The following is a 144,179-nucleotide window of genomic DNA, read 5'->3' on the forward strand; positions in this document are numbered from 1 at the left end:
TTTCATGTCTTTTAACAGCTTGCAAAATATCAGACATTTCTATGGTGGATTTTTGCATTATTGCGTTAAATGCTATGTTTGGTTCATACCCGTAGGCGAAATTTGCTTAGTTTAGGGTTTTCTTTGAAATTTTGCATTTAGGCCATGTCATTCCATGCATTTTATCATTCTATGTTATTCCTAAGGGTAGAGGGGTGCTCTCTACCGAATTTTGCATGATTTGAGAACCGTTCGATGACCGATTTAACCGTATCATCAAATCAGGGTTCCCGCGGGACCCTGATCTAAGCGAAAAACAAGCAAAATTCGTTATTTTGTCCAACTTTCAAATGTTAATTCTGATTTTTACAGTCTCATCATATTTGGTAGCATGCCATCATGCATTTCATCATCATTTGGTTCAATTAAAATTTCAAAATCTCAAATTTTACCAAAATTCCTTCAAAAACCCTGATTTTAAAGGTATAACCTCAATATTAGGGGTATTTTGGTCATTTTGACCACAATTCCGAATTTCAAACTAGTTATTGCTTGATTTTCTTGCATTTGCATTATTTCAAATATCAAAGAAGTATGAAAATCGGGTTTATATCCAACTGAGTCCAATAATCTCATTATATTATTGGAAAATCTTGAAAAAACATACATATTTGAGCTAACCCCATTTCAAGTTTGGCAGGGACATTCCAAGGAAGGAGCTGAAGTCTGCAATTTTCTTTCTTCTATTTTATTTAGTGATGTAATAATGTAACTTTGAAATAAGAGATTTAGTTTTCTGCTTAGATTAGGATGCATATCATATAGTTTGAATTTTTGCAATATCCTGATTATGTGATTCATGCATTTTATTTGAAAATCACTATGGATGTACACGAATGGAACATGCACCAACTCTTAGGGAGTTGATGAACTCGGTGGAGTCCATATTTACGGCCCTACTCGGAATATGGACGAGACCCAGATTCAACATCTTTCTACTAGTCACACCGAGCCTACACTCTTAGGCTATCTTCAAAATCACTTCATATTTCAATTTTATAAAATAGTGTGAATTAAATCAATTAAATTCTAGACATGTTCACGGCCACAGTCGGAATATGTAGAGAGTTTACTTTGGTTTAATACATATTTTTCAACAAATTCCTCCGAATTTTTCTGAATATCTTTATCAAAGTGCATTCATTCATATGAATCATTGGCATCATGGAATTATATACATTTCTCATGTTTTTCTCAAGAAAATTTCATTCTAAGGAAATCGATTCCTTAAGAAATTCTGAAAACTTTCCAAGTTTGATTTTCCCAAATCGTGTTTTCCTATGATTTTCTCGATAAACACTCTTTCCTTAGCATCCATTTTCAATCCTTCAAAAGAGATTTTCCAGCAGCTCCAAAGACTCTAAATCGATTTTGCAATCTTTCAAGGCTAAGATTCTCAGAATTTCAATTTCCTAAGATTTGATGTCTTTTCTCAAAAGAGTTTTCCTATGGATCTTCAATCATTTTCCAAAGAAAATTTTCGAAGTTGGAGTTTTCCTGACAAGCATTTTCCCTTCAAGTGTTTGCCTTTTCTCAAGAATTCTTTCTATTTTCTCGAGATTCTCATTCCTTCATGATTTTCCCAAATCTTTATAAACTTTCTTATGATTTTCAAATCCTTTTATCAAGGCTTCCTTGAGAAATCGATTTCCATCATTTGCCTTAGAAATATTTCCAACTCCAAAACATTTTCCAAGCATACATCATGTTTTTCAACCTGCATTTTATAAAATTTTATAGCACATGCCTGAATTCTCTGTGCATTTAGGATAAAACACGATTTTGATAATTTAGCTAAGTCAAGCACACATTTGGTCCTTGGTTCAATTACCCCTGTTAAAGGTGGCAGGAACGGTCGAACCTCGTACCGACAGGTGGAGCCCCGTCCTATGGATTTTTCTGCTATTTTCAAAAACGGAGGCGAGTATTTCAAAATAATTTTTGAAAACTCTGGTCAAGTTTGACTCACGGAAGCGTTTCCCCTCTCTCTCGTAGGGAAGGGAAAAATTTTGCGACAATAACACTTAGGTTAAATTCCTATGGAATAATTTGTTTGTAGGTTGAATCCCTGCTGAACCGATGTGATCCCTAGGTTAAATTCCTATGGAATTGATAGTTCTTAGGCTGAATCCCTATTAAACCCATGTCGTTCTCAGTAAACCAATGTCGTTCTCAACTGAACCAATGTCGTTCTTAGGCTAAATTCCTGTTGAACCCATATTATTCCTATTGAACCCATATTATTCTCAATTTCGACCTCCAGGTCATCCAATTTCCAATTTTCAATTTTTCAATTTTCAATCCCAATTTTGACCTTCGGGTCAATCAAATTCCAATTTCGGCCCTCGGGTCATTCAATTACCAATTTCGGATCTTGGGCCATCCAATCACCAATGTCGGCCCTCAGGCCATCCAATTACCAATTCGGCCCTCAGGCCACTTAATTTACAAATCTCTAATTTTGACCTTCGGGTCATTCAATTTTCAATTTCGACCTTTGGGTCACTCAATTCCCAATTTCGACCTTCGAGTCAATCAATTTCCAAATTTCCAATTTCGACCTTCAGATCAATCAATTTCCAAATTTCCAATTTCGACCTTTGGGTCAATCAATTCCAATTTTGACTTTCGGGTCAATCAAATTCCAATTTTCAATTTTCAATTTTCAATTTTCAATTTTCAATTTTTAAATTTCAATTTCCAATTTCCAATTTCCAATTTCCAATTTCCAATTTCCAATTTCCAATTTCCAATTTTCAAATTCCAAATTTTCAATTTCGACCTTCGGGTCAATCAATTTCCAATTTCCAATTTTTATCTTTTCGGTCACTCAATACCAATTTCAATCATTTTCTCTTGCGAGAGACCCTTTTTACAGGGAGAGTTCGAGGGAGCTCGTTCTTTTCGCATGCTATCCTTTATTCACTTAGCCCCTTTTTAGGAAGAGTTTAAAGGGACTCGTGTCTTTGTGAACCGTTTGCAAATCAAATTTCAAATTTCTAATTTCCTACAAGGAACCCGTAGTTTAGGGAGACTTCGACAGAAATTCACTTTCCTTGTGACCACAATTCCATACTAGGCCATTTCATCATGAAGGACCCTCTTTTCGAGGAGAGTGTGATGGACTCGATCCTTCATGACCAATTCACCGACCTCACCATTACCGGACACTTTCCATAAGAGAAGCCTAATGTTAGGATGTTTTGACAAAAGCTTAATTTCTCTTTGAAAGTTCATTTTGCAAACACCTTCTCTTCAGGGAAGAGAGAAGTAATTTTTATTTCCCATTTCTGAAACTTCTTCCTTGGGGAAAGGAGAAGAAATTTTTTGTCAGGGATGTGTCAAGTTGTGCTTCAAATGCTTGCTTTCACGAAGGATGTTAAGAACATTTTGCCAATTTGTCATTAAATATTTGTTGATTTCAAAATCTTTACTGCACAAAAGAATTACCTCATAATACCTTCAACATTACTTCCGAAAGAGCAAGGTTATCGCGAAAAAAGATTCAAAATTCAAAATCTTTCTATTGGCCAACCAAAAGGATGAAAAATAAATCCGCGATATGGCCAGCAAAGGAAATTCAATGTTGTCGCAAAGCCATAAGTGATTGATATTGATTGCAGTCAATGGCACATTTTTAAAGATCATTCTTGGAAAATAAGGCAGTCGAAATATCCTAGGTGATACAGAAAAATCCATTCAATTTCCATATCTCCTCAATCACTTAAGCTGCAATTAAATATTTGCAAAAGGGATCTCTCAATTGTCGTCAAGATGAAGACAAATTATGTGAGTTAGACCCCCGGGGCCAAAGAAGATTTGGATCATCTCCGAGATGAAGGAGTTTGTGATGGATCCTTCCAGGGAAAGTTCAGATCACCGTCAAGATGAAGGCGACTGTGATGAGCCTTCTGACAAACCCTAAAGGATATTTAATTTCTGCTATCATCAAGAGATTTCCAACCAAAGAGCCAATAACCATCAATATAATCCTTGAGAGAAAAGAAAGGATCGAAGCATCTCCAAGATAAAGGAGTTTGTGACGTACCCTTCCAAAAAAAAAAGAGAGAAAAGTCAGGACATCTCTAAAATGAAGGATGATGTAATCCCCAAAAAACCCAAGAGAGCTCTAATTCTAGCAATAAAAAAAAAGTGGGCAGAAAGATCATCATGAGAAAAGAATCTCAGGATATCAGACTGCCGAATCTGCCAAAGAATCCTCTTTAAATTTTGTGAAATTCTATTATCAATATTCTTTCACCAATTGCTTTCACAATATCAAAAACACTCTCTTTTCTGTTCATATTAAAGAAATTGATAGCTTCCTTGAAAGAAAGTCAATTGCAAGCAATTTGAATTCGAATCTTGATTCTACGGAGTTAAGCCCAGTCGGAGGTAATACTTCAGGTAGAAAAGAGGGAATATTTTCAAAACAATGTGTATCACTTTCAATCATTTTAAATCAACAATAATTTTCAATATTTTGACAATATTTTCTAGTTGTCCTAGCATGAAGCGAAAACTTGAGGTTCATCTTCGACATATCCTGACACCATTTATTATCCCTTTTAGGACTTGATAACAGGAGTTTTTAATATTCCTTCCCTTTTTTGGTATAATCTGAGCGCTTGGGCTCTCAGATTTGCACACTTCCCTGTGTCCCCACTATCCCACCATAGACAGTACGATTTCGGCTTGAGGTTAAGCCACCAATCATTTTCTTGCAAAAGGTCATCAATTTCAAAAGTTATTTAGTCTCAGCAATGAGGCACCCAAAATCAAACCCCTTTTCAAGCTTTAGGGACCCCAATTTCATCTTTTTGCAAAAACCCTATCGAATTCATTGTGCGGAAGTCTGAAGGTTCCATCATGGGTTTTTCTTTCGAGAATCCCATCATTTCATTTCCCGGTCAGGTTAAAGGTTAAACCTGAGCCTCATTTTGATGAGGTATTTCATTTCCCGATCTGGTTAAGGGTTAAACCTGAGACTCATTTGGATGAGGTATTTCATTTCTCGGTTAGGTTAAGGGTCAAACCTGAGCTTCGTTTCTACACAAGGTATTTCCCGTCCCATCTAGGTTAAGGGCAAAACCTAAATCTCACTTCTTTTGAAGTAAATTTTTTTTCTTTATTCTCCATTTCATATCTATCATTTTTATCAGGGCTAATTTCTTCATATCTAGTCAGATCCTTCTAATTGGAGCATTTTTATAGCCCAAATTTGGTGTGTTTTTCTTTGCCACTAAGCTCGTCTTCAAGCCAGCTTAGTAGCAAAGAGGGGCATCTGTAAACACCGCAAATTTTCCTCATCCATGCTCAAATAACCCTCCTCGTGCAGTGCCAACCCTGTTAGGTCAGTGTAGGAGTCAAACCCCGAGTCAGTTTCAGAAAATCACCACTTTACCCATTTTCACTAGGAAAATTACCATTTTACCCCTAGGTCATCCCGAACCCCAGTCAGTCGGAGTCAACCAAGCTCATTGGTCAGTTCAAAACAGTTAGAATATTCGTCATTTGTAAATACCCCAAATTTTCACTCACCTCCCTGACATCTCCACCAATCATTGCGAACCATCCTTCTAAGATCTTTAGAGGGCAATATGGTCATTTCTGAGTTTGGACCCTACAGGAGTCCAAATTTTATCCCTAATTCTCAAAAATTTTATATTATTTTGCTTAGAATGATCTCTAATCACAAAATCTCAAAGTCCTATTCACATCAAGAGATGAAAATCTCCAGTTCTTCATGCAGTATGAAATCCCCCGAGACATGTCATTGCATATCATTGCATGAGCATTTCATATCACTGCTCGGCATAACATGTCATTTAGAGGTCCAGAACTCTCGATTTCAAAACTCTCTATCCAGATTCGAGTTTTAACTTTTTCAAAATTGATTTCAAACCTCCTGGGTTTTCAAAATTGCTACTTCTTCCCATTTTACCCCCAGGACTCTGAATCTCAAAAGATTTTCTGAGGAAAATGATCTGGATAGTTTTCAATATGGATTTTAGCTTTGAACTTAGCAATTTTATCTCAGATTTTGCCATTTTGTCAATAATTTCAAATATCATTCTTTTACAAAATCGCCCTACAGGGGCCACCTCTTTTCAAAATTTTTGCAATTAGGCCAAGTATTTCTTATTTGCCAATTAGTCTAAGTTTTTATGAAATTCCAAAAAGAGGTTTTACTTTCTCACTTTTATTTCAATAAAGAAATGATGTGGGGTCCACCCTGAGGTGGCGCCACATAGGCCATCCTTTTGTAAAACCTGAATTTCGAAAAACCCAAAAATATAGGAGCCTTGTCTCTGAATAGGCGCCACTGGGCCCTTTCTCTCTCCTTCCATCCTCTGCCATGTGTCAGTGTGGGGTTCACCCAGAGGTGGCACCACATGTCATTTTCTCTCACCTTCCATTTCTTTGCCATGTGTCAGTGTGGGGTCACCCTGAGGTGACACCACGTGTCTTCCTCCCTGCACCTCTATTAATTGCCACTTGCCCTCCCTACATCTTCCTCTTTTTATCTTCTGACATGTGTCAGTGTGGGGCCTCTTTAAGGTGGCGCCACATGTCTTCAGTCACCTTTTCTTATTTCATGCCACATGTCAACGTGGAGCTTCCCTAAAGTAGCGCCACATGTCCACCACCTTTATTTCTCTCTCCCTTGCCACATGTCACTCTGGGTCACCCTGAGTCGCCACGTGTCCATCTCTCCTTTCTCCAGAAAAAGTAGAATTGTCACACCCCTGAGGTGGCGTCATCTGAAGTGTTTTCTCTTGCAGCTGACACATGTCAAGATCTGCCTCCTTCAGAAAAAGCCAGAATTCAAATATTCAAATTCCTCCTGAGGTGGCGCCATCTGCTTCATCTGCTCCTGCCCTCTGCCACATGTCTGTCTCTGCTTTCCTCAGAAAAAACAAGTAACACATGTCTCTCTCTGCTTTTCTCAGGAAAAGCAAATGACACTTGTCAAGCTTTGCTCTCCTCAGAAAAAGCAAGTGACACATGTCTCTCTCTGCTTTCCTCAGAAAAAGCAAGTGACACATGTCTCTCTTTGCTTTTCTGAGAAAAAGCAAGTGACACATGTCTATCTTTGCTTTTCTCAAAAAAAGCAAGTGACACATGTCTCTCTCTGCTTTTCTGAAAAAAAGCAAGTGACACATGTCTCTCTCTGCTTTCCTCAGAAAAAGCAAATGACACATGTCTCTCTCTGCCTCCTTCAGAAAAAGCCAGAATTCAAATATTCAAATTCCTCCTGAGGTGGCGCCATCTGCTTCTCCTGCTCCTGCCCTCTAACACATGGCAGTGTGGGGCTACCCTGAGGTGCCGCCACATGTCTGTCTCTGCTTCCTTCAGAAAAAGCAAAGGTTCAAAATTTCAAACTCCCTCTGAGGTGGTGCCATATGCTTCCTCTATTTTTCCTTCTGACACATGTCAGTGTGGAGCCACTCTGAGGTGGCGCCACATGGCGGTCTCTCCTTCTTCTAGGAAACAAAGCTTTGAATTTCAAATAAAAGAAAAACACCAAGGTGGCTCCCTTTGAGGTGGTGCCATGTGAGAAGCTCCTGCAGAGAAAATCAAGCCAACTCCCCTGCAGATGTGTCTTATTTACAAAATTTGTATTTTATTTTTATTACAAAAATCCAAAGTAGCATCCTCTGAGATGGCACCACATGGAAGGTCCAAATTTACTCTGTTTGAATTTCAAAAATCTCCAAAAATTCTATAAATACCCTAGCCCACGCCCAGTGAGAGGAAGCTCCTTTGTTAGATCTGAACATCAACTTAGAATTCTTTTTTTTTTAGCTTCTTTTGTTTTCCTCTGAATTCACGCCCTCTCTGGAGTCCATTCTCAAGGAGCCGTCCCGTAGCCGCCTGTCTCTGAGGTTTCAAAACAGCAAAAGAACACAAGGTGAGTTTCTATTCTAATTGGCTCTATTGAAATAATGCCCTTGTCGCAATTTGCATATTGAATTTTCGTTTTGAAGAAAGGGTTCGTCCGAATGATGGATTGAGCTATTCTCATAAAACGACATATATTAAAAATAATTATGCTTCCTTGATGATTTCTAGCATTCATGCATTAAGTAGATTTGATTCATATTTTATTTCGTTAATTTAGCATATTTTAGGAATTAGCTAGTTCTTTTTTTTAGCATTTATTTCAATTCTGTTTAGTTTCAGTAATTCCCTATTTTTGTTAGTCAGTCCACTCGTTATTTTATGTTTTTATTTTTCTCTAAAAATACCAAACAAATCATATTACGTGCCCTTAGCTGTCCCTAATAATTTGCAAAAAAGTCAGAAGCATTTGAATTCATTTACTATGTTCAAAGTTCAAAATGCCAAGTCGAGTTTTATGACCTGAGAAACGTTCAGAACATTTGGTCTCAACTTGTAAAATCAATATCTCCCTCATGTTAGATCTGATTTCCAATCCAAAAAATGCCCTTAACTCGGGATGGAGTCTATTATTTAATATGAGTTTATCAGATTTTTATGATTTTTGTGCTGTCTGAAAAAAATCTGAGAGTTAGGGACACGTGCTAGAGCCTGATTTGAGTTTCTAAGACTCTAGATCGACTTAAGTCAAATGGATCTCTCTGGATATAGCTTAAAATCCGGATCTGTAAAAAGTGAATTTTATGTTCTAAAGTACTCTGTTTGATTCTGAAATTTTGCAATTTTTAAGACAATTTTCATTCCAGTTCGGTATTTTTTATTTCAATCTTCTGTTTTGGTACTTACATCTGTTCTTCTGGTTTATACGTGTAATATCATATTTTTATTTCTCATTCAGTTGATCAAATGCCAAATCCATACAAATAAAAGTTGTTTATATGCATGTCAGTAGTTTTTTATTTAATTTTTGGAAATTTTGATGGTCAGCTATTATTTGTTTTCCATTTTCACATCAGATCATGTTGATTTTAGTCCCGTCAGAACCAAATCCCTGTTACCGAGCTCACCATAGTTCAAATCCCGGGGATGTAAAAACCAAAGATGTTTATTTTCATGTCCTTTAGCAGCCTGCAAAATATTAAACATTTCTAGGGTAGATTTCTGCATTATTGTGTTAAATATTGGTTGAGTTTTTTGGAAATGGTATTTTTAAAACAATATTTTTCACTAAAATCTTTGGAAAATCGTCAACCAAAAGTAAATAACCGACTTTCCACGAAGTGGTAAGTACGGGTCGAATCTGCACGAAACAGGAATTACTCAAATATTTCTAAGAACTTTAATTTATTAATCAATAAACACTAATTACAAATACAATGCTAAAATAATTACAAATTAACACTACAACTAATGAGAAAAGTTCTTCAGTCTTCTGTTGCACGCCAAGGGTATTTTTGTCTTTTCGCCAATTCTCGAAGTTTTGCACTTTGACAAAAATCCCTGGAAAGTTATTATGCTTTTCAACCTAAAAACACAGGAAAGTACAAAGTTAGTACATCAATTAATGAAACTAAACTAAAATATGAATTAAACCTAATTCTGAAGAATTTAAACTAATAAAACCTAATTAATAATAAAATAATAAAGAAAATATCAAACTAATTCTGAAATCAAGGAATCTAAGTCTAACAATGATGTATGATGCAGATGCAGCAATTAAAATGTAGAAAATATTGAAAACAGACCAAAAATGACTAAATGAATGAAATTACAAATCTACCCCTAACTAGTGCAAAATAGACTTCTGGCAGCTCTTCGGAAAATGATTGTTTGACAAGGCAAACAAAGTTTGATTTTTCTGAAATTTGTTCTATTCTGTAACTGACAAATTCAAGAATCTGATAGTTTTTACAAAATTGAAAAATGATATTTGGAACTCCAAATATAAGCGTTTCAAAACTAAGAAAAATATGGATATCGCAGATCCTGAAATTTTAAAATCCGAAAAAGCAGTTTTCACAAAACGCTTAAAAATCAGACCAAACCAACTCGGATCGAGCTGAAATTTGGTCTTCAGTCAGTTAACACGCCAATAAAGTGAATAAAAAAAAAATATTTGGAAAACTTGCAATTTTTGCACATGAAATGACAACAGTGCGACAGGGCAAAAATCGGGTTTTGATTTCAATGCAGTATTCACTTTGTAAGTCTATTTTCAACACTAAAAATGCAATCTAACCCTAATGCAATCTAAATGACACTAATTGACAGTTTATATAGAGATGATGAATGCAATTATACTAAATGAATGGAGAAATAAACACAAGATGCAATTTATGACTAACAGTAAGTTACTCTAATTATCAAATGCAACTAATTTAATCAATGATGCAAACCTAATTACAGAAATTAAAAGACGCAGTTAATACAAACTAACTACAGCTTAACTACATGAACTACTAACATCAAACATAATTAGAAAATACACCTTAAATAAACACTAACTTCTAAAACCTAACTAAATCAATTAAGTGAATCACTAAACTAACTTATACTAAAGCTAATATAGATTTAAACTAAATGTAACTAAACCACTAAAGACCAAAGGGCTGCGGGTTTATGATGGGACTAGGACTATGTTCACGCCACACCTGGCTAGGTCAACTTGACTTGGCTTAGACTAGGGACACGACTCACCTAATTGGCTCAACTAGTATGACTAAGTTAAATTAAATACCTAAATTAGAACTGTAAAAATCAAATCCTAATTAATTACTCCTAATAAGTACCACTAATAACCCTAAACCTTCAACGCCCAATATATTAACTCTAATTAAAACTTAGTTAACTAAGAACCTAATTCCTAACTAAGGTTAACATACTTAACTAAATTAATTAAAACCTACTTTATCCTAACTCAATATGGATGGTTAATGAAATAGGAAAGAGTAAATGCTCAAAGACAACTTTGGAAAGTTGATAACTCCAAAAATCATCCAACTCTAAATGCTTGTCTTAACTTGCCTTAAACTGCAATTTGGAAAGGTAAAAAATGGAAAACCGTCCAGCTAGGAGCAGTTACACTTCTTTAAGATATTTAAAAAACAATTTAAGCAAGTAGACAAATTGCAAATGTCCAATTCAAGAGAATCTCCACTGTTGTAGCTTTCCAAAAATGTTTGATAAAACAATTAAAGACCTCTATCAAAACCTTGATTTCCTTTTTAGAAAAGATTTGAAACTTCAATTCACTTTCCAAAAATGTATTGATTCTACCTTGACTATCCTTCCTTAATCCCAATTTCAACTATACTTAAATGGTAGTCCACGAATTTGGAGCAATCAATTTTCTCAAAATGTTTTTCTTTTTGGAGCAATTACTACACTATTTCAACTTTCCTAAAACCACACCAAAAAAGTTTCCTAGACTACAACTAATGAATGTAGACAATTAAATTACGTAACATAAGATACTTACTAAAAATTTCACTAAAACGTCTAAAACTAAACAAGCTCTAATACAATGCACCTAGACACCTTAAGACTTTCTAAATGCACAAGATACTTACCACAAGCAGCCTAGAGCTCAAGTGAAGCTCTAATGGCTGACGCCTCCTCCTTGGGGAAGACGACTAACTAAAACACCAAAATTCAGAATAAAACAATTAAACTAAATGACAATTAGAATGATAAAACTAAAGTAACATATGATCAAAAACTACTAATTACACTAATGAAAACATAAACAACAACTATGCTGGAAATCATAAAACACCTAAAACACCAAATTATCTAAACGACTATTCTAATGAACAAAGCATGGAAAATTAAAACTACTAAATCTATTTCAAAAACAAGAGCTAAACTAACATAATATGAAGAACTGAAATGACATGAATTTCTGATATAATAAGCTATGAAAGACCCTACAGCCGGCTAGAAAATGCTCTAAAACAAAGACAACAATAAAACTCGATTTTTATATTTTTCTCAATATGATTAAAACACATAAACACTAAAACATTAAAACAATATTTAGGAAGACTCCAAAATGATGAACTTGACTAACACAATTTGACTAGACTATTAAACTACAAAGCAAACACATACCACACGACTTGAGACTCAAATCACACGCATTTACATAGACGAACTATAATCCCACGATTGTTTCAAAACAAATCACACAATACACATAGACTCCGAACCAACATAGATCTTCAGCAAAATCAAACTGAACCAAACAGGAATGAGGTCTGCTAACCCCGTTTTTCTGCAAAAAATGATCAAAGGCCACAACTAAAAATGGACCAAGATCGACTAGAACGGATCTAGCCGATTTTTGGTTTTCACTTAAACATGCCCCTTTGATTTAAATCCAACGACTAAACTAATTCAAAATAAACTTTTTAAATGATTTTTCTGTTGAAATAACACAACCAAACACACTGGATATAAAAAAAAACAAATCGGCTAGAAGAACCTCTAGCCGATTTACACGTTTTGAGTGAAAAACAAAGGAAATCAATACTTGAACACAAAAACAATGAAACAAAACCTAGATCTACCATGCTGGCCTATGCACGAATGTTATTCTAAGGTTGAAACAATAAAAATGAAGAAAACACACAGAAAATAACAAAAGAAACACAAGCACACATGATTTAGGCTTTAACTAGAAGAAAAGAGAGAAGAAGACCTACCTCAAGGGCGATCCGATGATCGTGGGGGAGAAGAGAGCGGACAATGCCCTTGGCTTGACGTCCCGAACTGTTCAAGAATGCTGGAATATCACCACGAGCAGGGTATCTACAGTTGCAACATGTTGGAGATCCACCGAAGATGGAACGGGTGCCGATTCGCAATCAGAGGGCTCAGAAAACCAGATGGAGGTAGGGTCGGCTCATCTTGTTGGGGTGTTTCGCACTTCCAAGCAAGATTAATGGTCTCCACCTCTGCTACACCTGCAAAAACACAGCAAATGGTGATTAAACACAGCAAGGAAGATAAAGAAATGTATAGAAATGAAAAGAGAGATCGAAGAATGCTTGATTTCCAAGCATAAACCAATCTTCAAGGCAAAATGTGATGGAATGAGAGGTAGGAAAGGGATGGAGTTAGAATCATAGCAAGAAGCATCAATCCCAATGCCAAAGACGTCTAGGGCTCTTATAAAAAGTATATTTATACTTTTTGGTATTTTCAAAAACAAGGTTATAATGAAAATTTTTACCCTGCGCCACTTTTTGGGGGTTTTCTGTAAAACTTTTTTTAAATGAGTATGGATATGCGTATGGGTTGGATTTGGGCTTTCTAAAGATTGATCCAAGGTCCAATTAGCCAAATTGGGTCGGATATGGATCCGATCGACCTCAAAATTCGTGCCCGAACACTGAAATAGCCATAACTCTCTCATTTTAACTCTGGTTTCTCTTAAATTCGAACCACAACCCCTTACTATCAAAATGCATCTAAACATGGGTTTAAAACCTTAATCTCACTACAAAATGCATGAATAACTTGTTAACATGATGTGCATTTCATGCATTATCAAATACCCCCATGCTTGAATGTTTGTTAGTCCCTTAACAAACCACTAACTACGTTATGCAATAGAACAAGAAATGCTAAACATGTATGCATGAAAAACTAACTCACTTTCGTAGGAATCACGGTTGCATTTAGCGTATGCAACAAGCCCTTTAAACCCCTGGGTTACCCCAGTGGACGAGTAAGGTTGATCATGCATATATTTTAGGGTTATTTTATATCAAAAATATGCATGATTTCATAAAAAAATGATTTAAAACCCAATTTTATGCTGGTTTTGAGTAAATGAGCTAAAATGAATTAAAATTAGAAAATGCTTGAAAAAGTAGCTTTATTTTGCAATTTAGTTAATAAAATAATTTTGGTTTTCTTTATAGAAAAGAAAAAAAATAATAAATATATAGATTAGAATAGTTATATTTTTTAGAAAAAAATAATAATCAAATGAGGTTTTGAGGTTTTTAGCAAATAAAAACTTTTAAATAGTTTAATTTAGATTTTTGAAAATAAAAAAAACAAACCATTACACGGTTTGTGATTTTTGAAAACTCAAAAAACTGAAAAAAAAAATTATAATAACAAACCGGTTTAACCGGTTTGGGTTTTTTTAAAACTGAAAAAAAAAATAATCACAAACCGGTTTAACCGGTTTGCATTTCTTTCAAAACTAAAAAAAAGCAAACAACAAACCGGTTTGCTTGCTGTTAAAAACCCAAAAAAACAAAATTTTCAGGCGTCTCCCCTGTACGCCTGAAACCTCTTCCCTCTTTCCCCTCTTTCCCTCTCTTCCCTCTTTTCTCACCCTCCTCCACCAACACCGGCCCCTTTCTTACCTCTTTCTTCCCCTTCTCCCTATTTTTCTTATCTTCCTCAGCCGGTGGTGGTGGTGGATCTTCAGTCCGGCGAATGGCGCACGATGGAGGCCAACTTCTCTTCTAACCTCTCTGGTACGGTATGTTCTTCTCCTTCTTCTTCTTCTTCTTCTTCTTCTTCAGATTCCTCATCTTTATCCTCTTCTTTTTGCAATTTGTTTCAGAAAAAATGAAAATGAAAATAAAAAAAATCAAACTCTGTATTGTGTAATTTCTGTTTTGATTTTATGCAGTCTGAAATTCTCGGTTGATGATTTCCTGTAGTCATTTTATTTTTTCTGTAAGTTTTTGTTTTCTTTAGTGTCTTCATTCTTCGTCTTTGTTGTTTCAATTGGTGTTGTGTTTATTTCAGAAAAGAAAAAAAATATATCAATAGTTTTTTTTTTCTGTAGTTAATTCTTCCATCGCATATTGATTTTCTGTTTCTAGTTTTGCATTCATTTGTTTGACTATTTGTTTTTCATTCATTGTTTGTGATTGATTCATCGCATTAAACTCTAGTTCATGATTTCGTGCATTTTCTGTTTTATTTTTTTCCTGTTTTAATTATATTGCATTTGTTGTTTCATTTTTTCATTTACTGTTCTTTCTTGAGTCATTTCCAGTTCTGCATCTGATTAGCTTCCCTGTTTGTTATACGTTTCAATTCTTGGTAGGTAATTTTTATTTTTTTATTTTTGTTGTTTGTTTTCTTTATGCAGTAAATTCCAGTGTTCACAATCTGATTTCTGTTTTTTTTTTTTTATCCTAAGTACCTGTTTTTTTTTATTATTTCAGTCTTCCTGTCTTCACTGTTGATTCCTGTTTTTGCTTTTGTTCAATTTTCTTCCTCTGCAATTTTTTCTGTCATTTCCTGTCAATGTATTTCAGTTTTTATGTTTTGTTTACAATTTGTTTTCTGTGTTATTTCAATCTTTGAGTTACTGTTTTGTTTTTTTTTCAAATTACAGATTTCCTATTTTGTTGAATCATTTCTAATTCCTGTTGGTTTAATTCCTTTTATTTTCCTATTGTCATTTCTTTCATTAAAATTCTGTGTAGTGTTTTGTTTTTCCTTACTGAATATGTGTGTTTCAAGTCTTGTTTTTCAGTTTACAAGAATTCTTGTTTCATATTAACTCTTGTTCTTTATTCATCGTTTCTTGATTTTTATTGTTTTCAATTCTTTAGTTGTGTGTTTTCATTGGTTCATTTTCATCTGTTTTGTTAATTAGGTTAGTAGTTAATTGAATTCTCTGTTTTGTGAGATTTGCTTAATTGTCTTTTATGTTACTCTTAGTTTTAGAATTGCTTAGTTAATTACTTTAGTTTAATATAGTTTTAATGGTCATTAGATTCTTTTGATGATATAATTCAGTGTTCTTAGCATTTAGCTAGTTTAATATTATTTTTATTTCTATATCTGGTACGGCTCGTGTTCATTTGATTTGTGAAGGATTGCACGGGATTGGAGCGGAAGCGATTATGTGACACGAAGTACGAAGATAGAAGATTTTTACTTTTCAGTTTGGAATTAGGAATTTGATTTTGGGTTTGTAAATATTGCACTTTACGCCCTCTGCGAAGGGTATTCATTTGTTGTAATAGTTAGTTGTTTTTACCTTTCTTGAACATTTTACATTTTAATAATTCGGCAATAAAGATTAGTTTAGAATTGTGTACTTGAATACAAAATATTCTCATTCCCTGAGTTCGACCCGGTCTCATCCACTAGTTAGAACCGGTTTTTATTATTTGAAGTCTGGTTTTCACTTGTTTTACATATAAAAATCTTTTCAAAGTTACAACTATTTAAAAGAAGACATCAAATTTTTGGCGCCGTTGCCGGGGAACGGCGTAATATTAGTATTCACTTTATTGCCTAGTGTTTGCTTGCATTTAGGTTTAGAACCACGTATGTGCATATCTTAGAGACGAGCTTACTTTTCTGCACAGCCCACCTACTAGGAGCCCCTTAGAGGTGACTATGTACGATTGGTACCGTACACATAGATTTCATATTTCTTTTGCATAATCTCTGTTATATGTAATTGCGTGGTGTTTGTTTAGTTTTTGTTGTTTTTAGTTTATTCGCTTTGTGGTTTGCGTGGTTTGGCCGCTTAGTGAGTTAGTTAGGTAGAAAACCCAAATTAGGACGTGTGCTACACCGGTCTACTCCAAGGTGTACGCAATGGTTGACGATCATCATTTGATCTGTCCTTTGAGGGAGTACTTCATGCCAAATACGTATACTCCCACCTCCTGCATCACGAGACCTGATGTAGGAGCGAGCCATTTTGAGATTAAGACCAGTGTGATTCAAATGTTACCCTCGTTTTATGGCCTTAGCAATGAAGACCCATATCGTCATCTCGACGAATTCCTTGAGATTTGCTCGACTGTGCGAATCAATAACTTTGGAGACGACGCTATGAGGTTGACTTTGTTTCCGTTCTCTCTCAAAGATAAAGCCAAGCACTGGCTAAAATCTCTTGAGATGGTTCATATTACTACTTGGGAATGAATGCAGCGCGAATTTCTCAAAAAGTACTTCCCAATTGGTAAAACAAATCAGTTTCGTAAAGCTATAACCAGTTTTTCTCAAATTGAGGGAGAACAGTTTCACGAGTCTTGGGAGAGATTGAAAGATCTTCTCCGTAAGTGTCCCCATCACCAGGTGCCTCATTGGCAGTTGGTGTAGTATTTCTATGACGGGCTTACTGAGAAGCATCGTCAAATGGTTGATTCATCTTGTGGGGGCACTTTTATGCTCAAGAGTGAGGACGAGGCATGGTCTTTATTTGAGACCTTGAGTGAAAACACGATGCATCATACCTTGTCTTCACGGCTCGATAGGACTACATCTCTGTCTCGTGGTCCTAGGAAAATTGGGATTTCCGAAGTTGGGTCCGAGTTAGAATTGCGTACCAAGGTTGACCAGTTGACTAGGAAGTTAGATTAATTCCTAGCCAATTCTTCGAGAAGTCCAATAGAAAGTGTGTGCGAGCTATGTGCTAGCCCTGCACATTGTGTTTCGGATTGTCCGGCAGCGCCATTATATCCTGAATTTGTTCAGGAGCAGGTGAATGATGCCCAACGTTTTGCTAAACCCATGCCTGATTTATTTACACAATCATATAACCCAGGTTGGCAAAACCAGTCCATTTCCCTATCCCATCAGCCCTCCCAGACAGAGTATAGACCCAGTAACCCTTCACAAGGTTACTCGCATCCCATTTTTTCACAGGTTCATCCCCAGTCTAGTCTACCTTCTCTTCAGGAGCCCATTCCAAGTTTATCATTTCAGGAGAAGATGTTAGAAGCCTTTTCTGATATCAAGGCCACTCTTTGCTCCCATACGCAGTCAATAGCCAAGCTAGAGACTTAAATGGGACAGTTAGCTCGGACATTGAGTAGACAAAGTCAGGGGAACCTTCATAGTCAGTCTGTTGTCACATCCAAGGAAGAGGATTCCATGTCATTTGACTTGCAACCCACTACTTCACATCATGAGCAAGTCAAATCTGTTACATCCCTTCAGTATGGGAAGGCATGTCACTCCACTCGGGAATCGACTCATGAGCCCCATATCATTTCTACTGACGAGTCGATCTCCATGATACCTCAACAGAAGGGGCCTGACCCACATCATGCATTATCATCATATAAAGCCCCATTCTCTCAGCCTTTAGGATCACCGATTGTTTTTAGTAAGCAAGAGGTACAGATGCAGAAGGTGCTTGACCAAGTCAAGCCTTATCATATTCACCACTTGTCTGAAGTTGCATTCATTGATAGTCGGTCGGTCCTAGACTCTCGATTCTTGACCAGTCTCTCAGATGAGACTAATCTTTGTTCTTCACGTCGAGAGAGTTATGATCCTACAGTTAGAGGTAGACGGGATGGACACACAGTGCGTAGTGTCACAGATGACACTCTTTTCTTCATAGAGCCTCATTGAGCGATACTTCATGTCCATTGATCTCATGGACGATGAAGGTTTTTCCAGGGATCCGTCTAGCTGGGGACGTGAAACTTAGCGCTTTATGGGAGGCAACCCATATCTCGTATATTATTAGATTTGATTAGAATTTATAGATTTTATTTTGTTTTCCTTTTTCATTTTGTTCATGAGTTTTTTTTTTATGTTCTTTTTGTTTCTTTCTATGAGTTTTATGTTTTGTCATGTATACATTGCATTCATAGAACGTGCATTTTTTTCATGTCAGGTCATTCTACTCTTTTCCCTTATTTATTTCCTCTCATGTGCATTCACGTAGTTTCATATAAGCATGGGGGAGTGTCACAGGGACAGTGTCATTCAAGCATGGGGGAGGGTGTAGTTTGCAAACCTTGATATTTCTGTTTACGTTCTTGCACATGTTTACACATCTTTCATGAAAAGTAGGTTTTTAAAGAAAGAGTTTGAACTTATATGAATGTTATTTCAAATCTGATGTTTTTAGAGGATTTTTAAGCCCCACGAATTTTTTTTCTGACATAGATCTAAAAATTATGGTAGTTTATGCGGATTTCGAAGAAATGATGATAGATACATGTTAGAATTTATTTTGAATCACAAATATGAATATGCACAGTTCTATTTTTGAAAAACACAGCAAATGAACAAAAGCGTAAAAATAAGCTCAAAAAAGTGAAAAAAGAAGCATGTGTTAGGTTGTTTGGATAATTCCACAATCTTTACTAGATGAAACTTAGATGTAAGTTGAAACTTTTAATTCCATTTCGAAAAGGAGAGTGGAAAACTTCGTGATCCTAAGTAGCTGAGAACAGATACAAATTGAAATGTTTGACTCTCACGTTATAAAGGTGAATGAAGGAAGTCACTTTTATGTCTTAGTTGATATCTTTTGGTATGTATTGAAAAAGTATAGAAGATATTGACATTGCACAAGGAATAAAAGCAGACCACACACAAGCTATAAGAGAAGAATAAGTGCGCAAAAAGAAAAAGCGTGAAAAGAAAAAAAAGAGAGAAAAGAGCTTAAAAAGAAAGAAAAGTTCAGTGCCTAGAAGTGTGATTGAGAAAACCTGTGTAGAAAACATATGAGTGAGGATAAGTAAATAATAATATGTTTTTATTGGATTTTCTAAGAATAAAACATAAATAATTGTGATATTTAGAAAAGTGAAAGAAATTCTTTTTTGTGGTGGTATATAAAAGACTCTAATTATGTTTTGATTTTGAAATAACAGGAAATATTTGTGAAAATAAAGTCTTTAATTACCTACTACTTGTGAGGATGTGTAATATTATGCATACATGACAGAGATGTTTGTGGGTAGCATCACTGCAAATCCTCACGAGACCTTACTCGCCCACTGGGGTAACCCACGGGTTGAAAGGGCTTGTTGCATGAGCTAAATGCAACCGTGATTCCTACGAAAGTGAGTTAGGTGATAGTTTGATTTCATGCATTTGTCTAGTTTGCTCGAGGACTAGCAAAACATAAGCATGGGGGTATTTGATCATGCATATATTTTAGGGTTATTTTATATCAAAAATATGCATGATTTCATAAAAAAATGATTTAAAACCCAATTTTATGCTGGTTTTGAGTAAATGAGCTAAAATGAATTAAAATTAGAAAATGCTTGAAAAAGTAGCTTTATTTTGCAATTTAGTTAATAAAATAATTTTGGTTTTCTTTATAGAAAAGAAGAAAAAAAATATTAAATATATAGATTAGAATAGTTATATTTTTTAGAAAAAAATAATAATCAAATGAGGTTTTGAGTTTATTAGCAAATAAAAACTTTTAAATAGTTTATTTTTGATTTTTGAAAATAAAAAAAACAAACCATTACACGGTTTGTGATTTTTGAAAACTGAAAAAACTGAAAAAAAAATTATAATAACAAACCAGTTTAACCGGTTTGGGTTTTTTTAAAACTGAAAAAAAAAATAATCACAAACCGGTTTAACCGGTTTGCATTTCTTTCAAAACTAAAAAAAAGCAAACAGCAAACCGGTTCAAACTGGTTTGCTTGTTGTTAAAAACCCCAAAAAATGAAATTTTCAGGCGTCTCCTCTGTACGCCTAAAACCTCTTCCCTCTTTCCCCTCTTTCCCTCTCTTCCCTCTTTTCTCACCCTCCTCCACCAACACCGGCCCCTTTCTTACCTCTTTCTTCCCCTTCTCCCTATTTTTCTCATCTTCCTCAGCCGGTGGTGGTGGTGGATCTTCAGTCCGGCGAATGGCGCACGGTGGAGGCCAACTTCTCTTCTAACCTCTCTGGTACGGTAGGTTCTTCTCCTTCTTCTTCTTCTTCTTATTCCGATTCATCTTCATCTTCTTCTTCTTCTTCTTCATATTCCTCATCTTTATCCTCTTCTTTTTGCAATTTGTTTCAGAAAAAATGAAAATGAAAATAAAAAAAATCAAACTCTGTATTGTGTAATTTCTGTTTTGATTTTATGCAGTCTGAAATTCTCGGTTGATGATTTCCTGTAGTCATTTTATTTTTTCTGTAAGTTTTTGTTTTCTTTAGTGTCTTCATTCTTCGTCTTTGTTGTTTCAATTGGTGTTGTGTTTATTTCAGAAAAGAAAAAAAATATATCAATAGTTTTTTTTTTTTCTGTAGTTAATTCTTCCATCGCATATTGATTTTCTGTTTCTAGTTTTGCATTCATTTGTTTGACTATTTGTTTTTCATTCATTGTTTGTGATTGATTCATCGCATTAAACTCTAGTTCATGATTTCGTGCATTTTCTGTTTTAATTTTTTCCTGTTTTAATTACATTGCATTTATTGTTTCATTTTTTCATTTACTGTTCTTTCTTGAGTCATTTCCAGTTCTGCATCTGATTAGCTTCCCTGTTTGTTATATGTTTCAATTATTGGTAGGTAATTTTTCTTTTTTTATTTTTGTTGTCTGTTTTCTTTATGCAGTAAATTCCAGTGTTCACAATCTGATTTCTGTTTTTTTTTTATCCTAAGTACCTGTTTTCTTTTATTATTTCAGTCTTCCTGTCTTCACTGTTGATTCCTGTTTTTGCTTTTGTTCAATTTTCTTCCTCTGCAATTTTTTCTGTCATTTTCTGTCAATTTATTTCAGTTTTTATGTTTTGTTTACAATTTGTTTTCTGTGTTATTTCAATCTTTGAGTTACTATTTTGTTTTTTTTTTAAATTACAGATTTCCTATTTTGTTGAATCATTTCTAATTCCTGTTGGTTTAATTCCTTTTATTTTCCTATTGTCATTTCTTTCATTAAAATTCTGTGTAGTGTTTTGTTTTTCCTTACTGAATATGTGTGTTTCAAGTCTTGTTTTTCAGTTTACAAGTATTCTTGTTTCATATTAATTCTTGTTCTTTATTCATCGTTTCTTGATTTTTATTGTTTTCAATTCTTTAGTTGTGTGTTTTCATTGGTTCATTTTCATCTGTTTTGTTAATTAGGTTAGTAGTTAATTGAATTCTCTGTTTTGTGAGATTTGCTTAATTGTCTTTTATGTTACTCTTAGTTTTAGAATTACTTAGTTAATTACATTAGTTTAATATAGTTTTGATGGTCATTAGATTCTTTTGATGATATAATTCAGTGTTCTTAGCATTTAGCTAGTTTAATATTGTTTTTATTTCTATATCTGGTACTGCTCGTGTTCATTTGATTTGTGCAGGATAGCACGGGATTGGAGCGGAAGCGATTATGTGACACGAGGTACGAAGATAGAAGATTTTTACTTTTCAGTTTAGAATTAGGAATTTGATTTTGGGTTTGTAAATATTGCACTTTACGCCCTCTGCGAAGGGTATTCATTTGTTGTAATAGTTAGTTGTTTTTACCTTTCTTGAACATTTTACATTTTAATAATTTGGCAATAAAGATTAGTTTAGAATTGTGTACTTGAATACGAAATATTCCCGTTCCCTGAGTTCGACCCGGTCTCATCCACTAGTGAGAACCGGTTTTTATTATTTGATGTTTGGTTTTCACTTGTTTTACATATAAAAATCTTTTCAAAGTTACAATGATTTAAAAGAAGACATCAAAGGTCTCGTGAGGGTTTGCAGAGATGCTACTCACAAACATCAATGAAATGCAGGGATGATTTTTCAAACATAGTAAGCAGTTAAGAAAACAGTTGGAACAAATATTTCATGTAATGGGCATTCTCAAAACAAATTCAGAAATCTCATGCCACCACAGTAAAAATCTTTTTCCTTCACTTTTCTAAATTTGTAGCTATCTATGATTTTTCTCGGAAAGTCAAGTACTATCATGTTTTACTCATTTATCCTCACTTGTATATTTTCTGCACAGTAATGCACACATATTCCTAAGCAATGAACTTTTTCTTATTCAGCATATTCTTTTTCTTCTGATTTTCACTTTTTCACCCTTTTTCAATTTTTTTTCTTGAGCATTCTTCTCACATGAGCACTATTTTGAATATCCAGTTTTTGTGACCAGTGTAGCGAGCTTTGGGTCAGTGACTCCCAGGCCAAACGACCTTAGGGCACTAGATACAGAGTATCCCTCGAACTTAATTGCTCGAGTCACTAGACCTTCTATTTTAATAGTTTATGTATAGTCTTCCTCTCGTCATGTGCAATGTCTCTATCTCTTAGGCTTTCTATGTAGTCCATGTAACAAGCTTTCGAACCAATGGCGCCCAAACCAGCTGGCTTTGGGGCACCAGGTGTAAAACACCCTTCAGATTCTACTTACTCGAACTACAAAGGCAACAGATATCGACTAGACAAGAGGATGATCTCCTTCGTTATCCTTTTCGTCAAAAAACTCAAACACGTCATCTCGTGTCTAAGTTCCACTACTAGGATTCACGAAGACATCAACAACTAAACATAGCACTATTCTTTTAAACTCCTTTTTCAAAAACATCTTTCCATTGCTTATTTCTTTCACAAAACATACTGTGCATACTTATACTAAAGTGATTCAAAATTTTCTAACAATCCAATACTATCTTTTCTTTGAATTTTCTCATAAATAACTACTCTATTTGAATCAGTTTAGAAAAAAAAATTTACATGGGGCTTAAAAATTTCTAAATTGTTAGATTATGCCAAAAACAATCATATATGCTACAAACTTGTCCTCAAATGCTTACTTTAGCTACCAGGCATAAAAAAAATTTAGTGTGCATCTAAACCACCCACCATGCTTGAATGACACTGTCCCTAGTGGCATACAAAATATATAAAAATGCAATGCAAATGCACACTAAAAGACAATAAAATAAATATGGGAGAAAGGATAGATACAACCTGATCTGTGTTGGGCTTCTGAATTTTAAATGACTTGACTTTTTCATCTGATCAATGAATTCTTTGAAAGCTCTGCTCTGTACCCGGTAACTGATACACTAATTGTTAGATGCAACCTGCATAAACCAAAACAAATGTTAGCACATATGAAATGAAATACTGAAATAAAAGCAAATACTGTAATGAAAAACAAAACTAATGTACATATGATACATCCCTCTGTTCGAATCCTCATGCCTTCGTGAGATGCACTATCTCACACTCACCATTCTGCAAGGAATCTGAAATGTAGGGCTTCAGTCTTTTCCCATTAACCTTGAATGTACCTTGGGTCATAGGATCGAATAATGTAACTCCTCCATGTGGAAACACTTCTTTCATGATGTACGGTCCTGTCCATCTCGATCTCAATTTCCCTGGGAATAAATGCAAACGAGAATTGTATAGCCACACTTTCTGCTCCGGCTCAAACACTTTTCTGATAATGTGCTTATCATGAAATGCTTTAGTGCAAGCTTTGTATAACTTGGCATTCTCATATGCATCATTCCTGAGTTCCTCTAATTCTGAGAGCTGCAGTGCTCTCGTTTTGCCAGACTGGGTGAGGTCAAAATTCAATTTCTTGATGGCCCAATACGCTCTATGCTCCAGCTCGACAGGAAGATGACATGCTTTCCCGAATACAAGGCGATACAGGGACATGCCAATGGGAGTCTTAAATGCAGTCCTATATGCCCAAAGTGCATCATCTAAGCGCTGGAACCAATCCTTGCAGTCCGAGCGAACTGTCTTCTCTAAAATCCGCTTAATCTCCCTATTCGACACCTCTACATGTCCACTGGTCTGCAGATGATACGGAGTGGTGAATCTATGATTGACAGAATATCTTCTCAGCAGAGAAGCTATATGTACATTCCTAAAATGCTTGCCACCATCGTTGATCATCGCACGTGGTACTCCAAAATGACTGAAAATGTTGTGCTTAATGAACTTAAGCACCACTCTATGATCATTGGTCTTGGTTGCCACAGCCTCGACCCACTTGGAAACATAATCAACCGCCACAAGAATATATAAATTTCCGAATGAAGTCGGAAATTGTCCCATGAAATCAATGCCCCAAACATCAAAAATCTCTACAATCAAAATCGGAAGCAAGGGCATCATGTCCCTCTTGGACATGTTCCCAATCTGCTGACATCTAATGCATCTCCTACAGAACTCATGTGCATCCCTGTGGAGTGTGGGCCAATAAAATCCAGACTGCAAAACCTTTGCTGACGTCTTCCTACTGCTAAAATGCCCTCCATAGGCTAAAGAATGAGAAAAACTCAAAATGGACTCGTACTCCTCCTTCGGCACACATCTCCTGATGATCTGGTCTGCACAATATCTGAACAGTTCTGGTTTATCCCAATAATAGTGCCTCACCTGAGATAGGAATCTCTCTCGCTCATTCTTGTTCCAATGCTCAGGGATCTGTTTCGACACCAGATAGTTCACAATATCCGCAAACCAGGGTAATTGCGATGTCCTGACTGACATAATCTGCTCGTCGGAGAAAGAATCACTGATCGGCTTCTGATTTTGCGTGGTCTCCACGATCAGTCTAGACAAATGATCTGCTACTACATTATTGCTTCCCTTCTTATCTCGAATCTCGAGATCAAGCTCCTGTAGTAGTAGAACCCAACGAATGAGTCTCAGTTTGGTGTCTTTCTTATTCAACAAATACTTCAATGCAGCATGATCAGAATAGACAACCACCTTTGAATAGAGCAAATAGGAACTAAACTTGTCCAATGTGAATACTACAGCAAGTAGCTCCTTCTCTGTCGTGGTATAATTCATCTGAGCATCAGACAGAGTTCTACTTGCAGAGTAAATCATATAGGGCTTCCTATCAATCCGATGTCCTAATATAGCCCCCATAGCATAGTCAGAAGCATCGCACATAATCTCAAATGGGAGCGTCCAATCCGGAGGTCTCAGAATGGGTGCAGTAATCAAGGCCTCTTTGAGAATCTCAAAGGCCTTCATGCAATCCTCGCTAAAAATAAAGGGCTGGTCCTTCTCCAATAAAGTGCAAAGCGGTCGAGAGATTTTACTGAAATCCTTTATGAATCGCCTATAAAAACTTGCATGCCCTAAAAATGACCTATCTGCCTCACAGTGGTAGGTGGAGTCAAACGAGAAATGGATTCCACCTTCGCTCTGTCAACCTTAATGCCTCGCTTGGACACAATGTGTCCAAGCACAATCCCCTCCTGGACCATAAAATGGCTCTTTTCCCAACTCAGGACAAGATTTGTCTTCGCACACCTAGTCAGTACTCGAGTAAGTTTTTGGAGGAAATCTTCAAATGAAGAGCCATACACTGAAAAATCATCCATGAAAACCTCCATGACATCATCTATCATATCCGAGAAGATAGCAAGCATGCACCTCTGAAAAGTTGTCGGGGCATTACAGAGCCCGAACGACATACGTCTGAATGCGAAGGTGCCATAAGGACATGTAAATGTCGTATTCTTCTGGTCGTCAGGATGGACAACTACCTGATTGTATCCTGAATACCCGTCTAGAAAGCAATAGTAGCTCTGCCCTGCGAGTCTCTCTAGGATTTGATCAATGAATGGCAATGAGAAATGATCTTTCCTAGTTGCCACGTTCAACTTCCTATAATCAATGCAGACTCGCCATTCTGTAGTGGTTCTCATCGGAATTCTTTCACCCTTCTCGTTCTCCACAACAGTGAGTCCTAACTTCTTTGGTACAACCTGAATTAGACTGACCCACTGGCTATCAGAAATAGGGTAGATAATCCCGGCATCCAACCACTTCACCACCTCATTCTTCACCACTTCCTTCATGTTGGGATTTAACCTTCTCTGCATATCCCTCACTGACTTGACTTCCTCATTACAATGGATTCTATGCATGCAGAATGAAGGATCAATCCCCTTCAAATCAGCCACTCCCCAGCCAATCGCTGCCTTGTGCTCTCGAAGAATAGTCAACAATCTTTGTTCCTGCTCCTTAGTGAGCAGTGACGAGATGATCACAGACAGAGTCTCATCGCCTCCGAGGTATGCATACTTGAGTGAATCCGGTAAGGGTTTCAACTCAAGTTTCGGAGGAGATTCGATCGAAGATTTGGCGGGGGTCTCCGCAAGTGGTGGGAGAGGTTCAATGATAGCTCTCCAAGGTGGGAACTCTGACGACACCCTAGACACATCTATAATAACTGTACAATTACTCTTCTCTATATGATACAAATCTAAGGAATCCTCAGTAATATACAAATCGGGATGCTCCTCCAATAACTCATGTGCAATGTCTACATGAAAGCAGTCCATGTCTCCTGCTGGACCCATCGCGGTATTGAAAATATCCAGCTTAACCTTCCTGTTGCCGAATGAGAGATTCATGGCTTTGGTCCTACAGTTGATACATGCATTGGCAGTCACCAAGAATGGTCTGCCCAAAATGATCAGAGTCTAGTGCTGGCTATCCACTCCTTCGATATTAAGGATGATGAAATCGACGGGGAAATAAAAGTCATCCACTTTCACTAGCACGTCCTCCAAGATACCTCTCAGTACCTTGACAGAACGATCTGCCAACTGAAGTGTAATCAGAGTCGATCTTATCTCTCCTAGCCTGAAATAATCATAGAATTATCCAGGCAGAATGTTCACGCTTGCTCCAAGATCGAGCAATGCGCGTTCTATGCGGATGTTCCCTATAGTACAAGCAATGATCAGGGCTCCAGGGTCCTTGAGCTTTGGTTGTGTCTAATGCGGAAGTACTGAACTCACCTGTTCAGTTAGATGGACCCTGTTAGGAACTCTCTCTCTGGATTTCCTCTTCTGCGTACATAGCTCCTTCAGAAATTTGGCATAAGCCGGCACCTGCTGAATCGCATCGAGCAAAGGCAGGTTGATCTGCACATGCTTGAAGATGTCAAGCATGTCCTGGATCTTCGTGCCCTGTTTTCCTTTAAATCTGGGAGACTCTAATGCTTTGGGATAGGGTGGTGGGGGAATATACATGGGTGGCTCTTCCTCTTTGTGAGAAGGCTCACTCCTATCCTTCTTCTGAACTGAGGATGAGGATGATGATGATGGTGAAGGTGATGGAGATGGGGATGATACTGATGGCTGAGCCGACGAAGGTGAAACAATGGTCTTTGGCTCCTCGATTCTCTCTCTACTCTCTCTGCTCTTGACGTGATACTCACGTCCACTCCTCAGGGTCATGACAGATTTGGCCTGTTGCTGTGACTCAGCATGAAACAGGCCTCCGGTCATCTGGTCCTTGCCCATCGGGTTCATGACAGCCTGGCTCGGCAATGTACCCTCGGGTCTTCTACTGATAGCCTCTACTAACTGTCCCATTTGCGACTCTAGCTTCGCAATGGACTGCGTATGTGAGCTCAAGATCTGACTACACTTCTCGAAGGCATTCTGATTAGAGGTTTTCACCTCTTAGAATTCCTGGAGAAGTCTCTCCTCAAAAGATGTCTGTTGGGCAGACTCCTGCAGAATCGGGGGAGTAAATGAAGAAGAAGACTGAGGATAGCTCAGCCTCGGAAATGTCTGTGTAAATGATGGCAGTCGAGCTGGCTGAGAGGATGTAGGCATCTACATGGAAGATTGTGGATTCTTCCATGAAAAATTGGGATGGTTACGCCAACCCAGATTGTATGTAGATGAAAATGGATTGTTCTGCGGTCTGGAGTAACCTTGGGCTGCCTTAACTTGTTCTTGAACAAATTCAGGGTACTGAGCTGTTGAAGGGCACTCAATGATCTCATGTGTCGGACTGGCACACAAAGTACACACCTGCTGAGTAGTAGGTGGTCCCGAGAGAAGCTGGTCCAGCTTTTGAGCAATCATGTCTACCTTGCACTGTAGTGTAGTAGATGGACCAATCTCAAGAACACCAGCTTTCTTCTGAATGCTAGGTGTGGCTCTATCCGAATGAGAGCTCGAAGCATGGTGGAGGGAATTCTCGGCCAATGTATCAAACAACCTCCATGCTTCATCCTCGCTCTTCAACATGAATGTCCCCCCACATGAAGAGTCTATCATCTGACGATTCCTTTCAGACAATCCATCGTAAAAGCTCTGCACGAGCTGCCATCTCGGCACCTGATGATGGGGACACTTCCTGAGGAGATCTTTCATTCTCTCCCAGGTCTTATGAAAATGTTCACCATCTAGCTCCGAGAAGCTAGTGATGGCTCTCCTGTATTGGCTCGTACGACCAATGGGGAAATACTTCCGAAGGAACTCCTGCTGCAACTGATCCCATGACCCTATCTCTACAGAATCTAAGGACTTTAGCCAATACTTGGCCTTGTCCTTCAATGAAAAGGGGAATAAGGTCAACCTTAAAGCATCATCGTCGAAATTCTGTATCTTCACAGTAGAATAGATCTCGAGGAATTCATCTAAGTGCCGGTAGGGATCCTCATGACTAAGGCCATAAAAAGATGGGAGCATCTGAATAATGCTAGCCTTAATCTCATAGTGATGTGCTCCTACATCAGGTCTCCGAATGCAAGATACATGAACATAATCTGTGGGAATGAAGTATTCCCTCAGAAGATGGGGAGGAACTGGAGGTGGAGATCGTCGCCCCTACATTCACTGGTACTAAGACCAGATGTAAGTACACAATCTAACACTAAAACTAAAATTAAAACAGATACTAAAATGTAAATAACATAAATAAAGCAACTAATAAGCAAAATATGCTAAACTATCTATGTCAAACTAATTAACTAAGTAAATGAAATAACAAAGTAAACTATTCTACTTTATTGGAAAAGAAAAATACAGGAAATCACAAACTAAGTTTTTCTAAAACCCACCTGTCTAATCGCTCATTGCAGAATGAATATAAAGTGAATCCTAGAAAACAGTACGTGAATCCTATATTTACTAACTATGTTAATCCTATATTCAATTACTAATCCTACTAACTAGAAAATAAAAGAACTAATTAACTAACTAAACAAATTAATAAATCAAAATCTAAGAAATAAAATAAGTAATTCGCCGTTCCCCAGCAACGGCGCCAAAATTTGGTTGACGCCCCCTCCTTGGGGAAGACGACTAACTAAAACACCAAAATTCAGAATAAAACAATTAAACTAAATGACAATTAGAATGATAAAACTAAAGTAACATATGATCAAAAACTACTAATTACACTAATGAAAACATAAACAACAACTATGCTGGAAATCATAAAACACCTAAAACACCAAATTATCTAAACGACTATTCTAATGAACAAAGCATGGAAAATTAAAACTACTAAATCTATTTCAAAAACAAGAGCTAAACTAACATAATATGAAGAATTGGAATGACATGAATTTCTGATATAATAAGCTATGAAAGACCCTACAGCCGGCTGGAAAATGCTCTAAAACAAAGACAACAATAAAACTCGATTTTTATATTTTTCTCAATATGATTAAAACACATAAACACTAAAACATTAAAACAATATTTAGGAAGACTCGAAAATGATGAACTTGACTAACACAATTTGACTAGACTATTAAACTACAAAGCAAACACATACCACACGACTTGAGACTCAAATCACACGCATTTACATAGACGAACTATAATCCCACGATTGTTTCAAAACAAATCGCACAATACACATAGACTCCGAACCAACATAGGTCTTCAGCAAAATCAAACTGAACCCAACAGGAATGAGGTCTGCTAACCCCGTTTTTCTGCAAAAAAACGATCAAAGGCCACAACTAAAAATGGACCAAGATCGACTAGAATGGATCTAGTCGATTTTTGGTTTTCACTTAAACACGCCTCTTTGATTTAAATCCAACGACTAAACTAATTCAAAATAAACTTTTTAAATGATTTTTCTATTGAAATAACACAACCAAACACACTGGATATAAAAAAAAACAAATCGGCTAGAAGAACCTCTAGCCGATTTACACGTTTTGAGTGAAAAACAATGGAAATCAATACTTGAACACAAAAACAATGAAACAAAACCTAGATCTACCATGCTGGCCTATGCACGAATGTTATTCTAAGGTTGAAACAATAAAAATGAAGAAAACACACAGAAAATAACAAAAGAAACACAAGCACACACGATTTAGGCTTTAACTAGAAGAAAAGAGAGAAGAAGACCTAACACAAGGGCGATCCAACGATCGTGGGGGAGAAGAGAGCGGACAATGGCCTTGGCTTGACGTCTCAAACTGTTCGAGAATGCTGGAATATTACCACGAGCTGGGTATCTACAGCTGCAACACGTTGGAGATCCACCGAAGATGGAACGGGTGACGATTCGCAATCAGAGGGCTCAGAAAACCGGATGGAGGTAGGGCCGGCTCATCTTGTTGGGGTGTTTCGCACTTCCAAGCAAGATTAATGGTCTCCACCTCTGCTACACCTGCAAAAACACAGCAAATGGTGATTAAACACAGCAAGGAAGATAAAGAAATGTATAGAAATGAAAAGAGAGATCGAAGAATGCTTGATTTCCAAGCATAAACCAATCTTCAAGGCAAAATGTGATGGAATGAGAGGTAGGAAAGGGATGGAGTTAGAATCACAGAAAGAGGCATCAATCCCAATGCCAAAGACGTCTAGGGCTCTTCTAAAAAGTATATTTATACTTTTTAGTATTTTCAAAAACAAGGTTATAATGAAAATTTTTACCCTGCGCCACTTTTTGGGGGGTTTTCTGTAAAACTTTTTCTAAATGAGTATGGATATGTGTGTGGGTTGGATTTGGGCTGTCTAAAGGTTGATCCAAGGTCCAAATAGCCTAATTGGGTTGGATATGGATCCGATCCACCTCGAAATCCATGCACGAACACTGAAATAGTCATAACTCTTTCATTTTAACTTCGATTTCTCTGAAATTCGAACCACAACCCCTTACTATCAAAATGCATCTAAACATGGGTTTAAAACCTTAATCTCACTACAAAATGCATGAATAACTTGTTAACATGATGTGCATTTCATGCATCATCAAATACTATGTTTGGTTCGTACCCGTATGCGAAATTTGCTTATTTTACGGTTTTCTTTGAAATTTTGCATCTAGGCCATGTCATTTCATGCATTTTATCATTCTATGTTATTTCTAAGGGTAGAGGGATGCTCTCTACTGAATTTGTCATGATTTGAGCACCGTTTAATGATCGGTTTAGCCGTATCATCAAATCGGGGTCCCCACGGGACCCTGATCCGAGCGAAAAACAAGCGAAATTCGTTATTTTGGCCAAGTTTCAAACACAAATTCTAATTTTTTACAGTCTTAATGTATTTAGCAGTATATCATAAAGTCTCATCATGCATTTCATCATCATTTGGTTTAATTCAAATTTCAAAATCTTAAATTTTACAAAAATTCCTTCAAAAAACCCTGATTTTAAAGGTATAACTTCAATATTAGGGGTATTTTGGTCATTTTGACCACAATTCTGAATTTCAAACTATTTATTACTGGATTTTCTTGCATTTTCATCATTTCAAATAACAAGGAAGTATGAAAATCGGGTTTATATCCAACTAAGTCCAATAATCTCAAGATATTATTGGAAAATCTTGGAAAAACCCACATATTTGAGCTAACCTCGTTTCAAGCTTGGCAGGGACATTCAAAGGAAGGAGATGAAGTCTGCAATTATCTTTATTTCATTTTATTTAGTGATATAATAATATAAATTTTGGAATAAGAGATTTACTTTTCTGCTTAGATTAGGATGCATATCATATAGTTTGAATTTCTGCAATATCTTGATTATGTGATTCATGCATTTTATTTCAAAAATCACCATGGATGTACATGAATGGCACGTGCACCAACTCTTAGGGAGTTGATGAACTCGGTGGAGTCCATATTTACGGCCCTAGTCGGAATATGGACGAGACCCAGATTCAGCATCTTTCTACTAGTCACACCGAGCCTACACTCTTAGGTTATCTTCCAAAATTCACTACATGCCTTTGATTTTTACAAAATATTTTAGAATTAACTAAGTATGTTACAAGCATATTTACGGCCATAGTCGGAATATGTGGTAATCTTACCTTAGTTTAATTTTAAAATTGCATGTTTTCTCAAATAAAAGGTTTTCATAAAAGGACATTCATTTAGGATAGTTCACATCATGAAATTGTGTGCATTGTTATAAAAACTCCATTTCAAGGAACTCGATCTCTCAAGAATACTCTAAAAGTTTCCCAAGTTTGATTTTCCCAAGTTAAGTTTCCTATAATTTTCCTAGAAAACACTCCTTTCTTAGAATTCATTTTCAATTCTTCAAAGAAAATTTTCTAGCATCTTCAAAAACTCAAAAATCGATTTTCAAATATTTCAAGGCTAAGATTCTCAGAATTTCAATTTCCTGAGTTTTGATTTTCCTTTTCCAAAGAGTTCTCCTATGAATTTTCAATCATTTTCCAAAGAAAAAATTCAAAGCTGGAGTTTTCCTGGCAAACATTTTCTCTTTCAATGTTTATCTTTTCTCAAGAATTCTCTCCAATTTCCCAGGATTTCTCACATCCTCAGAAACTTTCTCATGATTTTCAAATCCTTTTATCTGAGTTTTCATGAGAGATTGATTTTAATCTTTTAACTTAAAAACATTTTCCAACTCCAAAGCATTTTCTAAGCATACATCATGTTTTCTAACTTGCATTTTACCAAGTTTCATAGCACATGCTTGAATTCTCTGTGCATTTAGGATAGAACACGATTTTGATAATTCAGCTAAGTCAAGTACACATTTGGTCCTTGGTCCGATTACATCTGTTAAAGGCGGCAGGAACGGTCGAACCTCGTACCGACAGGTCGAGTCCCATTCCATGAAATATTTCCCGCTATTTTCAAAATAGAGGCGAGTATTTTAAAACAATTTTCAAATTCTGGTCAAGTTTGACTCACGGAAACGTTTCCCCTCTCTCCCATAGGGAAGAGAAAAATTTTGCGACGATAACATCATTTCAAGCTCATCTGAGCTCACAGTGAGAAGGCCATTTTCATTTCTAACCATTCCTGCCAAAATGAGATCATTTCTTCAGAAATGAGCTCATTTCTTACTTAAATCCAAGTCAATTGTCTCCAAGTCAGTCATATTCCTCAGAGTCTAACTTGAGCTCACCATGAGTTCAAGTGCTCCAGTTTCAGTTCAAAACCATTTCCAAGTGTCTAGGAGCCCATTTTAGCCTGTTTCAGCTCTTTCAGCTGAAATTGAGCCGAGTTCAGTCAATTGAGCTAGTGTTCGAGCTTCGATTTTAGTTCATGTCAGTATAATTGATCTTTGTTCTAGCTCAAACCCAGCTCAAATTCGTAATTCACTTCACTCCAATGACCATTCCGTACCATTTCTCTAAAAATGGAAGCTTTTCTTGAAAATTTAGTCGAAAAGGTCAGTTAAGTCAGTGTCTGATCAGTTCATTTGAGTTCTGAAACTCTAAAACCCAGCTTATTTCAGTTCAATTCAGCTCAAACCCCGATTTTCAATGTCACTCTAGCTCGGTGGAGTTCGAAAACCATTTTTTGAATCATTTGGCAAATTTGATCAATTTTAACACTTTTTGAACTGGTACAAGTGCCAATCGGGGTCAAATATCCAAATTTTTTCATTCAAGATTAGCATTTCGCACATCATTTCATATCATTTCTCAGGATTTTATAACATTTCATCACATTTCATTCCATTTTCGAAGTCCAGAACTCTAGTTTTATAAATTTCAATCCAGATTGAATTTTAAAAGTTTTTAGAAATCAGGTTCAAACTCTGGGTTTCCAAAATTAACATTTTTACCCCTAGGATTCTAAATTTGGAAATATTTTCTCGAGAAAAACAATCTGGATTTCTTTTAAAATCAAATTTTCAAATTCTACACTGGATTTGCTTCGCAACGAGGTATTGAACTTCAGAATCCGAGCTCGTTTAAAAAACTGCCAAAAATAGCTCATTTCGTCTGTAAATTTTCTAAAAAGACTATTTTACCCCTCTAATCGTCAAAATGAATTTCAAAAGTGGAATTTGGACCCGCTCTGAGATGGCCCATCCATTTGCATTTTCCATTTTAATTTACATATAAAAAGAAAAAAAAATTGTTTATTATATTTTCTTCTTTATTCATTTTTATTTATTTTATTCTTTTTTTATCTAAGATGGGACCCACAAGGGGGTCGACCAGCAGCCCTCTCCCTTCTTCTCTCTTTCCCTTTTCCTTCTCCCTCCTTTTTCTTCTTCTTCTTCTTCTTTCTTTCCTTTTCTCTTTCTTCTTCTTCCTTTTTCTTCTTCTTCTTTCTTTCCTTTCTTCCTTTCTTTTCCTTCTTTCTTCTTCTTCTTTCCCTCTCCTTCCACTCACGTGGATTCCTCCAGCCCCTCTTCTTCTCTTCCTTTCCCTCTTCTTTCTTCCCCTTTTCTTTCCTTTTCCCTTTTCCCTTCTCTTTCCTTTTTCCTTCTTCATTTTCTTTCCTTCTCTCTTTCCTTCCCTTTCCCTATTGTCCAACCTATTCACGTACACCTCTCATTTACCATTAACCCTCTCTCATTAGAAACTTAGGTGATGATTGATTTGTCCCTAAGTTATTAAAAAAAAAAGAGAAGAAGACCCTAAGCACACGGTGGGCTGATCTCTCTCTCTCTCTCTTTACCTCCTCTACACAGCAGCCTTCAACTTTGGTTCCAGCCATGTCGCGCCCCAGAATTTCTACTTGGGAAATCCTTTGGATTTTTAGGAGATTTTTTTTTTGAAAACCAGAGAGCACAAGTGCGGAAAACTAAAAGGGCAAGTGGAAACTCTGGGCGAGCTATAGAGAACAACAATAAGGAAATAGCTGAAAGGAAACAACTTTTTATTAAGTACATTTGCAAATATGCAAATTTTAATCCCTTATACAAAACCCAGAACTACCAAAATCCTGCAAGCGTCAGAAGTGTGGATTCAGAGTCCGCTGCAGCACATCGAGCTCCATCGCACGCCTAAGCAACCTGTATCCCCATAAAACGGGGTCAGTACTCTTTCGAGTTGGTGAGACAAACCAAACACAATAAACCAAAGTGTGGAAGTCGAAGCAGAGCTATACATGACATACATGGCATGCATATTTACTATAATTAAGCAGTTACAGCATGAACAAGAGTACAAAAATATAAGTGGAAGTAACTAGCAGGAATTCATGAACAGTAACTACGCTACTTCATCTCACAATCCATATCAACTGGTAAAGCATGCATCAAGGAACATAAATAACCAAATGTGCCGTGAATGGTGTCAGGTATGTGCGAGAGGAACAAGTACAAGTCAACTGAAAGGTAACAAACTGTAGTAACTGTAACAAGTGTTGTAAAATGAGCAAGCAACTAAAGTAACCGTACGATAAGTAACTAGAACAGTAAACTGAACGGTAACGTATACTAAGCAGCAAGCAACTACAGTAACAACTGAAATAACTGTAAAGCAGGCACTCAAGGCAGCAGCCAACCATACCAAGTGCTGAACAACAAGGCAACCAAAGTAACCACTGAACAAGAAAGGCAACTGAAGCACAGACTAAGTGAGGTAGCAACTACAGTAAGTCAGTTGATTGGTTAGTCTTTAAGTTCTTCTGATTACTCCTTCAGGTACGCGAAGAAACCTCGCATTCTGTGAGACATGCACCCGGCGTCTGTTATTCAAGTTCTACTGTGGTAACCGGGGAAGCTACAAACCGAGTTCAACCTCATGCGAGCAGCACACGGCTAGGAGAAAATACTCGCATAGGCAAGGATTGCAATCCGTACTACTGCAGTAGTGAGGTCCTAAAAAGGTAACCTCGACCTCCCTGACTCTAAGTGACTGGAGGCCAAAGGACGCTACAACTCCTGTCAAAACACATGTCGTAGTAACGACTAATCATTCAGGGTTGTACCATCCACCCTCTCCCAAGGTGAACCATTTTGTGAATGGGGCGAAGCAGGTTTATCTTTCTTAAGGCTCATGTTCAATCATACCTAACAACGAGGAATTTGCCCCGTGGTCCCCACAGGGTACGCAAAACGAGGACTTGGCCTGCCCATTCACGTGCTCAGCCTCACGCGGCCAACAGAGCACACTGCTCGTGAAAGCAGTCATAACACCATATTATTTCTTTCTGTTTTAGGGTATATCACACAAGAGTCCACACAACACAAGGGCCACTGCCCGAAGACTCCAACTGAGCCCATATCAAGAAATATCATTATTCATACCCTATGGCATTCAGTCCTTTTATTTCAAGAAGTAAGGGCATGTGGTGCGCTTACCAATGTCTCAATCAATGTACCTCCTCAGGGTACGTACTACTCAATATCTGTGTCAGGTTGTGCCAAGTGCAAAGTGTAAGAGTGTCACATGTTTCTATCTTTTGCACAAGTGTAAACAACATAGGCATGCATATATCATTTCTGAGAGGCAATTAAGTGTACGAGCAAATACACATTCATATGCATATGATATCTCATCAATATTCCATTATATAAAGCATTGTCTCTAAAACAATAACAATGGCACTCCCATATCCACAAACAAGGCAAAGCAGTACGAGTGTGTACTGAACAATCAAGTGTGAGCAAGTATCATACTTCAATGAAATAGTATGAACTAAGCGAGTAAACCTCAAGTGCAAGTAGTCACGCATGTGATGACTACGATAAGTACACAATCAAGCTAATGAAACATTGTAGAACAACGTGCCTCACGATGAGACAGTTAGAAACATTTGGCCCTGGCAAAGCAACTATTCGAATAGATAAAGTGGTGTGCACAAGCATACAAAACATGTATTTTTAATGTAAGCGAGCTCATCTCGCAAAGTGGGTCTACAACTCAAAAATGACTTGCTAAGGAGGTCTACGACATGGATACACAGAGTATTGTCATACAAACACTTAAATCTCGTGAATCTTTTAACTATACAACGAGGGACAAGTACCTCAAAAAGTGTGCAAAAGCCAAGTGTCATGAACACACAGGATAAGACACATTGTTCGAATCATCGAACCAAAGCCTCCGGATAATGTAATCTTATGCAAACCAATACACACATGGTTACAGTGAATCGTATCATACACAAGCGTTAACATGCTTTACATTTGGCGAACCACACATAGCAGAGAGCACTAACTCCAATGCATTTAGCGTGACATTGCACGCGTAATAAAATACATATTTAACTATTTACTATTGCTATCAAGGCGGCGACAGAGACAGTCGTTGTAAACAAGTGGCAACTATGTCATGCAATGGGGAAGGTACGACTAGCCAACTAGCTATCTCGTGCAAAGGACTACAAAACTACCACGACGAAGCCCAAACACTTGCTGCACCGAAACCGCAGCAGCAACAACCCAATCTGGTTGTAACAAGGGCCAGACTCGTGCCCAAAACCCGCCGCACCATCCTGCTAGAATGCAGCCCAAGTACTGTAGCCGCATAACTCGGGAACAAAGTCTCCAAAACACCATAAAGGCGATACTACTATGCAAACCTACGCGGCCCGCTGGTCTAGACTACGATACCAACCTAGGCAACAGGATCATCAGGTCTTGTCTCGTAGGCACTAATGCAGCCCCATAGGCTGCAGTCCAGAGCTCTTATCGAAGTGGGAAAACGAGACGAAAGGGAAGAAAATCCAATAGCTAAGTTGGAACAGCTCCTAAAAAGAGTTGGCCGCCATACCAACCACCCTAATATAAAAGGCACTAAGCGTACACACGCATGCCCGGCTTGGGCTATGCTACCGAACTACGGCAGCATCCACTACAAGGTGAAAGCAAACTCGTTGCTGCAAGGGTCTAACTGAAGAAAAAGATGGAGATGGACAACGAGTTGCACTCTCCCGCAACCCACACACTACTGGGACTGAATCCCCTGGACCACGTGGGTTTGGCCCAGAAAGAGCCACCAATGATGGTCACGACAACAAGGAGAGGTCACTACAAGAAAATTGTTAATTAGCGACGGAAATTTGCGACGGATTTTTTCCGTCGCGAATTAGCGACAGATTAGCTAGAGAAACAATCTGTTGCTAATTCATGACGGATTAGCGAGGAAACAACTTTTATCGCTAATCCGTCGCTACTTAGCGACTGTAATTTTTTGTCGCTAATTCTTATTACAAGAACACCATTTTAGCGATGGATTTAGAGAGGGAACTCTGTCGTCGCTAATCCGTCGCTAATTAGCGACGGCGTAGCGATAGACTATATTCCGTTGCTGTTTTGGTATTTTGATTTACGACGGCTTAGCGACAGAATAATTCCGTCGCTAAATGTCGCGTAAATCCCTAATCCCATCCCTCTTTCTCTTTTTCCTGTTTCGTTGTCTTGCTCCCGCCCGCCGCCCTCTCCCTCCCGCCGCCCGTCGGCTCTCGCCACCGCCGCTCGCCAGCCGCCGCTCCCCGTCCACCGCTCGCCAGCCGTCGCTCCCCGTCCACCGCTCGCCAGCCGTCGCTCCCCATTCCTGACTGCGCCCTCTCCCCACTATTGCTCCTCCATCGCCTGACCACCGTCATCCTTCGCAAACCCTGCTACCTGCGAACCATCTTCCTCAAAACCCTCTCACCTTCTCCTATCCACCTGATCCCTTCACCACCATCTTCCTTGAAACCCTCGAATACCCAAAAGGACGATCCCGTACATGATGCAAGATCGTCGGGGTTCAATTTTTGCTCGATAGGGGTTTGAGCGACGGAGTTAGATCGTCAGGTTTATATAGTTCTTGATCGACAGGGGTCTGAGCGATGGGGTTTGATCGATAGGTTTCGTCTGGGTACTACAACGAGCATCCAGTGTTGCCTTAGCGAGGTAAAGAATTCTGTCATCTCCCTTCCTTCTGTAGCTTCCTCTTTCCCAATCTCTATCGCCTTCTCTTTTTTAACCTAGCCGTTGTGCTCTTTCAATCCCTCAAACACTACTGGAGGTGGGAGATGTTTTAGGGTTTCTTTTAAAGGGATATCATCCTCTCTCTCTCTCTCTCTCTCTCTCTCTCTCTCTCTCTTCGTACTCTTGGCATCCTGCCAAGGAAATACGTTTCATTCATCCCGTCCATCTCTTGATGGACCTTTATGGCTATGGGCATGTTGCTGATAAAAAATTATGTGGTGCTTATAAATATTTGTTATTATTTTTTTGCTGATTCCATCCTTTGTCCTAAATTAGCATCTGGTGCCAAGAGCAACTGTCATGTTTATTTGTTTATTTGTAGAATCTGTGACACTTCCCATGCTCATTTTTATAGTGACGATCCAGTATTCTTACACTATTGCATATCATGAGATATTTCATTATATGTCATATCTAAGTGGGTTGATGCTGATGGATTGATGTAGGATTAGTACACCATTGTTTTGTTTCTGCTGCAAATTTCCACTTATTTTGGATAAAGCTTATTATTTACGATGTTAATTGGGAGAAACATGCTGAGAACACCATATCCTTTTTTGTGATGTAGCTTGCAGAGCCCTCTCCAACTACTCAACCTTTTCATTTCGACCATACATTAATGATGTCAATTATGGTGTCATATTTGATGTGTTTTCTTCATCAAGGAATATTCCTGAGAAGCTATCATGTGATGATGGCAGCCTCAGAAGTTTTGTGTTTAAACCTCACACAGAATCACGTTCCAGTTCAGGCATTCTTGTAGGTTTCTATTTACCTGTTTGCTGATAACCATTTTCTGGAAGATGACTACTTGGTTGCCCCTTTCCTATTTGTTGGAAACTTCATCTTGTTGTGAACATAACATGCATCATGATCAGATGCCCTGTTAATTAATTGTTGAGATGTTATTGGAAATTTTTACTTTTCCAAGTGTTTGTTGGGTACCATATAAAATAGTAGCCATTATAATAAAAAACCTCTATGAGTTCTCAGTATGTTGCACCAGCTTGTTCTCGTGTGTTATCTGTATGCCGTGTAACTATTGGACAGAAGATTGAAACAAACCGAAATTTTAACTGTTGTGGAAATTCTTGTATTCTCCTGTATTGTAGCAATGTTTTGCAATAGCACATCAACTTATTTCTTTGATGTTATGTGTAGATTTAACCTCAGTTCCAATTAATGGATGAGATTGCAATTCCTTTGCAACACATTGACATTTCTTTGCCTGTTGTCTAATTGAGACATTTTAACCCTGATTCATTGCGGACTTGGGAGTGCTGTATGAACTTTATGATGCTTATAACTGAGACATCATAAACTCCTGATTCATTCCTGATTTGGCAGTGTTGCATGAACTTTATGTTGCTTTTTGTATTTTCAATGCCTTTCAATATGGCCAGGAAAAAAAGATTCATCATGCAGGATATTGAAATTTTGAGATTTGTTGACTGTATCTGCTCATTGTTAGGTGCCTTATAATTGTATTTGTGCTATATTTAAGATAAGTCTGCTTCTGCTACAATTCGTGTGTTTTTCACTTTAACATCACATTGCTATATCATGCAATTGTGGCATGACTATGATTTAAGCAATTTGTTTGTATCTGTTATAAGCAATCTTACAATGGGCACCCATTTCCATTGTCTTCTTCATCTTGATAGGCATCATTTCAGCCTTCACATTGTAACAGATTTGAGCACCGCATGCATATTTTTTTTTGAACTGAGGGTTTGTCCATTTTTTTCTAGCACTCTAGTTTGTATCTTTGGCATTTCAGACAAGTTATCTTTGTGGTTTTAATTTCTTCAAAAGAGTGTAAAGAAAGTAGCAGTGATCATAATCATCCCTTTAAAGTTCAAGTTTTGATATTGGGAACATAATTGTCATTTGTACAGTTTGATTAAGGTCTGAGTACCAAACAACTAGATATAGATTGAATATGGTATCTAGGAGTGTACGCAGGGGGAGCATTGTGAGCTTTGAAAAATATTTATTTTAACACAGTGTTTTTTTGCAGATTTCTCAACGGAACTCTCTTGTGCCCCGCCACCCGTGGTAAGTAAGTGACAAAAACAATGCAAATCGGGTAAATACCCGTGGTGAGTAAGTGATGCAAGCGCATCACATGTTATTTAATTTATTGAATGTAACACTTTATTGTTCACACACTCACTTAGTTGTTGATATCTAGGACTGCTTTGTTGGATTTCGGAGATCATGCTGAGCATGATTTTAATGTATGAATATGGAAGTGTTCTTATTTTTGGAGTACGGAGTCCATGCTAGGCATGGTAGTAGTTAGTGGGATATTGAAGTGTGTTTGCTGCAGGTACATGTTTGACATTTGTTTGATATGAATTATTTCGATGTATTGCAATGTTTGATGTGATTGTATCCATGCTTACATGTAGTTACTTTCAATTTGATTATGTCTTCCATGTGAAATTGTATACTGAAAGCATGCTTCAAATGAATGTATCGTGTCATGAATAGTTTGCACATGAAAATATTAAGTTATCAATGCATGCATCATAATTCTTGTGATTGTATGACATCATATATTGCATGATAAATTTGAGTTACGATATTCAAGTGTCATTGGTTTGATCCAACTGCAACAAGACTCGACAAAGCTTCAGGCATTGTGGAGGTGAATCATAAATCCAGGTTTGGAACATATGAACCATTCATATTAGCCTCGCAAGCTCAACAAGTTTATTATACTTCATATTCGAGTATAAAAAAGTCAGATAGAAATGAATGGTGGGCAGTTTGCAAGGTGAAGTCCAAACTATACCCCGAGTATGATCAGTTACAGGAAGATGAGTTAGCTGAAGACAGCGATTACTATCAATCAGATGATGTCTATGACTTCGCTTATGGTCACGATGTTGCGCATGATATGCATGTCATATCTCCATTGGCCGATGAAACATTCATAGCGGAATGTGATCCAAATGATGTACCAAGTGGATGGGCAAACAATGAAGAAGAATAAGAAGAAGAAGAAAGTCAAACTAGTGACGAGGAAGAATTCTCAAGCTAGTGAGCAAAATCTTATACTACAAACCTCTATTTAAATGCATTGCAGTACTTGATGTGAGTTGTATTGCAATACTTGGTGTGAATGATTACAAATTTTATTTGAATGTATTGTAATACTTGATACGAATGATTCAAATGCATTGTAATACTTGATGTGAATGATTTGAATTATTTGAATTATTTGAATGTATTGTAATACTTGATACGAATGATTCAAATGCATTGCAATACTTGATGTGAATGATTTCAATTATTTGAATGTATTATAATTTATGCAACGAATGATTTGAATTATTGCAATACTTGATGTGAATGATTTGAATTATTTGAATGCATTGTAATACTTGATGCGAATGATTTGAATGCATTGCAATGCTTGATGTGAATGACTTGAATGCATTGTAATACTTGATGTGAATTATTTGAATGTATTGTATGACATATGTTATTTGTTAGAATATGATTCATGGAGGTTATAGTGGTCGCTCATCCAGTAGTAGCCAGGCTCAGCCTTCATCTTCACGGGCTCCTGTGATAGGTATATCATATAACTAATTGGATGCTTGATTAGTTCAAATGCGCATTCTGAGAATTTCTAATGTATTTTTTTACAGATGATGTTGCACCTGTACATGACCCACCTACACAAGTTGATCACACAAGTCAAGAGCCAACACAGGAAACAGGGTCTTCTCAGGCTGGCATAAGAAGACTCATTCGAATAGTGTATATCGATAATCGACCGTAAGTATTTTGTTTTCAATTATTGCATATCTTTTAAATATTTTATATTGATATTTACTGTGTAACAATTCATGTGCAGCACAAGGTTTGAGCCACAAGAAGTAGTACGGGATATTAAGACTTCACTTCTTCAACATCTACCAAGACCAGTTGCTCAATGGAAAGAGTACCCAAAGGAGGTGTTAGACAGATTGTGGTCCTCATTCATGGTATATAGTTGTTCCTCATAGTTAATGTGTTTCATATGTAATTTATTTAAGCAATGTCTACTAACTTTCTGAAAATATTTGTAGGCTTCGAATCGCTTCGCAACTACGGTGGAAGAAAATGATGCAAGGAAGGTGTGGCAGAAGGTGGCTGCCAATCGATTTGCAGACATGCTGCACACTATGAAGACTGCAGCAAAAAAAGGATCTAGCGTAGTAGATGATCCATTACTGTGGAAGGGCCATGGTCCTATTACTATCAGGAGAGATTACTGAGATGAAATGTGCGATAAGTGGGCGGGAGATGCATTTAGAAATCGCTCTGCGAAGGCTGCACAAAATCGATCGAAAATGCCCGAAGCCCATCTACACACAGGTGGATCTAGGACATTTGGGAGCCACCTAAAGAAAATGGTAACTCATTAATATATAATATTAATTTTATAAGTATTGTTGCAAACTTGTGTACTAAATCTTTTGTTATTTAACTTCGCAGGAAGCAGAAAAAGGAGGCAGTGTACCATATAAGGATGTGTTTGTTGAAACACATAAATGGAAGACCACAGGAGTCTTCGTATCAGAGAAGGCGAGAATGACAACGATATGTATTAATTCTATTAATAATCATTACAATATATATGCAAGTTATCATAATGTTATCATTAATTATTAATGAATACTTTAAACATTATTTTGTAGGAGGCATATGAGCAACAGATGGTAGAGCGATATGGCGATGACGCTACTCAGCATCCATCATTTGATCCTACAGCATGGGTGACTACAGCAGGTGAACCCAAAAAAGGTCGCGTGTTCGGGTTTGAGAGTAATATGAACACTTCACCAGTTATTGGTTCTTCCAGTTACGGCTCACCGACTTCTTGCGTCGACATAAGCTCCAAGCAGCCGACTATTCTTTCCGGTGATGATGTACGCCAGATCGTTAATGAATCACTGAATAACTACTTCCAATACATTGTCGCCCCCTTTCTTCGAAATGAGATCAACAATCTTGTTCTGAACAGGGGATCTTCGATTCCAGGTCCCTCTCAGGTATAATCACATATTCAGTTTTTTGTCTACCTTAGAACACATATGAGCATAATCGAATCACATATATAACTTTTTGTCTGCCTTAGAGCACATATGAGCATGATAGAATCACATAGAGTTTTTTGCCTGCCTTAGAGCACATATGAGCATGCTATAATAACATATAGAGTTTTTTTATTGCCTTAGAGCACATATGAGCATGCTATAATCACATATAGAGTTTTTTTGACTCCCTTAGAGCACATATGAGCATGCTATAATCACATATTCAGTTTTTTGACTGCCTAAGAACACATATGAGCATGATAGAATCACATATATAGTTTTTTTGACTGCCTTAGAACACATATGAGCATGATAGAATCACATATAAAGTTTTTTTGACTGCCTAAGAACACATATGAGCATGCTATAATCACATATTCAGTTTTTTGACTCCCTAAGAACACATATGAGCATGTTATAATCACATATTCAGTTTTTTGACTGCCTTAGCACACATATGAGCATGATAGAATCACATATAGAGTTTTTTTATTGCCTTAGAGCACATATGAGCATGCTATAATCACATATAAAGTTTTTTTGTCTGCCTTAGAGCACATATGAGAATGTTATAATCACATATTCAGTTTTTTGACTGCCTAAGAACACATATGAGCATGTTATAATCACATATTCAGTTTTTTGACTACCTTAAAACACATATGAGCATGCATAAATCACATATAGAGTTTTTTTACTTCCTTAGAACATATATCATTTATGATAGAATCACATATAATTTTTTTTGCTTTGCCTGCCTTAAAGCACTTATGAGCATGCTATAATCACATATTTAATTTTTTGACTACCTTAGCACACATACAAGCATGATCGAATCACATATATAGTTTTTTGCCTGCCTTAAAGCACATCTGAGCATGGTAGAATCACATATAGAGTTTTTCTAGCTGCCTTAGAACACATATGAACATGCTATAATCACATATTCAATTTTTTGACTGCCTTAGCACACATATGAGCATGATAGAACCATATATATATATATATATATATATAACTTTTTGTCTGCCTTAGAGCACATATGAGCATGATAGAATCACATATAGAGTTTTTTTATTGCCTTAGATCACACATGAGCACATGATAGAATCACATATAGTGTGTAATTTATTTCATTATATTTTGTTTATCAATATTGACTGTTCTTTTCTTGTGTAGGCTGCTAGCGATAATCAGCGTAGTGGAGCTGAAGGGACAGATAAAGACAATGAACAAGAAGACGCACAAAATTTTGGCGATGATTAGAGAACTGTGTTGAAGAAGTTCTACTTTTTTATGTTTCCTAATTGTAATTGTTGAATTGTAAATAATTAAACTTGTTAATTTTAAGGTGGAACGATTAATTGTTGTAGATTCTTGTTATATGGATTTTTTTTTGTGGTTTGTTTTTTTTTTACAGGAAATATAAATTGTACAGGAAATATAAATTGTACCGTTCTCGGTATTTAATTTTCAAATAATTTTTTTTTAATTTTTTTTTGTGTTTGCGACGGAAGCATCCGTCGCTATTCATATAAATCTAGCGACGGAAGTAAATCCATCGCCAAGCCGTGGTCGCCGTTTAGTACTGGCGGATTAGCGACGGAATATAGCGCTCGTTAGTCCGTCGCAATTAACGACGGACCTGGCGACGGAATAAATCCGTCGCCAGTTAGCATCGAAATATTCGCGACGTAAGCATACCGTCGCCTCGTTGTCGCTAATCCGTCGCTAACATGCGTAGCGACGGAATGTGGTCGTCGCTAATCTACTGCTTTGTTGTAGTGGGTATGCATCACAAAACATAAAGTCATTGATGTAATATCGTGAACTGTGAACAGATACCGGTGGGCACGAATGTGCATCATGTCGTAAGTGTGAGAACTAGTCAAGTGTCAATACAGACATTTCCCATTATGATGAGATAGTTAGAAGCATTTGTCACAGTAAGACGTGACTCAAAAGATGTGCCAAGGTTCTTAAACCATGCACTACAATCATAAGCGAGCTCTTCTCGCTACGTGGGGCCATTGCCCGCAACAGGACTCGCCAAGGAGTTCCAGATGTCTTATAAGTCTCATAAGACTGCGACTCCAACATGAATCTATAAAATCCCTACAAAATTAGGGAAATGCATGAGTAACTTGCCAAAGTAATAGCACATTCGAATATCACCATGGTGAACATACGATAGTATTTATTAGAGCACAACTTATGTGCTCAAGTGTGGGTGGCCGTGCCGTATAGGACAAGAGAAGCGCTGTCAACTTCTCACTATCGTAAAAACCTTAATTTTATAAAGGCATAAGACAAAGTGTCACAATGTCAATTACGTACAACAAGAGGATTGTCAACGCTATATTATTTCATTTGGCAAGTGCCAATGGTTCTTACTTATGCAACGACAACCTTACTTTATTTAGGACATTCAAAAAAGGCTATTACTTATAGGCACCTCGCGTTCTATGCAAAACTGGACCCATCCATTCAAGTGGGAGTCCAACTACGTCGCATCGATGGAGATAAGCTCTACCATGTACAAACTACACAGTTACTTTGAGCAATTCCCATGATCCTCGTCTATGTCATGATAAGTCATTATTTATGACTTTGCCGGGTCATTGGAACCTGGGTCATAAGTACACAATATCACACAAGTTGTAAATAGTCAAACACACTAATGTAATCGTTGAGATATTGGATCTCGTTCAAGCGCGCTTGCAGCCCCATGGGCTGCAGTTCGGGGGTCGCTAAGAATGCTAAGAGTGTGGCAAAAGAAAGGACTTCTATTAGGCTGGTTCGGAATGGCCAAAAATGAGCCCACTCCACCACTAGCCATTCGGAGCCGTGGAGCAAAAGCACATGCAGCTGACCCGGTTTGGGCAACACTACAAACCTGAAAGGTAGACGGCAGCTATGCTGTCATGCAGTCCAGCAAGGGCCGAATACCTTGGACCAAAAGGGGTCCGGTCCGAGGAAGGGCCACGGCACGAAGGGAAGGAGAAAGGAGACCCAGGTCTGGATTGTGCAGTCTGACCAAGCTCTAAGCTAAAACAACAAAGAAAAGGGGTCTGGACTGGGTGTCCAGACCCAATATGGCACAACCACTCAAAGTTGGTCCAGGTCTGGACTGATTGGTCCAGTCCATGAAGGGCATGCCCATGCTAAGCACGGTCTGGACCGTGCGTCCAGACCCAGCTGGCATTCAGCCAACATCACGAGGAGGTGGAGTGCAGGCCTACTGCCTGCACCCAGCTGCAGCCCACTCGCTGCACGGTTGCAACAAGGTCTGTAACCGAATCCAAAAAGGAAAGGGCATGCAGGGCATGACGCCCACTGAGCAGGTTAGACCTTTGACAGGTCTGGACTGTGTTTGGTCCAGACCATGTCAGGTCAGCGGCGAACCGACCCACACCCATTCGGCTTGGTGGGTTCGGCCATGCTCACGCCGCACCACAAGGAAAAAGGAAGAGGAAGGTGGCCTGGCTGGAACGGTCTGGTCACTGGCTGCTGGACACGTCCAGCAGCCTGGACAAAATCCCACGTACAGAAAAAGAAAATTAAAAGAACATGGACCGAGCAGAAAATGGAACCATGAAAGGTCGTGGCCTTCATGGCCGACCAACTCAAAAGCGCAAGGCCAAAACCAAAAGGGAAAATGGGCCTCTCAAGCGTGGCTCGACCTTCTTGACCTCGACCAGCAGCACCCAACAAGGGTGAATCCGAATAGGGAGTTTGCTGGGCTTAGGCCAAAGCGGTGCCTACTTGCCGACCGAACCCTGCAGAAAAAGATCCCACTCAATGCCTAGTTAGGCAGATCCATGGCTGCCTTGATTCACGCCATAAAAAAAAAACTAAAATCGCAACCGCAAGCTAGGAAAGAAAATTTTCTGAACATGATTAGGCCAATACCCGACTATAGTGCTAGAAGGAAAACACATGCAATAAAAAGCGAAGTAAAGGGGGTCCTGAATGATCCAAATGTCCATTACCACGATCTTTAGAATCAAAACAAACATATAAACACATACTAGCTCGACAACCCCATAAGAAATCATGTAAATACAAAATGGCTTCCCGCCATTGTGCAACCAAAAATCTTTGCAAAGCATGCAAGTATATTCCTTAAATCCAAAACTGAAATGAAAGCATGTAATGACTACCACAATGGCAAAAACACGAATAAAGATCTAAACTCATGGTGTATTGCCACTATTTCGCTTAATGCAATGCATGCAACGGAAGAATGTAATGACAATAGGAAAATACCCAAAACGATATCAAATGAGAGAAACCCAAACGATTTTCAAATGGCAAGAAAACCCAAACGTTTTCAACTAGCAACATCCTACCACATTTTTACAACAAATGAAAGAGATGTATTGTAAGTATGCTAAAACAAAATCCACTTTCATTGGGTTTGTGTAGTAGTGTCTCACCTACGAGGCTTTGAATCGACAATGGAGGAGAAGATGTTGCTCACGGTTGGAGCAAGGAGTTGCAACAAGGTATTTCTCTCACTCACTCTCAAACTCTCTCTCATGCACGGTTTAGAGAAGGGAAGGAAGGGGAGGAGGAAAGAGAGGCTCCTCAAGAAAATCGTCTAAGGGATCTCCTCTTTCTCTCTCTTCACGACATTAAATAGTTAGAGGCATTGGATGGCTGGGATTAACCCAGCTAGAATGGAGGGTTGGGGTGCTCCACGCCCTTTCCTAGGAATCCATGCCCAATGCATGTAGGTCTTTTGAAATCATTTCAAACTCTTTCAAAAATACCACTTTGAAAAACCATTAAAACTTGAGGAAATAACATGGGCTGCCCCTTGACTATGCCCAATCATTTTTCAGCATTTGAATTCATTTAAAAACCTTGAAAAAATGTCATGGGGCGCCAGCCTTATGCTCTCTTTGAAAAGTACGCCCCCTTATGATGCTTCATAATGGGGTTTTTGAAAAGACCAAGGGCCAATAGTGGCCTCCTTTTCAAAATCCATGCAAAAGTTTTCAAAAGTTCCACCCATCTGGTCAAACCTTGACCAGCTGGTCAACCAAGACTAGAAATGTCCTTTAGGGAGGACGCCTAATGGGTTTGGGTCCTCGCCTAAATGATCCGCTCCAAATCCAAAAATCACCATATGTAGTGTTTCAATATCACACTTAATTAATGCACTAAAATATTAACTTAATTCAAATAAATCATTCAGTTCTCTAATTAACCTCAATTAATACGAAATGGTCAAGGCCTTTCAAGAAAATTACCTTTCATTTGCGAGAATTAAGCGTATTATGATTTTGGGTCCAAAACTCGAAATTCACATGCACTGACGAGGGTTTTATGTCATATAAGTCCCAAAATCGAGGACAAACTATAAAAACATCTTATAAATTAACCCTTAAAATTTCAAAGATAAATTCGTCCAGAATTAAACACTTCTTATTTACACAGTATATTTACGCGATTTTCGGATCGCGCATACAAAGTCAAAACACAAGGTACATCCAAAATTTACTTAATTATGCAATATAACCTCGTAATTATACAAAAGCATACATATCAACACTAAATAAGCAGTAAACTCCTCAGAAATATTTGCGGATCTTACAAGCCATCTCCCTCACCACAGCTGCAGCTCTCCAGCAAGCCTCCTTCAACCAACATCAAGGCAGCCTCCTTCAGCCCATTGATCCAGCAGCTTCAACCACACCCACGCCTGGCAGAACCCATTAACACCCACTTTGGTGTCTACCTCCAGTCGACTCCCAACTGCAGCATCCACCTTGAAACATTCATCTTCCTCTGTCCAGCAAAGGATCCTCAACTCCTGCAACATCACCTTTGGCCATTGTGATAGAATTCTCAAGGAAAGACTTTGGTCCTTCTCATTATTCATTGAGTTTACAGGATATTTTCCTTGAAGCCCATGGAAATGAAATGCTCAAATGATGTTTTTATGAAAACCACGGACATCCAATTCAAAATGGGATCCACAATGGTGCGTGGATTTCTTTTATGGTCTTGAAGTAAAAAAATAAAAAATAAAAATAAATAAAAACATGCATCTTATGCATATGGACCGAAAGAGTGATGGGATCCATCCCTTCAATGGATTGGATCTCTCACTTGGAGAGTTACATCAAGAGAAAATCATGCCTCCCGATTTATTTTTTTTATTTTTTTAGTTATGTTTTTCTTACATATTTCATGTTCTCAAATGCATCATAGTTAGATTCACAATTTCATTTTAGGTTTACTTTGTGTATTTATATTAGATTTTTAAATTCTTATTCTTATTTCATAAAGTTTGATTCATGTGTTCAATCCAAGTGTTATTTTATGAAAGATTTTTCTTCAATAAATCCCAAAAAAAAAAATTAATGCTAAAAGGCTGCATGCATGTTGGATATTCTGATAAAAATTTAGGTTAAATCGGGTTTCAGAACCCTATTGGACAAACCAAACTCCAAAATTGGATTTTCCCTCTTGAAAAACCCCAATTCCATTTTAGCAGACTTTAGAACCCGGAATCACCTTTGCGAGAAATCCGAATCTCCCTCTAAAAATTACAGTAGATTCATGGTGGAATCTACTAATTGTCTGAAAATTTTAGGATCTTTATAAGTAGACTTAACCTTTGTTAAAAATTGATTTTCCCAGACCTCTGAGAAAACTTCGATTTTTCCTTGTCAGGGTACAGACAAACCCTAATCCTCTATGTCTGCTCAACCCGTAGCCTAAATGCCAAAACTTTAAACACAAAAGTTGTTTTTAATCTATTCCTCTGTAATCTCTCAAAATTTGGGAATTTTTTGGTTTGTCCAAGTATTTTTCCCAAAATTATCTTTTATGTCTGACAAATTCCAATATCCAGAATTTCCAGAGATCTAAGTCTCTGATAACCATGAGCCCATTTCTAAACCGTAACTCGAATACCAATACTGTAAAAATATCAATTTTCCCCTATTTGTAAGGGACATTTTCCAACAATTTCAGTCATTTTCCCATCTGTATGATATTTTCCCACATTTTCTCCCGAAACCTGTCTGTTTTCCCTAAATCCTAGAGTCGCCAGATTCCGATCCAACTTGCCGGAGCTGTACAACTCCGACCATAAGTCAAAACCAGAATGTGTAAAAGGAACAAATCTTTGCCTAACTGTCCCTTGTCACCCCATAAAATTTGGGAAATTTTTATGGAAGTTTGATATCCGAAATCCCATTTAGAATCAACATTTTAGGCAAAATTCTGATAATTTAGGATTTTTAGCTATTTTCTATATTAAGAAAATAATAAAAAAATAGATTTTCGATTCTATTCTTTTCCTAGGGTTAGTATAGATGTCCATGCCAAATTTAGATCAATTCCAAATTCATTTGCTATATATGTTAGTTTGTCTTTAAATTTAGAAGCGAAAATCAAGTTAAATTTGATAGTTTATGATATTTTCGCCATTTTAGGGTTTTATTCATGTAAATAAGCATGTCATATCATATTAGGGTTAATTTTAATCTCATTTGCATTTCAATTTTCTATTTTTGCAAAATTTATTTCAGAAACCCTGGTTTCAAGGCCATAGTCTTGTTATTGGGGGCATTTTGGTCATTTTGACCTAAATTTCGAAATTTCAAACTTTAATTTTCCAAATTTTCGTGCATATCATCATATTTCATCATATTGTGTTTGATTTATTTCATTTGATTTTTAAATTTCCAAATTTTATAAAAAATCTTTCAAAAAACCCTGATTTCAAGTTCATTAGGGGTATTTTAGTCATTTTGACCCCAATTTCGAATTTTCAAGTTTATTTTCGAAATTTATTCATTATTTCTCATGTTTACATCAAAGAGGATATGGTTCTGGGTTTATATCTGAATAATATCCGATAATTTCCCATATTTTTGGATAAATTCAAAAAAACCTACATTTTTGTGCTAACATTGTTTTCTAGTTTTGCAGAAATATTCAAGAAGAAGACTTAGCTTCTATTCTTTTTTTTTTATTCAATGTAAAGATGTAATAAATTGGAATAATAATTTACATTTCTGCTTAGAATAGGATTGCATTGCATATAGCTTAATTTCTGCAAATTCTGATATCTCATGCATCATTCATGCACATTTTTCGAAAATTCACTATGGTTTACACGAATGGCACGTGCACAAGCTATTATGAAGTTTATAAACTTGGTGGGATTTGTATTTATGGTCATAGTCAGAATACGAATAAAACCAATATTTATGATCGTCGTATTAGCCACATTTAGCCTACACTCTTAGGCTAATTTAAAAAATGCACTGCATTTCTCAAAATTTCAAAAGGATTTCTCAATTCCTCAATGAAATATCTTTTAAATTCATTCATTCATTCAATTTGCATTATTTTCAAATTCATTTTCCAATTCTATTTCAAAAAAATCAGTTTTCCCAAAAATTTCTAAGTCTTTCTCAGGATTTTATTTTCCCAGAACTCTGAATTTTCAAATGAGATTTCAAAATATTTCCCAAGTTCAAACCATGATTTTCACATTCCCAATTTTATTTTCAAATCCCAAAATCGATTTTTCCAAAGTTCTTTAAATTATTTCAGAAATTGATTTTCTTAGAATCCTTAATTCCAATCTCAAAAATCGATTTTCTTAGATTTCTCATTTTCCTGAGAATCCATTTTCCATATCAAAAATCATTTTCCCATGAACTTCCTGATTTTCTCATAATTCTCAAATCTATTTCCTCAGAAAAGCAATTCAAAGCTCAAAATCGATTTTCTCAAAGTTCAAATTTTTCTGAGAATCCATTTTCCAATGCAAATTTCTGATTTCCAATGAAATTCAATGATTTTCCCAAGAATTCAATTTTCCATCATTTTCTAATCATTTTCCAAGCATATTTCAAATTTCTAAGAAAACATCATATTTTCTCAAACTTGCATTATTTTTCAAAATTTCATAGCACATGCCCGATTCTCTGTGCATTCTAGGAAAATAGAGCATGATTTAGATATTTGAGTCAAGTTGAAGCACACAACTGATCATTGGTTCGATTACCCCTGGTAAAGGCGCCAGGAACGATCGAACCTCGTACCGACAGGTGGATCCAATTCCACAGAATTTTCCCATAAATTTTCAAAACAGAGGTGAGTAATTTTCAAAACCATTTTCAAAAACTTTGGTCGAGTTTGACTCGCAGAATCGTTTCTTCTCTCTCACAGAGGGAGAGGGAAAAAATTTTGTGATGACGACAGGTTTGGCGACCGTGATGGGACCTGTCTTCGTCTGATCAACTGTGTGTTTTAACTTAGCTCAATTATCAAAATCATGTTTTATGGAATGTCAGCTTTAATTTCTGATATCATGTGAACCTAGGAGCCTAGACTTGAACCCAGTTGACATGAATTGCATGTAGACTAGGCATGTAGACTATCATGTGAACTTTTGCGATGATGACAGGTTTTACTAGCAAAAGATCTCAAAAGAACACTGTCTTTGTCAAGGGAGCACATTAGAAGCATTTGCTGTCTTTTCATTTCTATTCCTTTATTTTCACATCAGGATGATATCCCATTTTATTTTAGTCAGTGTTATTTGATCAATTCAGTTTTTCAATCAAGTTGCAAGTTTTTCTTCATCTATCTGGATGCCATCTGTCTTCTTGCTTCTCATTATCAAATCTTCGTGAATTTGTCATCATTTTATTTTCTTATTTTTCCAATTATTTTCTTAACAAAAGCAATTTGTTCTATGATGGGCGATTTCCCTGAATAAAATTCATTCTACAATTTTCAGAATGTCTTCCCGATCAATCAAGAAGCTCACCCTCAATCCAAGCATCTTTCCAAAACCGACAGTGATCCACCGAGTTAAGGTAAGAGCAAAATGCAGTTAGGCTATAAAGCAGTCAGAAGAGCCCACAGAATTTGATTCAACTCCGCAAGAATTACCTGAGTTTGCAGCGATTCATAAACAAGATGAGCTGTCATCCTTAGTTCAAGATCCGACTAAGGACATTAATATCGAATCGGAAGATAATCCCAAAATTCTCAAGATCGGCACTAGTTTGAGCCCGAAAGAAAATGAAAGGCTCACCAATTTTCTCCAACAGCATGAAGAAGTATTTGCATAGACTTATGAAGACATGTCGGGTTTGGATACTAAATTAGTTGAGCATCGCTTCATCCTAAAGCCAGATGTTAAGCCAGTTAAGCAGAAATTGAGAAAGATGGATCCCCGAGTAGAGCAACAGGTCAAAGAAGGACTTGAGGATTTGCTCAAAGCTGGATTCATTCAAACTATTGATTACCCAGATTGGTTAGCAAATATTGTGGTTGTTCCCAAGAAGAATGATAAAGTTTGAATTTGCATCGATTTCAGATATCTCAACAAAGCAACTCCAAAGGATGATTATCCACTTTCTAATATTGATCTTCTGATCAACAACACGGTAGGGCATGCCATGTTCTCTTTTATGGATGGGTATTCCGGATATAATCAAATCAAGTTAGTCGCTCGTGACCAATCTAAAACATCCTTCACTATGCCTTGGGGCACTTTCTGTTATACCGTCATGCCATTTATGCTCAAGAATGCTGGAGCAACCTATCAGCGTGCAATGGTCGCCATCTTCTATGACCAGATGCACAAAATCATGGACGTGTATGTTGATGACATTCTGGTGAAGTCCAAAGAAGAAGAGGAACATATTGGTGCGCTCGATCAAGTTTTCAAGCTGCTCATTCTTTACAAGTTAAGACTCAACCCCCAGAAGTGTGTTTTCGGAGTTGAATCTGGCAAGTTGTTAGGCTTTCTAGTCAGCAAAAAGGGGATAGAAGTGGATCCCACTAAGGATATGGCCATCATTGACATGTCGCCCCCAACAAATCTCAAAGAATTGCATAGCCTTCAAGGATGCATGCAATCAATCCGGCAATTTATATCCAATCTGGTCATGAGATGTGAGCTTTTTAATCACTTACTCAGAAAAGGAGTAAAGTTTGAATGGGGACCAGAGTGTTAGCAGTCATTCAAAGGCATCAAAAAGTACCTTCTCAATCCTTCTGTCTTAAAGTCATCAAAATTGGAAAAACCCCTTTTGCTATATGTTTCAGTTAATCAAGCCGCCTGTGGCAGATTCTTGGCGTAATATGAAGAAGGCAGCCTGATTGAGCATACTATCTATTATGTGAGTAAAACATTCATTGACTATGAAAGAAATACTCTTAAATAGAGAAGACATGTCTAGCCCTGTTTTGGATGTGTCAGAAGTTGTGACACTACCTGTTGGCATCCAAAGTCAAGATTCTATCAAAACTAAATCCTCTCAAATATATTCTAGAACAACCTTTTCTCAGTGGATGGATCGCCAAATGACAAGTCCTATTGATGTAATATGATTTTGAATATGTTTCTCAGCAATCAATCAAAGGTCAAGCAATTGCAGACCAATTAGCAGATTTTTCTTTGGTAGAAGAAGTAAAAGCTGAAGATGATTTCCCTGATTAGCGGATATGTAATATTCAACAATCTTCAGTTTGAAATTTATTCTTCGATGGTTCCAAGAATATGGTAGGCATAGGAATCGAGATCTTATTAATCACACCTAAGAAGGAGATGATCCGCTTTTCCCTTAAACTGCCTCACAATATGGCCGAGTATGAAGCTCTGATTCAAGGCTTGAAAGTTTTACAAGACTTCAATGTCAAGAGAGTGCATGCCTATGGTCATTCGTTGCTCGTCATCAATCAAGTCCTAGCTAAACGGCAAGTGAAAGGTCAAAGGCTACTTCCCTATCAGAAGATTGTTTCAGCCCTTATCAATAATTTTGAAGAATTTCAGCTTTTTTATATTAAGAGAGATTTCAATCAAGTAGCAGACAGTTTAGCCAACCTAGGCTCCATTATGTCTTTCAGGAGCGGAGAATCATGCCGTTCCTTTAAAATTGGCAGACTTGATCAACCTGTATTCATACCAGCAGAGCAGATAAACCAGGTAGAGCAAAAGAAGAAGCCCTAGTATCATGACATCAAGAATTTCATTGAAACTGGTGAGCTTCCACTAGAATCATCAAAGAGGAAGCAGAAAGCGATTCAGCGTATGTCTACCCATTATTTTATTATTGCCAATGTTCTCTATCGTCGGGGGTTCAGTTCTGAGTATTCCAGGTGTTTAAATGAAGATGAAGCCAAAGAAGTTATGCGAGAAGTACACGAAGGCGTTTATGCTGGCCACGTCGGCTACCAGACTCTAGTTAAACAGATCATTCGGGCAGGGTACTATTAGAAAACCATGCAGCAAGATTGTTACCATTTTGTGAAGAAATGTATTCAATGTCATATTCATGTACCTTTCATTCATACGCCAGCAACATATTTGCAATTTGTCATCTCTTTATGGCCATTTTCCATGTGGGTCTTTGATGTTGTGTGCTCCATCACTCCTTCTACTTCAAATGACCATAAATATTTTCTTGCCGCAACAGAATATTTCACCAAATGGGTGAAAGCTGTCACTCTATGCACAATAGAAGGTCGACATATGGTTTCATTCATCCACAAGAATATCCTTTGTCATTTCGGCATACCGCACGATATCGTGTCGGACAATGACAGTCATTTCAAGAATGAAAGAATGAAGATATTCTGTTCGATATTCAAAATTCACCATCACTTCTCCGCTCCATATTATCCTCAAGGGAATGGTCAGGCAGAGGCCACCAATAAAATTTTGATTCGAATCTTGGAGCGAACGTTGGAAACAGGCCGTGATTGGCATGAAAAGATCCATGATGCATTATGGGCATATCGAACCACCATTCGTACTTCAACCAATGCTACTCCATCAAAACTTGTCTACAGAACTGAAGTAGTACTGCCTCTGCATGTTCAAAAACCTGCTCTAAAGTTTGCATCACTTTTAAAGGTTCCACTTGATCAATATCAACAACAGCGACTGGTACAACTTGATTTACTTAATGAGAAAAGGCTCAAAGCAGCGGAGTGTGCTCAATCATATCGTCAATGGATAGACAAACAATATGCAAAATCTGTCACTGAAAGAAAATTCCTAGTCAACGATCTAGTACTCAGATCTATGGCTTATCACAAGCACTGTCCAGGTGGCAAATGGTCCCCAAATTGGGAAGGACCCTATGTTGTTAAGGAAGCATTACCTCATAATCAATATCGGCTCATCAATGCCGACGGTGTGGAACTATCAGATCCCATCAATGCTTGACATTTGAAAAAATTCTATACTTAAATCATTTATCTTATTCTTTGTAATTCATCAAATTTTCTTCAATAAAATGGTCAAATTCTCCTTTCCCAGTTACACTGGGGCATTTTTGAAATTTTGTTTTTATCTACAAATATCTTGTATGCAGGCAGGATAAAACAAATCTCTCATTTGGCATGCATGTGCATCCATTTGCATCATTTTGCATTCATTTGCATTGGTCTATATCAATTTACATCATTTTCATTACCCATTCAGGATAAGGGATAATCATAAGACCTCAACAATCATTCTTGTCACAATTCTCGAACATTTTTGGAACGTCGATCTTCTTCCAAAATTCAAATCTCAATTGGAAAACAGTGCTAGTTCTGGTTGAGTTTCAAAATCTAGTACTCGTACTGGTATGTTTTCAAAATTTAGTACTTATACTAGTCATTTTCAAGAATCCAGTGCTCGTACTGGTTTGTTTTCAAAATCTAGTGTTCACACTAGTACACTTTAAAATTCAGTGTCCATACTGGTCTAATTTTTCCTTCGGGATTCGAGTTCTGACTCAAATTTTCTTTCCTTTAAATTCTAAGCCTCCTTCAGGATTCGAGTTCCGACTCGAATTTTCTTTCCTCCAAATTTTAAGTCTCCTTTGGGGTTTGAGTTCCGATTCAAATTTTTTTCCTTAAAACCTTAATTCGATTTAGTCTTTCTTTTTGGATTTGAGTTCCGACTTAGATTTTCTATCTTTTAAATTTCAATTGGCATAATTTTCCTTTAAAGATTCGAGTTCGACTCGAACCTTCTTTCCAAACCCAACTTTTGTGTTGGTAAATTTTCAAAAAACAATGCTCGTACTAATAAATTAAAAAAAATAGTATTCATACTAATACATTTTCAAAATCCAATGGTTATATTGATACATTTTCAAAATCCAGTGCTCGTATTGGCATTCTTTCAAAATCTAGCACTTGTATTTGTGTCTTGTCCATTGGTCACGTTAGTTGACCTTTTAGGTTCAGTCTTTGTCCTAACCTGCAATTAAAATTCAAGTTATATCCCAATTTTGACCTCCAGTTCATTCATTTCCAATTTCGACCTTTGGGTCACCCAATAACCAATTTCTAATTTCCAATTTCGACCTTTTGGTCACTCAATACCAATTTCAATCATTTTCTCTTGCGAGAGACCCTTTTTACAGGGAGAGTTCGAGGGAGCTCGTTCTTTTTGCATGCTATTCTTTTGTTCACTTAGCCCCTTTTGAGAGAGAGTTTGAAAGGACTCGTGTCTTTGTGAACCGTTTGCAAAATAATTTCCAATTTCACACAAGGAACCCTTATTTCAGGGAGAGCTTCGATGGAGGCCTGCTTTCCTTGTGGCCCTCCAAATTTCTACACTAGGTCATTTCATCATGGAGGACCCTCTTTTCAGGGAGAGTATGATGGACTCGCTCCTTCAGGACCAATTCATCGACCTCACCATTACCGGCCCCTTTCCATAAGAGAAGTCTAATGTTAGGAAGTTTTGACAAAAGCTTAATTTCTCTTCGAAAGTTCGTTTTGCAAACACCTCTTCTTCAGGGAAGAGAGGAGTAATTTCTATTTCCCATTTTGAATCTTCTCCTTTGGGAAAAGGAGAGGAGAATGTTTGTCATGGATGCGTTAAGTCGGACTTCAAATACTCGCTTTCACCAAGGATTTCAAGAACATTTTGTCAATTTGTCGTCAAATACTTGTTGATTTCAAAATCTTTATTGCATAAAATCTTTACCTCAAAATATCTTCAGCATTACTTCCAAAAGAGTGAAGCTTTCACGAAGAAGGATTCAAAATCCAAATTATTTCTATTGGCCAACCAAAGGGATGAAAAATAAATCCTTGATATGGCCAACAAAGAAAATTCAATGTTGTCTCAAAGCCATAAGTGATTGATATTGATCGCATCTATGGCATATCTTTAAAGACCATTCTTGTAAAAATGAGGCAGTCGAAATATCCTAGGTGAAAAAGAAAAATCCACTCAATTCCCATATCTTCTCAATCATCTAAGCTGCAATTAAATATCTGCAAAAGGGATCTCTCAATCATCGTCAAGTTGAAGACTGGTGGATGAGTTAGACCCCAAGGGCTAAAGAAGATTTGGATCATCTCTAAGATGAAGGAGTTTGTGACGGATCCTTCTAGGGAAAGTTCATATCACCGCCAAGTTGAAGGCGAATGCGATGAACCTCCCGACAAACCCTAAAAGATATTTAATTTTTGTTGTCATCAAGAGACCACCAACCAATGAGCCAATACCGTCAATATAATCTCTGAGACAAAGAAGGATCATAACATCTCCAAGTTGAAGTAGTTTGTGACGTACCCTTCCAAAAAAAGAGAAAAGCTAGGACATCTCCAAAATGAAGGATGATATAATAAACTCCCCCAAAACTCAAGAGAGCTCCAATTCTATCAAAAAAAAAAAAAGAGTGCAGAAAGATCATCAAGAGAAAAGAATCCGAGGATATCAAGCTGCCAAATCTGCCAAGAATCTTCTTTAATTTTGTGAAATTCTATTATCAATATTCTTTCACCAATTGCTTTCACACTATCAAGAATACTCTCTTTTTTGTTCATATCAAGGAAATTGATAGCTTCCTTGGAAGAAAGCCAATGGCAAGCAGTTTGAATTTGAATCTTAATTCTACGGAGTTAAGCCCAATTGGAGGTAATACTTCAGGTAGAAAAAAGTAAATATTTTTTGCACCAATATGAATCATTTTAAATTATTTTGAATCAACAATAATTTTCAACACTTTGACAATATTTTCTAGCTATCCTGACATAAAGTGAGAGTTTGATGTCCGTTTTGATATATCTTGGCATTGTTTTTATCCCTTTTAGGACTTCATGATAGGAGTTTTCAAAATTACTTCCCTTCTTTTGTATAATCTAAGCACCTGGGCTCTCAGATTCGCACACTTCCCTGTATCCCCACTGTCCTACCATAGACAGTCTCAATTTTGGCTTGAGGTTAAGCCACCAATTATTTTCTCGCAAAAGGTCATCAAATTCAAAAGTTATTTAGTCTCAGCAATGAGACACCCAAAATCAACCCCTTTTCAAGCTTTAGGGATCCCAATTTCCATCATTTTGCAAACCCCTCTCGGATTTATCGTGCGGAAGTTTAAAGGTCCCATCATGGTTTCCTCGGTCGAGGATTCCACCATTTTCATTTTCCCGATCAGGTTAAGGGTTTAAACCTGAGCCTCATTCTAATGAGGTATTTCATTTCTCGATCAGGTTAAGGGTTTAAACCTGAGTCTCATTCTGATAAGGAATTTCATTTCCCAATCAGGTTAAGGGTCAAACCTGAGCCTCATTTTTATACGAGGTATTTCCCGTCTCATCCAGGTCAAGGGCAAAACCTAAGTTTCACTTCTACAAGATGAGTCTTTCTTCATCATTCTCCATTTCATATCTACCATTTTTCGTTAGGGCTAATTTCTTTATAACTAGTTAGATCCTTCTAACTGGGGCATTTTATTTGTATGTAGCTCAAATTTAGTGTGTTTTTCTTTGCCACTAAGCTTGGCCCTATACCGGCTTAGTAGCAAAGAGGAGCATCTGTAAACACCCCAAATTTTCACCCTCATTCACAAACACCTGCCTTCTGCCATTGGGACCCACTCTTTGCAGTCTTCAGGGAACCAGCTGGTCAAAATCTGAGCCACGGCTGTTCACAGCCCAAATTTTTACAAAAATTTCAATACTTCATCCTACAATCAAGATTCAACCCACATTTTGGCTAAATTTCAATTATCAATTCTCATCCTTAGATGAAAATCTCCAAATTCTTTGTCTCTGCCAGGGATCTGGGATTCCAAGTCCCTCATCCAGGGTTTATATTTTACATGTCATTGCATATCACTGCATGCATTCGACCTATCATTTCATTGCACTGCATAGCATTGCATGTCATTGCATCTCATCATCGAGATCCATCACTCCTGTTTTAAAAATATTGGATCAAAATTCGAGTTTTAAAACTTTTCTTGCAAAATCAGTTTCAAAACTTGGATTTTGAATAGACATTTTGTCATTTTGCCAACCCCCAGGACACTTATATTTTAAATGTTTTCCTCATAAAACAATATGGATTCATTTTAAACTCAATTTTAATTGATTTTAATTCTCCGATGAGACCCATTTAGGTGGTGTCGCTTCTGGATTCTTTTATTTAACAAAAATTTTAGAGTCCTAGTTGGATCAGGACTCTGTATTTTTATCTTTTTCAACCTTTTCAAAACTCCATTATTTATTTTAAACCAGTCGTGGTCATATCCCTTGTCTATTTCTGTTATTTTGGCAAAAATCTCAGAGACCTAGTTGGAGTAGGACTCTTTTTTAAGAACCCTAGTCGGATCAGGACTCTTCTTTAGAGTTTCGGTCGGATTAGGACTTTATCTTTCGTGGTTGTTTCATCTTTTTTAATCAAATCTTTCAAAATCTTTCAAAAAGAAGCCAAAACTCAGAGTTTTAGTTGAACCAGAACTCTATTCAAATAGACCCAGTTGGATCAGGACTCTGACCCTGATTTCAATTTTGAGGGAATCGTGCCAAAATCTCTTTATTTATCTTTTCAAATTTCAAAATTATTACACCTTTATTATAGAATTTCAAAATTCTAAAATTTTATCCCAGAGTCCTGAACGAATCAAGACTCTGTCCCAAAGTCCTGACCGAATCAGGACTCTATCCAAAGTTTATTTTCTCACTTCATTTTCAGTGGTTTTCAAAAGCTCTGTTTAAATCTCATCATTTGCTTCTCAGAAAACCAAAAAATTTTAGAGTTATAGTCGAATTAGGACTCTTCTTCAGAGTCCTAGTCAGATCAGGACTCTGAACTGGACTTCAATTTTATCTTATTTTCACCTATTTTTTAAGATCCTTTAATTTGTTTTCTCAGAAAATTCAAAATTTTGAGAGTCCTAGACCAATTAGGACTCTGTCCCCAAAGTCCTAGTTGAATCAGAACTCTGTTTTAATTTCAATACTTGTTGCTATTTTCACTGTTTTCATAAATTCTTTCATTTGTTTTTCATAAAATACAAAAAAAAATCTCGAGTTTTAGTCTGATCAGGACTTTGTCCCAGAGTCCTCATCCAGTTCGGAGTCTATTCTAAAGTTTGTTTTTACTTTCATTTTCATTCTTTTTCATTTGTTTTTCAAAAATTAGGTTATTTTGTAGAGTCCTGGTTGATTCAGAACTCTATTTCAGAGTTTCGGTTGAGTTAGGACTCTAACCCTGACTACATTTTTTGACTTATTTTACCAGTTCTGATGAAATATTTCAAAAACTTCTTCATTTGGCTTTCAAAAATCCAAAATCTCAGAGTCCTAATGGGTTCAAGACTCTGGTCTAGAGTTTTAGTTTGCTTAGGACTCTATTTTCAAAACTTTTGAATTCTATTTGTTGATTTTAACCCCCTATTTGAAGTCATTTTCAGTCTTTATTTCAAAATTTTCAAAACCCTGATGTGGGGTCCACTCAGTTGGTGCCATATCTAGAGAAGTTTTGACCCAGTCAGAACTCTGTGTCATTTCAAAACCTTCAATTTCAAGTCTACTTTTGAATATCTTTTAAAAAACCTCTCATTTTCAAGTTTTAAAAATGTTTTGAAATTTAATGTGGGGCCCACTCTGGGTGGCGCCACATTTGATAAAGTCAGGGTTAAAATAGGGATAGTCAGTGTCCTAGTTAGTGAAGTTTCACTAGAGGAGGGGGTGAATAGTGAAATTTGAAATAGATCAATAATATAAAATTTAAAGGCAATAAGGCACAACACAGAAAACACAAGATTTATACTGGTTCGGTCGAGTTACTGACCTACATCCAGTCCTCAAGCAAAACACTTGAGCCTTTCACTATAAAATCTGAGTTACCAGATAAATAGTACAATCACCCTCTTCCTCAGAGGTCTACTTCTCTCAACAGAGAAGGGAACACACTGAATAATAGAAAGTTACAATACTTCCTAAAGAACCTTCAGAATGATATGAATGCACAAATGAAGATTCTCAGAATCTTCTTTTCTTTTCACACAGATGATTCTCTTTGTCAAAGAGCTTTTCTTGACTTTTTCTCTTTCTTTTCTCTTTCTTTTTCTGAGCTCTCTTTTTCAAATATTGAATAAATTTTTTTCTCTTTGTAAGCTCACATGTCTGCATTTAAATACGGTTTTGTTTGTGTATATATAAAGCCTCAAGAAAATAGTCATTGCCTTTTTGAAATGATTGTCCTTTTGAGATATGAGATGTCAAGTCATTTAAAAAACAACTTTGTGTAAAAAGATGTGTACTACATTGCTTTTTCGAAAAAGTCTTCTTTCTATAAGTGTAGCATTTGGGGTACACTATTCGTTGTTGTATTTTAAATAAGATATAATTTGTAAAAGGTCTATTCTTATAATAAATGATTTGTAGTACATTGAACGTTGGAGTGTAAGTTATCATGTAGTTTTGTTTTTACTCTATTTAATGATTTGTAGTATATTAGTATTTTTCTTACAAATCGTCACTTCTTTAGTTAAATGCATGTAAGTACAATAAATGCTTTGTTGAGTACTTTATTTATAAATGGTCATTTCTCAGTTGCTTTTTGAGGTGTTATTTAATGTTTACAGAAAGAATGATGACTTTTGGTAAGTCGACATTCTTGAGTGTGGATTTTATTATTAAATAAATAGTCATTTCTCAAATGCTTTTGAGGTGATTTTTAATGCTTTACAGAAAGTATGATGACTTTAAGTAAGTCGACATTCTTGAGTGTATAAAATAAATAAAGTCTTCTCCAAACACAATTGTCTTGTATATAAAATAATATTTGTTTTGTTAATCCAAGATGGACGATTATGTATTATGATTAAATTCATTTTGTCTTTTTCTTTCATACTTGAAATCATTAGCTTTTATTTCTTTTCAAGTTGTCTTTTTCATAAATGCATGTTAGAAGGTATAATTAATGCTTTTGAAATCACGAGCTATTATATCTTGTCAAAATACCTTTTTCATAAATGCTTGTAAGAAAGTATAATGATTTGTTTCCAAAATGGTGCTTTTTGAAATATCGTATCCTTTTATGAAAACATAGTTTTTTTTGTAAATAGATGGCTTGTATGATAAAGCATGTAATATGAAATATGCAATATGCATGCGTTTGAAGGTTCTGTTACATATGACTCTAAAGAAGAAAAAAGTCTTCATCTTGAAGTAGCCGATTACCTTGGATGGTCTTTAGGAATGTATGACTCATCAAGCTTTTTCTTCAGAGAGTATGATTGCACCAAATAGTTGTACTTGAGCAGGTTGTCTCTATTCTTTTTAGGTGAAATAACCTTGCATCAAATACTCGTTAAATACATGACAAATCATATTCAGTCATAATATAACATATTCATGAAGGCATATCATCATATCATATTAAAGCATATATGACAGTATATCATATTATGTGTCATCAAAACATAGTTTCTCAACATTCTCCCCCTTTTTGATGATGACAAAATATGCTCCCCATGTCAAAAAGCCATATGCATAATAATAATGATATCATAAAAATGCATAAAAAACATAAAAGTTGTAAGTTTAAAGTAGGGATCAGAGTACTTTTCTCTAGCATAGGAGACAAGTTTTTCTCCCCCTTTGTCATAGACAAAAAGGAGGGGATCAGAGTATAAAAAGTGTTATTATTACAGACCAAAGAAAAAGTCACTCATAATCGGATGTGGGATTAAGTTTCTGGAGTAGACCATCTTGGCCGATCTTTAAAGATTGAAAGGCTTGGTGCAGAGAAGCTTGGTTCCTCAGAAGGAGATCCTGAGAGTTCTGGACGTCGACAAGGGCTGAGAAGATGTCTAGTTCAGAGGTTGTTGCCGGATCTGCCTCACCATGACTTTCATCGTCAGAGTGATGTTGAGGTGACCCTTTTTCGGCGAAGTAGAAGTCATCAAATACATGAATGGAATAAGAGACAACATCATTTTGAAGTGGCACTTGGAAGTACGTAAGAATGTTTGTGATAAAATAACCGAATGGGAGAGAACGGAAGGTGCAAAAATTAATCATGTTGTTGAAAATAATGTTGGACCAGTTTATGGGGAAGTTACAAAAGATGGCATAGAGAATGAGAGAGATTTCGTTTGCCACGAATCCCTTGGATGGTTGCTTGAGAAAGACATTGGAGGAGAGGATTTGTGACAATAGCAGAGCATGAGGTTTCAAATTTCTTGTATGCCATGGGAAGTGGGTTGAACGAGTGGAGTGGAGAACCTTCTTGAACATAGTATGATCTATAGATACTATGTTGGGGAGTTTGACGCCATAAGAAGAAATGTTAAGAATACAGCCTAACAAGGGAATGTCAAAAGAAATGATTTTTCCATGGACCATGGATGTGATAGTCGACTGGTCATGGTTGACTGAAAGGTTGGTGTAGAAAATTTTGATTAGCTGAGGATAATAAGACAAGGAGTTTGATGATCCTAGGATATAGACAAAGTCTTGAAAAGAGGTTTCTAGGTCGAAGGAGGTGAATGCTTCAAAGTGGACTAGCTTACTAGTTTGGATCGGCAGAGAGTTAATGGAGTGGAAGTGGTGGATGAGATCAGGATATCTCAATTTGGCTGCCTCAATCATGTTGACATCAGAAGATCTAGAAGATGTCATTGCAAGTAATCTTGAGAGAATAAAGGCTTGGAGAGAAGGAGAACTTGGAGCGAATAGGAGCTTGTAGGTTGATAGAAATATTCGAATGAATACGTGAAGAGTGAATCATTTCATTAAATAGAGAGATGAAAATTATTATAATACCAAATGAATGACAATTGAAGTGAATGAAATTTAGATTTTAGTTGAATTGAGAACTCGTGAATTGTAACTTAAGGCACTTGTGAATGATAGATCAAATCATTCTTTGGAAGAATGTGTTGATGAGAGTATATTATATTATGATAGATGACAAGAAGAACATAGTTTCAAAAATTATTTTTCTATATAAGGAAATTTTTAATATAGGAGAGTCCATTGTATTGTGAAGTTTGTCATAGTCTGAGTATGGAGGGCTCTTTGGGAGTAGTGTGTGATGGATAAAAAATAGGAGAAATGAATAGAGCCAAATAGGTGTGTTCCACGGTGTGAATTATGATCCATAGATTTTAAAGATTTCAATTAATGATGTGATGGGATGTGAAGAGTCTTTGAAATAAAAATATCGTGAAAAGAAGGTGTGTAAGAGTGTTATAAAGCAATATCATGTGAGATGAATAATGGCCTAATAAAACAAATAATAAGTAAAAAAATATTTTTACTTAAAGAGGATAGATTCTAAATTCGTAAGGGATGTATTTAGAAAGAGACAAAAGAGACTAATGAGAGAAGAGAGAGAGAGCAAGAGTAGTCAAAGATGACATACATGTATTTTCGAATGAGACATGTATGGAGAAGAGGACAAAAATAATTGATGATTGACATGAGATGAATGACATAAAGTAATGTTATGATTGTCTAGAATTAATGCTTATTTGAAAGACATAGTTTTTAAAAAAAACTCGATATGAGAGAGTTCATAGTTTTAGAGAATAAAAAATTAGGTTGTCAAAGCTTGTAAAAGGGGCCAAGTCCACGGTTTTGAGATGACAAAAAGAAGGGAATTCAAATTTCGTAAAAGAGAGAGAGATGTCACCAATAAAAAGGACAAAAATACTTAATTGATTAAAAAAATATAAGAGGAAAGACATGTTTGTCGAGAATAAGTTTTTGTATGGATTCTTATAGAGAAGTGTAGAATATGATTGGACATAAAGTTGAAAGTACTTTGAGAGATATGACATATTTAAAAAGCGAGGTGATATAAAATAACTTGTGATGTACGTGAATACATGAAAGACTCTTTTGGTCTTTGAAAAAGGTGGTAAAAGGAAATGAAGACAAAACATGAAAAGAATAAATAATAAAAAATATAAACACTCGATTATACATTATGATGATAGTCTAAAAAGCAATTCGTAAATGAATGTGTGAAGACAAAAGATGATTTGACATAAAGAGTTTTTAACATTCTTACTTGTTAAGCTTTAGTTAAGATAAATTTTGTCAAGTAAAGTTTGTAGTTGAATTGTATTTTATTATTTGAAAAAGGTGAACTCGTGTAGAATGATATCCCAATTAGTCATGTGAATTAAATTTACCAATCACTTAATTTATAGATTCCTAATTCTCTTCTGATTCGTATGAAGTCTTCATTTTTTAAAGGTTTGGTGAAAATATCTGCTAATTGTTTATTAGTGGGTATAAATTCTAGTTTAATTATGTTGTTTAAGACTTGTTCTCTTAGAAAGTGGTGTCTAATTTGAATATGCTTAGTTCGTGAGTGTAAAATAGGATTTTTAGATAAATTTATAGCACTTGTATTATCACATAAAATAGTTGTATTTTCAAATTTTAAACCAAAGCCTTTTAGGGTTTGTTTCATCCAGATGACCTATGTACATGCTAGGCTTGCAGCTATGTATTCAGCTTCAGTAGTTGATAATGATACATAGTTTTGTTTCTTACTGAACCATGATACTAGTGAGTGCCCTAGCATATGACATGTTCCACTTGTGCTTTTTCTGTCAGATTTACTTCCAACGAAGTCAGCATCACTGTATGAGATTAAATCAAATGTAGATGATTTTGAATAAAATAACCCAAAATCAACTGTGCCTTTTAGATATCTCACTATTCTTTTTACAGCTTTAAGATGTGATTCTTTTGGATTTGACTGAAATATAGCACACAAGCAAACACTGAACATGATATCTGGACGGCTAGTAGTTAAATAAAGTAGTGATCCTATCATACCTCTGAATAACTTTGTATCCACAGTCTTACCATCTTCATCTCTGCCCAATACAGTAGTTGTGCTCATAGGAGTATTCTTTGAAGCATTTGAGTTCATGTTGAACCTCTTCAGAAGTTCATGAGCATATTTAGATTGATTGATGAAGACTCCATCCTTAGTTTGCTTAATATGCAGTCCAAGAAAATAGGTGAGTTCTCCCATCATACTCATTTCGAATTCTTTCTGCATGGACTTAGAAAAATCTTCACAAAGACTGTTGTTAGTAGATCCAAAGATGATATCGTCCACATATATTTGAACAATTAGGGTATGATTATTCACTATTTTTACAAATAAGGTTGAATCTGCTTTGCCTACAGAAAATCCGGTTTTTAATAAAAAAGTTTTAAGTCTGTCATACCAAGCACAAGGTGCTTGTTTTAAACCATATAAAGCACGTTTTAGTTTGAAAACATTATCCAGAAATTGTTCATTTTCAAAACCTGGAGGTTGTTTTACATAAACTTCTTCATTTATAAAATCATTTAGAAAAGCACTTTTGACATCCATTTGATATAGTTTGAAATCCATATAGCTTGCATATGTTAAAAGCATTCTAATAGATTCAAGTCTAGCAACAAGAGAAAATGTTTCATCAAAGTCAATACCTTTCTCCTGATTGTATCCTTGAGCTACTAGCCTTGCCTTGTTTCTTATAACATTACATTTTTCATCCAGCTTGTTTCTGAAGATCCATCTTGTCCCAATAATTTGATGATCTTTTGGTCTTGGTACAAGATTCCAAACATCATTTCTTTGGAACTGATTTAGTTCTTTAGTCATGGCTAGCATCCAGAACTCGTCAATGATGGCTTTATCAATCTTCTTTGGTTCAAGTTGAGAAATGAATGTCATGTTTGCAATCCGTTCCAGCTGAGCTCTAGTTTGAACCCCCTTGGTCAGGTCTCCCAAAATCTGCTTTTGAGGATGATCTTTGATTTCAGCAAATGTTCTTTGAAGATCATCTTTATTAGGTTTAGTTGTGTTATCTAAGAAAAAATTTGTACTTTCAAGATCATCATCGTTAGTCTGCTTAAGAACAGATTAATCAATAGATTCACAAAAACTGACATGCATAGATTCTTCAATAGTATTTGAACTCTTATTAAAAACTCGGTATGCTTTACTATGACTTGAATATCCTAAGAATATGCCTTCAACAGATTTAGCATCAAATTTATCAAGGCTATCTTTTGTGTTAAGGATAAAGCATTTACACCCAAAGACTTTAAAGTAATCAATCCATGGAGTTCTGTCATAGAATAGTTCATAGGGAGTTTTATTTAATAAGGGCCTAATAAGAACTGTATTTGATATATAGCATGCAGTATTAACAGCTTCTGCCCAAAAATATTTAGCAAGATTATTATGTTGGAGCATAGTTCTAGCAAATTCCTGAAGGGTTCTATTCTTTCTTTCTACCACACCATTTTGAGGTGCAGCTCTAGGAAAGGCAAAGTTATGTGAAATATCATGCAAGTTACAAAAATTTACAAAAAGATCATTGTCAAATTCTCCTCCATGGTCACCACGAATTTTGATAATAGTAGAAGATTTTTTATTTTGTAACTTTTTACATAGAATTTCAAATTCATAAAATGTATCACTTTTGTTTTTCAAAAATATTACCCAAGTAAATCTTGAGTAGTCATCTACAATAACAAAAGCATATTTATTTTGATTAAGACTAGCTACCCTAGAAGGACCAAAAAGATCCAGGTGGAGAAGCTCTAAAGGTCTTTTACTTGAAACAATATTTTTTCATTTGAAAGATGATTTTGACAATTTTCCCAATTGACATGCATCACAAAAATAGTCTCTTTTAAATGATATTTTAGGTAACCCACGTACCAAATTATTTTTAGCTAATTTAGACATATATTTAGAGTTAACATGACCCATTCTCATGTGCCATAAATTTTGAGTGTCATTATTAGCTATAAGGCAGTGTTCAGTGATATTCTCTAGGTATAATTCATATATATTATTTCTTCTTATACCTTTTAAAATAATATTTTCGTTGGTGTTTGCTATAAGGCATGCATTATGTTTAAAGCTAACATTATAACCTCTGTCACACATTTGACTTATACTTAAGAGGTTATGTTTTAAGCCTTTAACAAGGAGAACATCTTTGATAAGAGGTTTATCGATATTACCAATACCAATTATCAAACCTTTGTTGTTATCTCCAAAGGTGACGGTTCCTCCTTCTTTATGATGAAGAATAGCAAAAAGATCTGGATGTCCCGTCATATGTTTTGAACATCCACTGTCTAGTATCCATCTGTTCTTCTTCTTTAGAGCCTGCAAAGCATCAAGTAAAAAATTTTTGTGGTACCTGATCGGGTCCCTTTTTGTTAGGCTTTGGAACCCATATCCATTTTGATTTGGGTTTGTCTACAAATTTAGAGGAGTACATAGTATAAAAGTTGTAATACTTCTGCTTAGGTTCAGCATAACCTTTGACAAAAACAGTCTTTTTATTTATACAAGAAGGTTTATTTATATGAGAGTTACCAATACCATTCTTCTAAAAAGAGAATTTTTGAGAGGATAGGAGTTTATACAGGTTCTCTTTCCTTTTGGTAAACTTGAAAAACGTTTTCATAAGGTTTTCAGTTTTGCTTTTTAATTCTGAAATTTCTACTTGAAGAATTTTTGTCTTGGAATTAGTAAAACTGATTTAAGAAGTAAGAGTAAAATTTTTCTTTTTCAACTCAAAAATTTCAATACTGAGTTCTTCATTTTTCTGGTGAAGCTCTAGATTTTCAGATTTCAAACTTTTGTTTTTGAGAATCGTTTTTCTTGATTCTTCAAAAAGTTCTTGAAAAGCATTTTGAAGTTCTTCAAAAGAAAAATCAAAGAATTCACTTACAGAGCTTTCTGCCATGAAGCACATGTTGGCAGTTTTGGCTTCATCATCACTTGACTCTTCACTTGTGGATGGTTCTGAATCATCCCATTGAGCATGCAGAGCCTTCTTCTTGAAAAACCTTTTCTTTGGTTCCTCGATTTTGGATTTCTTTTTTAGAAGAGGACAGTCACGTCTCATATGACCTGGCTTATTACATTGATAGCACATGGTATCTTCCTTAGAATCTTTCTTTTCCTTGTGCTTATTTGATAGCATGTTCTTTCTCATGAAGCACTGAAATTTTCGAGAAAGCAGCGCAATTTCATATTCTTTTTCTGAGTCCTCATTCTCAAAAAGGGCTGGGAAGGCTAGAGTTTTCTTTGTAGGTTGTTCCTCTTCCCTTCTTTCCTTCATATGAACTTCATAGGCCATAAGATTTCCAAGTCATCCAGGGTAAGCTTGGATAAATCTTGAGCTTCTTCAATAGCTGTTGTCTTTTTCTCCCAATCAGTTATAAGGGATCTCAAGATTTTCTTCACCTTATTTGTCTGGGAATAGGTTTCTCCCAGAGATTTAAGGTCGTTGGTGATGTTGGTGAATCTTGTAAACATTTTTGTGATGGGTTCATCTTTGTTCATTTTGAACAACTCATATTTTCGAACCAGAGATGAGATCTTGGCTTCTTTCACTTTGTTGGTTCCTTCATGAATAACCTCCAGAGAGTGCCAAATATCATAAGCAGATTCACAAATGGATATTCTGTTAAATTCATTTTGATCAATGGCACAATACAAAGCATTCATAGCCTTTGCATTTAGATTGGCCATCTTCTTTTCTTCATCAGACCATAAGCTATAGTCTGAGGATGGAGATGTGTATGGATGTTCAACAATTTTTCATACAGCAAAATCTATAGACTTTAGAAATATAGCCATCCTGCATTTTCAATATCCATAGTTGAAGCCGTTAAATAAAGGAGGGCGAGATGCGTGTTGTCTTTCAATGTCACAAGCATAAGAGGTTGATGTCATTTGTACTAGAAGACTTGTTATGTCGAAACCAGCAAACCTGTTTGATACCAAATGAAATTCCACTAGAGGTTGAAATAGATCGATAATATAAAATTTAAAGGCAATAAGGCACAACACAGAAAACACAAGATTTATACTGGCTCGGTCGAGTTACTGACCTACATTCAGTCCCCAAGCAAAACACTTGAGCCTTTCACTATAAAATCCGAGTTACCGGATAAAAAGTACAATCACCCTCTTCCTTAAAGGTCTACTTCTCTCAACAGAGAAGGGAAACACCCTCTTTCACAGAGGTCTACTTCTCTCAACAGAGAAGGGAAACACCCTTTTTCACAGAGGTCTACTTCTCTCAACAGAGAAGGGAACACACTGAATAACAAAAAGTTACAATACTTCCTAAAGAACCTTCAGAATGATATGAATGCACGAATGAAGATTCTCAGAATGTTCTTTTTTTTTCACACAGATGATTCTCTTTGTCAAAGAGTTTTTATTGACTTTTTCTCTTTCTTTTTCTGGGCTCTATTTTTCAAATATTGAATAAGAATTTTTCTGTTTGTAAGCTCACATGTCTGCATTTAAATACAGTTTTGTTTGTGTATATATATAGCCTCAAGAAAATAGTCGTTGCCTTTTTGAAATGATTGTCCTTTTGAGATATGAGATGTCAAGTCATTTAAAAAACAACTTTGTATAAAAAGATATGTGTACTACATTGCTTTTTCGAAAAAGTCTTCTTTTCATAAGTGTAGCATTTGGGGTACACTATTTGTTGTTGTATTTTAAATGAGATATAATTTGTAAAAGGTCTATTATCATAATAAATGATTTGTAGTACATTGAACGTTGGAGTGTAAGTTATCATGTAGTTTTGTCTTTACTCAATTTAATGATTTGTAGTATATTAGTATTTTTCTTACAAATCGTCACTTCTTTAGTTAAATGCATGTAAGTACAATAAATGCTTTGTTAAGTACTTTATTTATAAATGGTCATTTCTCAGTTGCTTTTTGAGGTGTTATTTAATGTTTACAGAAAGAATGATGACTTTAGGTAAGTCGACATTCTTGAGTGTGGATTTTATTATTAAATAAATAGTCATTTCTCAAATGCTTTTGAGGTGGCTTTTAATGCTTTACAGAAAGAATGATGACTTTAAGTAAGTCTACATTCTTGAGTGTGGATTTTATTATTAAATAAATAGTCATTTCTCAAATGCTTTTGAGGTGGCTTTTAATGCTTTACAGAAAAAATGATGACTTTAAGTAAGTCGACATTCTTGAGTGTGGATTTTATTATTAAATAAATAGTCATTTCTCAAATGCTTTTGAGGTGGCTTTTAATGCTTTACAGAAAGAATGATGACTTTAAGTAAGTCGACATTCTTGAATGTATAAAATAAATAAAGTCTTCTCCAAACACAATTGTCTTGTATATAAAATAATATTTGTTTTGTTAATCCAAGATGGACGATTATGTATTATGATTAAATTCATTTTGTCTTTTTCTTTCATACTTGAAATCATTAGCTTTTATTTCTTTTCAAGTTGTCTTTTTCATAAATGCATGTTAGAAGGTACAATTAATGCTTTTGAAATCACGAGCTATTATATCTTGTCAAAATACCTTTTTCATAAATGCTTGTAAGAAAGTATAATGATTTGTTTCCAAAAAGGTGCTTTTTGAAATATCGTATCCTTTTATGAAAACATAGCTTTTTTGTAAATAGAAGGCTTGTATGATAAAGCATGTAATATGAAATATGCAATATGCATGCTTCTGAAGGTTCTGTTACATATGACTCTAAAGAAGAAAAAAGTCTTCATCTTGAAGTAGCCGATCTCCTTGGATGGTCTTTAGGAATGTATGGCTCATCAAGCTTTTTCTTCAGAGAGTATGATTGCACCAAATAGTTGTACTTGAGCAGGTTGTTTCCATTCTTTTTTAGGTGAAATAACCTTGTATTAAATACTCGTTAAATACATGACAAATCATATCCAGTCATATTATAACATATTCATGAAGGCATATCATCATATCATATTAAAGCATATATGACAGTATATCATATTTTGTGTCATCAAAACATAGTTTCTCAACAGTTAGATTAGAGATTTAGAAGAGTCTAAATCGATTTTGAAAATCCATTTTTACTTTGGTTTTTAACTATTATTTTTTAAGGTTTTTAATTAAAGTTTTAAAAACCAATGTGGGCCCACACTAGGTGGTGCCACATTTGGGGTCTTTTAGGTTAATTAGAGGTCTAGGTTAGGTGTTAATTAGGTTACTTAGGTTAGGGGTTATTAGGTAATCTTCTAAAAAATTGCCCCCCCCCCCTAAAGAGCCCAATTAAAGAGGAATTGGATTTTTTTAGGACTCTTTAGAAAAACCTAAAAATTTCTATAAATAGTGGCCGTAGGGGGGTCGACCCCTAGGCTCTCTCTCTTAGATTCTTGGACTCTCTCTCTCTTCTCCAGCAGCTCTCCCTATTCCCCCATTGCTGCAACACCCAAGGTATGATCTTCTTTTACTTTTTTATTTTATTGCATTTTTTTTATTTCTATTACATGTTCTAGTCATTGCCGCATATTTGATGTTGGATTCGATCATACCATGCATTCAAGAAACCTAAAATACGATCAAGAACATGTTCTAATACTATTATAAGGTAGGTTTGTCATTTTTAATCCATTGGAATGGATTAGAATATGTTTTTTTACGTTCTTAACCAATGAAATATGCATTTTACCCGTTAAATGAGCTAAATCCATATTTTCAAAAGGGAAAATTGATTTCAGCCATGGATTCCCTGTATTTTTTTTATCTTCTTATCATATTAATATTTATTTCATGTATTTTAGCATTAAATTAAATTTTGTTTTGCTGTTTAGGTAATTTTTATTGTTTTTCATTATTAAATCATATTCTTTTTAGTATTTTATTGGATTTTCATATATTCTGATTTTAGATCTATAGAAATAATGTTATTTCGTATCTAAAACTCTGTTAGAAATGTATGAGTTTTTTATATGTAGTCCACCGATATGTCAGTCAGTCCCTGTAAAAAAATCAGAGGTTTTGGAATTCGGAAACCCTGTTAGAAAAATACAAAGTCGAATTGTGATTCCTATTTATTAAAATCGTTATTCATATTCAAGTATAATTTGCAGTTGCGTTATTTTTGTCATCCAAAGTCCAATTCAAGATCTGTAAATTGCAGTAGCTTTGTATTGGAGTCTATTATTTACTGTACAATTTTCATATTTTTCTCTCACTATTTGCTATTTTTATTTAGTCATAAAGTTAAATCAATGTTTTAGAACTCGTTATGCTTTGTCAAAACCCTAATTCAACTTGTGTTAATTGTATAGACCTAACCGAAGATCTGATCAATGATCTGTAAAAAAGGAAGTTCTTTATTTGTATGTCTACTATTCACTGCAGAAATTTTAGAATTTTCTAATGTATTCAGCTATTTTTACTTTTATTTGAAATTGGAAGCATCTGTTTTAATATATTTTATATTCGTTATAATTGAGCAAATATTGCTGGAACAATATCTCCCTAACCGGAGATGATTTTTCCAATCTGTACAAGGGAGAATATTTTTTTTTGTCTATTATTGCTCTGTAAAAGTTTATGAATTTCTCATGGTGGTTTGAACTCTGATTTGGATCTGACACTGAAACAGGTACATGCCACAGATAAAAATAGTATATTTTAGAGTTTGATGTAATTTTCGGATTGAAATCATGTCAAAATCTGATCTTTCTATTTCTAATTTAATTTTAGGGTTATAAAGAGTGCAGGTATCGATTTTTATTAATTTTGGTTCTCATTTGATGCTCGGATGAGTTAAATTGCAAAACAGGGTGCCCATAGGATCCCGAAACACTGACAAAATCATGATTTTCATGATATTTTTATTTTTTTATGTATAAGTTCATATTTTTTTAGGGTTTGTGTATGTTTTTAATCATATTAAGGTATTTCATACTTGATTTTATGTTTATTTGGTTTTATTTCAACCTCAAATCCCAAGTTTTTACCAAAATATTTTCTAAAAACCCTAATTTCAAGGCCATAGTCTTGCTATCAGGGGCAATGTGGTCATTTGACCTCAGTTTCAAAATTTCAAACTTTGATTCACTCATTTTCAATCATATTATATCATCTTGTGTTTGATTTATTCTCATTTAAATTTCAAAATTTGCATTTTACAAAATATTTTTTTGAAAAACCCTGATTTCAAGGCTACAGTATTGTTTTCAAAGGTATTTTGGTCATTTTTTCCCCAAATTCTGAATTTTAATATTATTTATCTTTATTATTTCTTCAATTTTACATTATTATTTATTATGTTTATATCAGGGAATCATAGAAAAGACTTATATCTGGATAAATCCAGTAATTTCCATATATTACTGGATAAATCTAGAAAAGCCAACATATCTTCACTAACAAGTTTTCTAGTTTTGCAGGAATATTTCAAGGTTGTATTTTCATTTATTTAAATTCAATTAGTGATGTAAATTGTAAATACATTTGGAATAAGAAATTCAATTCCTACTTAGAATTTGGGTTTGCATTACATATAGTTTAAATTTTGGTATATAACTGCTATATTTGTCATTCATGCACATATTTTAATTTCATAATGGTTGACACGAATGGCACGTGCACAAGCTCTTAGGGAGTTGACAAACTTGGTGGAATTTGTATTCATGGCCATAGTCAGAATACGAATGAGACCCAAATTTATGATCTTCGTATTAGCCACATTCAGCCTACACTCTTAGGCTAACTTCAAAATACACTGCATTTCTCAAAAATACAAAAAGATTTCCTCAATTTTTCAAAGCAATGTCTTTCAAATCTACATTCATTCATTTCATTCAATTTGCAAATTCCAATTCTAGTTCAGAAATCGATTTTCTTAAAATTTTCCAAGTCTTACTCAGAAAATGATTTTCTCAAAACTCTGAGCTTTCAAGTGGTATTTCAAGTATTCCTCAAGTTCAAATCACGATTTTCCAAGTCATAATATCTTCAATTTCAAAGTCTGAATTCAGAGAAATCATGTTTTCCAAAGTTATTTGAAAGTCTTCAGAAATCAATTTTCATAAAACACTTGTATTTATTCAGAAATCGATTTTCTTTTCTTCAGAAACTCTCTCCCAGTCATGATTCATGATTTTCAAAGTGTTATATTTTTCAAGTATTTCAAATCTCTGAAGCAAACAACATGTTTTCAAATATGCATTTTTGAAAATTCATAACACATGCCTGATTCTTTGTGCATTTAGGAAATAGAACATGATTTAGATAAGTTGAGCAAAGCAAAGCACTAGATTGATCCTTGGTTCAATTACCCCTAGCAAAGGTGCCAGAAACGGTTGGACCTCGTACCAACAGGCGAGTCCCATTCTACGGAATTTTTCCACATTTTAAAATGGAGGCGAGTTATTTTCAAAATCTTTTTTAAAGATCAGTTTGACTTGCAAAAGTAAAATTTTGCAATGATAATAGAGGGATCGACAAAAGTTATGAATTGACTCCGACGATCATGACAAAGATGAGGGATTTATTCAAAATTCTTGACCCAAGATGGTCTAAGACTTGAATTGTTTATGATGGCTTCAGGATTATCCCTTATCTTGAAGGAGAATAGAATAAAGATTGACAAAATCAACAAAATTGATAATAGTTGATAAAGAATCAAAAGAATTGATAAAAATTGATAAAGAATAAGAATTGATAAAATTTGATGAAGAATAAAAATTTGATGAATAATTGACAAAGGTTAACGACAATTGGTAAAATTGGCAGAAAATTGATGATACTTGAAAGATGATAAGAGACTTCAGGATTATCCCTTATACTGAAGGAAGAAGGACCTCGCAGAATGAGGTTCAGGTTTATCCCTTAACTTGAAAGGGAAATACCTAGGAGAACGAGGTTCAGGTTTATCCCTTAACCTGAGCAGGAAAAAGAATACCTCGAAGGACGAGGTTCATATTTATCCCTTAACCTAAAAAAAAATGAATAAAAAATTTACAAAAATTGATACAATTGATGAAAAATCAATAAAATTGATGAAAAACTGATAAAATTGATGAAAATTTGATAAAGATGAATAAAAGTTGATAAAACTAATAAAGATTGACAAAAAAGATGAATGAAAATCGATAAAATTGAAGAAAAAGAGTTTGTCCGATCTTGCCTGCACATGTTGAAGGGAAGACAAAATATGTATATGAAACAAATGAAATGCCCCAGTATTATGGAGAAGAATAATAGAATGATAGAAGATCATTGTTATTGAAAAGGCTTTTTAAAGAATACAAAGACTAGAATGGACATTTCAAGTATAAAACTTCTTCAGATGCAGAGCATTGATAGGATCTGGCAGTTCCACCTCATTTGCGTTGATCAGACGATATGAATTGCGGGGAAGCCTTTCCTTAACCACATATAGACATTCCCAATTTGGCGACCACTTGCCACGCAGCCGATGCTTGAGATGAGCTATCAATCTGATTACCAGGTCATTAATTCGAAATCTCCTCTTGATGACAGATTTGGCATAATGTTGAGCTATCCTTTGACGATAAGCTTGAGCATACTCTGCTGCTTTAAGTCTTTTCTCGTCCAACAGGTCAAGTTGTACCAACCTCTGCTGCTGATACTATAAGACCCACAAATTTTTAGTATAATTTCTGAATAAAATTCATGAGGCATTTACTGGTAAAAATAACATTTTCACACAGAATGCGAAACAAATCAATTTCTATGAACCAGTTATACTTAGGATATTCGTCACTTTGCGAATATATGCTCAAACACTCTGGAATTCATAACTTCCTCCCTGAATGAAATCAAGTGATTTCCTCGAGCAAACTTTCTTAGTTACGTCAATACGAAGGGAATGGCGTACTTAAATTTTTTCGGAAAAAAATCACTGAAAAGCCGAAATTTTTGCGAGACCCACAGAAATGTTGGTGGGACCCACAGAAATATTCCTAAAAAAATATCTGGTGGGACCCACAGAAATATCCCATGGAATTTTCATGTGGGCCCCACACCAAGGAACCGCTTGTCTTTATTTTAAAGCAAGGGGTGGTTTAGTAAATAGGCTAAACTTTATCCTTTAAAAGGATAAGGCTTATCCTTTAGAAAGCCAAGGAAGGTTTGTCTTCCTTGGCTTATAAATAGAGGAGCCCCCCTCCTTGAAAAATCGCCAACCCCTCTCTCCTCTTCTCTCTCTCCTAAACCTCCCCTACCTAACCTAGCCCACCTGAGCCTGCCTGACCTAGTTTAAGCCTGCCTGACCTGGTCCTAGCTCACCTGACCTGGTCTGAACCCACTTGATCTGGTCCAAACCCAGTTGACTTGACTTGAACCTGGTTTGGTTTGAAATCAAAGTCAAGGTCCTTTTTGGTCTAGATTCTGGTTTGATTTTCTGAACCCAGACTTAGCCTGCTTGGGCTAAGACCAAACCTGCTGAACCCAGTTGACTTGGACCGAGCTCAGTTTGGTTCAAACAACTTAGGTTGAGCAACTTGATCTGCTTTACCTCTTTCTCAACTAGGTCGAACCCATCTGACCTAGTCTGACCTCTCAAAAGGAGGATCGAAGTCATCAAAACCGTTGAAGCCTTCCAAAGCTGTTTCTTCTGCAAATTGAAGTAAGTTCACTTCGTTGATTCATCTCTTTCAAGTATTTGCTTGTTTGTATATAGCATATATCTTCTGAAGTAGTATCTGATCCTAGTTCTTGGTTGAGCCCTTTGGGACACTATAGTGTTCAACCACTCGCCTCATAACTATCGTCGGATATATATGTTGAATACGCAATATATGTGTTCTTAAAAATGGTATCTTACCCTAGTTCTTGGTTGAGCCCTTCAGGACACTTCGATGTTCACCCGCTCGCATCGTAACTCTTGTTGGATGCCAAACTTTGTGTATATCATCTGGTGACTACCGTCACGTCTTACATCGCCAAGGTCTTGTAATTTACCTTTACCGTTGCGTCGTATGATGCCAAGGCTTCCTGTTTTATGCAATTTCCAATTATGCATTTATATTACGCCTTCGCGTCGTATGATGCCAAGGCTCCCTACTTTCTGCAATTTCTGATTATGCACTTTCGATTATAAATTTACTTACACCGTCGCGTTGAATGATGCCAAGGCTTCTGCTTTCTGTAAATATATATATAGAATATTTCATTCGGTTACACATCCTGAACAAGAAGTATATGCATTTCATTTACGCCGCTGCCATATAAAGCACAAGCTTCTGCTTATATTACATATATGGTGCGTAAATGAGCGTTCAAATGGAGATCAACTCCAAATCGCCGATGCGATTCCCTTACCGCTTTTCGTTCAAAATTTTGCCTCACGAATGAAGCCTCTATTGTAAAGGCTTCGCTTTTTGGCAAAACTGCTCTTTACGTAAAGACTAAGTCATTTGCGTATGGCTTGGCTATGGCCTAAGGTTTCAATCAACATTAATGGATGCAAAGTACGCACAACGGTGCATATCCATTTCTCGAGTTAAGCGTAGTGATTTCTCGCCAAAGAGAGGAGATGCCGCTGAAATAGATAAAAGAAATGCACACTTTCTCCATCAAAGAGAGGAAGTGCTGCAGAAATTTTTGAAGAAGCTAAAAATTGCTCAGAACAAAGCGTAGCAGGATACTCAGTCATATAGCAGAGTGCTACCCAGTCCATGAAACACTTTCTACAATATAGAAAGGATCGTCGCATCTCTGCCGTTGGAGCAGGGGAGGTGCTGACGAAATGTTTGGCAGAAGAGCTGCCAGAACCAGTTAAATGGCACAACGATGCCCGTTGTTAGAACGATGCCAGATCGGCCTGTCTCCTTGATACCTGCAAAGGCATCTTGCTCGTAAGGGCCATTGCGCCAGAGTAGTGGTTGCGCCTTAACTAGGTTGTGGGCTCGTTTCATAAAAATACGCCGAGCAACCGATCCATTGTGATTGTGTCATATGCATGCTCATCGAGAGACTGATATACAACTAGACTCGTAAGTACCGTAGAGCTAGAGTACGTTGTCCACCCGAAAGAGGTGAGATGCTCGTGATGACTGTAGTGCCAAGAGCAGAGTCAAGCATGCATATGAATAAAATGAAAAGACCCCACAGTTGATGACCGTGTTAAGAGCATACTGAACGGGGTCAGGTACATACTCCTCAACGGCTGCCCTATAGGCATACATTAAGTAGCTTGTCAGACCGACAGATCCCTTCAGCATTTCTCACCGAGGAAGACGGTGATGGTGTAGCCTTGAGTGACTTATATTACCCTCGAACCTGATAGAGTTCATGATGGCTTCCGTCACTCAGAGGTATGGAGGTCGTGATTATCCTTAAATTCTAAGGATTGAACCCAACTACTGCAATAGCAGAATATATTCGAATACCTAGTAGAGACTTCTTCCGATATGATTGTACCATCCTACTAAGGGGATGGGGTCAACAGGCCTCTGGGGTATCTAAAAATACATAGAATAATCAACCTCTAGATCGTCGCATTGATACTCAGATATACCTCCCTTTAAGCCCACGAAGATGGGTTAATTATCGAAATAAAGCATTAGATTAGGTTCAACGATGCTTGAATATATTAGTGGATGAACGTTGTTGAGTCAGTCCTGCAATACCTTTGTGAAGGTGTAATGATCGAAATAGGACTCGATCGACTGGGCAAAGACCCATGTTGTATCCTCACGACTAAGCGAAGCTTGAGGAGCTGTCCTTGAATGCGTGGGATACGGATGTGCCAAGTATAAAGATTTGAGCTAGACATCCCTTTGAGACCTAGAAGAGGTCAAGGCTAAGTCATGGAGACTTAAGCGGTTATTTAAATCACAACCCTGAAGAGGCTTGCACTAATTCATGAAGACTTGAGCGGATGTTCAACTCATAGCTCTGAGGAGGCTCTTGCGATATACACTAAGCCACGGAGACTTGAGCGTCGTTATTGCGAACTACGACCCAGAGTGGTCAAACGTATTTACTTGAGTTGAATGAATGTGTGATTGCTTGCTTACCAGACCATCAGTGGTTTTGACCCCGTTTAATGGGGATTTCAGGTGTTGGACCTGCGTTGCGATATGCGGATCAAGGCGGCATCAAGTTTTAGGGTTTCTCTAGACAGAGTTGTACTGCTTCCTTTTATTGAACCTGTGTTGCTTTCCCAAGCAATGATGTTGTAATAAACATGTGGCTTTCGATAAAATGGAACATTTATGTGGTCGATGAGTTGCATGGCCACATACCTGTAATGTGCCCGGGGTTTTCTAAAACTGACGACTCATTTTCGTTTGATTCTGCTGCTAAAAGCTTTTTCTAAGTTCCGCTGTAAAGAAAAAAAAAAGAAATTCATGAAAATTTTAACTTAGCTTTGTTTTGGAAATCTGGGGCGTTATAGAATTGGTATCAAAGCCTATGTCTGAGAAACCTAGTTCAAGATTCGTCGTGTTTGCGACATCGCATTGTAAGTATATTCTTCTCTAAACTTACTAACTTGAGTGCATCTTTGTATAGATGGCAACTCACGACTCGCGCGGTTATTGCTATCATTGCAAGTTCATGCACGACGAGTGAATATGCCCGTATGAGGTTCAGGACTGCCAGTTTTATGGCGAGGATAGGCATTCCGCCAACAAATGCCAAAGAAAATATACCGCCGATATGGGTCGGCGGGGATCAAACAGTCATAAGGACGAGACCTCGCGTGTCAGTAGACCGCGTCACTCAAGTATTGGGAGTAACAGTACCCCAATGACTTCTGATGGATCACCGAGTCTGAGAGACTTTGATTTGAACTTCCTTGGGGAAGTCAATCGCTCACCAAGCTACCACCCGACATCACATACGCCAAGCTGGAATGATCTGAATGAAAGAGGGGATTCCTTTTATTCGCTGATCATAATTTCAGACTCCCCGAATCTTGATACTGTTGTCTGAGAGAGTGGACCAGCATCCCTCATCTATCCCTAGGATTCGCTTGGGAGTGCGAAAGTGCCGCCCAAGCCAACTTTAGTGGTGCCTAAACCAAGGCGATGTGACAACCGATGGACTTTTTTGAGTTCATACTCATCAAAGAAATCCAGTTCTTAAGAGACTGGTAATGTTTTGGAGTCAATAGACTCGTGTATATAGTTTTTCGTCGCCTATGTCTGTCAGTGTGGCATGACACTTGTATATGATGCGATGTTTGTGTAATGGAATGTATATAAGTAAATAAAGATTTACTTTCATATATATATCAAGAAACTAAAAACAAGTGCTTGTGTGTGAATAGATAAATGGCTCCTACGACAAGAAGAACCATGTCGAGTGAGGAGTCCCATACGCAAGGATTCCTGCTGATGATACTCAATAACCTAGTTACAACTATTCGTGAGACGAGGCGAGAACCAATTACACCTCGCAACGAGAACCTGGGAGGAATAACCTATGAAAAGTTTCCCAAACTTAACCTGTCAGTTTGTGTCAGTAGAGCTGATCCAGAGCTTACAAAAAGCTGGATCGAGGAGACAGAACGTGCTTTCTTGGTATTGGGTGTACCAGAAGAGAAAAGGACCAACTTTGGCACGTATAGATTAAAGGACAATGCACGGAAGTGGTGGGATACCACTAAGTTGATCCAGTTCTCACAACTCAAAGTCGTTCCTTGGGAAGACTTGTGGAGAATCTTTATAGATAACTACTTTCTATTGTATTCCATAAACAAGAAAAAGATGGAGTTTCTGGAGTTAAAATAAGGCGGTATGAGTTTGATCGACTATACCACCAAATTCCAAAATCTAGAGCAATACTGCTCCCGGTTGTTCGAGACAGACCAGGAGAGAGCCAACAAGTATATCAACGGTCTGCGAGAAGAGCTGCGGTCTCGAGTTGTAACAATCATGCCCTTAACCTTTCAAGATACGGTGGTGGCAGCTTCAAAAATTCACATGGATTGGGAGCGATCCAAAGGGGTCATAGCAAAAAGGCTTGTAATAAATGGTGGGAACCATAAGAGAACGTTCCCAAGTGGCCAAGGGTCACGACAACTCTTTCAAAAGAGGAGGTTCCAAGGTTGAAACGTCGCTCAGCAACTCGTGAAACCCAGGCAGAATATGGCTCCCAACAGTCAGCAGTCCAACTCCAGCTGCCCGAAGTGCCATGTGAACCACCCGAGAAGACCATGTCCTCGTGACAAAGGTGGTTGCTTCTATTGGGGCAAAATGAGCCATATTGCGAAGCAGTGTGGTAAGAAACTTGCGAATAAGCAAAAGAGGAATATCGGATCTGTCGGACCCCCTCGACAAGTGTCACAACGCCCCCAGTTCCAACGACCTCCACCTAAAGTAGAACAAAGGCCTACTGCAGGTCGTGTATATGCTATAACGATTGAACAAGTCAAAAATGGTGACCTCATTGAAGGAATCGTACCTGTTAATGGACATGCAACTTACGTCTTGTTTGATTGTGGTGCTACTCATACTTTTATCTCTGATGATTTCACCGAACAATTCTACGCTTCGGTGCAACCGGTTGTTAAAATTATCGAATTATACAATCCATTGGGTTCACGCACCAAATGTATCCGGTGTGTGAAGAACTTGGATATAGAAATAGCTAGGCAACACTTGCCTATTGATGTCATCCTAATCGATATGGTACAGTACGATGTCATTCTGGGGATGAATTGGTTGGCCCAGAACAATACCAGAATTTTGTGTCGTGAGGGCAGGGTAATTCTATCTCGATCAGGAATACCTAAAGTGGAATACCGATTATCCAAACCTGTCCTGTAGAAATGACTCATATCAGCTCTTAAGGCACAAAAGTACCTTAAGAAGGGTTGTGTAGCCTTCCTATTAAGCCTCTCAGTAGAAAATTCAGATATCTAGTCCCTTGAGAGTTTGAAAGTGGTGCAAGAGTTTTTCGATGTGTTTCCTGAGGAATGGTCAGGACTTCCGCCACTTCGTGAGGTTGAATTTGGAATTCAATCCTTACCTGGAACAACGTCGATATCAAAGGCCCCTTATCGAATGGCACCAGCTGAACTCAGTGAGTTGAAATGTCAGTTGGAAGAACTGATGAAACAAGGGTTCATCCGTCCGAGTGCATCACTGTGGGGAGCCCCGGTGCTATTTATAAAGAAGAAGGATGGATTCCTTCGGTTATGCATCGATTATCGGATGCTTAACTAGGAAACTATAAAAAATATGTACCTATTGCCTCGGATTGAGGATTTATTCGATCAACTCAGAACAACAAGTATTCTCCAAGATCGACCTCAGGTTTGGGTATCATCAACTCAGAGTTAAAGAGGAGAATATACCTAAGACTGCCTTCAGAACAAGATATGTCCATTATAAGTTTGTAGTAATACCTTTCAGACTCACTAATGCACCTAGTGCCTTCATGGATCTGATGAATCGGATATTCAGACCATATTTGGACAACTTTGTTATCATCTTCATTGATGACGTTCTCGTATATTCAGAGAACAAGGAACAACACAGTGAATACTTGAGAATCGTCTTGAAGACCCTTCAGGATAATCAACTCTATGCTAAGTTTTCGAAATGTGAATTCTTGCTAGACAAAGTGATGTTCTGTAAACACCCCAAATTTTCACTCACCTCCCCGACATTTTCACCAAACATCATCATTCAGCCTCTGAAATCGCTGGAGGGCAAAATGGTCATTTTCTGAGCTCGGACCTTGCAAAAGTCTAATTTTCATCTGCAACTCTCAAAATTTCTCTATTTTTAGCTCAGATGTTCAAAATTTTACTCCTGACAGGAGACAGACATCTCCAAATCTTGATTCAAGATTACATTTCATAAGACATGACATTGCATATCATTGCATGAGCATTTCAAATCACTGCACTGCACAGCATGTCATTTCGAGGTCCAGAACTCTTGATTTCAAAATTTTCAATCCAGATTAGAATTTCAACTCTTTTCAAAATTGATTTCAAAACCCTGGGTCTTCAAAAATATCAATTTTTCCAATTTTACCCCCAGGACTCTGAATTTCAAAATATTTCCTCAGGAAAACCATCTGGATAGTTTTCAATATGGATTTCAGTCACTTCACCTCAGATTTTGCCCTTTTTGACAATTTTAAAAATCTTTCTTTTACAAAATCGCCCTACAAGGGCCAACTCTTTCCAAAATTCCTGTTTTGCCCATTAGTCCAAATTTTTATGAAAATTCCAAAAAGAGGTTTTACTGTCTTGTCCTTATGTCAATAAAGAAGCAATGTGGGACCCACATTGAGGTGGTGTCACACAGGCTTTTCTTTTGAAAATTTGAATTTTGAAAAACCCAAAAAAATAGGAACCTTGTCCCCTGGATTGGTGCCACTTGTCTTTTCTCTCTCCTCCCATTTACATGTCATGTGTCAGCATAGGGTTCACCTAGAGTTGGTGCCACTTGTCCTTTCTCTCTCCTCTCATCCACATGCCAAGTGTCAGTGTGGGGCTACCTTCAGAAGCCGCCACATGTCATCCCATTTATCTGCCATGTGTCACCCTATCCATCCTGCGCCATGTGTCAATCCAAGATTACCAGGAGATGCCAAGTGTCATAGGTTGTCCTGTCTAGAAAAAGTGGAGTTTGTCTCCTCTGAGGTGGTGCCACTTGAAGTGTGTCTCCTGCAGGGGACACGTGTCAACCCCTCCTTTCCTGCAGAAAAGCAAAAATTTCAAACAGTTGAACTCCCAGAGGTGGCGCCACATGGCATGCCCCTACTGTTCCAACTTTACACCTCAGAACACCTTTTGAGGTGGCACCATTCCAGGACTCCACTTGGCTCCATTTTTATTTTTTTATTTTATTTTTAATAAAGGTAGCCCACCATGAGGTGGCGCCACCTGAAGACTCCCTGCAAAAAGTGAATTTGAAATTCAAACTCCAAGAGAGCACCCTCTGAGGTGGCGCCCTTTGGGAGTTCCCTGCAGAGAGAATCAAGCAAACTTTTGAAAAATTCCAAATTCCCCCTGCTGAGGTGTCTCACCCACAAAATTTCCATTTTTTATTTTTCTCAAAAAATCAAAATAGCCTTTTGAGGTGGTGCCACTTGAGGGCTCCCTGCAAAAGACAAATTCGAATTTCAATCCCCTCAGATGGCACCCCCTGAGATGGCGCCACATGGAGGGCTCAGATCGAGCCTGTTTGAATTTCAAAAATTTTCAGAAAATTTATAAAAACAAGGGTTCACGCCCAGCCTAGGGGAGATCATTTTTTTTAGCTCTGTGAACTTGGAAAATCCGACCTAGCCTTCCTAAAATCCGATTTTGAACTTTGGAAATCGTGCCCCTTTTGGCTCATTGAAGAAGGTGGAGTAGAGCTCGTGCTGTGGCGAATTCGATTCCAACAGAGGTCGATTTTTGTGAACCATCCGAAGCTTAGAGCGAAGGACGAAGGAAGCTCGTGATAGCTGCTTCTTTCAAGAAATCCTACGCTGCGTAACGAAACAAAGTGCACTTCTTTTCTATTGATTTGATTCCATAATTCGAATCGGGAGTCGTTTGAAGAAAGAGCTCATCCGAGGGATGGATTGAGCTATTCTCATAAAATGACATATATCAAATGTTTCATTATGCTTCCTTGATGATTTTAATATGCATGTAGTTAGCTAGATTTAATTTGCATTTTATTTCATTCATTTAGCATATTTCATGAATTAATTAGGATTAATTTAGCCTTTATTTCAATTCTGCTTATTTTCAGTAGGTCTCTGTTTTTGTCAGTCCGTCCACACGTAATTTCATGCATTTATTTTTTATTAAAAATCCCAAAAAAATCACGGAATTTTCCCTTAGGTGTCCCTAACATTTTGCCAAAAATTCGGAGCCATTTGAATTTGTTTACTGCGGTAAATATTCAAAATGGCAAGTCGGGTTTTGTTACCCGGGATACGTTTTGAAAATCATTTTCCGAATTGTAAAATCGAGATATTCCTCATGGGAGATCTTATTTTCTATCAAAAAAATGTTCTGAAATCGGGAGAATGTCTAGTTTTGATTATGATTTTTGCAGATTTTTATGATTTTATTTATGTCTGACAAAAATCCAAGAGTTCGGGACACGTGTTAGAGCCTAATTTGGGCCTCTGGGATCTTAGATCGACTTAGGGCTATGGTTTATCTTTGTGTGTTGCTCCAAATCCGAAACTGTAAAAAATGAAAGTGGTGTCCGAGATGTCCTCTGTTTGAATCTGAAAGCCTGTAATTTTTAGAATAGTGTTGACCCCTGCTTCGGATTTTTCTTGTCAGCTCCCTGTTTTGCTACATTTGTCTGTTCTGTTAGTTTAGGCAGGAATAGTTATATTTGTATCTGTGTTTCCGTTGATCAAATGCCGAAGTCATAAACATGAACATTGTTCATGTAGGTGTCGTTCATATCTCTGATTAATTTCATAAATTTCCATGGCTGTTTTATATTTTTGTAGCATTTTACATCAGATTAGTGTGATTTTTACCTCTGTCAGAGTTAAATCCCTGTTATTGAACTCACCATGGCTCAAATCCTAAGGCTGTAAAAACCAAAAATGTTCCATTTTGGGTCTTTTAGCAGTCTGCAAAATATCAGAAGTTTCCATGGTGTAAATATTGCATTATCATATTAGGCATTGCATTTGGTTCGGATCCATAGGCAAAATCCATCATTTTTAGGACTTTCCTTGAATTTTAGCATTTAAATCATATCATTTCATGATTTGTAGCATTCTAGGTTGTTTATCAGAGTGTTTAGATGCTTCATACCGAATTTGGTGCAATTTGGAATCCATTTGAGGTTCGGATCATCCATAATACCAAAACAAGGTCCCGCAGGACGCGAATCCAAGCGAAAATCGTTATTTTTGATAAATTGCAAAATACCAAATTCTGATTTTACAGTCATAATGTGTCTAGCAGCATGTCATCATATCTCTTACTGCATTTTATCATCATTTGATTCAATTTGAACTTCAAAATCTCAATTTTACCAAGTTTTCCTTCAAAAAACCCTGATTTTAAAGGTATAACTTTATAATTAGGGGTATTTTGGTCATTTTGACCACCAATTCCGAATTTCAAACTGTCTTCCACTGAATTCCCTGCATTTACATCATTTCAAATATCAAGGAAGCATGATCATAGGGTTTATATCCAATTAAATCCAATAATTTCATAATATTATTGGAAAATTTTGGAAAAACCCACATATTTGAGCTAACCTTATTTCAAGTTTGGCAGGGACATTCAAAAGAAGGAACTGAAGTCTGCAAATTTCTTTTACTTCCTTTATTTAGTGATGTAATAATGTAAATTTTGGAATAAGAGAGTTAATTTCCTGCTTAGACTAGGATGCATATCATATAGTTTGAATTTATGCAAATATCCTGCTTATGTGATGCATACATCTTATTTCAAAAGCACTATAGATGTTCACGAATGGCACGTGCACCAACTCTTAGGGAGTTGACGGACTCGGTGGGATCCATATTTACGGCCCTAGTTGGAATATGGACGAGACTCAGATCCGTCATCTTTCTACTAGTCACATAGAGCCTACACTCTTAGGCTATCTTAAAATGCACGCCATATTTCCAAAGTTTTCAAAATCATGTGCAGCAAATCAACTAAGTTTTGAACACATTCATGGCCACAGTCAGAATATGTGAAGGACTTATTTGGACTTAATGCACATTTTCCAACCAATTCCTCAGAAATTTTTTTCGAAGGGCATTCATTTACTCATGTCATTTGCATCATGAAATCATTGATTTTCTCAAGAAAACTTCATTCTCAAGAAATCGATTTCTCAAGAAACTCTAAGGATTTTTCAAAATCGGTTTTCCAAAGACAAGTTTTTCCACAGTTTTCCCTAGAAAATGATATTTTCTTAAGAGATTCAAAAGAGTTTTCCAATCTTTCTCCAAGATCCAAAATCGATTTCTAAGTATTTCAAAAGATAAAATTCCCAGGATTTCGATTCCCCAAGTTTTGAATTTCCTTCTCCAATGAGTTTTCCTATAAATTTTCCATCATTTTCCTAAGAAAACTCTCAAAGTCCAAGTTTTCCTAAGAAGTGTTTCCCTTTTCAAAAGGTTCATCTTTTCTCAAGAATCACTTCCATTTTCCCAAGATTTTCAACTATTTCTGATTTTTCCACATCTTTATAAGCTTCCTCATGTTTTCAAAAACCCCTTTTTTATCTGAGTTTCCTGAGAAATTGACCTTTTTCCTGAGAGATTCTTTCCAACTCCAAATGTTTTTCTAAGCATACATCATGTTTTCCAACTGGCATTTTCCAAAATCTCATAGCACATGCCTGAATTCTCTGTGCATTTAGGATAGAACATAACTTTGATAATTTCGCTAAGTCAAGCACAATTTTGGTCCTTGGTTTGATTACCCCTGTTAAAGGCGGCAGGAACGGTCGAACCTCGTACCGACAGGTCGAGCCCCATCCCATGGATTTTCCCGCAATTTTCAAAAACGGAGGCGAGTATTTCAAAACAATTTCCAAAATCCGGTCAAAGTTTGAAGCGCGAAATCGTTGCTCTCTTTTTCTCTTCCGCAAGGAAGGGAAGACGGGGGAAAAATTTCGCGACGATAACAGGTTTGGCGACCGAGATGGGACCTGTCCTTGTCTGACCTAAATTATGCTTGACTCAGTTTAATTATCAAAATTATGTTCACAAAATGTCAGCTCTTTTACTTTCAATATCATGTGAGCCTAGGAGCCTAGATTCTGACCTAGCTGACATTGATTGCATATAGCTTAGGCATGGTTTGGTAGGACCAGATTGAGGAGAAATTTTCATGCTCACATAGACTTAGGTCTAAATACAACCCTCCTCAATTTAGGATCTGAATGCAAACAATGTATGCTTCTTCAAAGATTTTCAAAATCTATCTCTCTAGGATTTAGAGCCCTCTATTTCTTGCATGTGATCATTTTTTCAAATCTCCATTACCTATCATTACCCGGTCTTCACGTTGCTGGGCTCTCTTCCAGAACCATAGTTCGGGACAGAGCCCCACAACTGGGCCAACTATTTGGGTTAACACCCCCCTACCACGTACCGCGGGCCACAGTCTGAAGTATATCGGTAGGCGCTCAAGGATGTTGGAAAACCTTACCTTAGAACCGGAGTTGAAATTCTATGCCACGTACCTCGGATTTCGATTCGGGTATATCGGCATAACTGGATTGGACAAAGATCATCTGAACCTAGAGTTAGGATTAGGGTCCTACAACTGTTTTCAAATTGATGCATCTAGAGTCAGCCTTTTAGGGAGTGCTGAATGTGCATAAATGTTTGTGCAGGATGAGATTGTATGTATGATTTCCTCAATTCTTTATGTTTCCCAATGTTTTTCAACTCATTAGGTCTTTTTCCAAATATCCTTATTTTCCACGAGATCTTTTCTCAAACCCTGGATGATTTTCTCAAATATCCCATTTCTTTCAAAACTCCAGGTGATTTTACATTCTACCTTTCTACTGGATCTCGAATTTCTAGCTGCATTTTTATCCTGCCTGCAAAATTTTTCAAAATTTCTCACATTTTCCTAAGTCTCATTCTGAGTCTTTCTCTATTTTCAGTTCGATGGCATCCAGTCAAGTCGATCCTATCTTTCCTGAAGGTCACATCTCCTTCGAGGTGCGACAAGGTCGTCCTGAACATCGAGCCCTTAGCACCGGAACTTTCATTCCCCGGTGGTATTATTCCTGGCTAAAGAGCTTTTCCCGAATGTTCCCGGACCATTTGAGCGAGTGTGGATTAGAGCTGGCATCAGCAGTCGGAAAGCAAACCATCAATGGAAACCTGATCCATGCAATGGCAGAGCGATGGAATCCTCGAACGTGTACCTTCTGGTTCCCGTGGGGAGAGATGACTGTTTTAATGGATGAATTCTCAGAAATCATGGGATTGCCAGAACCAGCTGGTCGACCAAGCGACCCATTAGAGCATCAATTCCTTATCAATGTCAAGGGTTTGGACCCCCGAGACTCCTTAGCTCGTATGACAGGCCGCCGATCTTGGCCCCTGATCCAGTTAGAAGGAGATGAATATGTTGACCTACTTGAGTTGTACTGCCAGTACGGGACCTTCGTCGAAGTCAACTCGCTTTCAAGAACAGCCAAAGAAAGGATTCAGAATGCAATGGTTCTATGCACTGTAGGACTGTCCCTTTTTCTAGATGGACAGAACTACATGGACATCAGGATAATCCAACTTATGAGAAGATGGGGAAGTCGGCAAACCAATCGCCTCTCTATAGCCATGGCAGCGCTCGCCTTCCTTTATCGAGGTCTGACTCGATTCTCACTGGGAGAGTCCATTTTAGTTGAAGGATGCATCTACGCACTCCAGTCCTGGTTTTTCCAGCATGTTCCAGCCCGAGCAAGCTCTTTCAGATACAATGGTCAAGAACTCCTTCCAGTGGTGCAGTACCGATCTATGATCAACAACATTCAAGAGGATGACGTAGTCTGGGACTATTTTGATCGGCAAATATCTCCTCCCAGATATACGTACGCTTATGGCAAGCGGTTCAAGTTGCTAGGACCATTCTTCTGCACTTACTACCAACCAGAGAGATGTGTTCGGCAGTTCTCCCAGAGGCAGCAGTATGTCGAAGCCCGACTATTATCAGGAGTTATGGCAGAGTTTGATCTCACTTCCGCACAATGGTCCGGGGCATATCATTCTACCCGCTACGGCTGGGATTCCTTTGTTTCTCTTAAAATCTTTCCTGGTCCTAAAGTGTCTGCCGACTATCGTGAATGGTGGCAAATTGTTTGTCCCCCCCCTCTTTGTCAGGATCAATAAAATCTTATTTTTCTCATTTTAATAAAATTCTCTTTCCTTCTATTGTGGTTTGACGACCTCGCCTAGGTAACAAGGCATATTTTCGTTGTTTATTTCTTTTGCAGAAGGAATGGCAACACAATTGTCGTGATTCCCATGACGACTCAGTCCCTAGTAATGGGACATCTTTTCCAAATTGTCTACCATATTTTCAGCAAATATTTCTTCCAAGAGCTCAATTCCTTTATAATCTAATTAGGTCTTTGCCCTGCAGAAAGCATCCATATCATTTGATGGTTGAGACAAGATCAGGCAAAAGAACCACAGCATCCCAGTACTCGTCAGCCTCGGATGGGTTCCCCTCGATCCGAGAAGAGTCAAGAACAGCAGCAAGAAGACGATGGCATAGACCCTCAAATGTATGCCATGTTCAGAAAAATGATGAATAAGATGATGAATGAGCAACCCGGGACCAGCTCAGAAAGGAATCCATTCAGAGAAAAGTTTCATGGTCGTAGAAGTAAGAAGGCTCCCAAGAAGCAGATCCAGCCAGAAGAGATTTCAGATGAATCAGATTCCACTGAAAACACAGATGAAGAATATGAGGTGCCTCCGGCATTTCAGAAGCGTGGCCAAAGTAAAAGCCGCAGGTCAAAAAGCAGAGATAAAGAAGAGCCTTTGCAAGCGCAGTTTAAAGAAATGGCCCGAGTTGTCAAAGATCTGCAAGCCCGCGACAAGGGCAAGAAAGTCTTCACCAGTGAGGACTTTTATGACGGCTTAGAAGGGGATGATGATCTGGAAAATCTCCCCCGTAAATTCATCAAGTTTGATGGTTCTGGCAACCCAAAAGCGCATCTCGCCACGTTCTTTGCTGAATGCTCTCGGTTCAAAAGGGATAACCGAGCATTGTTTCTATGCTTCCCCCGCAGCTTGGAAGGAGTTGCCGCCAAGTGGTATGCTGAGCATATCAACCCCATCGAGCTCAAGGAGTTCGATAAAGTTGTAAATCTCTTTATTGAACGCTTCTTGTTCAACACAGAAGCGCTGCCTACACTGAGTCATCTCTGCAATTTAAGGCAGAATGAGAATGAAAAAGCACGGGACTTCATTCACAGATGGAGATCAGCCTGTAATAAGATGAGAGATCCTATCTCGGAAAGGCATGCATTGTCCTTAATCCTCAACAATTTCTCGCAGCCGTTAAGAGGATTAATCTCCACAGCGCCGTCCAGGACCTTCATTGAGTTGACTGAACGAGCTGAATGGCTCGAGCTAAGTGTGGAAAATGGAGTCTATGAAGGCTTCACCTTTTCCAAGAACAACTCCCAAGGTGAGCAGAAGAAGAAAGCTCACTTCACTTATTCTGCCAGCAACAGCAACAAAGGTCGTAATCAGCACAAAGGGCAGAAGAAAGATTACTGCTACAGCTCAGGTAGTTCGAACCACAAAGATCAGAAAGCAAAGCCTGCTCCTCAGTTCAGCAGGCCTCCTCAGCAGGATCAAGGACCGAAGCTGCGCGAGAAAGCCAAACATGAAGGATGGAGTTACGACAGAAAGTTTACTCCTCTTGACCAATCACTCGAGGATGTGCTCGAGTACATGCTATCGTAAGAGATGGTCAAATTGCCCAGATTGGCCGATCCCCCTGTGCCCATGGGGAAATGGAAAGATAAGTTCTGCAAGTTCCACAGGACAGTGGGACACAACACCGAGAACTGCTTTGTTCTCAAAAATATCGTACAAGATCTCATTGAAAAGAATCTATTGATAGAAGGAGAAGAAGAAGAGAAGATGGACATTCTCAATCACCCCTTCCCCTCGCACACCACAGCAGTAGTGTCTGCACACCCCTTCCTACCGCATGAACATATCAAGCCATGTTCTGCGCAAGATCTCCAAGTTCAGCATCAGGTGACGGTGCTACGACAAGCAGCTCCAGATTCCAAGAAGATGGACTTAATTTCAGCATTCGGTAAAATGAAAGTTGCAGAAGCACCTGTGAAGTCAGTTCCCAAATCAAAGGGAACTCCTGACTTCTTCAAGCAAATCGTTAGACCAAGGCCAGAGAATTCAAGTCAGAAGCCTCTGACTGCTTTATCCAATGTCTCCATCCTTGACTTGGCCAAGAATTCTAGCAAGCACCGACAAGTACTGGATGATCTGCTCAGGAAAATCAAAGTTAAGCCCAGTACCACTCCTGAAGACATGGCACAGATCGTGAACTCTGCCATGACCAATGCACCAATCACCTTCTCAGATGAGGACCTTCCAAAGCCTCATTCCTTTCATAATAATGCCTTGTATATTGTCGTTCAAGTCAGAGGAATGATGGTACCGCATGTGCTGGTCGATGGAGGCAGTAGCCTCAACATATGTCCTGAAATGACCGCAAAGGCATTAGGGATCAAAGATGAAGAATATATTCCAGATCCCATCACTATCTATGGGTTTGACAATCATGGTCAAACGGCCAAGGGCAAGATATTCCTGGAAGTGTTTATCAACTATTCAGTGCATTCAGTGCTTTTCCATGTGGTTAACGTACCACCAACCTACAACTTGCTACTCGGAAGGACATGGATTCACAATGCTAATGCAGTGCCTTCTACCCTCCATCAATGTGTGAAGTGGTCAAAAGGTGGAATGATTACCACAATACTGGGAGAAGACCCAGAAGAAAGGCTCCCGCAGCCCATGATTCCTCGGCCATCATTCAATGCAGATATTCCCAGCATCAGGGAAAGTGAAGAGATCGATCTCGGGGAGAATCGAGAAATACTTCAGGCACCATCAGAGCCATCTTTGCACACAGTAACCACGACACGATGGAAAGGTCCTCAATTTTTCAAGGTTGGAGGTCGAATCGACTACAGCACCATTAAGGATCATCCCTTGTTTCCTCAATTCATGAAGTCAAGAAAGGGATTTGATTTACTCCTGAAGCATGGCTATCAACCCTTCAAGGGACTCGGCAAGAATGAAGATGGCCGCATCGAGCCAATGATCCAGAAACATCGTCCCCACAGAGCAGGACTAGGGTTTGCCGGCAGAAGCTCATCAAAGAAGACTGTTTTTGTCAAAGGGGCACAATGAAGACCATTTGTTATTTCCTTTCTATTCTTTTCCAAATAAATGTCTCATTTTACCAATGTCATTGATCAATTCAATCAATAAAATTTTAAGTTTCTTTGTCTATCCGGATGCCATCTACTCCCTTTTTGTCTGTCTCATCATTTTATAATTCAGTGTCATTTTATATATGGTTCTCTTCAAATGATTGCTTGCCTTACTATAGGCCAATTTGTCTGAACCAAATTTCTTCTCCAAAATTTCAGAATGACTTCTCGGACAATCAAGAAGCTCGTTCTCAATCCCAAGGCCTTTCAGAAGCTGACAGCAATTCACAGAATCAAAGCAAGCACCGGAAATGACAAGAATGCAAAGTAGTCAGATGATTGTGCAGAATATGATCAGTCTCTTCAGGAATTACCGGAGTTCGCCGCAGTTTAGAAGCAGGACGAACCATCTCCTCTAGTACAAGATCCAACTGAAGGTGTCAATATCGGTTCAGAGAAAGATCCAAAAATTCTCCAGATCGGAACCAGTCTAAGTCCGAAAGAAAAGAAAATGCTTACAAATTTTCTCAAGCGGCATGAAGAAGTGTTCGCATGAACATATGAAGACATGCCGGGCTTAGACCCCAGATTAGTCGAGCACCGTCTTGTCTTAAAGCCGGATGCTAAGCCAGTCAAGCAGAAGCTGAGAAAAATGGATCCCAGAATAGAACAGCAAGTCAAGGAAGGACTTGAAGATCTGCTCAAAGCAGGATTTATCCGAGCTATTGACTACCCGGATTGGTTAGCCAATATCGTCGTCGTCCCAAAGAAAAGCGGCAAAGTAAGGATTTGCATAGACTTCAGAGACCTCAATAAGGCAACTCCGAAGGATGACTATCCACTTCCAAGCATCGATCTTCTAGTCGATAGCACGACAGGACATGCCATGTTCTCTTTCATGGACGGATATTCCGGCTACAATCAGATTAAGTTGGCCGCCCGCGACCAATCAAAAACTTCTTTTACTACGCCTTGGGGCACTTTCTGCTATACGGTTATGCCTTTTGGGCTCAAGAATGCTGGAGCAACGTATCAACGGGCAATGGCTGTCATCTTTCATGATCAGATGCGCAAAATCATGGATGCGTATCTTGATGATATTCTCGTGAAATCTAAAGAGGAGGAAGATCACCTCGAAGCACTTGATCAAGTCTTTAAAAGACTTATTCTTTACAAGTTAAGGCTTAACCCGCAAAAGTGTGTCTTTGGAGTCGAATCAGGCAAACTGTTGGGTTTTCTGGTCAGTAAAAAGGGAATTGAAGTCGACCCGGCCAAAGCAAAGGCTATCATTGATATGCCTCCCCCAAAGAATCTCAAAGAATTACGTAGCCTTCAAGGACGTATGCAGTCAATCCGGCGATTCATTTCCAATTTGGCAATGAGATGTGAACCCTTCAACCACTTGCTCAGAAAAGGAGTTAAGTTCGAATGGGGACCAGAGTGCCAGCAATCGTTCGATCGAATCAAGAAGTATCTTCTTAATCCTCCCATCCTGAAGCCGCCAGAATTGGGAAAACCTCTTTTATTATACATCTCAGTTAATCAAGTCGCATGTGGCGAATTCTTGGCACAATACAAAGAAGGCAGCCTGATAGAGCATGCTATCTATTATGTGAGCAAGACTTTCATAGATTATGAAAAGAGATACTCTCAAATAGAGAAGACCTGCCTAGCTCTAGTATGGATGTGTCAGAAGCTAAGACACTACCTGCTAGCATCAGAAGTCAAAATTTTGTCTAAACTCAATCCCCTCAAGTATATCTTAGAGCAACCTTTTCTCAGCGGACGAGTCGCAAAATGGCAAGTCTTACTGATGCAGTATGACTTAGAATATGTCTCGCAGCAATCAATCAAAGGCCAAGCAATTGCAGATCAATTGGCGGATTTTCCTCTGGCCGAAGAAGTGAAAGCCGAAGATGACTTCCCTGATGAGCAAATATGCAACATCCAGCAATTTCCAGTCTGGAATTTATTTTTTGATGGTTCTAAGAATATGGCGGGAATAGGCATCAGACTATCCTATTAATCACTCCTGAGAAGGAGATGATTCCATTTTCTCTCAAGTTAGACTTTCAATGTACTCACAATATGGCTGAATATGAAGCCCTGATTCAAGGTCTAAGGATTCTATTAGACTTTAATGTCAAGAGAGTACATGCCTACGGTGACTCATTACTTGTTGTCAATCAAGTTCGAGCCGAATGGCAAGTCAAAGATCAGAAGTTATTTCCCTATCAGAAAATTGTTTCAGCTCTCGTCAGCAAGTTCGAAGAATTTTAGTTATTTCACATCAAGAGAGATTTTAATCAAGTGGCCGATAGCCTAGCCAGTTTAGGCTCCATTATGGCATTTAAGAATGGAGAATCTTGTCGCTCTTTTGAAATTGGCAGACTTGACCAACCTGCTTTCATTCCAGCGGAACAGGTAAACCAGGCTGAGCAAAAGAAGAAGCCTTGGTATTACAACATCAAAACTTTCATAGAAACCGGTGAATTTCCTCCAGAACTCTCAAAGAAAGAGCAGCGAGCAGTCCAGCGTATGTCTACTCGATACTTCATTTTGGCCAATGTCCTCTATCGTCGTAGATTCAGTTCAGAGTATTTCAGATGTTTAGATGAAGACGAAGCCAAAGAAGTCGTGCGAGAAGCACATGAAGGCATTTGTAGCGGCCACGTCGGCTACCAAACCCTTGTCAAGCAAATCATAAGAGCAGGGTACTACTGGAAGACTATGCAACAAGACTGTTATCATTATGTGAAAAAGTGTGTACAATGTCAAATACACGCACCTTCTATCCATGCACCAACAACATATTTACAATCTGTTGTTTCTCCATGGCCATTCTCCATGTGGGCCTTCGATGTCGTAGGTCCCATCACTCCCTCAGCTTCAAATGGCCACAAATACTTCCTTGCCGCAATAGAATATTTCACCAAGTGGGTAGAAGCCATCAGTCTCCGCACAGTAGAAGGCCGACACGTAGTCTCTTTTATTCACAAGAACATCCTTTGCCGTTTCGGCATCCCCCATGACATTGTGTCAGACAACGGCAGTCATTTCAAGAATGAAAAGATGAAGACATTCTGCTCAAAATTCAAGATCTAACACCATTTTTCCGCTCTATATTATCCTCAAGGGAATGGTCAGGCAGAGGCCACCAACAAGATTTTAATTCGTATCTTAGAGCGAACTGTGGAAACCGGCCGTGACTGGCATGAAAAGATCCATGATGCACTATGGGCCTATCGGACCACCATTCGTACACCAACGAATGCTACTCCATCAGAACTGGTCTATGGAACAGAAGTAGTATTGCCGCTACATGTTCAGAAGCCCGCTTTGAAATTTGCTTCACTTCTGCAATTACCTCTTGATCAATACCAGCAACAACGACTAGTGCAGCTAGACTTACTCGACAAGAGAAGGCTAAAAGCGGCAGAGCATGCTCAATCCTATCGCCAGAGAGTAGCCAGGCAATATGCGAAGTCTATCATCGAAAGAAGATTCAAAGTCAATGATTTAGTACTTCGATCCACAGCTTACCTCAAGCATCGTCCCGGCGGCAAATGGTCGCCAAATTGGGAAGGTCCCTATGTTGTCAAAGAAGCATTACCCCGCAACTCATATCGGCTCATCAATGCTGATGGGGTAGAATTGCCAGATCCTATTAATGTTCGACACTTGAAAAAATTTTATACTTGAAACATTTATCCTTCTCTTGTAATCCTTCCTGTTTCCTTCAAATAATGATCCAACTTTCTTTCCCAGTTACACTGGGGCATTTTAAAATTTTGTTCTATATGCAGGCAGGATAAACAAATTCCTCATTTCATGCACTTGTGCATTCATATGCATCAACTCATATTCATTTGCATTCAATTGCATTAATAACAATCTGGTCGGTATTGGGATTTCAACAAATAGTCCCATCACAATTCCTAATGATCCAAAGATCATCGCCAATACTGAACCAAAACCCAGCACTCAAACTGGTATTATTTCAAAATCCAGTATTCAAGCTGGTACATTTTCAACTTTTTGGAAAACCGAGTTCCGACTCGGGTTTTTATTCAAATCATTTTCCTTTGTTGATCCGGGTTCCGACTCGTGATCTCTCTACTTTACTCGAGCCTTGACTCGAACAAATCATTTTCCTTTGATTCGAGCCTTGACTCGAACAAATCATTTTCCTTTGTTGATCCGGGTTCCGACTCGAGATCTCTTCGAGCTTGTCATTCTCTTTTGTTGATCCGGGTTCCGACTCGAGATCTCTTTATCTTATCCAAGCTCTAATTCGAGTCCTTCATTTTCCTTTGTTGATCCGGGTTCCGACTCGTGATCTCATTATCTTATTTGAGCTCTGATTCGAGCCTTCCATTTTCCTCTGTTGATTCGGGTTCCGACTCGTGATCTCTATATTTTATTCGAGCTCTGACTCGAACTCATCATTCTCTTTTATTGATCCAAGTCATTTCAATCATCAGGGTCTGTCAATTGCTCAAATTTGATATTTTGCTCTCCAAATTCCAATTTAAATCTTTAAAACAACCAATTTCCAATTTTCGACCTTCGGGTCACTCAATTCTTTAATTTCGACCTTCGGGTCAACCAATTTCCATGTTTCGACCTTCGGGTCATGCAATTTCCAATTTTTGACCTTCAAGTCAATCAATTTCCAATTTTCGACCTTCGGGTCATCCAATTTCCAATTCTCAATTTCAATTTCTAATTTCCAATTTTCGACCTTCGGGTCAATCAATTTCCAAATTTCGACCTTTAGGTCAACCAATTCTCAATTTCGACCCTTTTGGTCAAATCAATTCTCAATTTCGACCGCCAGGTCATCCAAATTTGTGACCTTCGGGTCATTCAATTTTCAGCAACCAATTTTCCAATTTCCAATTTCGACCTTCGGGTCAATCAATCTCAATACCCAATTTCAATCATTTCCTCTTGCGAAAGACCCTTTTTTAGGGAGAGTTCGAGGGAGCTCGTTCTTTTCGCATGCTATCCAATTCGTTCACTTAGCCCCTTTTTAGGGAGAGTTTGAAGGGACTCGCGTCTTTGTGAACCGTTTGCAAAACAATTTCCAATTTCACACAAGAAACCCTTTTTAAGGGAGAGGCTCGACGGAGACTCGCTTTTCTTGTGACCCCCCAATTTCATACTAGGCCATCTTCGTCATGAAAGACCCTCTTTGCAGGGAGAGTGTGATGGACTCGTTCCTTTCATGGCCCAATTTTCAGACCTCACTATTATCGGCCCCCTTTCCATAAGAGAAGCCTAACATTAGGGAGCTTTGACGAAAGCTCAATTTCTCTTCGAAAGTTCGTTTTGCAAACACCTCCTCTTTAGGGAAGAGAGGAGTATTTCCCATTTCCCATTCAGGTAAGGGCTAAGCCTGAGTCTCTCTTTTTGGGGAAAAAGAGAGGAGAATTTTCGTCACGGATGTGTTGAGCCGGATTTCAAATACTCACTTTCACCAAGGATTTCAAGAAAATTTTGTCAAATTTGTCAATCAATTGTTGATTTCAGAATCTTTTATTGCACTAATCTCTATCTCAATTTACCTTCAGCATCACTTCCAAAAGAGTGAAGCTTTTGCGAAAAGGGATTCAAACTCAAATTTTTTCTATTGGCCAACCAAAAGGATGAAGGATAAATCCTCGATATGGCCAGAAAAGAAGATTCAATGTTATTGAAAAGCCGTAGATGATCGATATTGATCGCAGTCGATGGCACATCTTTAAAGGCTATTCTTGCAAAGATGAGGTAGTGGAAATATCCTGAGTGCTAGAAAAGAGAGAATTCACCCAAACCCTGTCTCCTCAAAATCACCTAAGCTGCAATTAAATATCCGCAAAAGGGATCTCTCACCTGTCGTCAAGATGAAGGCGAATTAGGCAAGTAGACCCCCGGGGCCAAAGAAGATTCGAAACATCTCCAAGATGACGGAGTTTGTGACGGGTCCTTCCAGGGAAAGTCCAAAGCACTGTCGAGATGAAGGCAGATGCGATGAACCTCTCGACAATCCCTAAAAGATATTTAATTTCAGCTATCGCCCAAAGATCTCCAAACCCATCATCCAAGAAGGATCGAAACATCTCCAAGTTGAAGGATTTTGTGACGTACCCTTCCAAAAGAGAGAAAGAGAGGAAAAAGAAAGAGAGAAAAAGAAAGAGAGAAAAAGTAAGAGCATCTCCAAAATGAAGGAGAATATAGCCAAAAAAAAAACTCACAGAGAGCCAAAAGAGTGCAGAAAGACTATCATGAGAGAAGCTCTCAGGATATCAAACTGCCAAATCTATCAAGAATCCTCTTTAATTTTGTGAAATGCTATTATCAATATTCTTTCATCAATTGCTTTCATAATATCAAATTCTCTTTCCTGCTCATATCAAGGAAATTGATAGCTTCCTTGAAGAAGGTCAGTTGCAAGTAATTAGGGTTTCCAATTTCGATTGTACGAAGTGAACCTTGTTTGGAGGTAATGCTTTGGGTAGAAAAGAAAGAATATCTTTGCAACAATGTGCAACATTTTCAAATATTTTGAATCAACAGCAAAATTTCCAACATTTTGACAATATTTTCTAGCTATCCTGACATGAAGTGAGAGCTTGAGGTCCGTTTTCAATACATCCTGACACCAATTTTAAATCCCTCCTAAGGACTTGATTCCTTCCCTTTATTGAGAGCATGAACTCTTAGAATTGCACACTTCCCTGTGTCCCCACTGTCCCACCATAGACAGTTCCATTTTGGTTCGAGGTCGAACCACCAATCATTTTCTCGCAAAAGGCAATTTCAAAAGCTGATTTTAGTCTCGGCAATGAGACGCCCAAAAACCAATCCCTTTTCAAGCTTTAGGGACCCCATTCTCCTTCCTTTTGCGAAAAACCCTATCGGATTTATTGTACAAGATCCGAAGGTTCCATCATGGTCTCTTCCTTCGAGGATTCCATTTCATTTTTTTCGCCCGATCAGGATAAGGGTACAAACCTGAGCCTCAATCAAAGAGGTATTTCATTTTCCATCACCCGATCAGGTCAAGGGTACAAACCTGAGCCTCAATCAAAGAGGTATTTCATTTTCCATCACCCGATCAGGTCAAGGGTACAAACCTGAGCCTCAATCAAAGAGGTATTTCATTTTCCACCCGATCAGGATAAGGGTACAAACCTGAGCCTCAATCAAAGAGGTATTTCATTTTTCTACCCGATCAGGATAAGGGTACAAACCTGAGCCTCAATCAAAGAGGTATTTCATTTTTCCGCCCGATTAGGATAAGGGTACAAACCTGAGCCTCAATCAAAGAGGTATTTCATTTTCCATCACCCGATCAGGTCAAGGGTACAAACCTGAGCCTCAATCAAAGAGTTATTTCATTTTCCACCCGATCAGGATAAGGGTACAAACCTGAGCCTCAATCAAAGAGGTATTTCATTTTTCTACCCGATCAGGATAAGGGTACAAACCTGAGCCTCGACCAAGGAGGTATTTCATTTTCCGCCCGATCAGGATAAGGGTACAAACCTGAGCCTCAATCAAAGAGGTACTTCATTTTTCCGCCCGATCAGGATAAGGGTACAAACCTGAGCCTCAATCAAAGAGGTATTTCATTTTTCCGCCCGATCAGGATAAGGGTACAAACCGTTGCCTCAATCAAAGAGGTATTTCATTTTCCATCACCCGATCAGGTCAAGGGTACAAACCTGAGCCTCAATCAAAGAGGTATTTCATTTTCCACCCGATCAGGATAAGGGTACAAACTTGAGCCTCAATCAAAGAGGTATTTCATTTTCCATCACCCGATTAGGTCAAGGGTACAAACCTGAGCCTCAATCAAAGAGGTATTTCATTTTTCTACCCGATCAGGATAAGGGTACAAACCTGAGCCTCGACCAAGGAGGTATTTCATTTTCCGCCCGATCAGGATAAGGGTACAAACCTGAGCCTCAATCAAAGAGGTATTTCATCTTCCGCCCAATCAGGTTAAGGGTACAAACCTGAGTCTCATTTCGATGAGATATTCCATTCCCCAATCAGGTCAAGGGTCAAAACCTGAGCTTCGTTCCATGCGAGGTATTTCTGTCCCATCCAGGTCAAGGGCATAAACCTGAACTTCGCTCACATAGAGCAAATCTTTCCTCTTTATTCTTTGCTTCATATCTACCATCTTCCTCGGGCTAATTTCTTTACACCCAGTTAGATCCTTCTAACTGGGGCATTTTTTTCGTATAGCCCAAATTTGGTGTGTTTTCTTTGCCACTAAGCTCGGCCATGAGCCGGCTTAGTAGCAAAGAGGGGCATCTGTAAACACCCCAAATTTTCACTCACCTCCCCGACATTTTCACCAAACATCATCATTCAGCCTCTGAAATCGCTGGAGGGCAAAATGGTCATTTTCTGAGCTCGGACCTTGCAAAAGTCTAATTTTCATCTGCAACTCTCAAAATTTCTCTATTTTTAGCTCAGACGTTCAAAATTTTACTCCTGACAGGAGACAGACATCTCCAAATCTTGATTCAAGATTACATTTCATAAGACATGACATTGCATATCATTGCATGAGCATTTCAAATCACTGCACTGCACAGCATGTCATTTCGAGGTCCAGAACTCTTGATTTCAAAATTTTCAATCCAGATTAGAATTTCAACTCTTTTCAAAATTGATTTCAAAACCCTGGGTCTTCAAAATTATCAATTTTTCCAATTTTACCCCCAGGACTCTGAATTTCAAAATATTTCCTCAGGAAAACCATCTGGATAGTTTTCAATATGGATTTCAGTCACTTCACCTCAGATTTTGCCCTTTTTGACAATTTTAAATATCTTTCTTTTACAAAATCGCCCTACAAGGGCCAACTCTTTCCAAAATTCCTGTTTTGCCCATTAGTCCAAATTTTTATGAAAATTCCAAAAAGAGGTTTTACTGTCTTGTCCTTATGTCAATAAAGAAGCAATGTGGGACCCACATTGAGGTGGTGTCACACAGGCTTTTCTTTTGAAAATTTGAATTTTGAAAAAACCCAAAAAAATAGGAACCTTGTCCCCTGGATTGGTGCCACTTGTCTTTTCTCTCTCCTCCCATTTACATGCCATGTGTCAGCATAGGGTTCACCTAGAGTTGGTGCCACTTGTCCTTTCTCTCTCCTCTCATCCACATGCCAAGTGTCAGTGTGGGGCTACCTTCAGAAGCCGCCACATGTCATCCCATTTATCTGCCATGTGTCACCCTATCCATCCTGCGCCATGTGTCAATCCAAGATTACCAGGAGATGCCAAGTGTCATAGGTTGTCCTGTCTAGAAAAAGTGGAGTTTGTCTCCTCTGAGGTGGCGCCACTTGAAGTGTGTCTCCTGCAGGGGACACGTGTCAACCCCTCCTTTCCTGCAGAAAAGCAAAAATTTCAAATAGTTGAACTCCCCAGAGGTGGCGCCACATGGCATGCCCCTACTGTTCCAACTTTACACCTCAGAACACCTTTTGAGGTGGCACCATTCCAGGACTCCACTTGGCTCCATTTTTATTTTTTTATTTTATTTTTAATAAAGGTAGCCCACCATGAGGTGGCGCCACCTGAAGACTCCCTGCAAAAAGTGAATTTGAAATTCAAACTCCAAGAGAGCACCCTCTGAGGTGGCGCCCTTTGGGAGTTCCCTGCAGAGAGAATCAAGCAAACTTTTGAAAAATTCCAAATTCCCCCTGCTGAGGTGTCTCACCCACAAAATTTCCATTTTTTATTTTTCTCAAAAACTCAAAATAGCCTTTTGAGGTGGCGCCACCTGAGGGCTCCCTGCAAAAGACAAATTCGAATTTCAATCCCCTCAGATGGCACCCCCTGAGATGGCGCCACATGGAGGGCTCAGATCGAGCCTGTTTGAATTTCAAAAATTTTCAGAAAATTTATAAAAACAAGGGTTCACGCCCAGCCTAGGGGAGATCATTTTTTTTTAGCTCTTGTGAACTTGGAAAATCCGACCTAGCCTTCCTAAAATCCGATTTTGAACTTTGGAAATCGTGCCCCTTTTGGCTCATTGAAGAAGGTGGAGTAGAGCTCGTGCTGTGGCGAATTCGATTCCAACAGAGGTCGATTTTTGTGAACCATCCAAAGCTTGGAGCGAAGGACGAAGGAAGCTCGTGATAGCTGCTTCTTTCAAGAAATCCTACGCTGCGTAACGAAACAAGGTGCACTTCTTTTCTATTGATTTGATTCCATAATTCGAATCGGGAGTCGTTTGAAGAAAGAGCTCATCCGAGGGATGGATTGAGCTATTCTCATAAAACGACATATATCAAATGTTTCATTATGCTTCCTTGATGATTTTAATATGCATGTAGTTATCTAGATTTAATTTGCATTTTATTTCATTCATTTAGCATATTTCATGAATTAATTAGGATTAATTTAGCCTTTATTTCAATTCTGCTTATTTTCAGTAGGTCTCTGTTTTTGTCAGTCCGTCCACACGTAATTTCATGCATTTGTTTTTTATTAAAAATCCCAACAAAATCACAGAATTCGCCATTAGGTGTCCCTAAAATTTTGCCAAAAATTCGGAGCCATTTGAATTTGTTTACTGCGGTAAATATTCAAAATGGCAAGTCGGGTTTTGTTACCCAGGATACGTTTTGAAAATCATTTGCCGACTTGTAAAATCGAGATATTCCTCATGGGAGATCCTATTTTCTATCCGAAAAATGTTATGAAATCGGGAGAATGTATAGTTTTTAATATGATTTTTGCAGATTTTTATGATTTTTTTTATGTCTGACAAAAATCCGAGAGTTCGGGACACGTGTCAGAGCCTAATTTGGGCCTCTGGGATCTTGGATCGAATTAGGGCTATGGTTTATCTTTGTGTGTTGCTTAAAATCCAAAACTGTAAAAAATGAAAGTGGTGTCCGAGATGTCCTCTATTTGAATCTGAAAGCCTGTAATTTTTAGAATAGTGTTGACCCCTGCTTCGGATTTTTCTTGTCAGCTCCCTGTTTTGCTACATTTGTCTGTTCTGTTAGTTTAAGCAGGAATAGTTATATTTGTATCTGTGTTTACGTTGATCAAATGCCGAAGTCATAAACATGAAAATTGTTCATGTAGGTGTCGTGCATATCTCTGATTAATTTCATAAATTTCCATGGCTGTTTTGTATTTTTGTAGCATTTTAAATCAGATTAGTGTGATTTTTACCTCTGTCAGAGTTAAATCCCTGTTATTGAACTCACCATGGCTCAAATCCCGAGGCTGTAAAAACCAAAAATGTTCCATTTTGGGTCTTTTAGCAGTCTGCAAAATATCAGAAGGTTCCATGTTGTAAATCTTGCATTATCATATTAGGCATTGCATTTGGTTCGGATCCATAGGCAAAATCCATCATTTTTAGGACTTTCCTTGAATTTTAGCATTTAAATCATATCATTTCATGATTTGTAGCATTCTAGGTTGTTTATCAGAGTGTTTAGATGCTTCATACCGAATTTGGTGCAATTTGGAATCCATTTGAGGTTTGGATCATCCATAATACCAAAACAAGGTCCCGCAGGACCCGGATCCAAGCGAAAATCGTTATTTTTCATAAATTGCAAAATACCAAATTCTGATTTTACAGTCTTAATGTGTCTAGCAGCATGTCATCATATCTTTTACTGCATTTTATCATCATTTGATTCAATTTGAACTTCAAAATCTCAATTTTACTAAGTTTTCCTTCAAAAAACCCTGATTTTAAAGGTATAACTTTATAATTAGGGGTATTTTGGTCATTTTGACCATCAATTCCGAATTTCAAACTGTCTTCCACTGAATTCCCTGCATTTACATCATTTCAAATATCAAGGAAGCATGATCATAGGGTTTATATCCAATTAAATCCAATAATTTCATAATATTATTGGAAAATTTTGGAAAAACCCACATATTTGAGCTAACCTTATTTCAAGTTTGGCAGGGACATTCAAAAGAAGGAGCTGAAGTCTGCAAATTTCTTTTACTTCCTTTATTTAGTGATGTAATAATGTAAATTTTGGAATAAGAGAGTTAATTTCCTGCTTAGACTAGGATGCATATCATATAGTTTGAATTTATGCAAATATCCTGCTTATGTGATGCATACATCTTATTTCAAAAGCACTATGGATGTTCACGAATGGCACGTGCACCAACTCTTAGGGAGTTGACGGACTCGGTGGGATCCATATTTACAGCCCTAGTCGGAATATGGACGAGACCCAGATCCGTCATCTTTCTACTAGTCACATAGAGCCTACACTCTTAGGCTATCTTAAAATGCACGTCATATTTCCAAAGTTTTCAAAATCATGTGCATCAAATCAACTAAGTTCTGAACACATTCATGGCCACAGTCAGAATATGTGAAGGACTTATTTGGACTTAATGCACATTTTCCAACCAATTCCTCAGAAAATCTTTTCAAAGGGCATTCATTTACTCATGTCATTTGCATCATGAAATCATTGATTTTCTCAAGATTTTCTCAAGAAAACTTCATTCTCAAGAAATCGATTTCTCAAGAAACTCTAAGGATTTTTCAAAATCGGTTTTCCAAAGACAAGTTTTTCCACAGTTTTCCCTGGAAAATGATATTTTCTTAAGAGATTCAAAAGAGTTTTCCAATCTTTCTCCAAGATCCAAAATCGATTTCCAAGTATTTCAAAAGATAAAATTCCCAGGATTTCGATTCCCCAAGTTTTGAATTTCCTTCTCCAATGAGTTTTCCTATAAATTTTCCATCATTTTCTTAAGAAAACTCTCAAAGTCCAAGTTTTCCTAAGAAGTGTTTCCCTTTTCAAAAGGTTCATCTTTTCTCAAGAATCACTTCCATTTCCCCAAGATTTTCAACTATTTCTGATTTTTCCACATCTTTATAAGCTTCCTCATGTTTTCAAAAACCCCTTTTTTATCTGAGTTTCCTGAGAAATTGACCTTTTTCCTGAGAGATTCTTTCCAACTCCAAATGTTTTTCTAAGCATACATCATGTTTTCCAACTGGCATTTTCCAAAATCTCATAGCACATGCCTGAATTCTCTGTGCATTTAGGATAGAACATAACTTTGATAATTTCGCTAAGTCAAGCACAATTTTGGTCCTTGGTTTGATTACCCCTGTTAAAGGCGGCAGGAACGGTCGAACCTCGTACCGACAGGTCGAGCCCCATCCCATGGATTTTCCCGCAATTTTAAAAAACGGAGGCGAGTATTTCAAAACAATTTCCAAAATCCGGTCAAAGTTTGAAGCGCGAAATCGTTTCTCTCTTTTTCTCTTCCGCAAGGAAGGGAAGACGGGGGAAAAATTTCGCGACGATAACAGGTTCCTTGGCCATGTAATCTCTAAGGATGGAATTGCAGTAGATCCTGCGAAGGTGGAAGCTGTGATAGACTGTAAGTAGCCAAAAAATGTCACTGAGGTCTGCAGCTTCCTGGGACTTGCCAGATACTACCGGAAGTTCATACAAGACTTCTCCCGAATCGCCGTACCCATGACGAAACTGTTGAAAAAGGGAGTCAATTTCGAATGGAACGACCAGTGTCAGGAGTGCTTCGAAGTTCTCAAACAGAAGCTTACTACTGCCCCTGTCCTTACCCTACCTTCTGGTCAAGGAGGATTCGTAGCTTACACGAATGCCTCAGGAACAGGTCTAAGTTGCATGTTGATGCAACACGGCAAAGTGATCGCTTATGCATCACAACAATTTAGGATCCATGAGAAAAACTATCCAACCCACAACGTGGAGCTTGCCGCGACAGTGTTCGCGCTTAAATTTTGGTGACACTACCTGTATGGAGAGAAATTTGAGGTCATGTCAGACCATAAAAGCTTAAAATACCTCTTCACTCAAAAGGAGCTCAATATGTGATAACGACGATGACTGGAATTTGTCAAAGTCTAAGAATTCACTCTTTACTATCACTCTAGAAAGGTGAATGTCGTAGCAGATGCCCTTAGTCGCAAGACTGTTGAAACTCTGGTCAGCCTCGCAGGGCAATGGAAGTTGATGGAGAATTTCATCAACTGGAGGCCATTCTTGGCTGATTCAGGCAAGATCTGAGATCCTTGATCGAATTGTAGCCGAAAAAATTCAAGGACCCCCAGTACTCAGAATTAAAAGCTCGTGCTGAAAAGGATGACACTTTTTTCCATTTGAAAGAAGATGGAGGGATATGGATGGAAGAAAATGTTTGAGTTCCAAATAACCCTGAGCTAAGAGAGGAAGTACTCCGGGAAGCTCACAGTAGTAAGTACACTATCCACCCTAGAGGTAAAAAAATATTTTGAGACTTGCAGAGAAAGTACTGGTGGAGAGGTATGAAAAGAGATGTGGCTACATTTGTCTCGAAGTGTTTGATATGCCATTAAGTCAAGATCGAACATCAATGACCTGACGAAAAAATGCAATGGATCAAAATTTCAGAATGAAAATGGGAAGGCTTTCAGAACCTGTATGCTGGAATGGAAGGGTTATTGGGACTCCCACTTAGCGTTGGCTGAATTTGTTTACAATAATAGCTACCACGCTAGCATTGGGATGGCACCATATGAAGCCTTATATGGATGACCCTGTTGATCACCAATCCATTGGGGTGAAGTGGGTGAGCGAACCTTGGACTCGCTCATCGTGTTGCAGCATTATACTGAGTAGGTTCACATGATTAGAAAAAAGCTACTGACTGCTCAGAACCGACAGAAGAGCTACGCAGATCAACAACGTAGGGAGCTCACTTTTGCGGTTGGAGATAAGGTTTTTATCAAGGTCTCTCCAACCAAGAGTGTTTCGTTTTGAAAAGAAGGGGAAGCTCAGCCCCAGATTCATTGGTCCTTTTGAAGTTCTGAGTCAGATCAGAGAGACCGCCTACCGAGTAGCATTGCCACCACAATACGCACAAATACATGACGTATTTCACGTATCAATGCTTAGAAAATACGTTCATGATCCTTCTCACGTCATCCAACATGAAGATATCAACATTCGAGAATATATGATGGTGGAAGAAAGGCCAGTGAAGATCATGGACCTAAGGGAGCAAGTGCTAAGAACGAAGGTCATTCCACTTGTTATAGTGAGATGGCAACATAATGGAATCGATGACTGCACTAGGAAAGCCGAATCTGATATGCGAGATAAGTATCCTCAGCTATTCACTTTGTACTCTTAACTGAATTCCGCGGACGAATTTCTTTTAAAGGGGTAATTATATAAGATCCTCAGCTATTCACTTTGTACTCTTAACTGAATTCCGCGGACGAATTTCTTTTAAAGGGGTAATGATATAAGACCCGCAATTTTTGAGTATAATTTCTTAGTAAAATTTATGAGGCATTTACCCGTAAAAATAACATTTTCACTAAAAATGCGAAACGAATCAAATTCTACGAACCAATTATACTTAGGATATTTGTTGCTTTGTGAATATATGCTCAAACACTATGGAAGTCATAACTTCCTACCTGGACGAAATCAAGATATTTTCTCGAGCCAACTTTCTTAGTTACGTCAATACAAAGGAAATGGTGTACTTAGATTTTATCAGGAAAAAATTGCTGAAAAGCCGAAATTTTTGCAGGACCCACGAAAATGTTGGTGGAACCCACAGAAATATTCCTCAGAAAATATCTGGTGGGACCCACAAAAATATCCCATAGAATTTTCATGTGGGCCCCACACCAAGGAACCTCTTGTCTTTATTTTAAAGCAAGGGGTGGTTTAGTAAATAGGCTAAACCTTATCTTTTAAAAGGATAAGGCTTATCCTTTAGAAAGCCAAGGAAGGTTTGCCTTCATTGGCCTATAAATAGAGGAGCCCCCCTCCTTGAAAAATCCTCAACCCCTCTCTCCTCTTCTCTCTCTCAAAAACCTCCCCTACATAGCCTAACCCACCCGAGTCTGTCTGACCTGCTCTGAGTCTGCTTGACCTGGTCCTAGCTCACTTGACCTGGTCTGAACCCACTTGACTTGAACCTTGTTTGGTTTGAAGTCAAAGTCAAGGTCCTTTTTAGTTCAGATTCTGGTTTGGTTTTCTGAACCCAGACTTAGCCTGCTTGGACTAAGACCGAACCTGCTGAACCCAGTTGACTTGGATCAAACTCAGTTTGGTTCAAACCACTTAGGTTGAGCAACTTGACCTGCTTTACCTCTTTCTCAACTAGGTCGAACCCATCTGACCTAGTCTGACTTCTAAAAAGGAGGATCGATGTAAAACCCACAATTTTTTAGACAAATTCTGAATAAAATTCATGAGGCATTTACCAGTACAAATAATATTTTTCTCAGAATATGAAACAAATCAATTTTCACGAACCAGTTATACTTAGGTTATTCATCGATTCACGAATATATGCTCAAACGCTCTGGAAGTCATAACTTCCTACCGGGACAAAATCAAAAGATTTCCTCGAGCCAACTTTCTTAGTTACGTCAATACAAAGGGAATGGCGTACTCAAAATTTTTTGGAAAAAAAATCGTCGAAAAGCCAAATTTTTTATGAGACCCACATAAATGTTGGTGGGACCCACAAAAATATCCCATGGAATTTCCATGTGGGCCCCACACCAAGGAACCTCTTGGAATTAAAAAGAAGCCAAGGGTATAAAGGTAAAAGGGAAACTTGGGGGCCAAGTTTCATTTTCTATAAATAAAGGTGCCCCTCTTTAGAAAAAATTGTCCCCCCCCCCCCTTTCTAGCCTTCTCTCTCTCTATCCTCCTTCCTAAAACCTCCCCTACCTAGCCCACTTAGTCTGAGCCTACCTGATCTGGTCCTAACCTGCCTGACCTAGTCCTAGCTCACCTGACCTGGTCTGAACCCACTTGACCTGGTCCAAACCCAGTTGACTTGACTTGAACCTGGTTTGGTTTAAAGTCAAAGTCAAGGTCCTTTTTTGTTCAGATTCTGGTTTGGTTTTCTGAACCCAGACTTAGCTTACTTGGGCTGAGTTCGAACCTACTGAACCCAGTTGACTTGTACCGAACCCAGTTTGGTTCAAACCACTTAGGTTGAGTAGCTTGACCTACTCTACCTCTTTCTCAACTAAGTCGACTTCATCTGACCTCATGAAGGAAGGCGCGAAGCAAAAGGAGCACCCCGAAGCCATTTCTTCCACGATTTGAAGTAAGTTCGCTTTGTTGATCCATCTCTCTCAAGTAATTGCTTGTTTGTATATATCGTATACTTTCAGAAGTAGTATCTGATCCTAGTTCTTGGTTGAGCCCTTTGGGACACTCCGGTGTTCAACCGCTCGCCTCGTAACTATCATCGGATATATATGTTGAATACGCAGTATATGCGTTGTTAAAAATGATATCTTATCCTAGTTCTTGGTTGAGCCCTTTAGGACACTTCGGTGTTCACTCGCTCGCCTTGTAACTCTCGTTGGATACAAATTTAGGTGTATATCGACTGGATACTGCCGACATGTCTTATCACACAGGCTTTATAATTTACTTTTGTCGCCGCGTCGTATGATGCCAATGCTCCTGCTTTCTGTAATTTCTGATTAATGCACTTTCAATTATGTATTTACTTACGCCGTCACGTTGAAAGACGCCAAGGCTCCTGCTTTATGCATATATATATAGAATATTTCGTTTAGTTACACACCCTAAACAATATGTATATGCATTTCCTTTACGCTGCCGTTGTATAAAGCACAGGTTTTTGCTTATATTACATATATGACAGATAAATGAGCGTTTAAATGGAGATCAACTCCAAATCGCCAATGTGATTCCCTTACCGCTCCGCGTTCAAGATTCTGCTTGACGAATGAAGCCCCTATTGGAAAGGCTTCACTTTTTGGCAAAATGCTCTTTTCATAAATACTAAGTCATTTACGTATGGCCTGGCTATGGCCCAGGGTTCCAAACAACCTTGATGAATGCAAGGTACACATAACGATACATATCCATTTCCTCGAGTTAAGCGTAGCGATTTTCTGCCAAAGAGGGGAGATGCCACTGAAATGGATAAAAGAAACGCACACTTTCTCCGTCAAAGAGAGGAAGTGCTACAGAAATTTCTGAAGAAAGCTAAAAATAGCTCAGAAAAAACATAGCAGGATACTCTATCATATAGCGGAGTGATACTCAGTGCATAGAACACTTTCTATGATGTAGAAAGGATCGTCACACTTCTGCCTTTGAAGCAGGGGAGGTGTTGGCAAAATGGTTGGCAGAAGAGCTGCCGAAACCGATTGAATGGCATAATAATGTTCGTCGTTAGAACGATGCCAGAATAGATCGTTTCTTAAATACATGTAAAGGCACCTTGCTCGTAAGGGCCGCTGAGCCAAAGTAGAGGTTGCACATTGACTAGGTTTGGACTTGTTGCGTAAAAATACACTGAGCAGTCGATCTATTTAGATCGAGTCATATGCATGCTCATTGAGAACGGTTACACAACTCGACTCGTAAGGGCCGCAGAGCTAGAGTACGCTGTCCACCCAAAAGAGGTGAGATGCTCGTGATGGCCATAGTGCCGAGAGCAGAGTCAAGCATGCATATGAATAAAATGAAAAGACCCCGCGGTTGATGACCGTGTTAGGAGCATACTGAACGGGGTCAGGTACATACTCCTCAACGGCTGCCCTATAGGCATGTATTAAGTAGCTTGTCAGACAGGAAGACCCCCTTCAGAATTTCTCATCGAGCAAGACGGTGATGGAGCAACCTTGAGTGACATATATTACACCTGAACCTGATAGAGTTCATTGATGGTCTCCGTCACTCAGAGGTATGGAGGTCGTGGTTATCCTTAAATATTTAAGGAATGAACCCAACTACTGCAGTAGCAGAATGCATTTGAATATCTAGTAGGGACTTCTTTCGATATGATTATACCATCCTACTAGGGGATGGGGTCAACAGGCCGCTGGGGTATCTAAAAATACATAGAATAATCAACCTTCAGATCATCGTGTTGGTGCTCAGATATACCTCACTTAAGCCCAAGGGGAGGGGTTAATTATCGAAACAAACCATTAGCTTAGGTTCAGTGATGCTTGAATGTATGAGTGGATGGACGTTGTTGAGTCAGTCATGCATAACCTTTGTGAAGGTGTCATGATCGGTATACGACTGGACCGACTGGGCGAAGACACATGTTGTATCTGCACGAGTAAGCGAAGCTCGAGGAGCTATCCTTAGATGCGTTGGATACGGATGTGCCAAGTATTAAGACTTGAGCTAGACATTCCTTTGAGACCCAGAAGAGGTCAAGGCTAAGTCATGGAGACTTAAGCGGTTATTCAAATCATAGCCCTAAAGAGGTTTGCACTAAGTCATGAAGACTTGAGCGAATGTTCAACTCATAGCCCTGAGGAGACTCTTGCGATATACACTAAGTCTTGGAGGCTTGAGTGTCGTTATTGCGAACTGCGACCTTGAGTGGTCATCGTATGTACTTGAGTTGAATAGATGTGTGATTGCTTGCTTACCAGACCATCAGTGGTTCTGACCCCGTTTAATGGGGATTTCAGGTGTTGGACCTGCGTTGCGATATGCGGAGCAAGGCGGCATCGAGTTCCAGGGTTTCTCTAGACAAAGTTGTACTGCTTCCTTTTATTGAACCTATATTGCTTTTCCCAAGCAGTGATGTTGTAATAAACATGTGGCTTTAAATAAAATGAAACACTTTGGTGGTCAATGAGTTGCTTGGTCACATACCTGTAATGTACTCGGGGTTTTCTAAAACTGACGACTCATTATCGTCTGATTTCGCTGCTAAAAGCTTTCTTAAGTTCTGTTACAAAGGAAAAAAAAAAGAAATTCATGAAAATTTTAACTTAGCTTTGTTTTGGAAATCTGGGGCGTTACAAAATTGGTATCAGAGCATGTGTCTGAAAAACCTGGTTCAAGATCCATCGTGTTTTCGATATCGCACTGTAAGTATAAATTTTATACTTTTGTTTCTGATCTGGGTGCATCTTTATATAGATGGCAACTCACGATTCTCGCGGTTATTGCTATCGGTGCAAATTCATGCACGATGAGTGTATATGCCTATATGAAGTCCAAGACTGCCAGTTTTGTGGCGAGGACGGGCATTCCGCCAACGAATGCCAAAGAAGGTATACCGCCGATATGGGTCAGCAAGCATCAAAGGGTCTTAGGGATGAGACCTCACATGTCAGTGGACCGCATCACTCAAGTGTTGGGAGCAACAATACCCCAACGACTTCTGATGGATCACCAAGGCTGAGAGACTTCGATTTGAACTTCCTTGCGGAAGTTAATCGCTCGCTGATGATGCATGAAATGCACATCATGTTAGTGATTTATTCATGCATTTTGTGGTGAGTTTGAAGTTTAAAACCCATGTTTAGATGTATTTTGATATCAAGGGGTTGTGGTTTGATTTTCAGAAAAATCGGAGTTAAAATGAGAGAGTTATGGCTATTTTAGTGTTCGGGCACAGATTTTGAGGTGGATCGGATCCATATCTGACCCAATTAGGCTGTTTTGAAACTTGGATCAATCTTTAGAAAGCCCAAATCCGACCCACACGCATATCCATACCCATTTAGAAAAGATTTTCAGAAAACCCCCTCAGAAAGTGGCGCAAGGTAAAATATTTTTATTTAAACCCTTTTCTGAAAAAGGCAAAAAGTATAAATAGCACTTTTCAGCAAACATTAGACGTTTTTGGCTTTGGAATTTGCGCCCCCCTTGTGATTCTTGCTCCAGCCCCTCTTCCAATCTCACATCCCACGCCATTTACACTTGAAGATCAAGAGTGTGCTTGGAATCCAAGCAATTCTTCATCTCTTCTTCCTATTCCTTTCATTTTTTTCTTTTCCTTGCTGGTATTAACATTGAGTTGTTGTGTTTTTGCAGGTGTAGCAGAGGTGGAAGGCACTTTTCTTTAGTGGAAGTGCGAGACACTCCAACAAGAAGGATCGACTCTACCCCCATCTGTAAACACCCCAAATTTTCATTCACCTCTCCAACATTTCCACCAAGCATCAGCATCTAGCCTCTGAAATCGCCGAAGGGCAAAATGGTCATTTTTTGAGCCCGGACCTTGCAAAAGTCTAAATTTCATCTGCAACCCTCAAAATTTCTCTATTTTTAGCTCAGATGTTCAAAATTTTATTCCTGACAGAAGACGGGAATCTCCAAATCCTGGTTCATGATTGCATTTCATAAAATATGTCATTGCATATCATTGCATGAGCATCTCATAGCACTGCACTGCATAGCATGTCATTTCGAGGTCCAGAACTCTTGATTTCAAAATTTTCAATCCAGATTCGAGTTTCAACTCTTTTCAAAATTGATTTCAAAACCCTGGGTCTTCCAAATTATCAATTCTTCCCATTTTACCCCCAGGACTCTAAATTTCAAAATAGTTTCTCAAGAAAACAATCTGGATAGTTTTCAATATGGATTTCAATCACTTCACCTCAGATTTTGCCCTTTTGTCAAACTATTTCAACTATCATTCTTTTACAAAATTGCCCTACAGGGGCCAACTCTTTTAAAAAAAAAAATCTGTTTTACCAATTAGTCCAGATTTTTGTGAAAATTCCAAAAAGAGGTTTTGTTGTTTTGTCCTTATTTCAATAAAGAAGCAATGTGGCACCCACACTAAGGTGGTGTCACATAGGCTTTTCTTTTGAAAAACCCAAAAATATAGGAGCCTTGTCCCCTGGATTGGCGCCACTTGTCTTTTCTCTCTCCTCCCATTTATCTGCCAAATGTCAGTGTGGGAATACCTTAAGAAGCCGCCACATGTCATTAGACATCCTCTTCATTCCATGCCACGTGTCAGTGTCCACCATCTTCACCATGTGCCATGTGTCATTCAAAGTCACCATGAGATGCCAAGTGTCATATGTTGTCCTATTCAGAAAAAGTAAAGTTTGTCTCCCCTGAGGTGGCGTCATTTGAAGTGTGTCTCCTACAGATGACACATGTCAATCTCTCATTTCCTCAAAAAAAGCCAAATGACACATGTCATTTCCTGCTCTCCTCAGAAAAAGCTAGAATTCAAACATCCAAATCCTTCCTGAGGTGGCGCAAATCCTGAACTTCACCTTTTCTACTTTGTCTGAGATGGCGCCACATGTACTTGGCCCTCCTTCTCTTCCCTCTGCCACTTTTCAATCTCTGCTTCTTTCAGAAAAAGCAGGATGACACATGTCTCCCTCTATTTTTCTCAGAAAAGTAGGTGACACATGTCATCTCCAGCTTCCTTCAGAAAAAGTAGAGGACACATGTCACTCTTGGCCTTCTTAAGAAAAAACTACAATTTAAACAAGGTCTAGGTGGCGCAAATCTTGAATTCTGCCTTTTCCATCTGGTCTATGAAAGCGCCACGTGTCCCTTTCCCTCCCTCTTGCCACATGGCACTATAGGAGCCACCCAGAAGAGGCGCCACATGTCCACCCTCCATTCCTCCAAAGCCAACCCCATTTGAATTTCAAATCTCCCTCTAAGGTGGCGCCATTTGAGAAGACTCCTCCAGCTAGCTGACACTTGTCAAAAGCAGAATCATCCTGAACTGCCACATGTCAGCCTCTCCTTTCCTGCAGAAAAAGCAGAAGTTTGAACTCCTCTGAGGTGGCGCATTCTGCTTCTTCCATTCCTGTCCTTCTGACATGTGTCAAGAGCTCCTTAGAGGTGGCGCCACATGGCATACTCCTATTGTTTCCACCTTTACACCTCAGAATCTCTTTTGAGGTGGCGCCATTCCAGAACCACACTTGGCTCCATTTTTTATATTTATTTTTTTTATATAAAAATAGCCCCTTGAGGTGGCGCCATAGGAGAACCTTCAGAAAAATGGAAGTTTGGATTTCAAACTCCAGGAGAGCACCCCCTGAGGTGGCGCAATTTGGGAGCCCCCTGCAGAGAAAATCAAGCCACCAGTTTGAAAATTTTCAAACTCCCCTACTGAGGTGTCTCACCCACAAAATTCTCATTTTATTTTCTCAAAAAAAAATCAAAATAACATGCCCTGGGATGGCGCCACATGGAGGGCTCAGATTGAGCCTGTTTGAAATTCAAAATTTTCAAAAAATGCTACAAATACAAGAGCTCACGCCCCGCTTAGGGGACTCCAATTTTGGATTTTGAACTTCAGCCTAGATCCCTTTTAGAACTCAAGTGTGTTTCTTTGAATTCACGCCCCCCTTGGGCTCATTGGAGAAGGTGCAGGGAAGCACCGACCTTGCTCGTGCCGTGGCCAATTTGATCTAAACGTGGGTCGATTTTCGTGAACCACCTGAAGCCCGGATCGAAGGACGAAAGGAGCCATTGGTAGCCATCCATTTCGAGAGTTTCAAAGCTGCATAAAAACGCAAGGTGCACCTCCTTTCCTCTTGATTTTATAATATCATGATTTGATGTGTATTGTCGCTTCAAGAAAGAGCTCATCCGAGGGATGGATTGAGCTATTCTCACAAAACGACGTATATCAAAAAAAATATAATTATGCTTCCTTGATGATTTTAGCATTCATGTATTTAGCTAAATTTAATTTTTATTTTATTTCGTTAATTTAGCATGTTTAATAAGTTAATTAGGTTTAATTTGGCATTTATTTCAATTCTGCTCAGTTTCAGTAACTCTATGTTTTTGTCAGTCAGTCCACACATCATTTCGTGCATTTAATTTTCGTTAAAAATTCTAAAAAAATCATGGTATGCGCTCTTGGGTGTCCCTAGAAACGTGCCAAAAATTATGAAGGATTTGAATTTGTTTACTATGGTAAACATTCAAAATGATAAGTCGAGTTTTGTTACCCGGGATGCGTTTTAAAAACTCATTGCCGACTTGTAAAATCGAGATCGCTCTCATGTGAAGTCAGATTTTCGATCTGAAAGATGTTCTGAACTTGGGGTAATGTTTAGTTTTTAACATGATTTTCTAAGATGTTTCTAATTTTTTCTTATGTCTGACAAAACTTCGAGAGTTCGGGACACGTGTCAGAGCTTGATTTGAGCCTCTGAGATTTTGGATCGACTTAAGGGGATGAGTTCTCTTTGGGTATTACTCCAAATCCAAATCTGTAAAAAGTGAATGTTATGCTCGAAATGTGCTCTGTTTGCATCTGAAAGCTTCTAATTTTTAGAATAGTTTTAAGATCTGTTTCAGATTTTTCTTGTCAGTCCTTTGTTTTGTCACATTTGTCTGTTCTATTGCTTTAGGCATGAAAAGTTATATTTTTTATCCATGCTTCTGTTGATCAAATGCCAAAGTCATAAACATAAAAGTTGTCCCTGTATGTGTCGTGAGTAGCGCAGTTAAATATCAGAAATTTCCATGGCAGTTTTCTATTTTTTTAGTATTTTTATATTAGATTAGGTCGATTTTACCTCCGACAGAACCAAATGCCCGTTACCGAACTCACCGTAGTTCAAATCCTGAGGCTGTAAAAACCAAAAATGTTCAATTTCGGGTCCTTTAGCAGTCTTAAAAATATGAGAGGTTTTTATGGTGTAATGTTTGCATTATCATATTAAGCATTGTATTTGGTTCGGGTCCATAGGCGAAATTCGTCCATTTTAGGATTTTCTTTAAATTTTAGTATCTAAACCATGTCATTTCTTGAGTTTTAGTATTCTAGGCTGTTTGTCAGGATAGGTAGATGCTCCTTACCGAGTTTGACAGCATTTGGAATTCATTTGAGGCTTGGTTTAGCCATAATATCAAAACAGGGCCCCGCGGGACCCGAATCCAAGCGAAAAACAAGCAAAATTTGTTATTTTGGATAAATTGCAAAATGTCAAATTCTGATTTTACAGTCTTAATGCGTTTAGCAGCATGTCATCATGCCTCATACTGCATTTCACCATCAATTGTTTCAATTCGAATTTCAAAATCTCAATTTTTACCAAAATTTCCTTCAAAAACCCTGATTTTAAAGGTATGACTTTAATATTAGGGGTATTTTGGTCATTTTGACCCCAATTTTGAATTTCAAACTATTTTCTACTGAATTTTTTGCATTTTCATCATTTCAAATATCAAGGAAGCATGAGAATAGAGCTTATATCCAATTAAGTCCAATAATTTTATAATATTATTGGAAAATCTTGGAAAAACTCACATATTTGAGCTAACCTTATTTCAAGTTTGGCAGAGACATTCAAAAGAAGGAGTTGAAGTCTGCAATTTCCATTTATTTCATTTATTTAGTGATGTAATAATGTAAATTTTGGAATAAGAGATTTCATTTTCTGTTTAGACTAGGATGCATATCATATAGTTTGAATTTATGCAATATCTTGTTTATGTGATTCATGCACATTATTTCAAAAGCACTATGGATGTACACGAATGGCACATGCACCAACTCTTAGGGAGTTGATGAACTCGGTGGAATCCATATTTACGGCCCTAGTCGGAATATGGACGAGACCCAGATCCATCATGTTTCTACCAGTCACATTGAGCCTACACTCTTAGGCTATCTTAAAAATGCACATCATATTTCCAATATTTTCAAAATATTGTGCATTAAATCAATTAAACCCTGAACATATTCATGGCCACAGTCAGAATATGTGAAGGATTTATTTTGACTTAATACACATTTTTCCAACAAATTTCTCAGAAAAACTTTTCAAAGTGCATTCATTCACTCATATCATTTGCATCATGAAATCATTGGTTTTCTCATGATTTTCTTAAGAAAATTTCATTCTCAAGAAATCGATTTCTCAATAAACTCTGAGAATTTTTCAAAATTGGTTTTCCCAAGTCAAGTTTTTCCACAGTTTTCCACGGAAATCAGTTTCTCAAGAAACTCCTAAAAATCTCTGAAGTTGGATTTCCAAAATCAAAGCTTTCCCTTGATTTCCCCTAGAAAATATTATTTTCTTAAGATTTTCAAAAAGGAATTACTCATCTTTCTCAAGAATCAAAGTTGATTTTCAGATGTTTCAAAAACAAGATTCTCATGATTTCAATTTCCTAAGTTTTGAATTTCCTTCTCCAATGAGCTTTCCTATAAAATTTCCATCATTTTCCTAAGAAAATTCTCAAAGTCCGAGTTTTCCTGAGAAATGTTTCCATTTTCAAGTGTTTATCTTTTCTCAAGAATTTTTACCGTTTTCTCGAGATTCTCAAGATTTTCCAAATCTTTATGAACTTTCTCGTGATTTCAAAAGCCCCTTTCATCTGAGTTTCCTGAGAAATTGACTTCCATCTTTTTCCTGGGAAATATCTTTCAACTCCAAAGATTTTCTAAGCATACATCATGTTTTTCCTACTTCCATTTTCCAAAATCTCATAGCACATGCCTGAATTCTCTGTGCATTTAGTATAGAACACGATTTTGATAATTTATCTAAGTCAAGCACTATTTTTGTCCTTGGTTTGATTACCCCTGTTAAAGGCGGCAGGAACGGTCGAACCTCGTACCGACAGGTCGAGCCCCATCCCACGGATTTTCCCGCAATTTTCAAAACAAAGGCGAGTATTTCAAAACAATTTCCAAAATCCGGTCAAGTTTGAATCGTGAAAGCATTTCCTTCTCTCTTTCGCAAGGAAGGGATGACTGGAAAATTTTTGCGACGATAACAGGTTTGGCGACCGTGATGGGACCTGTCCTTGTCTGATCAAAAGTGTGTTTGACTTAGTTCAACTATCGAAACTATGTTCACAAAATGTCAGCTCTTTACTTTCTGATATCATGCGAACCTAGGAGCCTAGATTCTAACCTAGCTGACATTGATTGCATATAGCCTAGGCATGGTTTGGTAGGACCAGATTGAGGAGATATTTTCATGTTCACATAGACTTAGGTCTAAACACAACTCTCCTCAATTTAGGATCTGAATGCAAACAATATATGCTTCTTCAAAGTTTTCAAAATCTATCTCTCTAGGATTTAGAGCCTTCTATTTCTTACATGTGATCATTTTTCAAACCTCAATTACCTATCATTACCCAGTCTTCACGTTGCTGGGCTCTCTTCCAGAACCCTAGTTTGGGACAGAGCCTCACAACTAGGCCACTTATTTGGGTTAACGGCCCCCTACCACGTACTTCGGGCCACAGTCCAAAGTATATTGGTAGGCGCTCAAGGATGTTGAAAAACCTTACCTTAGAACCGGAGTTGAGATTATATGCCACGTAACTTGGATTTCGATTTGAGTATATCGGCATAACTGGATTGGACAAAGATGATCTGAACCTAGAGTTAGGATTAGGGTCCTATAGTTGTTTTCAAAACAATGCATCTAGAGTCAGCCTTTTAGGGAGTGCTGAATGTGCATAAATGTTTGTGCAAGATGTGATTGTTCGTATGCTACCTTTATTTCTCTCATATTTTCCCCAAAAATATTTTTCAAATATCCATATTCTCATCTTTCCCTTTATTTTCTCAAACCCTGAATGATTTTCTCAAGTATCCAATTTCTTTAAAAACTCCAGGTGATTTTCTATTCTCTCGTTCTACTGGATCTCGAATTTCCAGTTGCATTTTTATCCTGCCTGTAATTTTCCAAAATCATATGTTTTCTTCTATTGGATTTTCAATCCTTTTGTCTATTTGCAAAATTCTTCACATTATTTTCCTCATGCATACCTTGATTATTGTGGTGGAAATTGTTTACCCACTTGCCTTCTCCTTATTCTAAATCCATTTACGGATTGTTTTTCTAAGAGATATCTCTTTCCTTCAAAATGGTGTTTTCCTCGTGGTTGACGACCTCGCCTAGATGACAAGGCACATTTTCTGTTGTTTATTTCTCTTACAAAGAATAACAACATAATTGTCATGATTTCAGCGGCGACTCCATCCCTAGTAATGGAATATTCTTTCAATTGTCTACCATATCATTTTTCTCCCAATTCAAAATTTCCTCAAAGTCTAATCAAGACTTTGCCCTGCAGAGAGCCTTCTTTAAATTTTATTCTCTCTTCCCAGTTACACTAGGGCATCTTTTGAAAATTTGTTTTCAAACATTCTGTATGTACGCAGGATAAACCAATCTCTCATTTTGCATATATATGCACCCACTTGCATTAATTTTGCATTCATGTGCATTTGCATTTCATTTTGCATCAATTCTGCATTCATTTTTTTCCCCTTCAGGTTAAGGGATAAACCTGAATCATTTTCCATGATTTTCCAATTTCTATTCATATCCCTGTTCAGGATAAGGGGTTAATCCTGAAAATTAGACCACATACATCTAAATATGATGGTCTTTTTCATTGCAAGTCAAATAATCCAGTCCTCGAACTGGCCATTCTCAAAACTTTCAATCCTAGCTCTCGCACTATCGATTTTCCAAAATTCAATCTTCTGATTAAAGATTTTTCTTTTGAGATTCGAGCCTTGACTCGAACTTTCCAGCTTTCTTTTGAAGATTTGAGTTTTTAACTCAAGTCTTCTTTCCTTCAAGATCTAAACTTTCCAGTCTCCTTTTGAGATTCGAGCCCTGACTCGAACTTTTCTGCTTTCCTTCGAAGATTTGAGTTTTAACTCAAGATTTCTTTGCTTTAAAATCTGAACTTCCCAAGTTTTCCTTTGAGATTCGAGCCCCGACTCGAACTTTCCAACTTTCCTCTGAATATTTGAGTTTTGACTCAAAAATCTGAATTAGTCTAGTTTTACCTTGAAGATTTGTGTTTCGACTTGAATTTTCTCTCCTTAGAAATCAAACCTCCTAGCTTTCCCTCGAAGGCTCAAGTTTCGACTCAAATCTTCTAGCTTTCCTTGTAAAAAATCTGAGTCCTGATTCGGATGGTCTTTCAAAACCAGCTTTTGAGTTAGGCTTACCTTCAAAATCCAGCATTATGCCAGGACTTACCTTCAAAATTCCAACTTCGTATTGGAGTTACCTTCGAAATTGAGCACCATCTCAGGGATGTGTCAACTTGGATGTCAAGTGATCTCTTTTACTAAGGATTTCAAGAACACTTTGTCAATTTGTCAATCAATTACTTGTTGATTTCAGAATTTTATTGCACAAAATTTTACCTTAGTTTACCTTCAGTACTACTTCTAAAAGGGCAAAGCTTTTGTGAAGAAGGATTCAAAATCCAGATTCTTTCTATTGGCCAACCAAAAGGATCAAGGATAAATCCTCGATATGACTAGAAAAGAAGATTCAATGTTTTGCAAAGCCATAGATGATTGATATTGATTGCAGTCAATGGCACATTTTTAAAGACCATTCTTGTGAAATTGAGGCAGTGGAAATATCTTGAGCGCTAGAAAAAGAGAGAATTCATCCAAGCCCTGTCTCCTCAAAATCACCTAAGCTGCAATTAAATATCCGCAAAAGGGATCTCTCACTTGTCGTCAAGATGAAGGCGAATTAAGCGAGTAGACCCCCGAGGCCAAAGAAGATTTGAAACATCTCCAAGATGACGGAGTTTGCGACGGATTCTTCCAGGGAAAGTCCAAAGCACTGTCGAGATGAAGGCAGATGTGATGAACCTCCTGACAATCCCCAAAAGATATTTAATTTCCGCTATCATCCAAAGATCTCTAACCCATGAGCCAATATCGTCAAAGAAGGATCGAAACATCTCCAAGTTGAAGAAGTTTGTAACGTACCCTTCCAAAAAAGAGAGAAAGAGAGAAAAAGTCAGAACATCTCCAAAACGAAGGAGAATGTAGCAAAAACCCAAGAGAGTCAAAAGAGCGCAGGAAGATTATCATGAGAGAAGCTCCCAGGATATCAAACTGCCAAATCTATCAAGAATCCTCTTTAAATTTGTGAAATTCTATTATCAATATCCTGTCATCGATTGCTTTCATAATATCAAATTCTCTTTCCTGATTCGCCTTCTCCTTTCTAGAAGGATCGCCTTATTCGTCTTTCGCTTTGTCGAGAGATTCGCCTTCTTCTTTCTAAAAGGATCGCCTTACTCATCTTTCGCTTTGTCGAGAGATTCGCCTTCTCCTTTCTAGAAGGATCACCTTATTCGTCTTTCGCTTTGTCGAGAGACTCGCCTTCGCCTTTCTAAAAGGATCGCCTTACTCGTCTTTCGCTTTGTCGAGAGATTCGCCTTCTCCTTTCTAGAAGGATCGCCTTATTCGTCTTTCGCTTTGTCGAGAGATTCATTACTCATCTTTCGCTTTGTCGAGAGACTCGCCTTCGCCTTTCTAAAAGGATCGCCTTACTCGTCTTTCGCTTTGTCGAGAGATTTGCCTTCTCCTTTCTAGAAGGATCGCCTTATTCGTCTTTCGCTTTGTCGAGAGATTCACCTTCTCCTTTCTAAAAGGATCGCCTTATTCGTCTTTCGCTTTGTCGAGAGATTCAACTTCTCCTTTCTAAAAGGATCGCCTTACTCGTCTTTCGCTTTGTCGAGAGATTCGCCTTCTCCTTTCTAGAAGGATTGCCTTATTCGTCTTTCGCTTTGTCGAGAGACTCGCCTTCGCCTTTCTAAAAGGATCGCCTTACTCGTCTTTCGCTTTGTTGAGAGATTCGCCTTCTCCTTTCTAGAAGGATCGCCTTATTCGTCTTTCGCTTTGTCGAGAGATTCGCCTTCTCCTTTCTAAAAGGATCGCCTTACTCGTCTTTCGCTTTGTCGAGAGATTCGCCTTCTTCTTTCTAGAAGGATCGCCTTATTCCTCTTTTGCTTTGTCGAGAGATTCGCCTTATTTGTCTTTCGCTTTGTCGAGAGATTCGCCTTCTCCTTTCTAGAAGGATTTCCTTACTCGTCTTTCGCTTTGTCGAGGGATTCGCCTTCTCCTTTCTAGAAGGATCACCTTATTCGTCTTTCGCTTTGTCGAGAGATTCACCTTCTCCTTTCTAGAAGGATCGCCTTATTCGTCTTTCGCTTTGTCGAGAGATTCGCCTTCTCCTTTCTAGAAGGATCGCCTTATTCGTCTTTTGCTTTGTCGAGAGACTCACCTTCTCCTTTCTAAAAGGATCGCCTTATTCGTCTTTCGCTTTGTTGAGAGACTCGCCTTCGCCTTTCTAAAAGGATCGCCTTACAAGTCTTTCGCTTTGTCGAGAGATTCGCCTTCTCCTTTCTAGAAGGATCACCTTATTCGTCTTTCGCTTTGTCGAGAGATTCGCCTTCTCCTTTCTAGAAGGATCGCCTTATTCGTCTTTCGCTTTGTCGAGAGATTCACCTTCTCCTTTATAGAAGGATCGCCTTATTCGTCTTTTGCTTTGATCGAGAGATTCGCCTTGTTCCTTTGGATTACCTTTGTCATCTTTCGCGTTGTCGAAAGAATCGCCTTACTCCTTTGGATTGTCTTTGTCATCTTTCGCATTGTCGAAAGAATCACCTTACTCCTTTGGATCGCCTTATCATCTTTCGCGTTGTCGAAAGAATCACCTTGCTTTTTTTGATCTCCTTATCATCTTTCGTGTTGTCGAAAGAATCGCTTTACTCCTTTGGATTACCTTTGTCATCTTTCGCGTTGTGGAAAGAATCGCCTTATTCCTTCGGATTGCCTTTGTCATCTTTCGCGTTGTCGAAAGAATCGCCTTGTTCTTTTGGATTGCCTTTTGTCATCTTTCGCGTTGTCGAAAGAATCGCCTTATACCTTTGGATTACCTTTGTCATCTTTCACATTGCCGAAAGAGTTGCCTTATTCTTCGTTGGAAAAATGGCCTTATTCATCTTTTGCATTGTCAAAAGAGTTGCCTTACTCTTCTCTGAAAGAGTTTGTCTTGTCTGTCTTTCGCATTGCCGAAAGAGTTGCCTTATTCTTCGTTGGAAAAATTGCCTTATTCATCTTTTGCATTGTCAAAAGAGTTGCCTTACTCTTCCCTGAAAGAGTTTGCCTTGTCTGTCTTTCGCGTTGCCGAAAGAGTTACCTTATCAAAAGATTGCCATATCCATCTTTCGCATTATCGAAAGAGTCGTCTTACTCCTTACCTTATTCATATTTCACAATGATGAAAAATTCACCGGATCGTTTTGATCATCTTCTAAAATCGCCTCTTACAATCCCATTTCTATCACCTTGTTCCTCTTCAAGAAAAGTTGTCTTATTCACCTTCCGATATTTCTTTTTCCGCCCAATTAGGATAAGTGTACAAACCTGAGCCTCAGTCAAAGAGGTATTTCATTTTCCGCCCAATCAGGATAAGGGTATAAACCTGAGCCTCCTTTGAAGAGGTATTTCATTTTCCGCCCAATCAGGATAAGGGTACAAACCTGAGCCTCATTCAAAGAAGTATTTCATTTTCCGCCCAATCAGGATAAGGGTACAAACCTGAGCCTCATTCAAAGAGGTATTTTATTTTCTGCCCAATCAGGATAAGGGTACAAACCTGAGCCTCATTCAAAGAGGTATTTCATTTTCCGCCCAATCAAGATAAGGGTACAAACCTGAGCCTCATTCAAAGAGGTATTTCATTTTCCGCCCAATCAGGATAAGGGTACAAACCTGAGCCTCATTCAAAGAGGTATTTCATTTTCCGCCCAATCAGGATAAGGATACAAAAATGAACCTCATTCAAAGAGGTATTTCATTTTCCGCCCAATCAGGATAAGGGTACAAACCTGAGCCTCATTCAAAGAGGTATTTCATTTTCCGCCCAAACAGGATAAGGGTACAAACCTGAGCCTCATTCAAAGAGGTATTTCATTTTCCGCCCAATCAGGATAAGGGTACAAACCTGAGTCTCATTCCCCAATCAGGTTAAGGGTCAAACCTGAGCTTCGTTCCAAGCGAGGTATTTCTGTCCCATCCAGGATAAGGGCAAAAACCTGAATTTCACTCTCATAAAGCAAATCTTTCCTCTTCATTCTCCATTTCATATCTACCATGATCACCGGGCTAATTTCCCCTCATACCCAGTCAGATCCTTCTAACTGGGCATTTTTTTATATATAGCCCAAATTTGGTGTGTTTTTCTTTGCCACTAAGCTCGGCCACAAGCCGGCCTAGTAGCAAAGAGAGGCATCTGTAAACACCCCAATTTTTCATTCACCTCTCAAACATTTCCACCAAGTATCAGCATCCAGCCTCTGAAATCGTCGGAGGGCAAAATGGTCATTTTCTGAGCCCGGACCTTGCAAAAGTCTAAATTTCATCTGCAACTCTCAAAATTTCTCTATTTTTAGCTCAGATGTTCAATATTTTATTCCTGACAAAAATGGGAATCTCCAAATCCTTGTTCATGATTGCATTTCATAAAATATGTCATTGCATATCATTGCATGAGCATCTCATAGCACTACACTGCACAGCATGTCATTTCGAGGTCCAGAACTCTTGATTTCAAAATTTTCAATCCAGATTCGAGTTTCAACTCTTTTCAAAATTGATTTCAAAACCCTGGGTCTTCAAAATTATCAATTCTTCCCATTTTACCCCTAGGACTCTAAATTTCAAAATAGTTTCTCAAGAAAACAATCTGGATAGTTTTCAATATGGATTTCAATCACTTCACCTCAGATTTTTCCCTTTTTTCAAACTATTTCAACTATCATTCTTTTACAAAATCGCCCTACAGGGGAAAACTCTTTTCAAAAAAAAAAAATTTGTTTTACCAATTAGTCCAGATTTTTTTGAAAATTCCAAAAAGAGGTTTTGTTGTTTTGTCCTTATTTCAATAAAGAAGCAATGTGGGACCCACACTGAGGTGGTGTCACATAGGCTTTTCTTTTGAAAAACCTGAATTTTGAAAAACCCAAAAATATAGGAGCCTTGTCCCCTGGATTGGCGCCACTTGTCTTTTCTCTCTCCTCCCATTTATCTGCCAAATGTCAATGTGGGGCTACCTTAAGAAGCCGCCACATGTCATTAGACATCCTCTTTATTTCATGCCACGTGTCAGTGTCCACCATCTTCACCATGTACCATGTGTCATTCAAAGTCACCATGAGATGTCAAGTGTCATATGTTGTCCTGTTCAGAAAAAGTAAAGTTTGTCTCCCCTGAGGTGGCGCCATTTGAAGTGTGTCTCCTACAAAGGACACATGTCAATCTCTTATTTCCTCAGAAAAAGCAAATGACACATGTCATTTCCTGCTCTCCTCAGAAAAAGCTAGAATTCAAACATCCAAATCCTTCCTGAGGTGGCGCAAATCCTTAACTTCACCGTTTCTACTTTGTCTGAGATGGCACCACATGTACTTGGCCCTCCTTCTCTTCCCTCTGCCATGTGTCAATCTCTGCTTCTTTCAGAAAAAGCAGGATGACACATGTCATCTCTAGCTTCCTTCAGAAAAAGTAGAGGACACATGTCACTCTTGGCCTTCTTTAGAAAAAGCTACAATTGAAACAAGGTCTAGGTGGCGCAAATCCTGAATTCTGCCTTTTCCATCTGGTCTATGAAAGCGCCACGTGTCCCTTTCCCTCCCTCTTGCCACATGGCACTGTAGGAGCCACCCAGAAGAGGCGCCACATGTCCACCCTCCATTCCTCCAAAGCCAACCCCATTTGAATTTCAAATCTCCTTCTAAGGTAGCGCCATTTGAGAAGACTCCTCCAGCTAGCTAACACTTGTCAAAAGCAGAATCATCCTAAACCACCACATGTCAGCCTCTCCTTTCCTGCAAAAAAAGCAGAAGTTTGAACTCCTCTGAGGTGGCGCATTTTGTTTCTTCCATTCGTGTCCTTCTGACATGTGTCAAGAGCTCCTCAGAGGTGGCGCCACATGGCATACTCCTACTGTTTCCAACTTTACACCTCAGAATCTCTTTTGAGGTGGCGCCATTCCAGAACCCCACTTGGCTCCATTTTTTATATTTATTTTATTTTTTTATAAAAATAGCCTCCTGAGGTGGCGCCATAGGAGAACCTTCAGAAAAATGAAAGTTTGAATTTCAAACTCCAGGAGAGCACCCTCTGAGGTGGCACAATTTGGGAGCCCCCTGCAGAGAAAATCAAGCCACCAGTTTGAAAATTTTCAAACTCCCCTGCTGAGGTGTCTCACGCACAAAATTCCCATTTTATTTTCTCAAAAAAAATCAAAATAGCATGCCCTAGGATGACGCCACATGGAGGGCTCAGATTGAGCCTGTTTGAAATTCAAAATTTTCAAAGAATGCTACAAATACAAGAGCTCACGCCCAGCTTAGGGGACTCCAATTTTGGATTTTGAACTTCAGCCTAGATCCCTTTTAGAACTCAAGTGTGTTTCTTTCAATTCACGCCCCCCTTGGGTTCAGTGGAGAAGGTGCAGGGAAGCACCGACCTTGCTCGTGCCGTGGCTAATTTGATCTAAACGTGTGTCGATTTTCGTGAACCACCTGAAGCCCAGATCGAAGGACGAAAGGAGCCATTGGTAGCTGTCCACTTTGAGAGTTTCAAAGATGCATAAAAATGCAAGGTGCACCTCCTTTCCTCTTGATTTCATAATATCATGATTTGATGCCTATTGTCGCTTGAAGAAAGAGCTCATCCGAGGGATGGATTGAGCTATTCTCACAAAATGATGTATATCAAAAAAAATATAATTATGCTTCCTTGATGATTTTAGCATTCATGCATTTAGCTAAATTTAATTTGTATTTTATTTCGTTAATTTAGCATGTTTCATAAGTTAATTAGGTTTAATTTGGCATTTATTTCAATTCTGCTCAGTTTCAGTAACTCTCTGTTTTTGTCAGTCAGTCCACATGTCATTTCATGCATTTAATTTTTGTTAAAAATTCTAAAAAAATCGTGGTATGCGCCCTTGGGTGTCCCTAGAAATGTGCCAAAATTAGGAAGGATTTGAATTTGTTTACTGCGGTAAACATTCAAAATGGTAAGTCGGGTTTTGTTACCTGGGATGCATTTTAAAAACTCATTTCCGACTTGTAAAATCGAGATCTCTCTCATGTGAGGTCCAATTTTCAATCCAAAAGATGGTATAAACGCGGGATAATGTTTAGTTTTTAACATGAGTTTCTCAGATTTTTCTGATTTTTTTTATGTCTGACAGAAATACGAGAGTTCGGGACACGTGTCAGAGCTTGATTTGAGCCTCTGAGATTTTGGATCGACTTAAGGGGATGGGTTCTCTTTGGGTATTGCTTCAAATCCAAATCTGTAAAAAGTGAATGTTATGTTCGAAATGTTTTCTGTTTTAATATGAAAGCTTTTTATTTTTAGAACAGTTTTAAGATCTGTTTCGGATTTTTCTTATCAGTCCTCTGTTTTGTCACAATTGTCTGTTCTGTTGCTTTAGGCATGAAAAGTTGTATTTGTTATCTATGTTTTGGTTGATCAAATACCAACGTCATAAACATGAAAGTTGTTCCTGTATGTGTCGTGAGTCGCTCAGTTAAATATCAGAAATTTACATGGCTGTTTTCTATTTTTGTAGCATTTTTGTATTAGATTAGGTCGATTTTCGACAGAACCAAATGCCCGTTACCGAACTCACCGTAGTTCAAATCTTGAGGCTGTAAAAACAAAAAATGTTCAATTTTGGGTCCTTTAGCAGTCTGCAAAATATCATAGGTTTTTATGGTGTAATGTTTGCATTATCATATTAAGCATTGTATTTTGTTCGGGTCCATAGGCAAAATTCGTCCATTTTAGGATTTTCTTTAAATTTTAGTATCTAAACCATGTCATTTCTTGAGTTTTAGCATTCTAGGCTGTTTGTCAGAATAGGTAGATGCTCCACACCAAATTTGACAGCATTTGAAATTCATTTGAGGCTTGGTTTAGCCATAATATCAAAACAGGGCCCCGCGGGACCCGAATCCAAGCAAAAAATAAGCAAAATTCGTTATTTTGGATAAATTGCAAAATGTCAAATTCTGATTTTACAGTCTTAATGTGTTTAGCAGCATGTCATCATGCCTCATACTGCATTTCACCATCATTTGTTTCAATTCGAATTTCAAAATCTCAATTTTTACCAAAATTTCCTTTAAAAACCCTGATTTTAAAGGTATGACTTTAATATTAGGGGTATTTTGGTCATTTTGACCCCAATTTCGAATTTCAAACTATTTTCTACTGAATTTCTTGCATTTTCATCATTTCAAATATCAAGGAAGCATAGGGACATTCAAAAGAAGGAGTTGAAGTCTGCAATTTCCATTTATTTTATTTATTTAGTAATGTAATAATGTAAATTTTGGAATAAGAGATTTAATTTTCTGCTTAGACTAGGATGCATATCATATAGTTTGAATTTATGCAATATCATGTTTATGTGATTCATGCACATTATTTCAAAAGCACTATGGATGTACACGAATGGCACGTGCACCAACTCTTAGGGAGACCCAGATCCATCATCTTTCTACCAGTCACATTGAGCCTACACTCTTATGCTATCTTAAAAATGCACATCATATTTCCAATATTTTCAAAATATTGTGCATTAAATCAATTAAACCCTGAACATATTCATGGCCACAGTCAGAATATGTGAAGGATTTATTTTGACTTAATACACATTTTTCCAACAAATTTCTCAGAAAAACTTTTCAAAGTGCATTCATTCACTCATATCATTTGCATCATGAAATCATTGGTTTTCTCATGATTTTCTTAAGAAAATTTCATTCTCAAGAAATCGATTTCTCAAGAAACTCTGAGAATTTTTCAAAATTGGTTTTCCCAAGTCAAGTTTTTCCATAGTTTTCCACGGAAATCAGTTTCTCAAGAAACTCCTAAAAATCTCCGAAGTTGGATTTCCAAAATCAAAGTTTTCCCTTGATTTCTTCTAGAAAATATTATTTTCTTAAGATTTTCAAAAAGGAATTTCTCATCTTTCTCAAGAATCAAAGTTGATTTTCAGATGTTTCAAAAACAAGATTCTCATGATTTCAATTTCCTAAGTTTTGAATTTCCTTCTCCAATGAGCTTTTCTATAAAATTTCCATCATTTTCCTAAGAAAATTCTCAGAGTCCGAGTTTTCCTGAGAAATGTTTCCCTTTTCAAGTGTTCATCTTTTCTCAAGAATTCTTACCGTTTTCTCGAGATTCTCAAGATTTTCCAAATCTTTATGAACTTTCTCGTGATTTTAAAAGCCCCTTTCATCTGAGTTTCCTGAAAAATTGACTTCCATCTTTTTCCTGAGATATATCTTTCAACTCCAAAGATTTTCTAAGCATACATCATGTTTTTCCTACTTCCATTTTCCAAAATCTCATAGCACATGCCTGAATTCTCTATGCATTTAGGATAGAACACGATTTTGATAATTTATCTAAGTCAAGCACAATTTTGGTCCTTGGTTTGATTACCCCTGTTAAAGGCGGCAGGAACGGTCGAACCTCGTACCGACAGGTCGAGCCCCGTCCCATGGATTTTCCCACAATTTTTAAAACGGAGGCGAGTATTTCAAAACAATTTCCAAAATCCTGTCAAGTTTGAATCGCGTTTCCCTCTCTCTTCCGCAAGGAAGGGATGATGGGAAAAATTTTGCGACGATAACACCATCCAATCTTCTAAGCCATCCGATCGCGAATCGACTCATTTCCCATCTTCGGTGGACTTCCAATGTGGTGCAGCTGCAAAATACATTTCCATAGTGACGTTCCAGTATCCTTGAAGAAGACGGGACGTAAATCCAAAGACATCTTCCGCTCTCTCCTTCCCCACAATCGTCTGATCGCCCTGGAGGTTGAAAAGCATATTAAAAATTCCAGGAGATTCTTGTCCAAGTGTGAAAAAATTGATAAGTGATGAAAGGACAGAAGTACCCTTGGCGAGCAACAGAAGACTTGAAGTGCTTTTCTATTTAGTTTTAGTTCTAATTTGTAATTGTTATTAGCATTGTAATTGTTGACTTAGATTTGTGAATTAATAAATTGAATTTCTTAGAAATAATTGAATAATTCTCGTTCCCTGTGGATTCGACCCGTGCTTGCCTCTTTTGTGGAAAGTCGGTTATTTACTTTTGGTTGACGATTTTCCAAGTATTTTATTGAAAAATATCTTTTAAAAAGAACATTCATAAAAAGTTCAACCAAATTTTGGCGTCGTTGCCGGTAAACGGCGAATATATTCTCTTATTTCTTAGATTTCAGTTTATTAATCTGTGTTAGTTAATTAGTTGTTTTTATTTTCTAGTTAGTAGGGTTAGTAAGTGAATATAGGCTGAAAATAGTTAGTACATATAGGTTTCACATACTGTTTTTCTAGGATTCACTGAATATTCATTCTGCAAGGAGCGATTAGACATGTGGGTTTTAGAGAACATAGTTTGTGATTTCCTGTATTTTTCATTTTCAGTAAATTAAAATAGTTTTACTTTGTTATTTCATTTACTTAGTTAGTTCTGACATAGATAATTTAGAATGTTTTTATTAGTTGCTTTTATTTGTGTTAGTTGCATTTTAGTATTTGTCTTAGTTTAGATTTAGATTTAGGCCGTGTGCTTACATCTGGTCTTAGTACCAGTGTATGCAGGGGTGAAGAGCTTTAAGAACCCCATTACATCCATTTGTGGACAACTCAGAGAGAATTTTACATTCTCCTCGAAGTTTAACAACAATGGGCGATATGGATCCTCCAGCTCCAGTTCCTCCATGCCCTCTAAGGAAATACTTTATTCTCACAGATTATATTCAGGCATCCTGTATTCGGAGAACCGATGTAGGAGCGCACCATTATAAGATTAAGGCCAGCATTATTCAGATGCTTCCATCATTTTATGGCCTTAGTCACGAGGATCCCTACAGGCACTTAGACGAATTTCTCGAAATATGTTCTACTATCAAGATACAGAATTTCGACGATGATGCATTGAGGTTGACCTTATTCCCATTTTCATTGAAGGACAAGGCCAAGTATTGGCTAAAGTCCTTAGATTCAGTAGAGATAGGGTCATGGGATCAGCTACAGCAGGAGTTCCTTAGGAAATACTTTCCCATTGGTAGGACGAACCAGTATAGGCGAGCCATCACTAGCTTCTCAGAGCTAGATGGTGAGCAGTTTCATGAGATCTGGGAGAGAATGAAGGATCTCCTTAGGAAGTGTCCCCATCATCAGGTGCCGAGATGGTAGCTGATGTAGAGCTTTTATGATGGATTGTCTGACAGGAATCGTCAGATGATCAACTCCTTATGTGGTGGGACCTTCATGTTGAAGAGCGAGGATGAAGCATGAAGGCTATTTGATATATTGGCAGAGAATTCCCTCCACCATGCTTCTAGCTCTCATTCTGATAGAGCCACACCCAGTATTCAGAAGAAAGGTGGTGTCCTCAAGATTGGTCCATCTACTGCACTACAGTGCAAAGTAGACATGATTGCTCAGAAGTTGGACCAGCTTCTCTCGAGACCATCCACTACTCAGCACGTGTGCACTCTTTGTGTCAGTCCGGCACATGAGGTCACTGAGTGCCCTTTGGCAGCTCAGTACCCTGAATTTGTTAAAAAACAAGTTCAGGCTGCTCAGAGTTACGCCAGACCTCAGAACAACCCATTTTCATCTACATATAATCCAGGTTGGCGTAACCATCCCAATTTTTCATGGAAGAATCCATAGTCTTCCATCCAGATGCCTACATCCTCTCAGCCAGCTCGGTCGCCAGCATTCACCCAGACATTTCAGAGGCCGAGTTATCCTCAGACTTCATCCTCATTTCCTCCTCTGATTCCGCAAGAGTCTGCTCCACATACATCTTTTGAGGAGAGACTTCTCCAAGCATTCCAAGAGGTGAAAACCTCTAACCAGAATGCTTTCGAGAAGTGTAGCCAGATTTTGAGTTCGCACACGCAGTCCATTACGAAGCTAGAGTCGCAAATGGGACAGTTAGTAGAGGCTATTAGTAGGAGACCTGAGGGTACTTTATCGAGCCAGGCTGTCATGAACCCGAAGGGCAAGGATCAGATGACCGGAGGCCTGTATCATACTGAGTCACAGCAGCAGGCCAAATCTGTTATGGCCCTGAGGAGTGGACGTGAGTATCACGTCGAGAGCAAAGAGAGTAGAGAGAGGATCAATGAGCTAGATGTTAGTATTCCATCTTCTTCGGCTCATCCATCACCATCACCATCATCATCATCCCCCACCTTCATTCATAAGAAGGACAGGAGTGAGCCTTCTCACAAAGAGGAGGAACCCCCGATGTATATCCCCAAACCACCCTATCCCAAAGCATTAGGGTCTCCCAGATTTAGAGGGAAGCAGGGCACGAAGATCCAGGACATGCTTGACATCTTCAAGCATGTGCAGATCAACCTGCCTTTGCTCGATGCTATTCAGCAGGTGTCGGCTTATGCCAAATTTTTGAAGGAACTATGTATGCAAAAGAGGAAATCTAGAGTGAAAGTTCCTAACAGGGTCCATCTGACTGAGCAGGTGAGTTCAGTGATTCAGCATCAGACACCACCAAAGCTCAAAGACCCTAGGGCCCCTATCATTGCTTGTACCATAGGAAACATTCGGATAGAACGCACTTTGCTCAATCTTGGAGCAAGCGTGAACATTCTGCCCGGATATTTCTATGATTCTTTCAAGCTAGGAGAGATAAGATCGACTCCTATTACACTTCAGCTGGCAGATCGTTCTGTCAAGGTACCGAGAGGTGTCTTGGAAGACATGCTAGTTAAGGTGGATGATTTTTATTTCCCCGTCGATTTCATCGTTCTCGATATGGAAGGAGTGGATAGCCAGCACCAGACTCTGATTATTTTGGGCAGACCATTTTTGGCGACTGCCAATACATGTATCAACTGTAGGACCAGAGCTATAAATTTGTCATTCGACAATAGGAAAGTTAAGCTGAACATTTTCAATGTTGCGATGGGTTCAGCGGGAGATATGGACTGTTTCTATGTAGATATTGCTCAGGATTTAGTGGAAGAATAACCCGATTTGTACATTACTGAGGATTTATTAGATCTGTACCATATAGAGAAGAATAGTTGTATAGTTGGTGTAGATGTGTCTAGAGTGTCGTCAGAGTTACCTCCTTGGAGAGCTGAGATTGAGCCTCTTCCACCACTTGCAGAGACTCCCGCTAAATCCTCAATCGAGTCTCCTCCAAAACTTGAGTTGAAACCCTTACCAAATTCACTCAGGTATGCATATCTCAGAGGCGGTGAGACTCTGCCTGTGATCATCTCATCACTGCTCACTGAGGAGCAGGAACATAGATTGCTGACTATTTTACGAGAGCACAAGGTAGCGATTGGCTGGGGAGTGGCTGATTTGAAGGGGATTGATCCTTCATTCTGCATGCACAAAATTCATTGCGATGAAAAAGTCAAGTCAATGCGGGATATGCAGAGAAGGTTAAATCCCAATATGAAAGAAGTGGTGAAGAACGAGGTAGTGAAGTGGTTAGATGCCGGAATTATTTATCCCATTTCTGATAGCCAGTGGGTCAGTCAGATTCAGGTTGTGCCGAAGAAATCAGGACTCACTGTTGTGGAGAATGAGAAGGGGGGGAAAATTCGGATAAGGACCACCACAGGGTGGCGAGTCTGCATTGATTATAGGAAGCTGAATGTGGCAACTCGAAAAGATCACTTCCCGTTGCCCTTCATTGATCAGATCTTGGAGAGACTCGCATGACATAGCTACTATTGCTTCTTAGATGGATACTCAGGGTATAATCAAGTAGTTGTCCATCCTGACGACCAGGAGAAGACGACATTTACATGTCCTTATGGCACCTTTGCATTTAGACATATGTCGTTCGGGCTCTGTAATGCCCCTGACTACTTTTCAGAGGTGCATGTTAGCTATCTTCTCTGATATGATAGATGATGTCATGGAGGTGTTTATGGATGATTTTTCTATGTATGGCTCTTCATTTGAGGATTGCCTCCAGAAACTTACTCGTTTTGAGTAGGTGTGCGGAGACAAATCTTGTCTTGAGTTGGGAAAAGAGCCACTTTATGGTCCAGGAGGGGATTGTGCTTGGACACATTGTGTCCAAGAGAGGGATTGAGGTTGATAGAGTGAAGGTGGAATCCATTTCTCGTTTGACTCCACCTACCACTGTGAGGCAGATTAGGTCATTTCTAGGGCATGCTGGATTTTATAGGCGGTTCATTAAAGATTTTAGCAAAATCTCTCGACCGCTTTGTACTTTATTGGAGAAGGATCAGCCCTTTGATTTTAGCAAGGATTACATGAAAGCCTTTAAGATACTCAAAGAGGCCTTGATTATTGTGCCCATTCTAAGACCTCCGGATTGGACACTCCCGTTTGAGATTATGTGTGATGCTTCTGACTATGCTATGGGGGCCATTTTAGGAAAGCGGATTGACAGGAAGCCCTATGAGATTTACTACGCAAGTAGAACTCTTTCTGATGCTCAGATGAATTATACCACGACAAAGAAGGAGTTACTTGTTGTAGCATTCGTATTGGACAAGTTTAGGTCCTATCTTCTCGGTTCGAAGGTGGTTGTCTATTCTGATCATGCTGCATTGAAGTATCTTTTGAGCAAGAAAGACACCAAACCGAGACTCATTCGTTGGGTTCTGTTACTACAAGAGTTTGATCTCGAGATTCGAGATAAGAAGGGAAGCGAGAATATAGTAGCAGACCATCTATCTAGACTGATCAGTGATTCTTTCCTCGATGAGCAGATCATGTCAGTCAGAACATCACAGTTACCCTGGTTTGCTGATATTGTGAACTATCTGGTTTTGAGACAGATCCCTGAGCATTGGACTAGGAATGAGCATGAGAGATTCTTGTCTCAGGTGAGGCACTATTATTGAGATGAACCAGAATTGTTCAAATATTATGCAGACCAGATCATTAGGAGATGTGTTCCGGAGGAGGAGTACGAGTCCATTCTTAGTTTTTTTCATTCTTTAGCATGTGGAGGGCATTTTAGCAGTAGGAAGACAGCTGCAAAGGTTTTGCAGTCTGGATTTTATTGGCCCACACTCCACAGAGATGCACATGAGTTCTGTAGGAGATACATTAGATGTTAGCAGACAGGGAACATGTCCAAGAGGGACATGATGCCCTTGCTCCCGATTTTGATAGTCGAGATTTTTGATGTTTGGGGCATAGATTTTATGGGCCCATTTCCGCCATCATTCGAAAATTTGTACAATTTAATGGTGGTTGATTATGTGTCCAAGTGGGTCGAGGTTGTGGCAACCAAGACCAATGATCATAGAGTGGTGCTTAAGTTCATTAAGCACAACATTTTCAGTCGTTTTGGTGTGCCACGTGCGATGATCAGTGATGGTGGCAAGCATTTTAAGAATGTACAAATAGCTTCTCTTTTGAGAAGGTATTCTGTCAATCATAGATTCACCACTCCGTATCATCCACAGACCAGTGGACAGGTAGAGGTTTCAAATATAGAAATAAAGAGGATACTAGAGAAGACAGTTCACCCGGACCACAAGGATTGGTCCCAGCGCTTAGATGATGCACTTTGGTCATATAGGACTGCATTTAAGACTCCCATTGGCATATCCCCGTATTGCCTTGTATTCGGGAAAGCATGCCATCTTCCTGTCGAGCTGGAGCATAGAGCATATTGGGCTATCAACAAATTGAATTTTGACCACACCCAAGCTGGCAAAGCGAGAGCATTGCAGCTCTCCGAATTAGAGAAACTCAGGAATGATGCATATGAGAATGTCAAGTTTTACAAAGCTCGCACTAAAGCATTTCATGATAAGCACATTGTCAGAAAAGTGTTTGAGCCGAAGCAGAGAGTTTGGTTATACAATTCTCGTTTGCATTTATTCCTAGGCAAATTGAGATCGAGATGGGAGGGACCGTACATTGTGAAAGAAGTGTTTCCACATGGAGCAGTTACATTATTTGATGCTCAGACCCAAGGTACATTAAAAGTTAATGGGCAAAGACTGAAGCCCTACATTTCAGATTCCTTGCAGAATGGTGAGTGTGAGATAGTGCATCTCACGAAGGCTTAAGGATTTGACCAGAGGGATGTATCATATGTACATAGTAGAGTAGTTTTGTTTTTCATTTCAGTATTTTCTTTTATTCAGTATTTCATTTCATATGTGCTGACATTTGTTTTTGCTTTATGCAGGTTGGATCTAACATTTAGTCTGTGAGGATTAATTACCAGGTGCAGGGCAGAGCTTCTAGAGCAGACATTGATCAGATATGCATAGGATGCTACAAGTCAAATCAATAAACTTCAAAAGCCCGACACATATCAGGTTGTATCTATCCTTTTTCCTGTATTTAGTTTATTGCCTTTTAGTGTGCATTTGCATTGCATTCTGATATATTTTGTATGCCACTAGGGATAGTGTCATTCAAGCATAGGGGGGTGGTTTAAATACAACACTAAATTTTTTTTTATGCATGGTAGCTAACAACTCATAAAAGTAGGCCTTTGAGAACAAGTTTGTAGCATATATGATTGTTTTTGGCATAATCTAACAGTTTAGAAATTTTTAAGCCCCATGTAAAAAAAAAATCTTTGAACTGATTCAAATAGAGTAGTTATTTATGAGAAAATTCAAAGAAAAGATAGTATTTGATTGTTAGAAAGTTTTGAATCACTTTAGTATAAGTATGCACAGTATGCTTTGTGGAGAAATAAGCAATGGAAAGATGTTTTTCAGAAATGAGCTTAAAAGAATAGAGCTACGTTTAGTTGTTTATGTCTTCGTGAATCCTAGTAGTGGAACTCAGACACAAGATGAAGTGTTTGAGTCTCTTGACGAAAAGGATAACGAAGGAGATCTTCTTCTTGTCTAGTCGATATCTGTGGCCTTTGTAGTTCGAGTAAGTAGAAGCTGAAGGGTGTTTTACACCTGGTGCCCTAAAGCCATCTGGTTTGGGAGCCACCAATTCGAAAGCTTGTTACATGAACTGCATAGAAAGCCTAAGAGATAGAGACATTGCACATGATGAGAGGAAGACTATACGTGAACTATTAGAATAGAAGGTATAGTGACTCGAGTAATTAAGTCTGAGGGATACTCTGTATCTAGTGCCCTAAGGTCGTCTGGCCTGGGAGTCACTGACCCAAAGCTCGATACACGGGTCACAAAAACTAGATATTCGAAATAGTGCTCAAGTGAGAAGAATGCTCAAGAGAGAGAATTGAAAAAGGGTAAAAAATTGAAAATCAGAAGAAAAAGAATGAGCTGAATGAGAAAAATTTTCATTGCTTAGGAATAGTTGTGAATGACTGTGCAGAAAATATACAGGTGAGGATAAATGAGTAATACATGATAATACTTGACTTTCTAAGAAAAATCATAGATAGCTACAATTTTATAAAAGTGAAGGAAAAAGATTTTTACTGTGGTGGCATGAGATTTCTGAATTTGTTTTGAGAATGTTCATTACATGAAATATTTGCTCCAACTGATTTCTAAAGTGCTTAATATTGTTGAAAATTCATTCCTGCATTTCATTGATGTTTGTGGGTAGCATCTCTGCAAACCCTCACGAGACCTTACTCGTCCACTGGGGTAACCCAGGGGTTTAAAGGGCTTGTTGCATAAGCTAAATGCAACCGTGATTCCCACGAAAGTGAGTTAGTTTTTATGCATATATGTCTATCATTTATTGTTTCTGTTGCATAACATGGTTTGTGGTTTGTTAAGGGACTAACAAACATTCAAGCATGGGGGTATTTGATGATGCATGAAATGCACATCATGTTAGTGATTTATTCATGCATTTTATAGTGAGTTTGAAGTTTAAAACCCATGTTTAGATGTATTTTGATACCAAGGGGTTGTGTTTCGAATTTCAGAAAAATCGGAGTTAAAATGAGAGAGTTATGGCTATTTTAGTGTTCGGGCAAGGATTTCGAGGTGGATCGGATCCATATCTGACCCAATTAGGCTGTTTTAGACCTTAGATCAATCTTTAGAAAGCCCAAATCCAACCCACAAGCATATCAATACCCATTTAGAAAAGATTTTTAGAAAACCCCCTCAGAAAGTGGCGCAGGGTAAAATATTTTTATTTAAACCCTTTTCTGAAAAAGGCAAAAAGTATAAATAGCACTTTTCAGCAAACCCTAGACATTTTTGGCTTTGGAATTTGCGCCCCCCTTATGATTATTGCTCCAGCCCCTCTTCCAATCTCACATCCCACGCCATTTACACTTGAAGATCAAGAGTGTGCTTGGAATCCATCCAAGCAATTCTTCATCTCTTCTTCCCATTCCTTTCATTTCTTTCTTTTCCTTGCTGGTATTAACATTGAGTTGTTGTGTTTTTGCAGGTGTAGCAGAGGTGAAAGGCACTTTTCTTGCGTGGAAGTGTGAGACACTCCAACAAGAAGGATCGACTCTACCCCCATCCGATCTTCTAAGTCATCCGGTCGCAAATCGACTCATTTCCCATCTTCGGTGGACTTCCAACGTGGTGCAGCTGCAAAACACATTTCTATAGTGACGTTCCAGCATCCTTGAAGAAGACGGGACGTAAATCCAAAGACATCTTTCACTCTCTCCTTCCCCACAATCGTCGGATTGCCCTGGAGGTTGAAAAGCATATTAAAAATTCCAGGAGATTCTTGTCCAAGTGTGAAAAAATCGATAAGTGGTGAAAGGACAGAAGTGCCCTTGGCGAGCAACAGAAGACTTGAAGTGCTTTTCTATTTAGTTTTAGTTCTAATTTGTAATTGTTATTAGCATTATAATTGTTGACTTAGATTTGTGAATTAATAAATTGAATTTCTTAGAAATAATTGAATAATTCTCGTTCCCTGTGGATTCGACCTGTGCTTGCCACTTTTGTGGAAAGTCGGTTATTTACTTTTGGTTGACAATTTTC

The sequence above is a fragment of the Nuphar pumila genome, chromosome 9, assembly GCF_984573655.1.
Source record: "Nuphar pumila chromosome 9, dmNupPumi1.hap1.1, whole genome shotgun sequence".
NCBI classification, from domain to species: domain Eukaryota; kingdom Viridiplantae; phylum Streptophyta; class Magnoliopsida; order Nymphaeales; family Nymphaeaceae; genus Nuphar; species Nuphar pumila.